At 34.6% G+C, this 121,896-nt stretch overlaps 23 protein-coding genes, 1 long non-coding RNA gene, 1 other non-coding gene and 2 pseudogenes across 33 annotated transcripts in view; 10 read left to right on the forward strand and 17 right to left on the reverse strand.

The window, feature by feature from the left end:
• Positions 1-3,315, reverse strand: part of DDL (SMAD/FHA domain-containing protein) — a 4,773-nt gene extending 1,458 nt beyond the window's left edge. For 3 of the 6 annotated variants that reach the window (XM_088808603.1, XM_088808607.1, XM_088808606.1), the window contains exons 1-6: positions 3,218-3,315; positions 1,881-2,471; positions 1,620-1,648; positions 907-976; positions 525-675; positions 1-10 (exon numbers count right to left, since the gene is read on the reverse strand). The exon at positions 1-10 is cut by the window's left edge and continues 105 nt beyond it. In XM_088808603.1, the coding sequence (XP_088664729.1) occupies positions 1-10; positions 525-675; positions 907-976; positions 1,620-1,648; positions 1,881-2,450 (830 nt within the window). In that variant the 5' untranslated portion in view covers positions 2,451-2,471; positions 3,218-3,315. Of the gene's footprint in view, positions 11-524; positions 676-906; positions 977-1,619; positions 1,649-1,880; positions 2,485-3,217 lie in introns of all 6 variants that reach the window. The other 3 variants (XM_088808605.1, XM_088808608.1, XM_088808604.1) reach the window with 2 other exon arrangements.
• Positions 3,316-4,265: 950 nt separating this feature from the next.
• LOC18593590 (tryptophan synthase beta chain 1) lies at positions 4,266-7,659 on the forward strand. Its single transcript, XM_007020900.3, has 5 exons — positions 4,266-4,655; positions 5,146-5,502; positions 5,650-6,092; positions 6,197-6,291; positions 7,110-7,659. Exons 1-5 carry the CDS (start codon positions 4,323-4,325, stop codon positions 7,283-7,285), a joined length of 1,404 nt encoding a protein of 467 aa, XP_007020962.3. The 5' UTR covers positions 4,266-4,322; the 3' UTR covers positions 7,286-7,659.
• A 1,987-nt stretch (positions 7,660-9,646) lies between these two features.
• Positions 9,647-14,480, reverse strand: GPT1 (glucose 6-phosphate/phosphate translocator 1). Its single transcript, XM_007020901.3, has 5 exons — positions 13,324-14,480; positions 12,642-12,867; positions 11,880-12,102; positions 10,905-11,118; positions 9,647-10,015 (listed from the first exon to the last, which is right to left on the reverse strand). The coding sequence occupies exons 1-5, from the start codon at positions 13,822-13,824 to the stop codon at positions 10,004-10,006; spliced, it is 1,176 nt and encodes a 391-aa protein (XP_007020963.1). The 5' UTR covers positions 13,825-14,480; the 3' UTR covers positions 9,647-10,003.
• A 3,557-nt stretch (positions 14,481-18,037) lies between these two features.
• LOC18593593 (F-box/LRR-repeat protein At4g14103-like) lies at positions 18,038-19,160 on the reverse strand. Its single transcript, XM_088808228.1, has 3 exons — positions 19,020-19,160; positions 18,213-18,839; positions 18,038-18,130 (listed from the first exon to the last, which is right to left on the reverse strand). The coding sequence occupies exons 1-3, from the start codon at positions 19,158-19,160 to the stop codon at positions 18,038-18,040; spliced, it is 861 nt and encodes a 286-aa protein (XP_088664354.1).
• Positions 19,161-20,805: 1,645 nt separating this feature from the next.
• On the reverse strand, positions 20,806-22,193 carry LOC18593594 (F-box/LRR-repeat protein At3g26922-like). The gene is made up of 3 exons (XM_007020905.3): positions 21,441-22,193; positions 21,164-21,301; positions 20,806-21,072 (listed from the first exon to the last, which is right to left on the reverse strand). Exons 1-3 carry the CDS (start codon positions 22,191-22,193, stop codon positions 20,806-20,808), a joined length of 1,158 nt encoding a protein of 385 aa, XP_007020967.2.
• A 3,239-nt stretch (positions 22,194-25,432) lies between these two features.
• LOC108662705 (F-box/LRR-repeat protein At3g58900-like) lies at positions 25,433-26,032 on the reverse strand. Its single transcript, XM_088808233.1, has one exon. It carries the CDS (start codon positions 26,030-26,032, stop codon positions 25,433-25,435), a length of 600 nt encoding a protein of 199 aa, XP_088664359.1.
• A 3,661-nt stretch (positions 26,033-29,693) lies between these two features.
• LOC148761432 (F-box protein At4g22280-like) lies at positions 29,694-31,250 on the reverse strand. Its single transcript, XM_088808235.1, has 4 exons — positions 31,105-31,250; positions 30,326-31,040; positions 30,049-30,186; positions 29,694-29,960 (listed from the first exon to the last, which is right to left on the reverse strand). The coding sequence occupies exons 1-4, from the start codon at positions 31,248-31,250 to the stop codon at positions 29,694-29,696; spliced, it is 1,266 nt and encodes a 421-aa protein (XP_088664361.1).
• A 1,247-nt stretch (positions 31,251-32,497) lies between these two features.
• Positions 32,498-34,025, reverse strand: LOC18593596 (F-box protein At4g22280-like). Its single transcript, XM_007020907.3, has 3 exons — positions 33,120-34,025; positions 32,863-33,006; positions 32,498-32,773 (listed from the first exon to the last, which is right to left on the reverse strand). Exons 1-3 carry the CDS (start codon positions 34,023-34,025, stop codon positions 32,498-32,500), a joined length of 1,326 nt encoding a protein of 441 aa, XP_007020969.3.
• A 2,739-nt stretch (positions 34,026-36,764) lies between these two features.
• Positions 36,765-38,200, reverse strand: LOC18593597 (F-box/LRR-repeat protein 13). Its single transcript, XM_007020908.3, has 3 exons — positions 37,394-38,200; positions 37,147-37,305; positions 36,765-37,052 (listed from the first exon to the last, which is right to left on the reverse strand). The coding sequence occupies exons 1-3, from the start codon at positions 38,198-38,200 to the stop codon at positions 36,765-36,767; spliced, it is 1,254 nt and encodes a 417-aa protein (XP_007020970.3).
• Positions 38,201-40,136: 1,936 nt separating this feature from the next.
• Positions 40,137-41,685, reverse strand: LOC108662706 (F-box/LRR-repeat protein At4g14103-like). The gene is made up of 3 exons (XM_018124190.2): positions 40,771-41,685; positions 40,519-40,683; positions 40,137-40,421 (listed from the first exon to the last, which is right to left on the reverse strand). Exons 1-3 carry the CDS (start codon positions 41,683-41,685, stop codon positions 40,137-40,139), a joined length of 1,365 nt encoding a protein of 454 aa, XP_017979679.2.
• A 1,348-nt stretch (positions 41,686-43,033) lies between these two features.
• On the reverse strand, positions 43,034-44,592 carry LOC18593598 (F-box/LRR-repeat protein At3g58900-like). The gene is made up of 3 exons (XM_018124191.2): positions 43,636-44,592; positions 43,386-43,550; positions 43,034-43,288 (listed from the first exon to the last, which is right to left on the reverse strand). The coding sequence occupies exons 1-3, from the start codon at positions 44,590-44,592 to the stop codon at positions 43,034-43,036; spliced, it is 1,377 nt and encodes a 458-aa protein (XP_017979680.2).
• Positions 44,593-45,772: 1,180 nt separating this feature from the next.
• Positions 45,773-47,164, forward strand: LOC18593599 (aspartic proteinase nepenthesin-2-like). Its single transcript, XM_007020910.3, has one exon. The coding sequence runs from the start codon at positions 45,773-45,775 to the stop codon at positions 47,162-47,164; it is 1,392 nt and encodes a 463-aa protein (XP_007020972.3).
• A 245-nt stretch (positions 47,165-47,409) lies between these two features.
• On the reverse strand, positions 47,410-49,265 carry LOC18593600 (F-box/LRR-repeat protein At4g14103-like). Its single transcript, XM_018124192.2, has 4 exons — positions 48,282-49,265; positions 48,006-48,164; positions 47,803-47,892; positions 47,410-47,493 (listed from the first exon to the last, which is right to left on the reverse strand). Exons 1-4 carry the CDS (start codon positions 49,263-49,265, stop codon positions 47,410-47,412), a joined length of 1,317 nt encoding a protein of 438 aa, XP_017979681.2.
• A 1,650-nt stretch (positions 49,266-50,915) lies between these two features.
• LOC148761433 (F-box/LRR-repeat protein At4g14103-like) lies at positions 50,916-55,538 on the reverse strand. Its single transcript, XM_088808236.1, has 5 exons — positions 55,502-55,538; positions 55,062-55,439; positions 54,403-54,728; positions 51,100-51,486; positions 50,916-50,981 (listed from the first exon to the last, which is right to left on the reverse strand). The coding sequence occupies exons 1-5, from the start codon at positions 55,536-55,538 to the stop codon at positions 50,916-50,918; spliced, it is 1,194 nt and encodes a 397-aa protein (XP_088664362.1).
• A 1,022-nt stretch (positions 55,539-56,560) lies between these two features.
• LOC18593601 (aspartic proteinase nepenthesin-1-like) lies at positions 56,561-57,952 on the forward strand. Its single transcript, XM_007020912.3, has one exon. The coding sequence runs from the start codon at positions 56,561-56,563 to the stop codon at positions 57,950-57,952; it is 1,392 nt and encodes a 463-aa protein (XP_007020974.3).
• A 1,595-nt stretch (positions 57,953-59,547) lies between these two features.
• LOC18593602 (cation/H(+) antiporter 4 pseudogene) lies at positions 59,548-61,923 on the forward strand (annotated as a pseudogene).
• A 4,130-nt stretch (positions 61,924-66,053) lies between these two features.
• LOC108662707 (aspartic proteinase nepenthesin-1-like) lies at positions 66,054-67,451 on the forward strand. The gene has a single exon (XM_088808242.1). It carries the CDS (start codon positions 66,054-66,056, stop codon positions 67,449-67,451), a length of 1,398 nt encoding a protein of 465 aa, XP_088664368.1.
• A 1,110-nt stretch (positions 67,452-68,561) lies between these two features.
• LOC18593603 (AP-5 complex subunit zeta-1) lies at positions 68,562-75,240 on the forward strand. Its single transcript, XM_018124463.2, has 15 exons — positions 68,562-68,883; positions 69,481-69,572; positions 70,215-70,311; positions 70,992-71,035; positions 71,377-71,465; positions 71,745-71,836; positions 71,925-72,071; positions 72,536-72,683; positions 72,824-72,900; positions 73,210-73,281; positions 73,485-73,532; positions 73,620-73,747; positions 73,837-73,996; positions 74,110-74,320; positions 74,885-75,240. Exons 1-15 carry the CDS (start codon positions 68,626-68,628, stop codon positions 74,932-74,934), a joined length of 1,713 nt encoding a protein of 570 aa, XP_017979952.2. The 5' UTR covers positions 68,562-68,625; the 3' UTR covers positions 74,935-75,240.
• Positions 75,241-76,332: 1,092 nt separating this feature from the next.
• On the reverse strand, positions 76,333-79,784 carry LOC18593604 (homeobox-leucine zipper protein PROTODERMAL FACTOR 2-like). Its single transcript, XM_007020915.3, has 8 exons — positions 79,698-79,784; positions 78,738-79,295; positions 78,530-78,631; positions 77,672-77,872; positions 77,406-77,577; positions 77,028-77,305; positions 76,811-76,906; positions 76,333-76,704 (listed from the first exon to the last, which is right to left on the reverse strand). The coding sequence occupies exons 1-8, from the start codon at positions 79,782-79,784 to the stop codon at positions 76,333-76,335; spliced, it is 1,866 nt and encodes a 621-aa protein (XP_007020977.3).
• An 8,104-nt stretch (positions 79,785-87,888) lies between these two features.
• LOC18593605 (vascular-related unknown protein 4-like) lies at positions 87,889-88,861 on the forward strand. Its single transcript, XM_007020916.3, has 3 exons — positions 87,889-88,331; positions 88,427-88,492; positions 88,608-88,861. The coding sequence occupies exons 1-3, from the start codon at positions 87,993-87,995 to the stop codon at positions 88,746-88,748; spliced, it is 546 nt and encodes a 181-aa protein (XP_007020978.3). The 5' UTR covers positions 87,889-87,992; the 3' UTR covers positions 88,749-88,861.
• Positions 88,862-91,217: 2,356 nt separating this feature from the next.
• Positions 91,218-95,177, reverse strand: ETFALPHA (electron transfer flavoprotein alpha). Of its 4 annotated transcripts, none has more exons than XM_007020918.3 (9): positions 94,952-95,177; positions 94,666-94,848; positions 94,283-94,494; positions 93,583-93,746; positions 93,136-93,294; positions 92,914-92,966; positions 92,328-92,468; positions 92,060-92,133; positions 91,218-91,459 (listed from the first exon to the last, which is right to left on the reverse strand). In XM_007020918.3, exons 1-9 carry the CDS (start codon positions 95,045-95,047, stop codon positions 91,447-91,449), a joined length of 1,095 nt encoding a protein of 364 aa, XP_007020980.2. In that variant the 5' UTR covers positions 95,048-95,177; the 3' UTR covers positions 91,218-91,446. The 4 variants fall into 4 exon arrangements, with proteins under 4 accessions (XP_007020980.2, XP_088663954.1, XP_007020979.2 ...); XM_088807828.1 differs by having other exon boundaries at positions 91,218-91,628; XM_007020917.3 differs by lacking the exon at positions 91,218-91,459 and adding an exon at positions 91,516-91,693.
• Positions 91,310-91,380, reverse strand: TRNAG-CCC (transfer RNA glycine (anticodon CCC)). Its single transcript has one exon. It is a non-coding gene; the product is annotated as a tRNA-Gly (tRNA).
• Positions 95,178-96,944: 1,767 nt separating the features above from the next.
• LOC18593607 (germin-like protein 9-3) lies at positions 96,945-97,577 on the forward strand. The gene has a single exon (XM_018124193.2). It carries the CDS (start codon positions 96,945-96,947, stop codon positions 97,575-97,577), a length of 633 nt encoding a protein of 210 aa, XP_017979682.2.
• A 971-nt stretch (positions 97,578-98,548) lies between these two features.
• On the reverse strand, positions 98,549-99,101 carry LOC18593608 (germin-like protein 9-3; annotated as a pseudogene).
• Positions 99,102-100,816: 1,715 nt separating this feature from the next.
• LOC148761434 (uncharacterized) lies at positions 100,817-103,255 on the reverse strand. Its single transcript, XM_088808243.1, has 4 exons — positions 103,004-103,255; positions 102,710-102,893; positions 102,254-102,615; positions 100,817-101,056 (listed from the first exon to the last, which is right to left on the reverse strand). Exons 1-4 carry the CDS (start codon positions 103,253-103,255, stop codon positions 100,817-100,819), a joined length of 1,038 nt encoding a protein of 345 aa, XP_088664369.1.
• A 3,062-nt stretch (positions 103,256-106,317) lies between these two features.
• On the forward strand, positions 106,318-116,155 carry LOC18593610 (putative disease resistance protein RGA3). Its single transcript, XM_088808244.1, has 11 exons — positions 106,318-106,326; positions 107,599-107,662; positions 108,635-112,947; positions 113,673-113,744; positions 113,871-114,000; positions 114,093-114,163; positions 114,265-114,325; positions 114,445-114,874; positions 115,667-115,726; positions 115,831-115,982; positions 116,074-116,155. Exons 1-3 carry the CDS (start codon positions 106,318-106,320, stop codon positions 112,927-112,929), a joined length of 4,368 nt encoding a protein of 1,455 aa, XP_088664370.1. The 3' UTR covers positions 112,930-112,947; positions 113,673-113,744; positions 113,871-114,000; positions 114,093-114,163; positions 114,265-114,325; positions 114,445-114,874; positions 115,667-115,726; positions 115,831-115,982; positions 116,074-116,155.
• A 4,666-nt stretch (positions 116,156-120,821) lies between these two features.
• On the forward strand, positions 120,822-121,665 carry LOC18593611 (uncharacterized). The gene is made up of 2 exons (XR_016027328.1): positions 120,822-121,155; positions 121,282-121,665. It is a non-coding gene; the product is annotated as an uncharacterized LOC18593611 (long non-coding RNA).
• Positions 121,666-121,896: the final 231 nt, after the last annotated feature.

The following is a 121,896-nucleotide window of genomic DNA, read 5'->3' on the forward strand; positions in this document are numbered from 1 at the left end:
TAAAGGGGCTCTGCCAACAAGATGAACATAGAAACAGAACCATAAATCAGGTGAATAAGTTACATGCTTTGTTCAACAGTCATTCACTTCTTTAACCAACATGAATTGCCAACATAATGAGAACAACGAGCTCTAATCCACAGATCTCAATGGAATAGCAATGGTTAACTATAAATTGTAACTTCCTTAGAATTTAAATGTTTTTCTCGTCTTCTACAAGTATATGTGATCTCAAATATGACAGAATCTAAAACTAAAAGGTGCCGCCTTGAAGTGCACCTCGTTTCCATCATATAGGTGGAGTTGAATTAACAATGAAACTCATACTAATTTTGTATCAATGCCATATAGCTTTGATGATTATTAGACATATGAGCTAAGGACAAAACAGCAACCAAGCATGCACATTTTTCAATGGTGAAAGCATGAAAAACATTTAGTTAATAAAGAAAGGACAAACTGTGGAATCATAAATTCATAGGAAGAGAACACATGACATGGAAGGGAAGCTATCTTGGACTAACCATTTAATACTTCACCAGCTTTGAAAACATAAAGTCGCCATCTTATATCAGGTTTTCGAGCATCAGGGGGTTCATTGAACAGCAAAGTCACACCTCTAACTCTATTGGTTTCTGCTGCAAGCTTTCCGGATAACTCAAATGTTGGTTTTTGCTGCAAGTTACAATGACAGTGAAGGAAAGATCAATTAAATACAAGGCAGAAAATTCATCTAAGCAAATAAGAAAAATTGATGGTGAAGCCATGCAGTAATTCTCAGAGTATAGAACAACAGAACCATAGTATTTTCTCATAAGTCTGCTCTGAGGATACCAAGAATAATTTGGCACAAAAATTTTGAACAATGACAAATGAAAATAAAGCTAGCAACTGAGTTACCGATACCTTTTGTTTTGCTTCCAAGGCCTCCTCAGCTGCCTTCATCTTAGAGACAGAATCATATTCATCATCCCTACTTCAAAAAACAAAACAACCTCTTGTCAGACACTAAGTTAAAGCTTAAAGGAGTTAAGTATATCCAGAATAATAAAATAACATACAAAAGCAAGTAAATTCAACAACATATTTTTCTCAAAAATGCATATCTGGAGCATTAAAGTAAATCATGTGGCAACTTTTATCACACAAAAAACACAGGAATTGAGAAAGAAGTTATTAAATGAAGATGATGCCCTCTATATTCTATGTGTTGAGAAGTAATTGATTGAATATGGTTATAAAGAAAGCCAAGGGTAGAAAGTGCATTAGCTCACTTTCAAGTGCTTGAGGATTTACTTGGTTAAATTAATAAATCCAAATAGCTTAAGTGAGCAGTTGCACAGGCTTATTCTAAAGTTTCCCTTCACACCCCTCCCATCCAATGGATGGAGATTAAAAACAAATACATGATTAGGCCCTCATATAACAGCTTAACTTTTAGGTTGGGTGGTTTTTTAACGTCAACCCACCCTCCAACAAAAATAATAATAAGAATAAGAGAGGAAACATGTCAACATGATTAAGTCAAACACATGACAGAAATCACTCTTTTCTAATAAAAGAATTAGTATATGCATATAAGGTTAAAAAAAGAGGATTAAGCTTAAGAAGCAGCTCACCTTTGTTCGGCACCTCTTGAGTTATTCACCTGAAATGATAAAAAATTTTGTCAGACACTCATTTAGACATCATTCAGGATGAACAAAAACAGAAAATATTAGTCAAAGGTTGTAACTGAAAATGCATATCCTCATCTCTGCTTATTATGTTTGCATGCACAAGAATTTTCAAAAAGCAGCTCTTCATACTCATATGAATGATAGAAACTAAAACAGAATAAAGTTAATCAAGCAAGAAATAGAGTAGATATCACCAGACACCTCATCACGGGCTCTTGAATTGGATGCAGGTGAGCGGGATCTATGCCTGCTCCGATGGTGGCGATCAGATGGAGAAACAGACCGGTCATGTCTCCCTCTAGCAGATTTGCTATTAGTATCATCTCTCCCTGACTTTCTCTCCTTTCTGTCTACTCCCATTTCCCTCTCTGAATTCCTTTCCTTTCCTGAAGCTCTATCCCTATGTGTACTCTTCTCACTACCCCTGCTATGATTTCTCTCATACTCTCTCTCCTTCACTTTCTCAACCTCCTTTTCAGCCTGTGCTCTCCTTAACCTCTTTGTACGGGGAGACAGAGAGCAAGAAATGGGAGACTGTGAACTAGCATGCTTTGGAGACTTAGTATGGCCAGAACGTTTCTCTCTTTCCAAAGAATTATCCCTGCGAGAACTCCTGCGCCGAGAAGGAGACCTTTCTCTTACAGGGGAGCTTCCTCTGCGTGAAGTCTTATGTCTCACAGGTGATCTTTCTCTATTAGATGGACTCTCCCTGTGAGGAGACCCTCGCCTCCCAACAGGAGACTCTGAATGGTTGGATGAATTGCGTCCCATTCTGTTCCAGTGCAAATTTGCCTGCACGTTTTGGCTGAAACATGTAAGATAAATTCCGCAAAAGAGCAAAATTATAACCATTGCTTCTATATAAGATTAAGCTGAAAACTTATATAAGGTCTCTCATGTCCTTTTCCGCAACCAAGTCAGCAATTTTAAACACTTGAATTATTTTCATTGGGGAACCTAAGGAAAAAAAAAAGCATAAGGAACCATACTTGAGTCTTGAGTTAAGATTATAGAGTATCATTACCTAAGAACTAGAACACAATTTGAACAAAGTTTCAACCATATAAACGGGTAGCATAATCCAAGAACTTCAACAACATTCGAACATAAGCATACGACAACAATGAAGTTTCAGCTAACCTTGAGAATTAGGCACACACATCGTACTAAAACACTCAAAGCACGGATTTTACTTGGTTCAAGTAATAATACTAATAACATAACAACACCAATAAGAAGCACTCGGTTTGGCAGCTGACAGAAAGAACTTTCTAAGTCAGCAACAATGAAGCACCAATCAGGACAATTCAACTAACTAAAATAAGCAAAACAAAGAATACCCAGAACGGGAAACCCCAAAATATATATGAAAAACGAGAGATTATTCGAATAGAATGAAATAAGAAGGGATTTCCAGAACCAGAGCAAAAAAAAAAAAAAAAAAAAACCTGCTTCAACCCAAAGCTTAATTAAACAAAAAAGGAAAGAAAGATTAAGCTTTCAAAGGAAAAACAATGCAAAGGGGAAAACTTGATTACCAGGAAAATTGCTTCAAGTTAATCCCGTAGTAAGATTCCAGAGACAAACAAAAAACCAAAGGGTCTAAACTGCAGATTCTGATTTGATAAGGGTTCAGGGTCGAGGGAAAGAGAAAGAAAAAGGCCAAGCCCATTAAGAAATAAAAGGCCCAATTCAAAGCCCAATTCTCAGATTTCCATTTACAGGCCTGCTAAGCCCATCAAGTAGATTGAGGCCCATTACCGGCCCAGACTATAGCTATCTATTTTTTTTTTATTTTTAATGAAAGAGAAAATATTTATCCTAATCTCCCTAATAAATAAAATAATGGTCATAAAATTTAATTTTTAAATTACTAGTAGTAGTCTACTTAAAGAAATCATAATTTTTATTAGTTAATATTTATTAAATTTTTAATTAATCATTATAAAAATAAAAATATTATAAAATATAACAAGAAATAATAATTACGAAAAGAAAATATTAAGAAAGTAAGATGATAAATTTTGCAGATAAGAATGTATATACATTAAACTAATTAAAAAGACGTGATGTATTTATAAAAATAGATACATTGAATATGAAATGATTGAAAAGTTGGACAATGTATATGTATATTTATAACAAATAATAGTATTTTAGTGTTAGATTCAAATTGTATTAATATTTTTTATGAAAAACATAATTTTTTTTAAAGGAATTTTCATTATAATGGGAAATAAAAGAAAAAAAAATTAGTAGGCCCTCAAAATTCCCACCAAACCTTCCTAACAAAAAGTTTCAAACCTTATCTCTTATATGCTTAAAATAGAAAATTCAAAATAAAAATCCAATATTTCCTTTTTTTTTCCATTTTTGGGTAAAAAAGCAAAATATAGAAAGTAAATATCAAAAAAACTTCTGCCTACAGTAATTTTTGCCCTTTTTAGAAAATCTTTGCTAGGACAATAGTTTGCCACGTCACCTTTCATCAAACAGTTGCCTCTTCAAAGTCGTGTCTTGTCGGCCTCGTCATTTACGATTTTTTTCCACAAATTAAAATTTTCCACTATAAATACCAATATTATATAAATATGTATAGTACCCTCACAAAGGAAATCCCTAAGAAGTTCAAAATTCGCTTAAATGGCCTCGACCGCCACAAGCACGGCCACTTGCCGCCTCTCCAATCCACTATCCTCTTCCTCCTCCTTCTCCTCGGGATTGCCAGTCAAGTTTAACAAGTTTATAGCTCTGCCGACGCCTGTGAAAGCATTTTCCATTTCCTGTACGTTAACTACGGATCCAGTCCCTGCTGCTCCGGTTTCCATGGACCCAGACCCGGCGGGATGGCAACGACCCGACTCTTTCGGTCGGTTCGGGATATTTGGCGGGAAATATGTTCCCGAGACACTGATGTTTGCTCTCTCGGAGTTGGAAACGGCTTTTCATTTACTATCTAGAGATCAGAAGTTTCAGGTTTGTTTCGTTATTTTTCCACCGTTTATTTATACGTATCTCCGGATTCATATGTACTTCTCAAATGAATACGTATTTGGATATGTTTTGAGTTAGGATGTGTGTGTATATTTGTTAATTTTGAAGGGAAATGCGAATTTAATTTGGCATTTTCGCAAATTATTATGTTTATTTTTACAAGGAATTTGGTTATCGATGAAAAGAAGCGACTTTGTTGACTTTTTGTTGATTATGAAGGTAGAATGTGAAAATGACTTTTTGTTGATTTTGATGGTTACTTTTGCTAATTACTTTTATGTTCATGAGTAAAAAGACAAAAAATGTCCTTTTTGTTATAAAATTCCAATTTTTGTTGAAGAATTTATTAAAGAGAGATTCTAAGGAATTTGAGCACTGAAATGATATTAATAAAAAGGAGCTTTTTTGCAAGAAATTTTCTTTCTTGGTACTGGAAGTAGTAATCTTGAGGAAGTATATCTATGGTTTGCAGGAAGAACTTGCTGGGATTTTGAAAGACTATGTTGGTAGGGAAAGTCCACTTTATTTTGCAGAGAGGCTGTCGGAGCATTACAAGGGGCCTAATGGTGAAGGGCCAGATATATACCTTAAGAGGGAGGATCTTAACCACACTGGCGCTCACAAGATTAACAACGCTGTTGCTCAGGCATTGCTTGCTAAGCATTTGGGCAAGAAGCGGATTATTGCTGAAACTGGGGCTGGTCAGCATGGGGTTGCAACTGCTACTGTGTGTGCACGGTTTGGTTTGCAGTGTATTATTTATATGGGTGCTCAAGATATGGAAAGACAGGCACTCAATGTTTTCAGGATGCGGCTTCTTGGTGCAGAGGTAAATGTTTATCCAATGAGATGCAACTTGTTATACATTGTTATTCATGAAGATTCTTGTGCAACTCTTCACCTTATAATGTATATTATCTCTCTTTGGATTGACTGATTGCATCGCTTGATCTTATGCTCTATTTTTACCATATAGGTTAGAGCAGTTCATTCTGGTACTGCAACTCTGAAGGATGCTACATCAGAAGCTATCAGGGATTGGGTGACTAATGTGGAGACGACTCATTATATTTTGGGATCTGTTGCTGGGCCACATCCATATCCTATGATGGTCAGAGAGTTCCATGCAGTGATTGGTAAAGAAACAAGAAAACAAGCGCTAGAAAAATGGGGAGGGAAACCAGATGTTCTGGTTGCATGTGTTGGTGGAGGTTCAAATGCTATGGGACTTTTCCATGAGTTTGTTGATGACAAGGATGTTAGGTTGATTGGTGTAGAGGCTGCAGGTTTTGGTTTGAATAGTGGCAAGCATGCTGCTACTTTGTCCAAGGGAGAAGTGGGAGTGTTGCATGGAGCTATGAGCTACTTATTACAGGATGAAGATGGACAAATAATCGAACCTCATTCCATTAGCGCAGGGTAGAGATTTCATTAATGAATTTGTTCATTTTTTGTTTTACTTTTATGTGGCTTGCTTTATTTTGCTTTGAATAACTTGGCAACCTTTTTATGTGGGCATGCAGCTTGGATTATCCTGGGGTTGGACCTGAGCACAGTTTTCTCAAAGATGCAGGGCGTGCTGAGTACTATAGTGTCACAGATGAAGAAGCATTGGAAGGTAGCATTCCAATTTCTTTTCAAGGCTTCAGTCCTATCATATCTGATTGTTTTTACTGTCTGTTGCTTATTCTTGCTAAAGAAAATAATTGTTCGTATAGGCATATCTATCACCATTCACCTGTTTTCTTATGCACTATTATCTTCACTGCATCTTCAAACTTAGAACCTTTTTGTTTTTAAGGCACCTTAAAACTTGTCTGCCACTCCATATTAGAGAATTGCTTGTTGCTTTGTCCATGTACTTGAAAATTTGAAGCTTAATCTACAGGACCAAATAATGTTTCATGCTGAGTAGAGACAGATTCCTTAGCTTTTAGTTGTAGTTGGCCTAATTTTTGCCACGTTTCTTTAATCATTCAATGCATCCAGAATCTCCACCTCTTTTTCCCAGCAGTTTTTTTTCAGCACAATGTCATGATCTGTTGGTTTACCACTTTCTCCTTCGAAAAGTTTTGACTGATATTAGTACATGTAAAATGTTCTTCAAGATGGAAATATTCTTGCATCTCTCTCTCGACTTGTACAGATATGTACACTTAGATATTGCCTATATAATCTGTTTTTAAGTGATGAGTCATACTTTGCACATGTAAACATTTCCATCTCACCTGATTTTCCTTTAGATGCTGGACTGTTCCACCTTTTTGGTTCCTTTGATTGATGCCTGCTCAAAGATTTTAAGAAAAATCCAAGAATGCATGCAGTTGGTTTCCTTGCACTCTATGTTATCTCCACATTTTAGTCAGCTTTATCATTGACTCGTACTTTTCATTTTCTTTATTGCCATTTCTTACAAAATCATTTGACATAACGCAGCTTTCAAGAGATTATCTCAACTGGAGGGCATAATCCCAGCTTTGGAGACATCTCATGCGCTGGCTTATTTGGAGAAGCTGTGTCCAACTCTACCAGATGGTACCAAAGTTGTGATTAACTGCAGTGGTAGAGGTGATAAGGATGTTCATACAGCGATTAAGCATTTGCAGGTGTAATTCCCCCATGGTTTTCGTGCTGCCATTTTATTTCATCCATTTGCATGAAAATAAAATGGTTGCCCCATCATTTACTGGAATGCATCTGTAGTCTGTTTCAGGGTTTTACATCTGTATGAGGACAAAGTTAGACAATTACCGTTTAGCTGATCGTCTAACTTTTTCCTCATACAGATGTAAAACCCTGAAACAGACTACAGATGCATTCCGGTAAATGATGGGAAACCATTTTTTTTTTTTAGCTATCCTCTCCCTTTCAAGGTTTTTTTTTTCTCCTTGTCTTCTTTCCGTTGTCATATGTTAGAAATTGTAGATGGGGGGAATCCGAGTTACATGCAATAAATATGAAGGAATATACATTTTTGTCTTTAGAATTTGATGCTTTGAAGCTTTGAAGATCTTATTTTCCTAATTTTAGGGAGAGAAGCTGAGATTTATGAATGTCTTTGGTCATTGGTCTCATGCATCGTTTACATCATGTTGCCCCATGAAAGGTACCCCAGAAAGAGAGAAAAATGAATGATGAAAAATCCATCACAAAGTGACTACCAAGGTCTTCAACTCAACGGTTGAAGCTGCACTCTTATGGGACCCTGCACTACTTGCATGAAAATTGGAGTAATAATGTCTTCATGGATATAAACATTTTCAATTCAATTATGATAGAAGGAAAGAATAATGTTAGAATTATTGGAACTAATAAGACAAATAAGTTTATTTTTAGTAGAAAGTAAAATCTTCTATTAAAAAAACGTCAGACAAAGGAGTTCCGGATGGAATCGATTTTTAAATCGAAAGATATGTGTGTGTGTATATATATATATATATGATTAAGTTCAAGAATATATACCCTTACCATTATATTATGTGTTCAGTGAATTGAAGTTAAGTACTTTTCTTTAATTTGGATGAAAACGGTTCGAACTCTATTGAATCGAAAGATATTTACGTTTATTATTAAGTTTGTGAATATATAACTTACCATTTAAGCCATGTGTTTAGTTAATTGAAAATAAATATTACTATTTTTTCTTATTTGAAAGAAAGAGTTCCGAACCCGACTCTTAAATCGAAAGATACATGCACACATTTTTCTTTTTTATTTGGCGGACAAGAATTTAAACTCAATTCTTGAATCATAAAATACATGTATTTATCGTTAAGTTTAAGAATACATATATTTACCATTAAGTCATGTGTTTAGTTAATTAAGGATAAGTATTTTTTCATTTAGAAAAGGTGGTTTGAACTCTTTGAAATGATATAGACACTACTCATTAAATTCTTGAATATATAATCTACTGTCTAAGCCATGTATTCAGTTAATCGAGAATAGATAATTTATCTTTATTTGAAGGATAGAGATTTAAATCCGATTCTTAAATTAGAGACACATACACTTACCCTTTAATTCGAAAGTACATACACTTATCATAATCATGTGTTCAGTCACTAAAAGCTATCATAAAAAAAAAAAAATCTCGTAGTTAGTAAATAACTTATCACGTGTCATGTAAAGTTTAAATTGATATAAGAGGATAGAGATTTTTTTTAAAAAAAATTTGAGATAAAAAGATTTGAGCGTTTTTTAAATTAAGAGATACATGCATCCATAATTGAGGATACTTACTTTCATTTATTGGAGAAAAAGAGTTTAAACCTAACTCTTAAATCGACAAATACGTGTACTTGTAATTAAGATCGAGAATATATACAACCTTTTGAATGAAAGACACGTACACTCATCACTAATACATATACAGACACTTATCGTTAAGTTCGAGAACATATATACATCTATCGTTAAGGCCATGTGTTCAGTCAATTATTGGGCTTGAATTTGCTTGCATGAGAGAGAGGATTTAACAATCTTAGAGGGTAAGGATGGTTTCCATGGACGCATAAAGGAAGAAAATCTATCCCTTCAACTGCATGAAGAGACATGGTTACAGGGTGATGGAGGGTTAAATGCAACAACTAGCTACTTGGCATTTTCCAATGCTTTCAAAATCTTTTCCAGGGCATGAAGAGACATGCTCACATGCTAATGGAGGGTTTAAATTAACCCTGCAAGAAGCTTTTCCAAATAATCTTTTCCAGGGCATGAAGGGACATGCTCACATGCTAATGGAGGGTTTAAATTAACCCTGCAAGAAGCTTTTCCAAATAATCTTTTCCAGGGCATGAAGGGACATGCTCACATGCTAATGGAGGGTTTAAATTAACCCTGCAAGTAGCTTTTCCACATGCTTTTCAGACCGCAGATTTTCAATGTACAGTACCACCATGGCCCAAGCATCTATGCCTGACCCTACTCTCCACTCTTCTTTAAAATAGCACCGTAGATCTTAAACAAGAAAGTTAAAAAAATAAACATTGTCCTCATTCTTCTTATTCATGACTGCTAACATAACAGACAAGGGGCTCACAACATTGATCCTTGTTTATTCAAGACAGTTTCCTTCTCAGCCGCTGCATTAAAATATAAAAACCTGCCTACTCACTGTATGAAATTGTTTATAAGCATCATCATCATTATTATTAATATCTACAATATGACAAGCTGCCGGTCTGTCTGACCAAAATCCAGTGATCATCATCGATCCCAAAAGACAGTGAACAATAAACTTCTCTGAGCTAAATTCTTCCAGATACCGTTTTCTCTTTCATCATCTAGGTTTACATGATGAATCAAAATTCTTGAACCCCATGGCTTTCTCATGCTTTTGCCTGCAGTATGTGTGCACGTGATTAGGGATAAAAGAAATCAATCATTAAGAATTTAAGAACGGTGCTTAGAAGGAGAAACCAAGCATATTCTCAAATTATTTAGAGTGAAATATGGAATCTGCTGAAAGCATCTTTGACTAAGGCACACTGAATAATCATGCAAGGTCTTGTTAGATGCCAATGGTTAGGTAGAAAGTGGTCCAGATAGTTTCACCAGTACATTGAAACCACCTACCACCAAAAATATCGACCGTCATATTGGTAGCTAACATTGGCCCCAGTGTCAACATTTATGGATTATAATTCTCCACTAACTACAGCACCCCCTTGGAACCCTCACAAGATTGGCAAGTCATTCAACTCTCTATGTAAGGAGGAATTCAACTATCACAGATTGAAAAGATTCACCTACCACCAAAATCTTGTAGGAGGCACTGAGTAGGTGTTAGAAGATGGTCCAACAAACAGATCAAAGACACCAAACACCATATATTCAAGAGTTAGATAAATAGCACAAACCTGCCGTTGATAGAATCCTAGACCAAGGCAACTAACCTAGAAGACTACATAATTAGTAGCTAAATCAACACTCCTTTTATGTGTGCATGTTTTGTTTTTTCCCCCTTAAAAATTGTCACTTGCTAGAGCCCCAAAGAATTTCAAATCTTACATGCAGTATTGCTAATTATGATATGCTATAGACCTTATCACCATGGAAAGGATACTCTGAAAGCAAACAAAAAAGTCACATGTGAACAATCCAGACAAACAATTTCTGTCCACATACCTAGTCAGCTAATTTGTATCAGTAGCAGTCCTACAGGCTAACATTCAGAACATAAATATGTTGTAAAATTAATAACAAGCATGCAATCACATGATCACTCACCTGGGAATACAAGAAGGTTCCAAGAATAGCAATGGCAGCTCCAAGAGCATTGATGGGCTGGACAGGTGTGTGGAAGATGATGATGGAAGAGACTATAACAGATATACGTTTCATTGTGTTGCCAACGCTAAATGTCAAGGGAGATATCTCATCAAGTGACATGTATGACACCTGATTGTAGAGATGATAGAAAATACTTTGGGCTGCCACCCACCTATCAAATCCAATAAAATCCACAAAAATTTTGTCAGTTAACGGGAAGAAGTAAAAATATCAAATATCATTACAATTAGATTTATGTCCATAAAGAGTAACTAATGATTCAAAATTCAAAGAAGAAAAGCAACAATAGAATTTTCAATTTTCAAGATGAACTTCTAAAACATTGTGATATTAAGAAAAATACTAAAAGTAGAGGGAAAGCTAAATATAAGGAGCACCCCAAACCTTCAGGGTGATAAGATGACACTGGTACCATCTAGCGTTCATGTTATAAGAGCCTAGCTGAATCTTCAATGTTACTACTAGTAATTACTAAACAGTTCAGTTTCAAGTTATATGTCGGTCTTGAGGCATATTATATAATATTCACTAAACATTAATCAAATTAATGAATAAATCATCCAATAAATCAGCTCTTGAAAAAGAACATTAAGTTCAAGACATAAACAGGTGGCAATAGAGTATAAAAGGCTTTTCAGAAGGCATTCCATCATATAGTTCTGGTTCAGATTAAAAAGTCATACTTGACATCATGAAGTGAAATTCAGAGACTTGAACACATCCAACATTTTCTTTCCCAGTCGAATAGGTGATAGGGCATCTAGTTATTCTTTTTATTATAATCTTAATCAGTGCAACAAATTCCAATATGTTTACCTAATGCCTTTAAAGCATTTACCAGACTCAAAGAAACTAATCCAGACAACATCAAGTCTAAGGAAACAGAACAAGTTGGTAGTGTTATGTTATTACCAGATGAACTGTGGTCCGATTTGAGATAAGGCCTTTTCCCATCCTGCCGCCCACATCTGCGGTCCCTCTACAGCAATTGCAAAAGGTGTGAGAATTAAGAGAGACATCAAAGATAGACAAGCATAGTAGTTCATCCCGCTAACAGATTTCCCCTTCATGCCCTTCTTTGAGAATATGTTACGGAAGACAAATGCCAAGTTTGATATCATAGCTCCCATAAAACCTGAAATACACAATGAACAACCAAGTTCAGCATTCCAACACTAACCCTCAGAAGCAAATTGATTACAGCCTCAACCCCAGTTAGGATCCTCAGCCAACATAAATTTCCAAAAGCCAAACCCAAATTACCAACTGAGAACAAGGCCATAGTAACAAAAACACACTTTGAAAAATCATAAGAAGTGAATTGAGGGCCACTTATTGAACTTTCTTTGGTTTGGTTGTTAAGAAAACCGAGGTAAAACAAACAAAAAATTTTTATAGAAAAAGAGCATGCTCATTGAGCTCAGTTTCATATAATCGGACATTCACCTCATATAAGCACACATTTAGAGAGGTGTTTTGTTTTCCAGAACCCCTGAAAATAAACAAAATATTAACTTAAGTAATCTCCATCTAAATCCTAAACCTACAATCTCACACCAACGAACACAAATAAAAAACCCAATTATAATGCACTGCACAAACAAAAGCTATAATAAGGATTGAAACATGGAAGTAACAATTCAACATCCATAACAGAGAGATTGTTGTTTTTACCCGTCATATTGAAGTTGAGTTCAGTTACAGCGGCAAGAGCACACCCACCAATGATTGGAACAAGGGACAGGTAAACTGAGAGAGGGAAGGCCTCTCCAAGCAATAACCTTGAAACCAGGACACTGAAAGCAGGTTCACCACTCTTGATGATGTGGGTGAATGAAACTGCAACTTTAGACATACTCACAGTTGCTGCTACATGTCCAATTGTATGTGCCACAGCAACCTAGGAGAAAAGAAAGGAAAAAAAACCAGAAATTCAGTAAGATTGTAATTCATAGTCTTATCTTGTGATACCAAGACAGGCATAATTTATATATTGAGCTCTTAATCCTAATTTTGCAAAAACAAAAACATTCATCAAATTCTCATTTTATTTTCTTCTTTAAATTTAAGATATGACACATAATACTAAATTTTAATTTCCCTTTCATTTCCTTCAAATCCTCTGCAATCAGACAAACTGTTACTTTCTTAAAACTGAAACGCAGACCATGCCGCATTTTTTAACTTTTTCCTCCCTACAGTCCAAACAACATTAAAAACATATTATCCTATGAAAATATCCAGTAACATCTAATCCTTAAAAAACCCAAAACCCAAAAACATTACTTTCTATCATTTTCTCTCACTTTCCCTCACTTTCTCAGAAACCAAACAAAAAAGGAAAAGAAAATCTCACCGGAAACAAAGTCTTCCAGAACTCAAAATCAGTTTTTGGGGTCTCAGCAATTCTTGTAGCCCATGAAATCAACATCATCAAAGAACCGCAAGCAAGTGACAAGGTTGAAGTCAACCAAGGGTAAGGATAAGCATTCAGAACTTTCTTGTTATATATGTTGAAGACCACGTTTAAAGCCCACCAAGTTGCAAAATAAATCCCAATTTTCACCCTTTTTGCAGCTTCTGATTTCACTTCCCCAGCTGCCTCGATAGGCTGTGACCTGTCAGCTTCATAAGCCTTACATTGGATCAGTGGCTTTTTCTCCTTAACAAAACCTTCAATAGAGGATATATGCAAAGGCTTTGATACTGAAAGACTGGTTAATTTGGGGTTTTTCTGAAGGTCCAAAGACGGTGAAAAGAAAGATCTACAAATTGCTGAAGGTGACCTTTTGTGAACAACTGAATTGGACACATCCATGCATGTAGCTAAAGCTGACTGCTTAATGCTAAAACTCATTTTTTTTTCCTTCAAAACTTTCAAATCAAAACTCAAATTGGTATTTCTTGAACACTTGAACAGCTGATCAAGGATCAAGAAGGTATCAGCTTTCTTTGACGGAAAATTTCAAAACTTTGGGGAATTCTAATGAAAACTCAAACTGGGTATTTCTTAAAACCTTGAACAAGTTATCAAGGATCAAGAAAAGACAAATAAAAATCAAAACTTTGAAACAAGGGCTACCGGCAATTACTAAAATACCTAGTAATCCACGACTTTTCTTTCTGTCTTTCCTTATTTCCTTCAAACCCAAAAAGGCTGATTCTACTAATGATCAAGGCAATACAAAGCAAGGTGATCAATGAAAACTTAAAAAGAGATTCTCTTGGAGGTTTTTCTTTTTTTGGGGTTTTGTTGGGGCAACAAGGCGGTGAAATCTTTGAAAAATAAAATAGGGAGAGAGTTACATAGGCTCTGAAGTCTCAGTCCAAAGCCTAATGCTATTTTCCTTTTTTGTGTTTTTGTGATCAAACCAAACTCTTTGGTTTCATGTGAACTGCCCACAGGCCACGGCTCTTTTTTGTATTGAAGTAATTGGATTCACTTTCCTTGTTGAAAAGAGTACTTAAAGAAGAAAAAGTTGGTTTCTTTGGGGAGGTTTGCATTGAGTGTGGTGAAGTGTATATTTTGTATGCTGTTTGTGGCTGATTTTGGCCAATTATAGAATGACCAGTCAAGTGGTTTGAGGGTTGGGGGAATGGGGGCTGGTGGTGTTAGATCTAATGCTTACTTCAATAGTGCCAACTACCCACCCAAGTTGAACAAGAGTGTTTGTCAAATTTTGTTGGTTCAATGAAATGATTTTTTTTCTTAAATTATTTAAAGATTTATATTAATAAAGAGATAATAATCTTTTAATTAAGATAATAATAATGCATCTTAAAGATTAATCTTTTACTAAAACAATGGAAGATAAAATCAAATTATTTTTAAATTTTTATTAACATAGTTGTTCATGGATCGAGTCATTGATAATAATTTTAGAGCTAAGTTTAATAACTTCGAATTTAATTATGTTCTTCGTTGTTTAATGGAGTGATTTTTTTGGCACTTTTGTGGGTTTTGGACAAGCTCAAGAATCATGGGCCTGATCAGGTCCAAAGGTAGGAAAAGAAGAAAAGTTGTTGATCGTCATAGTATTGACAAAACTTGGAGACTGGGTTGTCAAAATTGTCACCAGTTCTGACTTCCAAATTGGTTTAATCAAACCTTGGTCTAGTCAGAAAAGAAGATTAGAAGTTTGAACATCAAACTGTCAAATTTGTCAGCTAACTCAGATGCTATATTCCTTTTGGTGTTTGCACCAAAGATTTGGGGTTGGTGTCCTTGTTCACCAGGGATGGGAGGTTTATGGGAAGAACAAACCAAACTATGTAGTCCCATTTGAGTCTAGCTGTCTAGGAATTGAACCAAAAGAAAAAACTGAGAATGAAGGATTGCCGAAAGCTTTGAAAGAGAAATGCTATAAAGCCAATGTTATCTGGTTAAGAGTTTACACCAGAAACAAATTAATTCCAAGCATTGTAAATCAGGATTTCAACTTGGGAGCTAGCTTAGAGTCATCCATTGTACTATTGTTGCAGTGACAAACTGATAATCATCAAGGCAGGACAGCAGCAACAGAGAGAGATATTTCCATGGTGATTCAATCTAGAAAAAATGACCTGGCATTTCTTTGAGACGGCCTGGTAATGATCGTCGACGGTCAACTCTCTGCTGCACCAAAATGCACTGTCATTCTCTAGAAACTGTGCATTTTTCAAAAGGTACTCAAATCGATTGCAGCTGAGATTCGAATCCATGGAATGACCAAATTTTGATTACCTTGAGGTGAGACAACAAACAAGGTGGCATTTCCTCTGGCAGATGAATTAACCATGTTGAACTTGACATTTATTTTGAAGAGCTTACACTTTAACAAGCAAAGAACCTATTATCACCATGAAATCGACAGAATGTTACAGATGGTTATTCTGACTTCAAAACAAGCACTTGGTATAGTTATATTAGAAGTACTAGGATATTCAGGAAGTATCAGAATATCATGGTGTAACATGAGGATCAGGAACCAGTGAGGTTGCAGGTGATATGCATACAAAGATTGGTGAGCTGTAGTATGCAGAGTCTGATTACCTGCAATTCTTTTTAATCCCAGGATGAAAAGCAAACATATCAATTGGATCATACTGAATTATTAACTCATAACAGATTAGGATATTGATGACTCAAATTCTGCATAAGTTGAGGATAAAAGAAACAGAAAACCAAGAGGAACACCCCAGGATTGACAAGATTGATTTGAACAGAAAATTCATAGCCCATGTGTTTGAAGGGAATTTATTTGTATTTTGCACCTTAGGCTAACAATTCTGTTTACTCAATCATGTAAGAGTTGGCTGTAAATACATTTGAGAAGATTTGATGACCAAATGGCTACCACACAACTCAACATTCAAGAAATAATAGTAACAGATAACTGAATCTGCAGCAACAGTTCTTTAGTGATCTTGGGCTGCTGGCTCATTTGTGTAATAAACCTAATACCAAATCCCCTAGAACTCAAGCATGCATCAAAAGCAGGTTCACTTGTGGGTGAATGAAACTGCAACCCTAGACACAGTCACAGTTGCTGCTACATATCCAATTGTATATGCCACAGCAATCTAGGAGAAAAGAAAAAGGAAAAAAAAAAACCAGAAATTCAGTAAGACTGTAACTCAAAACAACATTAAAAACATAGCAAAAAAATGAAAAGAAAAACTCACCTGAAACAAAGTCTTCCAGAACTCAAAATCTGTCTTTGGGGTCTCAGCATTTCTTATAGCCCATGAAATCAACATCATGAAAGAATACAAGCAAGAGACAAAGTTGAAGGCAACAAAGGGTAAGGATAATCATTCAAAACCTTCTCCTTATATATATTGAAAACCACATGCAAAGCCCACCAAGTTGCAACATAAATACCAATCTCAATAGATGAGATATGCATGCATGTAGTTGAAGCTGATTGCTTAACGCTAAAACTCATTTTTATTTCTTTAAACTTTCTAGTAAACAAACTCAGAGTGGGTATTTCTTGAACACTTGAACAGCTGATCAAGGATCAAAAAAAGATCAGCTTTTTCTGAAGGAAAATTTCAAAACTTTGGGGAATTCTAATGAAAACTCAAACTGGGTATTTCTTAAAGTGTTGAACAAGTTAGCAAGGATCATGAAAAGACAAATATAAGTCTAAACTTTGAAACAAGCTACCGGCAATTACTAAAATACCTAGTAATCCACGACTTTTCTTTCTTTCCTTATTTACAATAAACTAAGGAGATAGTTACATATATATTAAGTTAACACACAACAAACTAAGGAGATAGTTGCATATATATTAAGTTAACACAAGGATAAAAGGCCTAAAAAAAAAAAAAGAAATTATGCTGGAATATTAGCTAGAGTTATTAATAACAATATAGTTCACTATGGCTACCAACAACTCAACATTAGAGAAAGAACAGTAACAGATAACTGAATCTACAAGAAAGACTAAAGCTTGGCGTTTCTTCAAATTAAGTTCTTGGTAACAGCAACAGTTCTTTAGTGATCTTAAGCTGCTGGCTCTTTGGTGCAATAAACCTGATACCGAATTCCCTAGAACTCAAGCATGCATCAGAAGATACTTAGCTATTTGCAGTTCAGATTTCTTCCCTCGGAGTAACAGAAATTTAATTGTAATTGCCATGGTGTGAGATAACAAACAAGGGGGTGATTTCTCTAAGAAGAAACAAAGATTTGAGAAATTTAAACAATCATGAGATGGCATTTCTTTGAGAGTCTTGGTAATGTTTCTAAAGCTGTAGTGATCTCTGACTGCAGTACTCTCTTCTCTTCACTAATACGCACTGTCAAATTCTGTAGAATATGTGCATTCATTAGAAAATACCCGACCAGTCTCAGCTCATCATTTTCTCCATGGAATGACAAAAATTTGATTGTCTTAAGGTGAGACAACAAACATGAGGGCACTCTCTCTGGTAGGAATAGTGTGCCATCTGACCATGGAAATTCCTGACAAGTAGTCGCAGTTGGTTTAGATGCAATTGAAATATAGTTAGATTCCATACATACCAGCTCAATGACAAGGGTTTCAAGACAGGGAGAACTTCCAAGTATGCTTTCCCAGTCACGAGAAGGAAGTATCTATCTCCAGAAAGGTCAAGTTAGGGAAAGGGAACCCGATGAAGTCCAACTTGGGAATCCGACGACCTCCATAAGCCTTCAAATGAAAATGAGAATTCTAGTTAGTAGTAAGAATATTATGCAATATTCTCGAAAGGAAAAGGGAAGGGGATACGTACATTTGAAAAATTACAACCTAAATGAAGTGACTTAATGTTACTAATCCCTCTCAGGAGGCCTGCTTTAATCCCTCTCAGGAGATCTGTTGAAGGAGTAGGATAAAAGAAGCGAAAGATTTCTGGTTCAACATCAATAAGGGCTTCAACAAGGGACTGCAGGTTTAGTAATGAGTAGTTTTTTGCTACAAAATCGAAGTGCTCGAAGTAGACAAGACTTGGTGCGTTAATCTCCAGTTCTTGGTGAGAAATTGATCTTAGCCTTCTCAAAGTCAGTCTCTTGAGTGTAGGATTAGAAACAGTGAATTTGTTTACATCTTCCCATACACAATATTTTACAATCAATTCCTCAAGCATGCTGCACTGAGAAAAGAGCCTTTGAACCGATTCACCGTCTGAAAATTCAACCTTCTCAAGATGGAGAACCTTGAGCTTTGGCAGACGAACTGTAGGAGGGACTTCCAGGATAAAATTCCTCCCCAACTTCAATTCCAATCTCACCAACATCTTGCAAGAAAATAAACAACCAGCACTAGGCAGGCCAGGCAAATCTAATCCATATGTTTTCCGTAGTTTAAGCTCAAGCTCTTGAACACCATGCCGCAATGCATAATATAACCACCCATCAATCTGGTGGTAAATATCAACATATTGTCGAATTTAAGACAGAATTTATCTATGGTATCCCTACTACGGGAAAACAACACTCTGTTCGCGAGATTGAAGAGTAAGAATCTAAAATTAACATAATCTGATGGACTTTCGTCATTATCATCAATGGTGAGACTAGAAGTCTGAGCGAAAAGATACCTCCACCTTCGTGATAAGATAGATGTCCGGATCATTTCTTGTAGAGGAAGAAATGAGATGATGTGACAAATAATTTCCATCTGGTAAACTATTGAGCCTGTGGATGTCTTTGCCATCTTCAAATCTCGCCTGTGGAGACATTAACACCCAAGTTTTTTTTGTAAGATAAGGAGGCGATAACCAAGAATGCTGAAACTTAAACACAAGTTCAGAGAGAAAAAGTCCGTAATGTTATTCGATAATTCAAAAACCTTACTTTAAGGATCATATTTATAGTGTTATCAGCTCAAGTCTTAATAAAACTCTAGACAATCAGAATAGTTAACAAAAAATTTAAATAAAATAAATATTCTATTATTAATTAGAACATGACTACCTTAAAGTTTTAATATAAATAAATTAAATAAAAGAGAAATTCTATTATATCTATAATTTTTATGTGAGTCTCCTAACTAAATAAGAAAAATACTAAAATTATGAACATGCTCATTTATGATATTTGGTTTTTTGTTTTGACTTCTTATGCTCAGTGTGTTCTAATAAATTATTTGCTAGACGTTCTACGTCATGTTTCAATAGGTTTATCTGTTGAGTTTCAATAGATGTGTCTATTGAAAACACTAAACACTAAAAGTTATGTCGATTGTGTTTTAACATGCGTGTTTATTGAGTTTCAATAGATATGTTTGTTGAAAATACTGAATAATTAATCAATGTATTTCAACAGTTGTGTTTGTTGAAAACATTTTTTTTTTATTTTAAGGGTTATGTTTAATCTTAACCATCACAATTGGATAAGACTTCCACCATTCAAACTATCTAATATTGACGACCTTGAAACCCAGGTTTTTCCTTATGAAAAAAAAAAAAAATAGACTGCCTGCATTGCTATGGTTTGGTTGGGACTAAAATTCTTGCATTGATTAAGCTTGTTTAGTATGGACTCTCTATTTACTTATTGCCACGTGCAGTTCCTCAATGTTTAAATCTCAGTCTGACTTTCCTTACTAGAATCCTGCCAGGCTTAAATTCTGTTAAAAGGAGTTCCTGAACCATTGTGCTTAATAAGTCTGAGGCATGTGCTGTGAAGTTCCGTGTTTGATGGAACATATTCCGAGGAGTGGTTAAATCTTGTCACATTTAACTCGGACAAAATCTCCACAGTATGACTTGTGAATTCATTGTTCATTTAATTTTAGAGTAGCCTTGAAAGATATTTTACATACTTTCTTGGCTAATGAGTCAGATTCATCCTTCTACTTCAGGAACAACAATGTAGTGATGTTGTTCTGAATTCTGATGTTCATTTACTGTTGGAAGGAACCATCAAACAACACTGCCAGGGTTCCAAATCTTCTCTGTTGGTTCTCTCCTGATTGTTCAACCAGGATGAATGTTGATCCTGACAGAAAAAGAAAAGAGTTCCGGTTTCACTGTGAGTTTGAATGGGATTTTGCACTTTTGGCTAGCAGATTCTTTATCACTGTCTCTACAATTACAGAACTTGATAAAATGCCTTAAGTTTATTATCATCTTCTCGGCCAACAGTGTTCTCACCATCAGGCTAATTCGAATTATATTTGAGCAGAATTGATCAAAGAAACCACAAAAAAAAAATGATTACTAGCCTTAGAAATTTGAAGTTAGCTGCAATTTTATTGATAACCATGAAAAATTAATAATGCTAATAACTTTAATATAGTTCATGACAAATTGAAACCATGACTACCACACAGCAATATCAGAGAGATAACAGCAACAGCTGACTCAACCTAGAAGAAACATATTAGACAATTACAACTTGGCATTTCTTTGAAGCTCTCGGTGACTCCAGCAGTTCTTCTGTGATGTTTAATTGCCGCTTCTGTTTTGCAATCATATGTATTATCAGATTTTCCAGAACTTGTGCATGCTTCAGAATATACTTAGCCATTTCCACTTCAGATTCCATCCCTCGGAATGAGAGAAATTCAATTGCCTTGATGTGAGATAACAAACAAGGGGGCACTTCCTTTGGTGGATTCATGATACTTTCTGTAAAGTCTGGAAGTACCTGTAGAGAAGAGAAATAACATTACTAACAGTACTTGCCTCTCTGCATGGTCTAAAAGATAGATTGATATAAAGATTACTTTCATTCATACCTCTAAGGCAAACACAAGGGTCTCTAAAAATGGAGTATAATCAAGCAATCTTTCCCAGCCTTCATGGTAGCACCGATTGATCTTCAAGTAAGTCAAGTTTTTCAACACAGGGATTGGACCCCGACCAAGAAGAAGAACCTTCAAAAGACAACAAAATTTGTAGGACTTGATTAGTTATAAATTTCTGCTAGAAAAATCCATTGATAAGAAGTTTATGCAATTAGTTTGGTGTTTTAAGAAAAAAAAATCAACAAGAAATTAGGATCAGAAAACAAACCACTGAAAGTGGACCAGATAAATGAAGGGATTGAACACGACTAATCCCTCTGATCAGATCAGCAGTACCAGAATCATAAAACTCAGAATTGAGAACTGGTCCACAATTAATGTAGGCTTCAACCAGGGATTGGAGATCTATGTATGAAAAATATCTTGCTATGAAGTGATAGCATTTGAAGTACACAAGACTTGGTGCATTAATCACGACCTCATGCTTATATTCATAAACCTCAGGATAACTTATGGTCAGTCTCTTGAGAGTAGGGTTACTAACTTCGAATTTGCTTATGTTCTTCAACTTGCAATTTTGCACAACCAATTCCTCAAGCCTGGGGCAGCTAGAAAAGAGCCTTTGAACAGAATCATCATCTGTGAATTCAATCAACTCTAGGTAGAGAATCTTGAGTCCTGGAAGACAAATCTTACCAGGGATTTTCGGGAAAACAAGTTTTCTCGCCTGCAATTTCAATGTCACCAGTGTCTTGCAAGTAAGTACCCCATCAGGCAGCACATAAAAAATTTCCAATGACAAGGGTAGCTGTAGCTCGATCTCAAGCTCTCTAACGTTATGCCACAGTGCATACTGTATCCATCCATCGACCGGCGAAGGTCCCTTACCTATTGCAAATTTGAGATGAAACTTTTCTAAATCCCCCTTACGAGCAAAGAGAACTCTGTCCACAACTTGCTTCAGTCCATAACGGCATCGCTTTGCAGGTTCGAGCTTATCATCAATGTTAAGTCTCGACATCGAAGCGAAAAGATTCTTCCACCTTCTTGACAGGAGGGATGCTCGAATTGTTTCTCTTAGTGGAAGATTTGAGATGATACGACAAAGAAGGTCATCAGGTAAATTACTTAACCTGTCTCTCTCTGAGTACTCTAATGGACAGCTTGTCGCCATAAGAAATTCAATTGAAAAACCCAAGAGAAATCTAAATTAAATATGGTTAGATAGGTGAAGGAATTGTATGTATATATATAGGACTATTTAAATACTAATTAAATATTAATTGTAGTATAACAAGGTAATAGTATTTTATAATAACTCTAATTTGATATTTTTTATACACTATGCCAACTTGACTTTGGAAATTAAAACAAACTAAAATTTGAAATCAACTATTGGTTGCATGACATAGTGACGTGATGAAACATTGCATACAAAGGGTGATGTAACGAAACATGGCTTGAAGGGGTATTGAATTATATAAAATCATAAGCAAACTCCATTTATACTTGTTGTAATTTCAATTTTTTTTGTCACATGACATCATATAGATTTTTCTCAATTAATTATTTTGTGAATAAATTATGTTTGTATAAAGATTAAACCATTAATTTCATCCAATAAAATATCAAAATACCATCAATTCAAAAGTTAACTTATCTTCACACTCAAAACAGTCTAGTATATAAAATTATTAGTGTAAATCATTAGACTTGTTAAGTTCTAAAATCATTAGTGTTACATTTCTTTTCAATGCGCTAAGTTACCTTTATCGATAAATTTGATAAGAATTTTTGTACCTATGATAAAAAAATATTTAATTTCAAAAAAAAAAAAAAAACAACATGAGATTGTTTTCGGGAACTCCCTAATCCCATTGTTACAAAGAATCATGTTAGTCCACTTCCTAGTAGCCTCTTGCAATGTCTCATTGTTACAGGATTGGTATTATACCCCACAATTGCCTTCTCTGCCATCAGGATTCTTTTCTCCTTTACTCAAACGTCTAGCATCATCCTTGGCCTTCTCCATTTCCATCATTGTGATACCCTTAGCAATAATCCGTCCTTGCTGTGCAGAGTTCTTTCTCTTCTCCATCGGCTTATGCTGTTTCTTCTTCCTAACTCTATTTCTCTCCTTCCATTCATCAATCCGAAGTCAAGGGCCATTTAGAGTCCTATAGAGAGTTTCAGGAAAGTTTTTCGAGCAACCAAAATTTCCAAGCACCTCCACATTAAGGACTATTTGGATTTCCAGCTTTATGCCTCTCGATCTGCATTCTGCATCTTTTACGAGCAGTGGAAGCTAGGAATGGATCTACCTTCTCAGCTGGATCAGGATCCTTGACAGTGTCAAACCAACCAGTTGTTGGCAGACGGATATCTGGTGGACCAAGAAGTCGAGAAGACAAAATCCTGTCTGATTCTCTCAAGCCAGCCGAATTTGGATCCACAAGGCATTGAGGTAGATACAGGACACCCTGGAAGCTATTTCTTTCCTGCATCTACATTCTGCTGTTGTTTCCTTTCTCCTTCCAAAATCCTAATGTCACCTTCACCATCCTAAACAGCAAAATTTGAGTGTAAGGGTAAAATTATAGAATTTTAATCACCATAGAAGCAACAGATCAGAATTATACAACAAACTGGGACTGTGGAAGGCGTTTGACTTTGGCTTGTTAGGAACGAATGGAAAACGTGTATTAGTAATCTTGGCTGGAATAAAACAGGTTGGCATTTTAAATTTAAAAACTGCCTTAAGGCTAAACGCATGGCTTCTGGTGTCACCTAAGATCGAAGACACTTATGTAAACAACATGTTAGAACAGCATGTTAAATTCATCATCAAACATGTTCAAGCATTGCACAACAGTTTCCTGCCTGATATTTTTGTGTTTCAGGATCCCTGCAACTTGATATATCTGCAAGAAGAAAGCGTTTTCTATATTATGCCAAAGTAGTCCCCCTGAAGATAGATGCAGAAATGAAAGAACTGAATTCATATTTGAATTCTTAGCAAGCATAGCATAGTGAAACACCAGTATCAAATTTGGCTTGGCTGACAGTAGCCAGAAGTAATCTATATGCAAGTTTGAGCCTGGAAACAGCATGTTCAGAAACCAATCCATGGATGATTAGAATTCAACTAAGGAACAGAATTATTACCTGCCTTATATATCAATGCTGAACTAGAAAATTAACTCGACATGGTTAAGAATATGGTTGTGAAAATCTGACAACCATCACTAGCACACAACAACAAGATAGAGAAACATATTTGCATCCTACTTCAATTCATAAGAAAAGTTTGAGAAACTGATCAGACAACCAAGACTTTACAATTCTTTGAGGCTTTTGGTAAATTCAACAATTTGTCAGTGATATTGGATCTCCATTCTGCTAAGTTCTGCCTTTTCCTTGCTATAATATGTACTGAGAAATTCTCCAGAACTTCTGCATTCTTCAGAAAAAATTCAACCATTTGAATCTCATTTTTTCTACCTTGGAATGACAAAATTTCAAGTGTCTTGAGTTGAGAACATAGACAGGAAGGAAAACTCTGGATAGTAGCAGATCTTTGCTGACGTTGCGCGAATGCTGCAGATTGACCTGAACAAGAAATTAATAGATGGACTCATACTTGCCACTCGACCTTGACTATATGGAATTAGTACAAACTATATTGAATTATATGTCCTTTCATACCGTAAAGACAAGATTTCCTAGACAAGGAAAACATGAGAGTAAATGTGGTAGCAGTCTTTCCCACCCACCAGAGAAGTAGCCATCAAGATTCAAATAAGTCAGTTTAGGCAACTCAGGGATTGCGATACTACCTGGTAGGAAAACCTTAGGGAAAGACAATAGTTGTTACTTGTTAGTGCACTTTTCTACTAGAATAATCCACCAACAAGAGCTTCATTCTTTTGTAAAAGAATTTTGGGGTTGACAAAAACTAACCGCTGTAAAAATACCAGATATACGAAGTGCTATAACATTAGAAATGCCTTTAAATAGATTAGTTGCTGCAGCTGTATGATAAGAGATACAAGAGTTATCAGAATCAAAAACTGTCCCGAAATGGATATCTGCTTGGACAAGAGAGTTTAGATTTTTCAGCAAGAATCCTTTTGGTAGGTGACAGCATTTGAAGTAGACAAGGTTAGGGGCATCAATCATAATTTTTTCATGATCGCGAAATTCTCCTATGGTCAGCCTCTTCAGTGTAGGGATAGAAACATTGAATCTTCTCCTTGCTTTCTAGATGCAGAAGTCTACTTTCAATTCCTCAAGCACCGAACAGCTAGAAAAGAGTCTAAAAATTGAATCAACATCCAGAAGTCTAAAACCAGAAAGATGAAGAATCTTGAGGCTAGGCAAACAAATCTTAACAGGCACTTTCAGTTCAAAGAAGAGCGTGCCGAGACTGTGCAATCTTAATGCCACCAATGTCTTGCAAGTAGAAACTCCAGCAGAAAGCACTTTGAACTTATGACAATCAATGTATAAATCAAGCTCTCTAACATTCTTCAGCAATGCATATTGTATCCATCCATCAACTCTATATGAATCAACAAATCCTCCATATTTTATACGAAATTTATCCACACCCCCAGTATGGTAAAGCAGAACTCGATCCACAAAATTCATGAAACCATAACCATCTGACTTTCTCCATTTAAAACAATCATCGAAGTTAAGATTAGACATCGAAGCATAAATCTTACGCCACCTTGTTGAAAGAATAGATGTGCAAACTGCTTGTTTCAATGGAAGGAATGAGATAATGTGAAAAAGAAGTTCGTCGGGCAAACTGCTGATCCTGTCTACTTCTTTGCCAACTTTAGCTCGGTTAGCCATGACTAAAACAACTATATTCAACTTCAGCAAAAAAAAAAAAAACCCTGAAACTTTTCACCAGTATGAGGCTTGGCAAAACCTTGTTTGCCTTCTAATTTATTTATCAGATTTCATTCGCTATATATATATATATAGCTTTCTTTCAATATAGAGTTTTCTATTATATATAGAGAAAAACCTTGTTTTCTTTAACTGAGGGTCAAGAAGCTTAATTCCTTTATAGTGTTAGAGTTAAAGCATGCATTGACTCAGCATGCGATGGCTTTCTCATTTTGTTTTACTATGTATTTTGCTTCATTGTACTGATTATTAAGTGATCTATACCAGTGTTATGAGGTGTCTTAGTGCATGGCTGGTTTATAACACTTGTCTCTTTATGTTAACAAGTGTTAACCACATATATCTTGTATAAATATTTTGGTCCATGTTGAATGAAATACAGTTTTTTCACCAGAAATCTCTCTCTCTCTCTCTCGTTTTGCTTTTATTTCCTTCTCCATAGAAGAGAAGTCCTCTGCTCTGTCATAGTTTCATCTCTTTCTCAGTTTCATTACATATAGGACACAGGATATATCCTGGATAGACTGATAAAACCCTAGTTTGTTTTCCTTCATGCACGCAAACTCTTAAATATATAAAATTTCTATTCCCAGGAGTTAGGATGTTAATTTTCATTAGTAAAATTATCAAAATACTTTTGATTTAAAATTAGTTTTTTGTGAGAATAGAAATTATCAACAGTTATTAATTGAAAAATTGAAAAAAAAACAAAAATGTTTAAAATCTTCTATTAAAATCTTCCAAATTAGAAGCAAAAGAGGATCATTCACATGAAACAGTCAGGCAACAATCACAAGACATATATAGCAACAACAGAGAAACTGAGATTCTAATTCCCTTCACTACAAAGACTGGTACATGTAATCAAGAAGAAAACTAACTACTTCTTCGATTGATGAACAGATGATACTTAAAGTCTTGTGCTAAGGGTCGTTTTTCGGTCAGGTTATATGTCCTGTGGAGAAAAAAAGTCAATGATAAATCTCAGTTTGACCTTTCTAACTAAAATCCTGCCAGGCTTAAATTCTATTAAAAGGAGTTCCTGAACCATTGTGCTTAATAAGTCTGAGGCATGTGCTCTGGAGTTCCATGTTTGATGGAACATATTCCAGGGAGTGGTTAAACCTTGTTACTTTTTAACTTGGACAAAATCTCCACAGTATGATTTGTGAAGTCATTATTCATGTAATTTTAGAGTAGCTTGAAAGCGATTCTGCATACTTTCTTGGCTAATGAGAGTTTCGGACTCATCCTTGTAGTTCAGGAACAACAATTTGTCAGTGATGTTCGACCTCCATATTTTTGGATTCTCCCATTTGCTTCGTGTTGTATGAACTGAGAAATTCTCCAGCGCTTCTGCATTCTTCAGAAAAAACTCAACCATTTGCATCTCATTTTTTCTACCTTGTAATGCCAAAATTTAAATTGTCTTGAGTTGAAAACGAAATCTACTGGGAAGCAGCAGATCTCTGTTGACGTCGTGCGGATGGTGCAGAGAAACCTGAACAGGAAATTAATAGATGGATTCATACCTGGCACTCTATGGAATCAGTACAAATTATATTGAATTATATTTCATTTCATACGTTAAAATCAAGAGCTTCTAGACAAGGAAAACATGCGAGTAAATCAGGTAGCAGTCTTTCCCACCCAACAAAGAAGTGGCCATCAAGATTCATATAAGTCACTTTAGGCAACTCAGGGATTACGACACTGCCTTGCGGGAAAACCTTTAGGAAAAAGACAATAATTGTTACTTGTAAGTACAATTTTCTACTAGAAAAATGATCAGATCATTCTTTTGTAACAGAAATTCTGGGTGAAGAAAACTAACCTCTCTAAGAAAAGCATATATACGAAGTGATTTAACATTGCAAATGCCTTTAAATAGATCAGTTACAACTGTATTATAAGAATGAAAATCTATCTTGAAACCGATATCTGCTTAGACCAGAGAGTTCAGATTTTTCAACAAGAATCTTTTTGGTAGGTAAAAGCATTTGAAGAAAACAAGGTTAGGGGCATCAATCACAATCTCATTACGGTCGAATCCCGATGAGGTCAGTCTTTTCAGTGTAGGGATAGAAACATTGAACCTGCACCTTGTTTCGAACATGGTGCAGCCTACATCCAATTCCTAATCTTCATCTAGAAGTCTAAAAACAGAAAGATGAAGAATGTTGAGGCTAGGCAAACAAATCTTAACAGGCACTTTCAGGTCAAAGATGTGCGCCACTGAGATTGTGCAATCTTAATGCCACCAATGTCTTGCAAGTAAATACCCCAGCAGGCAGCATATGGAACTCTACACAACCAAGAGATAAATCAAGCTCTCTAACATCGTTCAGCAGTGCATACCGTATCCATTCATCAACTAGATAAGCATAAAAAATAAATCTTCTACATTCGATACGAAATTTATCCACAACCCCCGTATGGTGAAATAGAACTTGATCCACGAAATTCATGACGCAATAACTATTTGTGAAAGGATCATCGAACTTAAGATTAGACATCAAATTAGAAATCTTACTCCACCTTGTCGAAAGAATAGAGGTGCACACTGCTTGTTTCAACGGAAGAAATGAGATTATATGACAAAGAAGATCGTCAGGCAAACTGCTGATCCTGTCTACTACTTTGCTAACTTCAGCTGGCCTAGCCATCAGAAAAGGAACTTCAACCACAGCAAAAAAACCCTGAAATATTTCACCAGGATAAGGCTTTGCAAAACCTTGTTTGCCTTTTCATTTTATTTTTATATCAAATATCATCTGCTATATATATAGAGAGAAAGAAAGAGAGAAAACCCTTCGTTAACTGAGAGTCAAGAAGCCTAGTTCCACAGGACACGGATACCCCAGAGTGATAAAACCCTAGTTTGCTTTCCTTCATGATCACGGCACTCTGTTTTTTTTTTAAAATTTTATTTATTGTTATAATTATTAATGAAAGAGTAAGGGCGATGCAACTCTTGGAGAACATGGTCATTGGTCTCCATGCATTTATGCAAAATCTCAATTATTGGGGGGTAATTATATTGAAATAATGTTCTTTTAGTTCACCCAAAGTTGAATTTATTCATTATAGAATATAAAGCAGTTTGATAGAGATATCATGGTATTGAAAAATATAGACCAACAATTGAATTTTAAGTTGGAAGATTTACCCTTCCCTACTCAAGAATCCAGATCGAATTTCTTTTCATCTAAAAAAGAAAAAGAAAAATCGGATCTAATGAACTTTTTTACAGAAAACAAGTCATAATTAAAATTTTGAGTTAACTTCACTTACATCTCTTGTGATTTCAACTTTTCTTCAACATGACATGTCATGATTTTTTATAAAATTTTTAAATGAGCATAATTAAGATAAAATCGAATTAACCTAATTTTTTTCATTAATTCGATTAATTACTTATTTCAATTAAAAAACTGAGTTAAATTATTTATTAATCGAAATAAAGGATCTACTTCATGGATACTAGCCTTAGAAATTTAGAGTTAGCTGCAATGTTAACCACACAAATTGATAACCATGACTACCACACAGCAATATATCAAAGAGATAACTCAACCTAGAAGAAACATTGAGAAATTTATTAGACAATTACAACTTTGCATTTCTTTGAAGCTCTTTGTGACCTGAGCAGTTCTTTAGCGATCTTCCTTTGCAACTTCTGTTTTGCATACATACGTATTATCAGATTTTCCAGAACTTGTGCATGCTTCAGAAAATACTTAACCATTCGCACTTCAGATTCTGTCCATCGGAATGACAGTAATTTAATTGCCTTGATATGAGATACCAAACAAGGGGGCACTTCCTTTGGTGGATTCATGAATTTCTCTGGAGAGTCTAAAAGTTCCTGCAGAGAAGAGAAATAACTTCACTAAAACTTGCTTCTGCTGCATAGTCTAAGATGGATTGAGATAAAGTTCTACTTTCATTCATACGTCTAAGACAAACACAATGGTCTCTAAGCAAGGAGTATGATCAAGCAATCTTTCCCAACTTTCATGGTAGCACCCATTAATCTTCAAGTAAGTAATGTTTTCCAACATAGGGATTGGACCCCGATCAAAAAGAACAGCCTTCAAAAGACAACAAACTTTGTAGAGCTTAATTAGTTATAATTTTCTGCTAGAAAAAAATTCATCAATAAGAAGTTTATGCAATTAGTTTGGTGTATAGGAAAAAAAATCAACAAGAAACTAGTATCAGAAAACAAACCCCTGAAAGTGGACTAGATAAATGAAGGGATCGAACATGACTAATCCCTCTGAGCAGATCAGTTGCATCATAATTAAGGAGATGAGTATAGAAAGCTAGTCCAAAATCAATATAGACTTCAACCAGAGAGTGGAGATCTATTAATGAATGGTATTTTGCTATAAAGTGAATGTAGTTGAAGTACTCCAGACTTGGTGCATTAATCACGAGCTTATGATCATATTCATAAAGCCATTGATAATTGCTTATGGTCAGTCTCTTGAGTGTAGAGTTACAAACTATGAATTGTCTTATCCACTTGAAATTGCAAGTTTTTACAACCAATTCCTCAAGCCTGGAGCAGCTAGAAAAGAGCCTTTGAACAGAAGCATCATCTTTGAGTTTAATTAACTCTAGGTGGAGAATCTTGAGTCCTGGAAGACAAACGTTACCAGGGATTTCTGGAAAGACAATGCCTTCCATCTGCAATTTCGATGTCACCAATGTCTTGCAAGTAAATATCCCTTCAGGCAGCACCTCAAAACGGCGCTTTGAGAAGCCTGGTGCAAGCTCAAGGTCAAGCTCTCTAACGTTATGCCACAGTGCATAATGTACCCATCCATTGAGCCGTAAATATTTCACACGTACTCTAGGTTTGAAACGAAACGTTTCTGCATCCCCCGTACGAGCAAAGAGAACTCTATCCACAACTTCCTCGAATCCATAACGGGTAACGCTTTACAGGTTCGTCGTTATCATCAATGTTAAGTCTCGAGATCAAAGTAAAAAGATTCTTCCACCTTCTTGACAGGATGGACGTTCGAACTGTTTCTCTTAGTGGAAGAGATGAGATGATACGACAAAGAAGTTCATCACTTAAATCACTTATCCTGTCAGTCTCTGTTTCTCCCCTGCCGCAGTTCTCAAATGGACAACTTCTCACCATAAGGAATTCAACAGAATAACATAAGAAAAATCTAAATTTTCTAGATTGTACATTGTTACCTAGGTGAAGGAGTTGTATATATATACATCTAGGGCTAACCTATCTAACCCTAACTAAACATTGTAGGAAAAATATATAGGGCTAATCCTATCTAACCCTAACTTAATATGGTAATAGAACTATGTAACAGTATTGCTTAATAACTCTAATTTTGATAATTTTTATACACGAAGTGACGTGGTGAAACATAGCATACAAAAGGTGATGTGTACGAAACTTGATAGAAAAGGGTATTGAATTAAGCAGAAAAAAGTATTGAATAATGTAAAGTCATAAGTAATCTTTGTTTATATTCATTGTTATATCAATTTTTTCACATGAACCTAACGTAATTTCTTCTCTATTCACTTTGTGAATAAGTTATATTTGCGTAAAGATTATACCCGTTAATTTCATTCAAAAAAATTATCAAAATACCACCAATTAAAAAATTAACCTATTTATTCGCGCACTCAAGCATTGGAGTATATAAAATTATAAGGGTAAATTACTAGACTTGTTTAAGTTCTATAATTATTATTAGTAACAAATGGGAAACGTGTATCACTAATCTTGGATGGAAAATTTTTCATGAATCCTCTCTCTGAAATAAAACTAGTTGTCATTTTCAATTTAAAACTGACTCAAGGTTAAACGCATGGCTTGCAGGATTCCAAGAAAGAGTTTTCTATGTTATGCTAAAGTAGTCCCCTGAGGATAAATGCAGAAGCAGAAATACAACTGTTGTGTGTCTAACCTCGCGAAGGTGGCAACCACTAAGGTGAATAATGGCCAAACTCTGGCTAAGCTAACAACCACTAAATGATGGTCAAACTCTCACTTTGGTTTGACATACAAATAAAATAAAAATATTATTTTATGATATAATTCTTATGTAAAACTTAGATAATAATAATCTAATTATATACTTCTATACCAATGGTATAGTTAAACATCATCAGTATCAAATTTGGCTTGACTGACAGGAGCCAGATATATATGCAAATTTGAGCCTGCAAACAGCATGCTCATAAGGCAACCCATGGATGATTAGAATTCCAAGAAGGAACAGAACAATTACTTGCCTCATAAATCAATGCTGAATTGAAAAATTAACTCGACATTGGTAAGTTTATATGGTTGTGAAAATCTGACAACCATCACTATCAACCTACATCAGTTCATAAGAAAAGGTTTTGAGAAACTGATCAAACAAGCAAGACTTTACAATTCTTGGAGGCTTTTGGTAACTTCAACAGTTTTTTAGTGATCTTTGACCTCCATTTTTCTGGTTTCGGCCTTTTTCTTTCTCTAGGCTCTACTGAGAGATTCTCCAGAACTTCTGCATTCTTCAGAAAAAACCCAACCATTTGCATCTCCTTTCTACCTTGGCATGACAAAATCTTAAGTGTCTTGAGTTGAGACCATAGACAGGAAGGAAATCTCTCGGATGACGGTACCTCTTTGACGATTTCTATATTGACCTGAACAAATTATATGGATTTAGAACAAATCATATTATATGGAATTAGAACTAATTATATTGAATTATATTTCGATTCATTATACGTACCTTAAGGACAAGAGCTTCTAGACGAGGAAAAGAGGCGAGTAAAACTGGTAGCATGCTTTCCCACCCAACAAAGAAGCAGCCATCAATACTCAAAGAAGTCAATTTAGGCAACTCAGGGATGACGATTTTACCTTGTGGGAAAACCTTAAGGAAAAGGCAATAGTTGTTACTTGTTAGTGCAGTTTTCTACTAGAAAAATCCATCAACAAGAAGTTCATTCTTTTTGTAATAGAATACTAGGGTTGAAGAAAACTAACCTTTCCAAAAAGACCACATATACGAAGTGATTTAACATTACAAATGCCTTTAAATAGATCAGTTGCAGCTGTATTATAAGAGGTAAAAGTGTTAGCAGATTCAAGAACTTTCCCAAACTCGATATCTGCTTCGACAAGAGAGTTCAGATTTTTGTGGAAGAATCCTTTTGGTATTTGACGGCATTTGAAGTAGACAAGGCTAGGGGCATCAATCACAATCTCATAATCTTTGTAAGCTCTCTCATGAAAGACTATGGTCAGTCTCTTCAGTGTAGGGATAGAAATATTGAATCTGCACCTTGTTTTCAAGATGCAACGGTCTACAACCAATTCCTCAAGCAGCGAACAGCTAGAAAGGAGTCTATTTATTGGATCATCATCCAGAAGTCCAATACCAGAAAGATGAAGAATCTTGAGACTAGGCAAACGAATCTTAACAGGCACTTTCAGGTCAAACATGCACCTCTTGTGACTGTGCAATCGTAATGCCACCAATGTATCGCAAGTAAATACCCCGATAGGCAGCATGTTGAACTTTTTACAAGCTACGGATAAATCAAGCTCTCTAACATCGTTCTGCAATGCATATCGTATCCATCCTTCAAGTCGATAAGAATCAACAAACCCTCCACATCTGATACGAAATTTATCCACAACCCCTATATGGTAGAACAAAACTCGATCCACAAAATTCATGAAATTATGACTATCTGACTTTCTCCTTGTAAAACTATCCTCCAAGTTAAGATTAGACATCAAAGTAGAAATCTTACTCCACCTTTTTGATAGAATAGATGTGCAAACTGCTTGTTTCAATGGAAGGAACGAAATTATGTGACTAAGAAGTTCGTCAGGCAGACTGCTGATCCTGTCTGCTACTTCGCTAACTTTAACTTGCTTAGCCATCAGTAAAAGAATTACAATCAACTTCAGCCAGAAAAAACCCAGAAATTTTTCACCAGGATGACGCCTGGCATGCGAAACCTTGTTTGCCTTTTAACTTCTATATCAGATTTCGTCTGCTATATGTATACAGTTCTCTTTCAATACAGAAAACCCTGTTTCTTTCAATTCAGAGAACCCTGTTTTCTTTGACTGAGGGTCAAGAATCCTAGGTTCTTTAGGACAAGGATATCCCGGAAAGACTGATAACACCCTAGTTTGGTTTTCCTTCATGATCACGGCAAACTCTTTTTCCTTTTTATCTTCTTCTTATAATTATTAATGGAAGAATAGTGGCGGTGCAACTCTTGGAGAACATGGTCATTGCCTCATTGGTCTCCAAGCAAATTTTTTATTTAATTTATTTTTATGCAAAATCTAAACCATTAGGGGATAAATATATTAAAGTAATGCCCTTTTTATTCACCCATGGTTGAATTTATCCATTACATAATACAAAGTACTAACTATTGAATTTTTAAATTGGATGGTATACTCTCTTAAGAAACAAGTTCGAATCTCTTTTCATCTAAAAATAAAAAAAAATGTAAAGATAAGATTGGATTTTATGAACTTTTTATTGAAAACAAGACATAATTTATTACGAGAATTTTTTCAGATAATTTGATTAATTGATTAATTCAATTAATTTTGCTATTGATTGATTTAAATGATCTAATTGGATTAATCAATTAATTTAGGATCTGTTTGTTTTGATGTAAAATATTTTCAGAAAACATTTTCAAGACTTATATTTGTTTGAAATGCAAAAAATTTGTTTTAAATATAAAACATTTTACAAGTCATTGGAAAAAACAGTCATTGAACACAAAAAATGTCTTACGCCTATTAGGGGTGTAAGACATTTTCCAGATAGCATGAAAAAAACTTTTATACTAAGCTTAAGTATATAGATTTGATGAATATTAATATTCAACTTAAAATATTAAAAAAATTAAAATATATTAATATTTAACTTAAAATTTTTTAACTTAAAATATTAATATTTAAATTATTCAATACTATTAAAATTAAAAAATATTTTTTAATGAAACCATTCAATGCAATTAAATTTTTGTTTATAAATTGAATAAATTTTACTAATAATTATAATAAAAAATATTTCAATGATATGATTAAACATATAAGTATATATAGATTTTGGATGTCTTACACAATTCATAAATATTGATATTTTTATAGTGAATACACATAAATATAAGTTTTAGATGTCTTATACAATTGATAAATGTTGACATTTTTATAGTGAATACACATAAATATAGGTTTTGTGTGTCTTATACAATCGATAAATATTGATATTTTTAGAGTTATGGTAAAAAAGTGATGAGATAGAAATTTTTTTGAAAATTAGAGATTACTTTAGTTATAAACTATTATTGTATAAGAGTTAAAATTGTATGAATGATTGTATTACATTAATCATTAAATAAAATACTTAGATGTAAGCATGCTTAACTGATGATGAAAGTACTATAGGTAATAGCGGAGCAAAAAGGGTCCATGCCCTCATGGATGCAAAGCCTATAACTCAGCAAATATGATCTAATTTATTGTTTGAAATTTCATGATTGAGGATAAGATAACGAAATTGATAGAAAAATATATAAACGATAGAATTGATAAAGGAAATAGAGATGATAGTGGAGATCATACTGAGAAATTGATGAATTCAAAAATGAAAAACACAAGCGTGGGAGACCTTAAACCCATATGTTTAGAGCTAAAGACAAAAAGATCAAACCCATGTTTAGAAACTTCAACCAACCCACATGTCATTCAACTGAAGCTCTAAACGACACAAAACTATCACTGATGCAAAGATAAAGACACTAAAAGCTTCCTTTTATATATAGTTATAGATATATTGATTTTATCAATTTTCATATCCATTTTTTATTTTGATCCCACATTAATACTTTATAATGAACTCTTATATATCATTTTAAGGTCCATATAACTCTTATCATTTTAAGATCCACACTCTTATTTATAGAAAATATTTTTCATGGGATGAACAACAGAAAATGTTTTCCACTCATGATAGCGAAAAAAATGTTTTCCATTTGTGATAGCGATGGGATGATCTAAACGATAGAAAACGTTTTGCACTAGTGGAAAAAAATTTTTTCCACTTGTGATAGCAAACAATATTTTCCATCGATGAAAATATTTTTGATAGTTTATAAAAACAATAAAAAACATTAAATTTTTTTTCAGTTACCAAAAGGACTCTTAATTAAAACAAAATTTCAATGGTTTATTCAATGAAATTTTTAATCGATTAAATTGAATGCACATGTAAATAGATAGTTTTTGTTCCAACACGAGTTAAACAGTTAATTTTCCTTTTTACAATTATCATAATATTCTCAATTCAAAGTTAGCCTTTTGCGAGAAGAGAAGTTACTAAAAAGATATTAATTGAGAAATTGAAAAAAAAAACACAAAATAATTGTATAAGAAAAGATGAAACTATAAAAAATATAGATAAGATTTACCCTTAAAATCTTTCAAGCGCATACAAGACACATATAGCTAGACTGAGACACAAGACATATATAGCTAGACTACTTAAGACATATATTGTTAGTAACTTCTTGGGCATTCAATTGATAACAAATAATAACTATAGTCACTTACATGGAATGACTGTATTGTCAACAGATAATTAAATTAGATCTAATGCTTTTCATTATTCAATGAGGATATAGGTAAATGATATTCTATTTGACATTGACTTGAACCCCTTGGTGCATCGAGAATGCTTGCTATTACTTTACTGCTTACAGCTCTTGCACTGCATACAACCAGCTTCTTCAATGCCAATCCATTCCTCAAAAAGTATTTCACAACTTCCACATCTTTCTTTCGAAATCTATTAATCTGAACTGTCTCAAGGTTGCATGACAAACAAGCAGCGGGCGGTGCATTCCACCTGTCGTTGCGACCCAGTTTGTATGGAAATTTCTGACAGAAATAGAATGAATCCAATCAATCCTCGGATCATGCAGGGAATAAGAGAAATTGATGTACTGATTCAATATGCATGTCCTGAACTTACCTTTTCCAACACCAAGGAAGTCAAATTAGGTGAATGGTCTAGCAAGAGAGGCAAAGCTTGACAGTCATACATATAATCAACTTCAACCACAAGATGTGTCAAATTCTGGAAAAGAGGTGGATTCTCATGTTCCCTGATAAGTCCAAGGCTCAGCAACATCTATCATATATAAAAGATTCAGTCATTGAAGGAAACATATATGGGGAAAAACGAGAGAGCACGTGAGAAAGGCAGAGAAGGGACGTACATTGTCTTCGTATATCTCCAGCTGCTTTACCTTGTTATAGATGGTCGTCAAAAGCTTGGAGGTGGGAGCCCTATTAGGCTCAGTGACATTGATGCTTTCTGCATCGAGGGACAATAGGTTATTCTGACAATCACCTTGTATCATAGAACCTCTAAGGTATTTTACATGTAGTCGTGATCCCTCGAAGCAATCTTCTATATGGAACATTTCAAGCACAGGGACAGCAGAGAGAAGCTTGTTGAAGACGTTATCGTCCAAGATAGAGATTGATACAAGCTTGAGGGTCTTAAGACATGGAAACACCGCGTCAGCAGGGATGCCATCGACTATTTTACAACCAGCCAATTTTAGAGATTTCAGTCTTCGACACGAAAAAACTATACAAGGTAAATTAACATAACGAATTTTATGAACGTTATTTGCGAAGATATCAAGCTCCTCAAGAGTAGACACACTTGCAGTCGCAGAGAGAATCCAGTTAGACATCTTGGTTACGCTATAGCTGGGGTCATAGCACCTGAGACGAAACTTCCGAAGCCTATGCAATTCTTCATGGTTACTCAAGGCTTCGTCCAAGAATTTCTCGAAGGTCTTTGCTGGACTTAGATTGTCCCTGAAATCAAGAATGCGGACTGACCTCCAAAGGTACTTAAATCTTGATGACAAAATGCTGGTTCGTATTGCAGATTGGGATGGAAGAAGAGAAAGAATCTTGCAAAGGATTTCATCAGGTAAATCACTGATCCTATCCGTTTTTCTTTCCGTTACCTTCACATGCATCAGCCTTTTATTTCTGACTTTCTGCATCGTTACCTGCACCTGCATCAGCCATTTATTGCTGACTTTTAGCAGAAAACTCCCCAACCTTGATATGTTCAGATATAGTTTTAGCAAAACTCTACTATAAGGCATGGCAGCAGAGTTTCTGAAACCTTGTAGGGTTTTACCTTCTATTTAACACTAGCTAAAGCTTTATGGAACAGGATTTCTCATGTTTTCTTTTCTGTTTTCGCCATATTATCCTAATCTCTCCATTATCCTAACCTTTTTGCTCAATCTATTATTCTTTATTAATTATAAAACTTAATGAAAATCCAATGTGAAATTTTACATACTTTAATAAAGTTTCTTCATTAATTTTGGACCAGCACCGTCTATTAAAATTTCTTTAAAGATAAGAATAAATCCATCCACAGCTCAGATAAAAAGATCAAGTAGATTAAGCTTGTTATTAGCAATTAATTCCTATCATCATATCGAAGAAGAGATTTTGATAGCTTTTAGTTCCAATTTTGACAATATTTGAGACCATATCTAATTCAAATTCTTAGAATTGGGAACAAGAACATTGTGATATATTCTTCTGCAAATCCTTAAACATACAAGCAAGAAAGGCAGAGACAGTAGAGAAAGAAAGGAAAACAAACAGTTGCAATTTGAGTATTCCAAGTCAGAATTTAAGCTGTAACGAAATCAATTGTCAAGTGCTACAAATTACCAATAATAGAGATAGTGGAGATATGCCGAGGCGTTGTGAAGACACCAATCTTAACTAGACGGGAAGCTGTGAAGAGACCAATCTTGACGAGTTGATGAGGTTAGCTGAAAAATAGCCAAACTCTCGTTTTGATTGGCTAAGTCAAAAATACTAGAACTTTTTTCCCTTTGGTTGGCCAAACCAAAATACTAGAACTTCTTTCTCTTTATATTCTTTATTAATTCGCCAATAACCAAAACATTATAACCTCTTTCTCTTGATATTCTTTATTAATTCGCCAAGAGGATTTTATCCTAAAACCTCTTAATTTCTCTTTATATTCTCTATTAATTCGCTAATAGTGTTTTATTTTAAACTTACTTGTAGGGTTTTATCTTAAATTTTCTTGAAACACAAGTCAAGTAAAAAATAAAAAATAATATAAAAATAACTTTTCCTGCGTCAGTAGTACTCTTGTATCAAGAGAGTTAGGATTCCATTAGCTAGAAATACTCTTGTTTCAAGAGAGTTAGAATTCCATTAGCTAGCAAAAGTTAGGGAAAAATAATTATAAAAATAACTTTTCCTAACTTATTGCGTAAGTAGTACTCTTGTATTAGGAGAGTTAGAATTCCATTAGCTGCTAGAATTCCATTGGCTGCAAGGGCCCAGAAACTTTTTTCAAAAGAGAAGAGAATAATATATACAAGAGATGGAAAACATGTTTCATCTAAAACACTCTGACTCTAAAAATTCAGCAATCAACCCATTGCAAGGAGAATCTCAGATGCTGCACCCAATCTCTGAAAATATGCATGAATAACCAAGCTTCAAGGTTTAATTCGAAATTAGAGACCGAGAGCCAAACTCTTAATAGAAGAATAGACTTATATGTCTATAAAGAAGCAAAAGTTTGAACCTCAGATGTTAACTGGCTTAAACAAACATTCAAAAGGAGAATTAATGAAACAAAGCAAGAAAACTGACACAGAATCAGTGGAAGTGAAGGCCAGTCACTTAGCATTTAGCAAACATAGAATAGAATTTACTTAGTTTTGAAAGAAAATACACACCAGGAAAGTGGCTAGAAGCCCTTTTCAACAATCTAAAAACCTCAGAAAGTTTCATACTGGCATTCAGGAGCTAAAAATTATGACACCCAAAGAACAAAAGCAATGTAATTTGAAAGCTTATATCTCTGCATCATTTTTGATGAGTTCTCCTCCAGGGGAATCCTGTTAATAAAAACCTGACTGCAGCTTTTTCTCAAATGATCGAAATGCTAGATTCCAACTTCACAGGATAGAACCCAATTTCAACTCTTTTCGAGTCTCCAAGAACTTGTAGCACTTGGTACTGGGTCTCGTCTTTCAAATCACATATGTAAAACAAAGATATCTCCTTCAAAACAGGTGCATGCTGACATAAATGCTTCAACAATTGTATACTAGCGGCAGTGGCCTCAAAACACAAGATGGCAAAGGATTTTAGGCAAGAGCTGAAACAAGGTAGGGTTTGGAAAAACCTATCTTGATCTTGTGGTTTAAAACCCTGTATTGAAATAAAACACAATATAATTCAATCCAGGAAATATGAATTGTTAGCTTAAAGGCATGCTTAGTGATATTTTGGCACAAGGGAAACTCACCGAAACAATGCTAAGAGTTTCAAGTTTTGGTGCTTTTTGAAGCAGATACATCAATGCTCCCACAGTATAAGCACCGGGAAAGTAATGATCCGGTCTAACATGCAAATGAGTCAAATTGTGAAATGTAGGAAGACCTGCTTCAATATTTTCTGCACCATCAAGAAGCTTACACACAAAAGAAGAATGAAATTAGTATATATTCTCTTTTGGTGTAACCAAGTGCATAAAGGAAAACAAAAAATGTTGCTCTACCCGAAGCGAATTAACATTCACTGAAAGGGAATTTGCATTCTGAAGTCCAGCAAGTAGTTTCATTGCACAGTGATAATTCTCTCCTCGATTTATGAAGCCAAAAATAGCTACCTGAGCCGTGTCCAGTACTGGCAATATTGGATTGTATGGAACAAGTTGAACCAGCAACGAAATTCTGAATGATAGATGGCTCAGATTAGCTGCGTTAACTTTGATTTTACAATTCCCATCCTTTATCAGTCCAGCTTTATAATTGGAAAGAGAGAATTTCGTCAGAGTAGGAATATCGATGTAGATTTCGTCTATATTATTCCAATCACACTGTTCTAAAACCAGCTCTTCTAGGACTAGACAACCTGAAAACAGCTCTTGGCAGGACTGCTCATCCTTAAATCTGACACCTGAAAGTTTCAAGACCTTAAGGCTTGGGAAACGGACAGGAGTAGGAACTTTCAGAGTACAATGCGTCCTTAACACCAAGCTAATCAATGATTCCGAAGTAAAAAGACAATCGGGCAAGGTAACATATGTTGGTTTAATCAAGAGCCTCATTACAGCAGATGGCCATGGGCTGAGACCGAATTCATCAACTTCCTTCTGCAAGATAGGAGAGAGTTTTCTTTTACAAGCACCACGGTGGTGGAGTGATCTATCTACAACCTTCAAGGAACTAGCCCTTATATCTTCAATAGGATCCGGATCTTCAAAAGTAAGGTTCGGGAGAGAGATCCACAAATTTTTCCATCTTGTAGACAGAACCGAAGTCCTTACAGCTTCTTTGGTTGGAATGAATGAAAGAATGTGAACAAGAACATCATCAGGTAAGCTGCTGATTCTGTCTTCTCCCTGACCGGCATCCTGTCTCTCCAAAGACATTTCCCTCATGGGACTACGAGGTGAAGCATCAGTAGCCATGTTCACTATATCACACTCAGACAAAGTATTCCGAGTCATAATAAAAAAAAAAGGAAAAACAGAAAAAAAAAAACCCAAGAACCCCATTCAAATGTATATGTGGTTTCATTTATCTCTAACTACATAGTGAAGCTTTGCCAATTCCATATTTCCATATTCCTCCCAATCCCAATATCAGAATTGAATTTTCTTTTAGAATCTATGGTGAAACTAGAGTTTTGAACCTGATTTACTTCAGATAACTATCCAAATCATGTAAACAGTAAAGGGAAAAATTGAAAAGAAAGAAAAAAAAAATAGTACCTGAAGTAGGAGGACGAGGAAGAAGTGAAGGCTGAAGCAGAGGTTTTTGGTGGCTGAAAAATCAAACGAGCAAAGGAGAGATCAGTCTGGAGAAACTCTTCAGTCCATCTATCGGCAGTTGATTGGAGTTGAAATTCTTCTTTCATTGAACTTTTTCCTCCTTCCAACTGTCCTTTGCTTTCTTTTTTTTTTTTAATTATTTTTATACCATTAATGCAATGGAAAAATTCAACAAGCATATTATAATATCAATTATTTATTTCATAATTTAACATTAACTTTCTTTTCTTTTTTTTTTTTTCAAATTTTTACCCTAAAAATATGTTGAGTACATTCATCATATCCATATTTTTATTTGCTATTCAAATTGGTAGATGTTTTAACTAAGGTGATTACCACTTGAAAAATTGTCACTAATTTAATGAAAAATAAGTAAATTTGTTTGAGAATTGACCAATCCACTAGCAAATTCACAAAATTTCTTACTTATCAATTCTCTGCAATTTATTTTTTATAAAAAAGCCAATCAATTCTTTTATAAAAAAGCCTATCAATTGCACTATATAAGGATATGCAATTTACTTAAATCTTTGAAGGAGAAAAGAAAATCCAAATTTGTCATGTATAGACCAAACTTGTAACACTCGTCATGCTTTTTTTGGAATTTTTGGAAGTAAAACACCATAATATATTGGATATAATCTAATCTTTCAAAAGGTGAATTAATGAAACAAAGCAGGAAAACTGACATAGAATCAGTGGAAGAGAAGGCCGGTCACTGAGCATTTAGCAAACATAGAATAGAATTTACTTGGTTTTGCTAGAAAATACACACCAGGAAAGTGGCTAAAACCCCTTTAATTTGTAACAATCTAAAAACCTCAGAAAGGTTCATACTAGGATCCAGAAGCTAAAAATTATCACACCCAATTGACAAAGTAAATGTAATTTGAATCATTTTTGATGAGTTCTCCTCCAGGGGAATCCTGTTAGTGAAAACCTTTCTGCATTATTTCCTCATATTAAATGCCAGATTAATCCAACTTCAGAGATAGAACCCAATTTTAACTCTTTTCGAGTCTCCGAGGACTTGGAGCACTTGATCCTTGATCTCTTCTGTCAATTCATTTGAGGAAAACAAAGATATCTTCTTCAAAACAGGTGCATGCTGACACAAATAATTCAACAATTGTATACTTGCGGCAGTGCCCTCAAAATTCATGATGCAAAAGGATTTTAGGCGAGAGCTGAAGCAAGGCAGAGTTTGGAAAAACCAATCTAGATCTTGTCCTTGAAATTCCTGTATTGAAATAGAACAGATATAATTCAATCCTGGAAACATGAATTGTCAGCTTAAAGGCATGCATAATGATAGTTTTGGCAGAAGGGAAACTCACCGAAGCAATGCTAAGAAATTCAAGGTTTGGTGCTTTTTGAAGCAGATACATCACTGCTCCCACAGTACCAACATCAGGGAGGCAACAAGTCGGTCTAACATACAATTGAGTCAAATAGTGAAATGTAGGAAGATCTGCTTCAGGATTTTCTGCACCATCAAGAACCTTACACACAAAAGAAAGATGAAATTAGTATTCTCTTTCAGTGTAACCAAGTGCATCAAGGGAAACAAGAGTGTTGCTGATCTACCAGAAGTGAATCATTTGTCACATAGAGGGAATTAGTATTCTTGAGTCCAGCAAGTAGTTGCACTGCACGTCGACCATCTTCTTCTCGATTAATAACCCCAAAAATATCTACCTGAGCACTCTCCAGTGCTGGCAATGGGTTGTATGGAACAAGTTGGACCCGGAGAAAATTTTGGCATGATAGATGGCTCAGATTTGCTGTGTTAATTTTGATTTTACAGTTCACACGTTTTACCTGCCGAGATGTATAATTGGAAAGAGAGAATTTCTTCAGAGGAGGAATATCAATGTTGATTTCGGATATATTCTTCCAATTACACTCTTGTAAAACCAGCTCTTCTAGGACTAGACAACCTGAAAACAGCTCTTGGCAGGTCTGCACATCGTTAAATTTGACATGTGAAAGTTTCAAAAACTTAAGGCTTGAAAAACAGACAGGAGTAGGGGCTCTCAGAGTACATTCCATCCCCAACACCAAGCTAATCAATGATTCTGAAGTAAAAAGACAATGGGGCAAGATAACATATTCTTGTTCACTTAAGAAAAGATCAAGGCTTTGAGTTTTATGCCTTATTGCAGCACATAGCCATGAGTTTAAACGGAATACATCAACTTCCTTTTGCAAGGAAAGAGAGAGTTTCCTTATACAGGCATTATGATGGTGGATTGATCTATCTACCAGCTTCATGAAACTAGCCCTTAATTCTGGAACACGATCCTGGTTGCTGTGTAAATACAAGAGATCTGTAAAAGTAAGGTTCGGGAGAGACATCCACAGGGTTTGCCATCTTGTAGACAAAACCGAAGTCCTTATAGCTTCTTTGGTTGGAAGGAAGGAAAGACTGTGAACAAGAACATCCTCAGGTAAGTTGCTGATTCTGTCTTCTCCCTTATTGGCATCCTGTGTCTCCAAAGACATTTGCCTAATGGGACTAAGAGGTAAAGAATCCGTAGCCATGTTCACTATTATCACACACTGACAAAGTATTCCGAGTCAGTAATAAAATAAACAAGAAAAACAGAAAAAACCCCAAGAATCCCCATTCAGTAACATCATAATCATGTAAAAAGTCAGGGGAAAAATTCAAAACAAGAATATATATATATATATATATATATATGTATGTATAAATTAGTACCTGAAGGAGGAGGAAACAGTGAAGGCTGAAGCAGAGATGTCATCCTAAAGAAACTCTTTTAATCAGCATTAGTGACTGATTGGAGTTGAAATTCTTTGGCACAAGAAATCCTTCGTTCCTTGAACTGTTTCCTTCTTCCTATCAAATATTTATTTCATTCAATACCTTCATAATTTAGTATTAATTTACTTTCTTTTTAAAATTTTTTGACACTACACAATATGTTGAATACATGCATAATATCCATATTTTTATTTTCTGTTAAAATTGGTAGATTGTATGTTACTTTAAAAAAAAAAGACAATTATTTTGCACACTCTTGTTTCTAACCAATAACCTTCTGTGTTAAAGAGCTTAAAAAAGAATAAAAAAGCTATTTTCTTATAGAAAATTTAATAAAGAAATTTTAATTTATTGAAGAATTTTAACTAAAGTGATTGCCATTTGGAAAATTGCTACTAATTAAATGGAAAATAAGTAAATTTGTTTAATAAATATTATTGGCTGCTTCCTTATCTTATATCTTAGCAGTAAACAACATAGTAGCTGAACATTCAATATTTGAGTTTATAAGAAGGCTTCAGCCTTCTCTTTTCTGCAACAGATTTGCTCCAGAGAGTCAGTGTGCTGGCCAAAAACATTTCATTCTTGATCATCTATTTCATAACCAATAAACCAAGACCTGAAAACTTGACTTGAAAGAGTTATTGATCAAATTCTACAAGACAATGTGGTCCATGGCATATTTTGATTTGGAATTATTCTTTGTAATAAATGCACGTACAAGAATTTGGATAGAAAAGCAGGAAAAGATATACAAGTAAATAAAGCATATTGTCAATTAATTACCAGCCTAGCAAAAAACAGAAGAAATTCAATATCCAGGGTGTGCTATAGCTTTACACCAATATGGCCTAAAAATAGCACTTGGAACTAGTATAACTACAGAAGCATACACCAAGGCATAATACACTTATAGTCTCATTCTTAACCTCTAAAATGGCTGCAATCCCATTTTTTTCCAAGGCTATGCTTTTTCTCTGCCTCATAGCCTTTTTCCAAGTCTCTTTTGCAACTTCCAAACCTACTGGTCTATCCATGAAGCTCATCCGAAGGGATTCCCTGTACCCTGGAAACCTCACTAAAGTTGAAAGAATCAAAAGATTGCTACAATTGTCAGAATTTAGAGCTCAATATTTGGATTCTGTTTTGCGTCCCAATGCAACAGCAGATCTCGATACCGTCCGTGTACCAATAGGTCGGGTTCCTGATAATCATTTATATGTGGTAGAGCTTAAAATCGGAAGCCGACTCCATCCTGTAAAGTTGCTGATGGATACCGGAAGTGGTCTAATTTGGACTCAGTGTAGGCCTTGTAAAAAATGCTTCAGACAGCAGCTTCCTATGTATGACTCTCGAACCTCCACCAGCTATCACAAGCTTCCTTGCACTCACCCACTTTGTCAAGGTGATTACAAACGCTACAAATGTTATAATAACGAATGTGTCTACAGCGTTCGGTATGGTGTTGATTCTCGTCCTAATCCACCTACGACAAAAGGTGTTGCATCTTTCGAATCATTCCAATTTCCTGTTGATAATATCCACACTAGAGTCATTGATGATATGGTTTTCGGATGCTCCAAAGATAACCAAAACTTTGATTTTTCCAATGGGGAGATTTCAGGAATTCTAGGATTAAGCTTGGCACCAGATTCGCTAGCAACCCAGTTAGCTAGTAAAGGCATTACTAGTTATCGGTTCTCATACTGCTTAGTCCCTTTTAGTGATGAATTGGTGCGACCTAGTGTCCTAAGGTTTGGAGATGATATTCCCCCACCAGTAGGAAATCTTCAAACAACACAAATTCTGCCGAACGGATTCTATCATTATCACTTGGAATTGTTAGATATAAGTGTTGGATGGTATCGTTTAGGATTTCAGGAACAACCTGGTATTTTCAGAGTTAGGGAAGATGGCTCAGGCGGTTGCCTTATAGACTCAGGATCTCTAATTAGTACTATTGATCAAAACACCATTGGACGCAATGCATACAAGGCAGTGATGCGAGCCTTTCAAGCTTATTACGACTCCAATAACTTCAAAAGAATCGGCAAAGTGGTCGAATCATTGCCCCTCTGCTACCGTAGCAAGCCCGGTTTTAATGATTACATGACGATGACCTTGCATTTTAATGGAGCTGACTATGACATAGATGGGAAATATATGCACTACTTTAGCGAGGAGGATGGGTATTTTTGCGTGGCATTGAGACCAGCATCAAGAACTATACTAGGATCATGGCAGCAACAAAACATGCGTATCATTATTAATATGGATGTTGCTGGACTCCAATGGGTTACCGAGACTTGTGCTGATGATATTCCATGATTGAATTCCATTATCTTCTTCACCCTCTCCTCTCTGCCTTGTTTAATTTCTTGCTTCATAGCAATCAGCAGAGGGATTGTTTAACTCAATTTTCTCAATAAAATTGCTTTGGGAAACCCCTGATACAAAGTAAAGTTTACATGTGCTTTAACATCTTTTACAAAGGAGTTTTTGTGGGAAACATCAGTTGGAATCAAGTTATTGATAAAACAATTGGTTAAGTTTCACCAACTAATAAACTCTTTTCAAGACAACATAACAGTCACATTCATTGGAAGGAGAAGGGAAATTAATCCAAATGCGTCGATGATCTGTGTATGAGTTTCAGTCTAAATGTCAATAACAATATAGAAGTTAACTTTAGAAGCAGGAAAACAGAAATAAACTCTGTTTAACCTTTCAAGTCAAAATTACATGTTCACATAAAACTTTGAATTTTTCTGAAATTGGGGAGCCCTTTTGAGCACTGCTTACAGTACTACTTCTACGTGTACACATACCACAATATGAGCTAAGGAGCCTGCCTCAACTCACATTTTACTCTTTCTTTTCCAAGTCCTCTGACAAATGATCTGAGCCATGGACTGAAAACCACTCCAAAGCTTTAACATCCCTGAGTATATATTTAAGAATGGAACCTCTTTCACATTTTTAAGATTTTTGAAAGAGATCGGTATAAGATTGTCCAGCAAATGATTTTCCTCTCCCAAAATATCAAGATCAAATCCCTAAAAATAAAAAATCATTTGTAAAAAAAAAAAAAACAGCTTAGTTATCTCATAAAATCAAGAGAATCCCCTTTGATGATAGAACTAAAATATTGGAGTCAATAGAAACCTACTTGGAAAAAGTGTAGAGAATATAGATTTGGTGACTTTCGAAGAACACGCTTCAATGCAGCTCCACCACGAGTAGAAAGGACAAAGCTTACATTCAAATGGGTCAAGTTGTAAAATGTAGGAAGGTGAACAGCTTGAAAGTTTTCTGCAAATGAGATGGCCTTGACAGAAAATAGAAATGTGTTGTTACCAGAAATGAATGAATGAAAGAACATTCTTCTAGTTTGTAATGCTAAATTAAAGATAGACATTGACATGCACAGTTATATAACACATACCTGAAGTGTTCTGTTTGATAGTTCAAGATATTTGACACCACGAATTCCTTCTAATAATTTAAGGGTGCGATGAGCAACCTGAACTCGTTGGTCATATGTCAACCAACCAAAAACATCAACCTCTGCACGAATTACTGAAGATAGGTCACAAGTCACAAGTTCAACTTGGGAAAAACTTGTGTAGAAAAAGTTTAAAAGATTTGGAGTAAAAATCCTTATTGAAATATCAGGAGGACCATTGTATTCCAAGGAAATAGATAATGTCAGCAAAGTGGGAATCGAAATTTTAATTTCTGTTCTTTTGATCCAATCACAGTTATCTAGATACAACTCTTCAAGGACTGGGCAGTTAGAAAGAAGGAGCTGAGCAGAGTGCTCATCCTGGAATTCAATGCAATCAAGATTTAAGGACTTAAGTCTTGGGAAGCATATGGAAGTTGGAAAACTATTCAAGGCAGCTTCAGTCATATGTAACGTCAAAGAAGTCAATGACTCGGAAGTACAAAGGCTATGAGGCAAGGAAAACAGATTGGATTCCATACATGGAATAGAAAGGTCTAACTCTTCAACTTTATGCTTCACTATTTTGGATACTATTGACATCGACGCCAAGATTTGGGAAGAAGAGACGGCAAAAGTTGAATGCAGACGAAATTTTTGTATGCGTGCAGTGTCAGGAATCATGAGTAGCTCTCTCCTAACACTATCCAAGAAACTAGAACACTCTTTCTTCTCTTTGTATGCATCGAAATCAAAACTAACAATGTTAAAGAAAGTCCACAAGTATCGCCATCTTGTTGATAATGCAGAAGTGCTTACAATATCCTTTGTCGGTAGAAAAGATAGAATATGAAGGAGAAGTTCATCAGGTAATTGACTGATTATATCTTCACCAAAATCATCATGCTGGACTTGAAATCGATTCTGGGTTTCGGATTTCGTTGACAATGTGAGGGATTTAATTGCCAAAATGATAGAATCCATGTTCTCTAGTCTCTTCTGACAAGAAAAAATTAATAATTTTACTTAACAAGAAAAACTTGAATTACCTGCAAGAAACAAGCCAACCAAGAATTGGAATATTCAATAAAATAATTTGGATCAGCTTGATTTTATAAGACATCACTGACAACAAGAAAAAACACATGTATATAATTAACAATCAAATTCAGGAAACAATGAATTAATCAAAAGCAATTCGGCTATCGAAATTTTCACTTTCATCTATATGAAATTTTCGCTTTGTATCTGAAATTTTCATTCTTAGTCATTGAAAAATTCATTTAGAAAGAAAAAACAAATAGTCCTATTTGATCAGTAACACATAATCCCAATCATAGGGTATGATGAATACATATCATCCAAAAGTTTAATTTCGGAAAACTTGTGCTAGATTAAGAACAAAAAATACCAACTCAATCCAAATTAAAGCAAGAATATCTCTAAAGCCGAAAACACTAGAAACTGATTCAAAACAAGAACAGCTGCAGCATAATCTTATGCAGTAAAAGAAACCAATTACAAAAGAAAGAAAAAAGGAGAGAGTGGGGTACCTTGGCTTTGTGTAGATAATTCTGAATTGTTTGAGTTGGTTCTGGTTTTTGGCTTGGTGAAAAAATCAGGTCGTGTTGACCCTTTATATAGTTTACTGTCTTGACTTAAACGACCTCGTTTGAGGAGTTTTATAGTTTCCCAATCTCCTCTCAAAAGGAATTTTACTAAGACCAAATAGTTAGTTCAACATTGGAATTTTTTTAAGCTAAAATTGTTTTAAGAAATTAACTTAGGATTTATATTTGATATACCATTATTAGGTATGGGTTTTATAAATTATTAGTGAATTAAATTGTGTTATCTCCGTAAAAAAATAAATTTAAAAAATGGGGAATTTTAATAAATAAATATTTATTTTAAAAACTTTTGAATTTTTTATTTTGTATATTTATTATGTGGTACTTTATGATTAAGTGATAATGTGTAAATATCATATATAGTTGGAATGCTAGTTATATAAATAAGAGGTTTTAGGACTTACCATGTCATACCATGCCAGGTGAACCAATCAGGTTCTAGTATTCTTTCTCTGTCGGCTTCTATTCTGACATTACTTTTCCTTGACAATTGTGATGGTGTAAATGTTGCAGGGTTACGTAGTCTATGAATGAGTTTCTGTCGAAATCTCAATAATTAACATGGAAGTTAATTTTAAAAGCAAGAAACAGAAACAAACTCTGTTTAATCTTTACCTTACAAGTCATAATTACATGTTTAAATGAAACTTTGAATTACATAACCCCTTAACCATGGCTTATAGCACAGTACTGGTTCTACATGAACACATACGCACAATATGAGCTACAAAGCTGCCTCAGCTCATATTTTATCTCCTCTTTCTTTCCCAAGTTTTCTGATAGATCTTCTGAGCAATGGACTGAAAACCACTCCAAAACTTTAACATTCTTGAGTATATATTTAAGAATCGAACCTCTTCTGCATTATCCTTAATCAGTTCAACATTCTTCTGATTTTCCTCATCACATCCTTGAGAAAAGTGTAGAGATTGTAGATTTGGTGACTTTTGAAGAACATGCAACAGTGCAGCTCCATCACGATTAGCAAAGTTGAAATTTACAGTCAATCAGTCAAGTTGTAAAATGTAGGAAGATGATTAGCTTGGAAATTTTCTGCAAATGAGATGGCCTGGCAGAAAATAGAAAAGTTTTGTTATCAGAAATGAATGAATGAAAAGAAATTCCTCTAGTTTGCAGTATTAAGCAAAAATGGATATTGACAGCATGACATATATATACACAGATACCTGAAATGTTTCATATGATAGTTCAAGAAATTTAACTCCACGAATTCTTTCCAATAATTTAAGCGTACGATGAGCAGCCTGAACTCGAAATCGTTGGTCATAACTCAACCAACCGAAAACATCAATCTCAGCACGAATCACCGAAGATAGGTCACAAGGTATAAGTTCAACTTGCAAAGAACTTGTGGAGTAAAACTTTAAAAGATTTGGAGTACAAATCCCTATTGAAAAATCTGGAGGATTATCGTCGAAGAAAATAGTAGTTAATGCCAGTAGAGTGGAAATAGAAATTGTAAATTCTGTCCTTTTGCTCCAATCACAATTATCTAGATACAACTCTTTAAGGACAGGGCAGGCAGAAAGAAGGGACTGAGTAGAATGATCATCCTGAAATTTAATGTAGTCCAGATATTATGTCTTAAGCCTTGGTAAGCATATGGACGATGGAAAATTATGCAAGGCAACCTGAGTCATATGTAGCTTCAAAGAAATCAATGACTCGGAGGTAAAAAGGCAATGTGGTAAGGAAAACAAATCGGATTCCAAATAATATGGAATACAAAGGTCAAGCTCTTCAACTCTATGGTTAACTACTTTTTATACCACTGACATTGACTCTAGTATTTGGGAAAAAGGGACAGCAAAATCGGAGTGCAGATGAAATTTTCGTATGCGTGCAGTGTCAGGAATGAGTAGCTCTCTCTGAACTCTATCCAAGAAACTAGGACTCTCCTTTTGCTTCTCTTTTCATGCGTCGAAGTCAAAACTAACAATAGTAAAGAAAGTCCACAAGTATCGCCATCTTGTCGATAATGTACAAGTACTTATTACATCCTTTGTCAGTAGAAAAGATAGAATATGTTGGAGAATTTCATCAGGCAATTGACTAATAAGGTATTCTTTAGAGTCATCGTTCTGGACTTTGATAGAATATATATTCTCTGTTCTCTATTCTCCTCCCTCACAGAAAACAAATAAAATTAGAAAGCTAAATTAATATTACGGCTTGAACTGTCTCCCAAAACAAGCCAACAATCATCAATGAAATGAATTTGTTTTCACTGCAAGTAATCTTATGTAGTAAAAGAAACCAAAGAAAAAGAAAAAGAGGGAAAGTGGTTTTGGCTTGGTGAAGAAATCAGGTCGTGTTCACCCTTTGTATAGTTTACTGTCCTCACCTAAACCAACTATTTTTAGGAATTCTGCAGTTTCCCAATCTCCTACTACCAAACATATATTATTAAATAAATATTTCTAAATTATTTAAGAAGGTATTTTGTTAAGACCAAACCTAGCAAAAGTAGTGGAATACTCAAGTTCTAAAACTTTAGCCTACGAAAACCATCTCTTACAATATTATTACATGAAAGAACAAACTCTCAGATAGCTCAAAGGAGATAAAAAAGGCATGACCCAGTTATTACCTTAGGTCCTCACTCACCCTGGAGCATAACAATGAGTCATACAAAAATTATCCCAGACCGACTCCTTCCCCTTAGTCTATCACCATGTACACCTCTTGTCAAAACTAGTGGTTCAAGAAATAACAGATGCTCATCAACTGAGACTTGCACAGAGCAACATCCCAAAATATCAGTAATGGAAATCAAGTCTCAGAGAAACAGAATGTCTGGAAACAGCCATACAGCATTTCAAGCAGAAAGGATCATCCGCACAGATTCAGAACCGCTTACAGGCCATAACCAGCATCATTCGGTCCGGTACAGCAGTCCTTTAACTCCTTCAACATCTCGTTCCTTGATCACTTGCATCACACAAAACACTTGCCGAAAGAAGGGACATTCCCCTTGCAGGTTTTTATAAAACCTCAGGATCGCAACCACAGAACAAGTTGACAGCTCAGAGAGCCTCATCATTGTGTCAGAAACATGATTCAATTAGCAGAAAGCCTCCATGGCGGAGAAGCCAGCTAGGCACCATGCAAAGAGACACATTTGCAGCAAATACAGGGAGTTTCTGATTTGTATTGATTTAGACTAGAACAATTCTTGCACTATGCATGGAGGAGGGTGGGTTGTAATTATATGGGGTCGGGTTTTCAAAAGGATATAACGCTCACATTCATTGGAAGAAGAAAGGAAATTAATCCAAATGTGTCAAAATCTTAATAATAATAATAATAAGAATAATAACATAAAAGTTGATTTTGGAATCAAGAAAACAGAAATAAACTCTGTTTTACTTTGAATTTGTTTTTTTCTTAAATCGGGGAGTTTCATAGAGGACTGCTTACAATGGTACTTTCTAACAGAACAGATATGCACAATGTTCACTACAAAGCTTCTTCAACTCCCATCTTATCTCCTCTTTCCTTTCCAGGTCTTCTGATAGATCTTCTGAGCAACAGACTGAAAACCACTTCAAGGCTGTAGCATGCTTGAGTATATGTTTCAGGAAAAAAACCTCTTCCTCATTTCCCCTAAAATTTAAGACTCTAAAGCTCTCTAGAGAATTTATCAAACAGTCCGGTACGGCATTCTTCAAGGAATGAGTTTTCTCTTTGAGATTGTCTAGTTTAAGTCCCTAGGAAAATCAGATAATCATTTGCAAGGAAACAAGTTGTTAGGATAGTCTTGAATTGTGATTTAATTAGGATTGTTTAATTCTAATTAAATTAGTATACCTAATTAAATAGTCTTTAAATCTAGTTAGACTAGAATAATAATTTCTAATTATATTAGGATAAGGTTATTGTATTTGGCACTATAAAAGGACTCTATGGGGTTAAAGAATAATCATCACCTAGATTTAGAGAAAGTAATTTAGGTGTACGTGGGATAAGGGTTGTAAGTTTGAGACTGTTCTTGTAATCTCCTTCTTAGTGTGGACGTAGGTCATCAAAAGACCGAACCATGTAAATTCTTGTGTTCTTGTGGGTGTGCTTGATTTCTTTCTTTCTTTATTCTATTAATTGAGTAAGATCTTGGGCAATTCTTTAGAGACAATTTTGCAATTTTCCAACACAAGTCAGTCATTATCTGATTAAAACCAGAGCAATAAGTTATAGAAATATTCAAGATTTCCAATCCAGAGGAACCTGCATGAGGAAAGACAATAGACTGCAGCTTAGGTGACTTGTGAAGAATGTGCAGCAATGCAGCTGCACTTAAATCACAATCTCCACCTATCAGTTTCAAACGGGTTAAATTGTGAAATGTAGGAAGATCATCAGCAAGAACGTTTTCTGCACAAGAGATGGTCTTGGAACAAAATGAAAAATTTTTGTGTCATTACAAGGAAAAAATAGTCATGTAGAACATGTATATTGGCAACTTGGCATACCTTAAGAGTCTCACTTGAGAGTCGAAGAGATTTGACACTACGAGTTCTTTCCAATAAATTAAGTGTGGAGCGAGCAAGCCGAATCTGTTGGTACAAATTTCCCCGAGGCATAATCTCAACATGAGCTTTAATCAATGAAGGTAGGTGAAGCACAAGGTTAAAAAAGGAACAACTCCAGAAATTTAAAAATTGAAGATTTGGACAACGAATCTTTAGTGAATTGTTTGAAGATGAGTAATAATGGTAAATGGCTAATCTCTGCAGTGTGGCAATGGCAATCGTTATGCCATAGGTTGTATTCCAATAACAATTGTCCAAAAGCAACTCTTCAAGGACCAGACAACCAGAAAAAAGTAACTCAGCAAATCTCGCATCCAGAAATTTAATACATATAAGATGTAAGGTTTTGAGCCTGGGGAAGCATATGGAAGTAGGATAAGGATTTACGGAAGCAGCATGAGACATATGTAATTTCAAAGAAGTTAGTGACTCGGAAGTAAAAAGGGTATGAGGTAAGGACAACATATTGCATCTCCAAAGATGTGGAAAAGAAAGTTCCAACTCTTCAACTTGATGCTTCAGTGCTTTGTATACCAATGAAATTGATTAAAGGATGTTAGGGTAAGTATAGAAGTGGCTATATTTATGCAAGTGAATACGAAATTTTCTTATGCGTGCAGTGTCAGGAATGAGGAGCTTGTTTTGAATCAAATCTAAGAAACTAGCAGAGTCATTCTCATCTTCATCCTCCGCACCAAAATCGACACTAACAATGGTAAAGAAAGTCCACAACCATCGCCATCTTGTTGAAAATGCAGAAGTTCTTACAATATCCTTTGTTGGAAGACAAGAAAGAATATGATGGAGAAGTTCATCAGGCAATTCACTAATTATATCTTTACCCAAATCATCATCTTGCTGGACTTCACATCGATTCCGGGTTTCGGATTCCATGTTGTCTTTACCAGAATCATCATCATGCACTTCACATATTTTCTGGATTTCAGATTTCATCTTGTCTGTTTTACTTCTCCAACCTGAAAAAAAGAAAAAACTCACAAAGCTAAAATAATTTAACTTTTAACTTTGATATATATACATGTAAGACTTGAGATTGCCTCCCGGAAACGAGCCATCGATGGAATTTTGCTTTTTCACTGTAAATCAATCAAGGAGATCATAGCTCAGATCCATGAAACAACAAGGAAAATACATGTATATCACAATTAACTAATACTAAAATTCATCATTCGTGATTAACAGTCAAATTAAAGATCATCAATGCATAAATAAGGCAATTCATCTGCTTGCAATATAACTGGTAGTGCAATGTAACTATAAATAATGGGAAAAAGTAAAAATTTTGCTTGGTTAAGAACCAAAGTTATATTCAGCATCACCTACAGTTTATAGGTCTCTAAACAAGCAATTTCTTCCAAATTTAAAGCCAAAATACTAAAAATTAGTTCAAAATAATAAGAGCTATAGCATAATATTAAGCAGTAAAAGAAAGCAGAGGAGAAAAAAAATAACAAAGTGAGGGTACCTTCGATATGTGTAACAAGAAGAATTTAAGAGACCAAAGAAGAGAATTTATTGTTGAGTTCACTTTAGTTTTGGGCTTTGAGTGTCTTCGAAACTCTAAAGTATAACTCGTTGTCTTGACTTAAACCACCTTGTTTGAGGGCTTCTATAGTTTTCCCATCTCTTCTGCAGGAAAAAATTAAATATTTTCAAAAAATTGAAGGAGTTTTATTAAGAGCAAACTAGCTTGTACATTGGGATTTTCTCTTTTAGCTAAAATTATTTAAAGGAATTAAATTAAGTTGCCAAATTATTTTGTTGTATTTTGTGAATTTGGAGGTTTGATCATTCCATGTGGCAACACCTTGCTCCATTGGAAGACACCAATTTGAAGGACATTAATTCATTGTTCACCAATGCATGATGAATCATCCTTCCTTTTTGACAAAGAGACAAATAATGTAATAAAAGGCAGTAATGAGGAAAACAGATATACAAGCCTACCAAACGTAGAAGAATATTCAATTTGTAGAACATTGCTACAAATTTGGGCAAAAAATTTGCTTAACAATATTATCTATATATAAAGAACTACTAGAACCATTGAATTATAGGCTGCTTTTCAGTTCAGAAAATGTCTGCAACCCTTCATTTTCTTAATGCCAAATTGTTCCTTTGCCTCTTAGTAACACTATTCCATCACCATTTTGTATTTGCAACTTCAAATCCTGCTGGTCTAAGTCTAAGGGCTGTCATAGATGATTCCCCACAGTCTCCTCTATACCTTGTTGGAAGCCTCAGTAGGGCTGAAAGAATCGCAAAACTGATCAAAATTACCAAGGCAAGAGCCAATTATTTGGATTTGGTGTCGCGTCCAAATGCAAGGGTGGTTCCTGATTATCTCCATATACCAATACTCCGAGATGTTTTGTTCTATGTTGTAGTGTTTACATTAGGGAGCCAACAACACCCTGTGAAGTTGTTGATGGACACTGGAGGAGGCCTAATCTGGACACAGTGTCAACCTTGCAAAAACTGTTTCCCCCAAAATCTTCAAATTTATGATCCTAGAGTCTCCGCGAGCTATGGCACACTTCCTTGCGACCATCCCCTCTGCGATGGTGATCATAGGCTCTACGACTGTGTAAATGGAGAATGTGTCTACGATGTTCGATATGCTGGTGAAGCCTCTACCAGGGGTGTTGCATCCTTGGAATCATTCCAATTCTTCATCGATCATTCTAGCAGACGAACTTTCAGCAATGTCATCTTTGGTTGCTCAGATGATAACACCGGCTTCTCGTTTAAGAATTGTGGTATTTCAGGGATCTTTGGATTGAACCTGTCTCCGGATTCAATGTCGAGCCAGTTTTCTCCTTTGATTCACAATCGATTCTCGTATTGTTTCGTCCCTTTTCTCGACGCAATGCCTCGTCCGATCATCTTAAGATTTGGAGAGGACATTCCTCAGCTGCCTCCCGAACACCTTCATACAACATTGTTCACGTACACACCACCAGGATCCTATTATTTCTATCTAGAATTGTTGGATATAAGCGTTGCAAACCATCGTCTAGGATTTCAACCTGACACGTTCAGGATCAGGCAGGATGGCTTAGGAGGTTGCTTCATAGACTCGGGAGCTCTAGTCTCTCAAATTGATTCCAACACTTTCGGGGTCAATGCTTATGAAGCAGTGCTAGCAGTCTTTGGAGCTTATTACGGATCGCGAGGACTTCAAAGAACAAACGGTCGGGTAGGATTGGAGCTGTGCTACGAAACTCCAGCAAATTACCATGATTTCGCAGCAATAACGTTTCATTTTAATGGAGCTGACTACACCGTAGATGGGCAACTGGGGCATTTCATCGACCCTGTGAATGGGTTTTTCTGCGTAGCAATTACAAGCGGACAGATGGGAACTGTGCTAGGAGCATGGCATCAACAGAATAAGCGAATCATTTATGATCGGTGGATGGGTGGTCTCCAATTTGCTGATGAGCAATGTATCAATGATGTTCTTTAATGAATAAACCATAAAAAAAAATGATGTTTTGTGATTGAATTCTTCTTCTTCTATTATCAAAGTTTTATCTTTTTTTTTCGAGTTCTAGAAAGTAATTATACATTCTAAAATTTAGAGTTTCAAGAAATAATTATGCATTCTGAAGTCATAATTTAGGAAATTATGACCCATATAAAAAGCTAAAATAAAGATATATATACAGGATTATTGAGAAAGTAGATGAGTTTTACAAAATAATAATAAATTTTTGAGGTTAGTATTTAACAGATGAAGGGTACTAAAAATCTAAATAAATATTTAAAAATTTAAAAACTTAATATCTAATATTTCAGTAATATGAAATTACTAAAGTAGATAGAGATTACTAAAGAGCTAAATAAGCATATGAAATTTTCTTTGATAGGAATAAGTAGATGGAATTTCAATAAACTTGTTATCTACTATTTCAATTTCTGAACTTAATGAAAATCGTTGAACGTTACTAGAAACATATTGGTAAAATTATTAACCATAAATTATCACACATTAGCATTACTTTACCATTTGAAAGAAGCATTTAATTCTTCTAAAAAATAAATAAATCCCTTAATTAAAAATATCTTTATTTTTAATTGCAAATAAGGCTCAATTTCTTAAAACAAAACAGAAAAAGTGAAAATGAAAAGGGTCAATTAGTAATTCAAAAAACAAGCCATCAAAGCATTAGAATCACCAATTAAATTTTGCTATTTCACTGTAAATCAATCGAGGAGATCATGGCTTAGTCTCAAATTGTAACAAAACGTTAAATAGAGATTCATCAATAGTTAAATCGAAAACTATCAATTATGGTCTAATATCTCCCTTAGAGACATATACTAACGAATGGTAAATACTCAAATAAAAGCTAATAATAAACTCTTAGTTAAATTTGTCTCTTGATATGTCCAGATACAAATTACAAAAAAAAAAAAAAACCCTTAACTCTCAACAGCATAATCAAAACTGATTCGCTTTATTTTTGGGTTAAAAAAGATTTAAAAAAAGTTTTCCTTGTCTAAAGAATTTGTTGATTTGTTCTAACAAACCATTTTGTAATACGTTCTTATAAATATTAAAATTATAATTTTTAAGTTCAATTTAAGTTTTTTCAATTAATAAATTGAATACTGTTATCATAGATCATACATATGAGATTCACTTGAATCTAATATTTATAATAATAATACTAACTCGTATAAAGTTGTTTTATATTTACTCGTTAATTGTTACTTCGCTTTGATTAAATTTTGTTGTGTTAGAGGAAGGAGCAAAGCATTTGGAAAATAGAATTTTCTATCTGGAATTAACTAGAATAGTGAAGATTTTATGATCCAAGTAATAGAACTAATCTTAGTCATAAGAAGTTTGAAACAGCAAGAACTTGTTAGACAAGACGGTTGTCGACCTGATAATTTGAAACCAAGAACAATAAAACTGAACAAACAAGAAATTTGACATATCTCTCTGAAACCTTGTTTTATAAGCAATGATTCCCATTCCCTTCTTCTTCAATTCAATCTCCTCTCTAGTTCTTTCCTTTCCATTCCCTACGATAACTTTGTAGACAGGACACGATGGCGTTTAATAATTTAAGCTCGCCCACCACCGGAATGGAAGGTCAAGTCAGAGTGGAGGAAGTCTGTCTTAAATTTCCTCCCAAAGTCAGCTCCCCAGGCTTGGCTGCATTGATCTTGAGCAACGAACAAAAAGAAACATTCATGGACTTTGCTGGGCCAAGACTTCATTTCCAGATGATTCTCATTTTTGTTTTCACTCAAGTTATTCATAATATGCTCAAACACCTGGGATTGCCAATGTTCATCTCCCAGATTCTTGTAGGAATGATACTCGGTCCTATGGTTTTCAAGGGTCACGATTCATTGGTTACAATGTCAGAGGATAGTGTTCAGGTTCTTGGTACGGTGGCATCCTTCGGCTATATATTCTTTTTGTTTTTAAGTGGGGTGAAGATGGACCTGAGCATGACATACAAGGCTGGAAGGATGGCCGTATGCATTGGTTTACTAGCAGTGGTGGTGCCTCTGACATTTTGTTTGATAACGGTTAAGGCCCTTAGCACAGACGGCGAATTGTTTGAAAACAACAGTTTATTTCTTGCAGTAACAAATTCCGGAACTTCATTTCCGGTCATACATTGCCTTCTCGATGAGCTGAAAATCCTGAATTCAGAACTTGGCAGGCTAGGACTATCAGCAGCACTTGTCAGTGACATTGCGTCATTAGTTCTTATGAATCTCAGCCAATGGGTGAAGGTAGCGCAAGAAAAATCAGCAACGCTGGTTCTCAAGGATTTTGGACTGGCTATAGCCTTTGTTTTAGTAGTGGTGTTTGTGTTGCGACCGGGGATGAAATGGATGGTGAGACGCACGCCTGAGGGTGGCCAGATAAAAGATGTATTCCTTTATGCCGTTATTTTGGGGTTCATGTCGTCTCCTAGGATAAACGAATTCTTTAATATATTTCTTCTCTTTGGCCCATTTATTTTGGGATTGGCTGTCCCAGATGGACCCCCATTGGGATCTGCTCTGGTCGAAAAGTTGGACCCAGTTGTTTCAGGGTTGTTTTTGCCTTTGTTTGCATCAACATGCGGCATGAGGATTGATCTGTCTTACCTCAAAAAGAGTACGGAATATGCACAAAACCAAGCCATTGCAGCTGTTGTAGCAGTTATTTTCAAATTTGGGGTCTCTCTGGCGCTGCCATTATTATGCAAGATGCCCCTGAGGGATTCTTTGGCACTTGCTTTTATAATGATAACCAAAGGTATCGTTGAGATGGGTTCGTATAGCTTCTTATTTGACAACATGGTTATATCTCAAGATCTATTCGCTTTCATGTCTATTATCATCATTTTGTTAGCAAGCATTGTGCCAATACTTGTGAAAAGACTCTATGATCCTTCAAGGAAGTATATAGGTTACCAAAAACGGAGCATCATGCATTCCAAGCTCAAAGAGGAGTTGCGAATGATTGGTTGCATTCACGTACCGGGTAATGTCAATTCTATCATTAACATTTTGAATGCCTCCTGTCCAAACAGAGAAAACCCTATTGCTCTTGATGTCCTTCACCTTGTTAAGCTCAGTGGGCGTGCCACACCCCTTTTCATTGCGCATCAAAAGCACAGGAAAACCCAGTCTAACAAATCTTACTCTGAGAACGTTGTCCTAGCTTTTAATCAGTTTGAACGAGACAACTGGGAAGCTGTATCAGTGAATGTTTTCACTGCAGTCTCTCCACCAAATTTGATGTACGAGGATATATGCAATCTCGCCCTAGACAAGCTCACATCCTTTATACTACTTCCATTTCATCGCAGATGGTACATTGACGGGAGCATTGAATCAGAAGACCAAGCCATCAGAAGCTTGAATTGTAGCATCCTGGAAAGGGCACCTTGCTCAGTAGGGATCCTTGTTGAAGGCCGTCGCCCTCTAAAACGCTCCAATTCTAGAGACAAATTATCATCAGAGTCATCATCATACAGCATCGCTGTGATTTTCTTGGGGGGTAAAGATGATAGGGAGGCGCTAGCGTTAGCCAAACGCATTTCCCAAGATCAAAGGGTTAGCCTTACTGTAATTCATCTCAAAGGTACCAACAATTTAGGCGCCATCCTAGCTGATCTGGATAGAATGCTTGATGATGAGATGTTGAGGGGTGTTAAGGAAGGTGGATACATAAGATACGTCGATAAGCAGGTAAATGATGGGCCTGAAACCTCATCGTTTCTTCGATCTATTGTAGATGACCACCAGCTTATCATTGTTGGGAGACGATACAACACAGAAGATCCACGGACTTTTGGTCTTGAGGAATGGAGTGAATTTCAGGAGATTGGAATCATTGGAGACCTGCTTTCATCTGCAGATTTTGGTGGCAATTATTCTGTGTTGATTGTGCAACAACAACAACTAAGGATTGCATAAGTCCCAACGTAAATGATGTTCTGAAGTTGCCATTTGCTTTCCTTACTCATATCCTTAGGATGATCGCTGTGCGTTAGAATTAGCCAAAGACTTGTAAATTTGGGACTTGCCTTTGGGTGGTTCTAACAACTTGAAATATTCATGAAGTTAGGACAATGTTTGACCCCTTTGTGCAATCCCAGTTGTAGAGAAATAAAAATGGACTGGCTTTCTGATTTCTTTCAAAAAAAAACAATGCATTAATTAAGGCAATTCATCTACTTGCAATATAACTGTAAGACCAGGCTTAGTGCAATATAACAGTAAAATAATGGGAAAAAAGTTAAAACTTTGCTTGGTTAAGAACCAAAGTTATATTCAGCATCACTTACAGTTGATAGGTCTCTAAAGAAGCAATTTTATCCAAATTTAAAGCCAAAATACTAAAATTAATTAGTGCAAAATAAGAAGAGCTATAGCATAATATTTTTCTTTAAAAAATGTGGTCGTTATTATTAGTTCGTCAGCTAGTATGCCATGGAAAGTCCTGAACCATGGTGGTGGAAGACTCATATTGGCATAACAAATCTAGCTTTGGAGGAAAAGCTCCATACATTTACAAGGCAAGCGGCTGCTCAAAAGGCAATTGGCAGCACCAATCAAAAGAGAAGAAAGCCCCTAGACAAATAATAATGGGCTTAACCAAGCATAAGCACCTATGGAAATAAGAATCCTATACACGAAACACCCCGCCATGAAACAAAAACCTATGATGGCAAAGTTCCCTTCCACTCAAGGACAAAGAGCAAGCCCTTATAGACTTCCAGGCTGAACTCCGCAAGACAATCAAAAGCAAACGATAAACACAATGAAAAACAGGTCGTGAACGCCACCACCAAAAGCAACCAAACGCAACTAGACTTGGCTGCATCACACTGGCAGAAATGAGCCAGTTGCTATGACACAGACATGGACAAATGGCGACGCAAAGCAACCTTGTGACCCTACAAAGCATTACCAATCCACACAAACATCAGCCATGAAACTCCACGGTAGCAGCATCCTCCAAACTCAGTCAATAGTCAAGGCACTTCATCACGTAGAGAATCATCAAAGCAGCCCAGTCCCTAACATGCTGCCACCAGAATGATGGGCATTGCCAAAGCTCCATCCAGCAAAACATCCTGGAAAGCCTGCAGAACAATTCTCAATTAGGCTTCACCCTTCTCAACCCTTACCGCTTTCTCTTTCTCCTATACTACACTGACCTCCCCCACCCTCAAGGAGTTGAACCTTTTTCCACCTAACTTCACCTCCCTAAAGCCCCCACCCTGTAACAACCCCTCCTCAGTCGCTACCGGTATCCGAGACCTCCGAGAGATCCCGCCAAGTCTCGAACAAGCTTAAAAAAATTTTTTTTCCATAACTCATTGTACATCTTTACTAATCCGTACTAATATTTGAACCATATATATATATATATATATATATATATATATATATATATATATTTTTATAACTTAAAATTTCACAAGAAGCATAGCCATTAAATTTTGACTTTAAGTCATAATATCACAATTAAAAACATTGAGTTCAAGAATCTAAAATTTATGTTTTTATCAAAACTAATATTTGCTTACATAGTAAAATCAAAGTACTACAACTCAATCTCTAATAGTGGAGCGACTCAGAATAAAAGGCCATGAGATGCCTTTACCTATTTACGGTGAGCCGAACGCACTGATGATTACTCGTTAAGTCGATTCTTGTCTGCAAAAAAGGGAAAAGAGGGGTGTGAGTCTCACAGACTCAGTGATCATCGGCTCCGTGAGTAGGGTGTAGATGGGAAACAAGCAATAGCAGATCAGTTGAATATAAAAATACAGGATTACAAAAACAATTTATTTCGAACGGGAGTTGTGCCTTATATGGAAAAACCGAGGATTTCTTATGCATTGTAAACACTTCCATTGGTAAATCAACCAAGGTAGATAAAAACTTTACTATAAAACAGATCAATAACCTTATTCAAGTCAATCATTTGAAATATTGAATTAAAATTATTTTCAAAGTATTCAACATAAGAATTGATAAAATCTATCATTTTCTCAAAATATATTTATGCATGAATTTCAAAATAATAATTCGCATGGTGAATAAACAATATAACCATGAATGCACACTGCACAAATATAAGGCACAAATTTTGATGTAAAACAGTATAAAAGACTTGTTTCCTGTTTTTCTAAACACTTTACATATACTTTATACATATATATATTCAAATCGATTTCTAAACATAATTTGTAATCACAATTTCTTAAAATTGCTACCAGCACATACTATCCATAATTTTCGTATTTAAAATAAATTATACATATAGATATATATATTTACGAAAATTTTAAAATTAACACCCCCTACTCATATCAAAATAGCGAAATGTTACGTCACTATTAATTCAAAGACGTATCGAGCTATTCTTTCTTACCAGTAGTTCGTTATTTCCTTCAACCTTTCACCACAGTGCACAATTTATTTATTTCTCCTAAATATTAAAACGCACTTAATTAATATATCTATTTTTTATTCTAACATCATTATTATATATATTTTTATTATTTTCTTACCTTTCTTTCCCGTTTCTTCCTCTCTCTTCTACTCGTTTTTCTCTTCCTTTCTTCTCCCTCCTTTCATGCACCAATCGGCTGCACTTTCTTCCTCTTTTTCTCTCACCGCCGGCAGCTCTCAACCTTCACTACTAGCGGCTTGAAGCCTCCTCTCCACTTCCACCGTTGGTCAGCTCCAGATCAGTCCAAAGAACTCAAATTTTTTCTCTTTTTATTCAGTCATTTTGTCACCAAAAACCAAGCTCTCTCTCTTTTTCCGTCAACCACCACAACCCAACTCTTTCTCTTTTTCTTTCCTCAAAATCCAGCAGCAACTTAGCTTTTTTTTCCCTTAAAATTTGTAGCAAAAATCTCCTTTTTTGACTTCTCTAAGTAGTAGCACAAATCTCTCTTTCCTAGCTCACTCTTTCTCTCTTTTTTCTTCCTCCTTTCTTTCTCTGTTTCTCTCGTTTTTTAGCCGACCTTCTCCCCCTTTTTATTTCTCTCCATTTGCTGCTGTTAAGAAGGAAGAAGAAAGAATGATTTTCACGTGGAAGGGAGAAAAGAATGGACATGACTCTTATTTTTTATTATTTTATTATTACTTTGACTCTTAATAAGTCACATGCACCCATCCATTCTTATCTTCTCTCTTTTCATCTTTGTTTCTTCTTTTCCTTATTCAATTCTTTCTTTCCTCTTTTAAATGGCTGGCCCCCCACTCTTTTGTGTCTTCCATTGCTTGTTCAATCACTTCACACAAATAAATTTGCTTGACTACTATACGAGATTATGAGGTGTTACACACCCGCACCCCTGTAATATTAAGCAGTGAAAGAAAGCAAAGGAGAGAAGAAAAATTAACAAAGTGGGGGTACCTTGGATATGCATAGATAGTTCTTTAACATTTAACAAGAAGAATTTGAAAGACCAAAGAAGAGAATAAATTGTTGAGTTTACTTTGGTTTTTGGCTTTGAGTGTCTTTGAAACTGCAAAGTATAACTTATTGTATTGTATTGACTTAAACCACGAGGACTTATACAGTTTCCGTCATATCTCCTACTGGCAAAAATATATAATTAAAATAAATATTTTTAAAAAATTGAAGAAGGAATTTTATTATGACCAAACTAGCTAGTTGTACATTGGGATTTTCTCTTTTAGCTAAAATTATTGAAAGGAATTATATTCAGTTGCCAAATTATTATGTTGTATCTTTGTGAATTTGGAGGTTTGATCATTCCATATGGCAACAGCTTGCTCCATTAGAAAACCTGCAACATTTGTTGCCTATTTGGAGGACATTAATTCATTGTTTCATCAATACATGATGAATCATCCTTCCTTTTTGACAAAGAGACAATTAATGAAACCAGAGGCAGTAATGAGGAAAACAGATATACAAGCTTACCAAAGGTAGAAGAACATTCAATTTCTAGAACGTGTTACAAATTTGGGCCAAAAAATTGCTTAACAATGTTATCTATATATAAGGAACTACTAGCACCATTGAATTATAGGCTCACTTTTCAGCTCAAAAAATGTCTGCAACCCTTCATTTTCTCAATGCCAAATTGTTCCTTTGCCTCTTAGTAACACTATTCCAACACCATTTTGCATTTGCAACTTCAAATCCTGCTGGCCTAAGTCTAAGGGCTGTCATAGATGATTCCCCAGAGTCTCCTCTATACCTTATTGGAAACCTCAGTAAGGCTGAAAGAATCGAAAAATTGATTACAATTACCAAGGCAAGAGTCAATTATTTGGATTTGGTTTCGCGTCCAAATGCAAGGGTGGTTCCTAGTAATATCAATATACCAATATTCCGAGATAGTCACTTCTATTCAGTATGGTTGACAATAGGGAGCCAAAAACACCCTGTGAAGTTGTTGATGGACACTGGAGGAGGCCTAATCTGGACACAGTGTCAACCTTGCAAAAACTGTTTTCCCCAAAATCTTCAAATTTATGATCCTAGAGTCTCCGCGAGTTATGGCACACTTCCTTGCGACCATCCCCTCTGCGATGGTGATTATAGACTCTACGATTGTGTAAATGGAGAATGTGTCTATGATGTTGAATATGGTGGTGGAGCCTCTACCAGGGGTGTTGCATCCTTGGAATCATTCCACTTCTTCATCGATAACCATAACACAAAAACTTTCAGCAATGTCATCTTTGGTTGCTCGGGTGATAATACCGATTTCTCGTTTAAGAATAGTGATATTTCAGGAATCTTCGGATTAAACCTGTCTCCGGATTCAATGTTGAGCCAGTTTTCTCCCTTGATTCACAATCGGTTCTCATATTGTTTGGTCCCTTTTCTCGATGCAGTGCCTCATCCGATCATCCTAAGGTTCGGAGAGGACATTCCGCGGCTGCCTCCAGGACAGGTTAATACAGCATTGTTTGGATACGCACCACCAGGATCCTTGTATGTGTTCTACCTGAAATTGTTGGATATAAGCGTCGCAAACCATCGTCTAGGATTTCAACCTGACACGTTCAGGATCAGGCAGGATGGCTCAGGCGGTTGCTTTATAGACTCGGGAGCTCTAATCTCTAAAATTGATTCCAACACTTTAGGGGTCAATGCTTATGAAGCAGTGCTAGCAGTCTATGAAGCTTATTACGGGTCACGAAAACTTCAAAGAACAAATGGTCCCAGAGGATTCGACCTGTGCTACGAAACTCCAGCAAATTACCATGATTTCGCAGCAATAACATTTCATCTTAATGGAGCTGACTACACCGTAGATGGGCAACTTGGGCATTTCTTCGACCCTGTGAATGGGTTCTTCTGCGTAGCAATTGTAAGGGGAAGGCTTGGAACTGTGATAGGAGCATGGCATCAACAGAATAAGCGCATCATCTATGATAAAGGGATTGGTGGACTTCAATTTGCTGATGAACAATGTATCAATGATGTTCTTCAATGATTTAATCGTTAAAAAAAAATGTTTTGTAATTGAATTCTTCTTCTTCAAGTATCAAAATTTTGTAAGATATCCTTATTCTATCCGAACTGAAGACAAATGGTAAAATATTACTATCTGAATCCGTCTTTATTCGTAATGTCGAGTACTTGAATCTTATATAATCGTTGAATGTCGAGTACTTGAACCCTATACAATCGGGTTGGATCCACAAGTACCCAATTAAATGGTAACCATTGCCATCCCTTCAAAATCCATCTTTTGATATTATATGAAAATGAATTATATATATTTTTCCCGCTTAATTAAAGATATATATATTATTTGTTTTTGTCTTTGATCCTAAATGGGTATTTAATGGGTTTAGGTATTTAACGGTTAGTTTTAATATATTAGGGTATGAATTCAGATAATATTTTTAAATTTTATTCGAGTAATTATAAGGTTTGAGTATTTTATAATTTAATAAGTTTAGGTTAGGGGAACTAAAAAATAACGGGTCCGTACTAATTAACATCCCTAATCATGATCAATATAAACACTAAATAAGTATATGAAAGTACATATAGAGGATTATTGAGAAAGAAAATGAGTTTTATGAAATAATTATACATTTTTTAAGTTACGATCTTAGGAGACAAAGGGTACTAAAAATCTTAATAAATATTTGAAAATTTAGAAACTTAATATCTAATATTTCTATAACATGAAATTACTAAAGTAAATCGAGATTACTAAAAGGCCAAATAAGTATATGAAATTTTATTTGATTCAAATAAGTACACAAAATTTCAATAAACTTATTATATTTATTGTTTCGATTTTTGTACTTAACGAAAATATGATTAAAGCTGTTAAAAATATATTTGTAAAATTATTAACAATAAATTATCAGACATTAACATTGCTTTACCATTTGAAAGAAACATTTAATTCTTCTTCAAAATAAATAAACTCTTAATTAAAAATATATTTATTTTAATTTTGCATACTCAATCTTCCCAAAATTAACAGCTCAATTTCTTAGAAACAAAACAGAAAAATTGAAAATAAGGGGGTCATTTAGTAATTCAAAGAACCTAGTACGGACCGTTTTGTAGTGCTCCTCGCCATCGTCTTCCAGAGAGGAGCCATAGCGGGAATTTTCCTTCGAAGCAAGAGAAGAAAGGAAAGGAAAATGAGCGATCGAGCACGAGATTGGGATTTCTATCTCCGGACCGTATCGAACAGCGCCAGAGACTCGAACTTCGCCAATGATCCAGCGTCCGATCCTTCTCTCCTTCACGCCGTGAAGAAACTCTGCGATTTCTGTAGACAAGAAGAGAAATCCTCCGAGGATTTGGTCGCTAGGGTTTACCCTCATATCAACAAGCTCTTCCAACGATCCATTGCTTCCCTCTCTCAATCTCGCTCTTCAAACGGCATTCTCTTGCTGGTTCGAATTTCCTTCCTATTTTTTAATTGAATTGTTGAAAATTTTTTGAATTACTTGAATGTTTGGTGTGGAATTTTGATCAAACGTTATTGAATGTGTGATTAATTCTTTAGTTTTCTTTCTTTTTGGACGATATATTATTGCGTGTTGAGTTTTGATTTGTTAGTGCCTTAGTTTATAGCTTGTGTGTATGTAAAAATTTCTCTTTTGATTGTTGTTTTTCCCCTAGAAGTAGAGGTAAATGGTACAAAGAAAAATGTGTAATTGAGTGCAAATGAGAAAAAGTTGAAATGCAATACCTTTTCTGAAGATAATGCTCCATAGGAAGGTAAAGTCATAAATTTTGTTTGAAGAAAGTTACAATTTTAATGTTTTATTCTTGAAAAGCACTTTCTCTGTAAGCAAAAGAAACAAGTAGCTAAAGAGACAACCAAGCAGACCCTAAAAGTTTTGCTTTTTGTAAAGGCTGGTTCAATATGGTGTGACTCAAAATTCAGATATTACTTCTTTGATTAGATGGCCGTAGTTAAAGTGTTTTTGTGCCATAGAATTGTAGTTTAACAGTATTTTTTATATCTTTTTTATTTTACCAATCAGGTCATTCTTCAATTTTTCCTTGATTTTGGAGAGGTGGTTCTGCACGATGCTGATCCCAGTCTGAGGACATTTTTCCGTTCATGTTTGAGCCGGTAATGATATAGAGTGTCTTATTAGTACTTTTTGTGATGGTTATGTGGATAAAACTTTAGATCATGAGCTTTGCATATTGTTTTTTCTTGCTTTTCGCATAAAACAAAAGATAGGTTTTCCAGCTACTATATCTCTTTGATTTGTTTTGTTACTCTGGAAGGACTTCTTTTTTCAAAAAACATAAAAAGTGAACTTGAGGGGATAAGAGTGAAGCATAATGATTTATGTCAGGTATTAATTTTACGAATTTAAGCATAAGCCTGTTGATAGATCAATAGTTAACCTGTTTAGCAAAGTGCTAATTTACTTGGATCCTTTCTTCTAGCATTCGCTTTATCTTGTGTATTGACTTTTATTAGTATGCATTATCACATCAGCTTTCTGTTTTTCTTTTACATTTCGTGCTTAGTGCACCCTTATCTTTGGAGGTGGCAAAATGAACCTGAACTCAAACCCAACCGAATCTGAATTGACTAAAAAAATCAAAGACATGAATCTGAAACAACCTGAACCTGAGGCCAATCTTGGAACTAGGAAGGGCCTAAATCTGAAATGATCCGAATCCAGAACACACCAACTCAAAATGGTCTGAACCTGCCCTTTTGCCACCTCTACCTATCTTATTCTAATGTTGATTACAGTGAGTTTGCAGATCCTGTTGTTGCAGAGGCTACTCTTGATTTTCTAAATGTAAACAAGAACAAACTTCTTAGTTCTTTCCCCAACTTATTGCCACAGGTATGATACTATGATTTATGATCCAGAACAGGTTATGTAACATGATGCTTTTATGGTGTTGAAGATGCTGAATATCTGAACAATATACATTGCATTTCAGAGAATGTTGTTTGAGTTTATAAAATAGTGTTATTATCATGTTCTGACTTTACATATGTATCCTATTATAACCTATTTGTTGGTCTTATGTGTTCCACGATAAAAGTTGCAGAACCTAAAGAATAGAAATACACGTAGATATGTAATTTTGACCTGTAAGCCAATCTGAGGTCTGTGGTACTTAATGAATATCCCCTGTATACTTTGATTTATTTCAAACAGTTAAGACATTCATGTTGCTCATAAAAAATCAAGTTAAATATTTAAACGTGCATGTTGTGTGGAAACTTTTTTTTTTTTTTTCAGTTATCGTGCTGGATTTGCTTTAGAAAGTAAGTTCTGAAATTCGAAGAATCCATGGTTATCAGCTATTAATTAAGTTCTGAAATTCGAAGAATCCATGGTTATCAGCTATTAATTCCCCTTTATGATTTTACTCGTTATATCTCATCTTCCCTTTGCCCAACTATATATCTTTCTTACTTTTGAAATTAAAGCTTTCAAATTGAAAGGTAGACCAAAGATTAGCTCAAGTATTTATTCATGTCCATCTCTTGTTAACATTCCTGATGTCTTTGTAGTTTTTCCCTTTGCTTCTGAAGCTGATTGCATGGCACGGAGAAAAGTAAGTTCACCAATCTAATGTTTTATTTCTATTTCAAAGGCCTTATTTTTTGAGTGTTTGGTGATATGGTCTGTTGCTTGACTGGAAACAACCTTCCCTTTTTTTTTATGGTCTTGTCTCCACTTTTTGAAGAATTATTTGTCATAATAAAGAGGCTAAATTGATTCTTTTAATTAATATAAATAATAATAAATGAGATAAAAATTTAGTGGGAGTTATTATATCCCTGTTATTTGGTTTACAAAGTAAACAGTTAAACATAGAGTGCATCACAAATGATTTGTTTTCAAGAGCTATTGAAGTAGATATGATCCACTAATCATCATGTGTCTGCTTTGCAGGTTAGAAAAGCCGTTTCTCAAGGTTTTTCCAGGATTGGTCTCACCTGGGTCATTTCTCCCATTATTTCCATCTTTAGTGGACTTGCCAAGTGAGTTTGTATTCTGGCTTCTCTGCTGACTACATTGTCCTGTTTTCTGCTCTCTTTTTCACACACCTTTTTACCTCATTTTGCATTTCTTTTTTTTAAAAGCCTCATTTTTCATTTTAAAACTTTATTTACAAAAACAAAATTGATGGGTGGTTGATCTGATAATCTTTTGCCTTCTTTTTTCTTGTTCTATGTGCCTTGAGTAGTGTGTTAAATGATTTTTCTTACTTCTTCAAAAAATAATTGCACGCCTAACATTCATTTGTTTATCTACATTAGTCTTGGTTGTGGCATTGGAAAAGGTGGAACGAAGCTCAGGGTCACTAATAGGAAGCAGTATAGCTTCAATCCAGAAGAGTACGGCTCCTGAGGTTATATTTGTGACTCTATAAATTATGTATTTTCTAAGTCAAACTCGTTATGTATTGCAAATAACAACACTCTCTCTATATGACACAGATGCTACTTGCGCTCATGGATGAGGCTTATACTGGTTCTACCATTGGGGATGGAGGGGGAGACTCTGAGTCTGAGGATAGCAGTACGATAGATGTGGCTGATCCTCTATTTCTTGAACTTCTCAAGGATGAAAATGATGGCCTTGCTGTACGGTTTTATTTTTTTTATTTCTCAAACTGCATTTTATAATTAGACAAATGCACATATAAACCTTGTATCACCGGAGGACAATGTAATTGTGTTTCAATTACAGGATATTTTCTGTCTTAAGAATTTGTATCTATATGCTCCTGTAGACTTCTAGTTTTATTTTTATTTTTAAATTGTTCTCTTGCTCCCTATCAACTATATTTAACTTTTATCTGCAAGTAAAAGCAGCACATTACGTCTCTTCTAAATTATGGCTAGCTTAGTGATTGTAATGTTTCCTCACTCTTCCAATAAGACCATCATTTTTTGGGTATTACCAAAATATTCGAGGTTGGACTGTTATCTATTTTCAAGCGACATATTGCGTCTATGCCTAATTTAATCTTAGTGTATTATTAGATTACCGGATTTCCTTTTTCTGGATATTTGAAATAAGTAGATAGGGTCATTGATTGTTTCAGGAACGCCACTGGACTTCTCCTGGGGTTGCTGCAGTGCTACAGGCTGCAATCAATAGCCCTCAGTCTGATAGATTGAAGCAGATACTCAATATGGCACCTCGGCTACTTGATCTGTATTTTACTATAGCTTTGCGTGATGCAAATAATTGTATGTTTGTCATTTGGAATTTGTTTGATTATCTTTTTTTTTTTATTGTATATATAACTTGTTATCTAGAGAATGTTTTAAAGAGTGAATGATGTGTCGCTTAGCTCATTGTTATTATGTGTCTTGCCACTCTTTTGCAGCATTAATCTGTGCATTAATTCCCATTCTGATGACAAGAAATTCTGCGTTATTTCCTGACAAAAACTATATGTATGAGGTGTGTATACGCATTTAAACAATCAAAGTTGTTTTATTGATTTTCTTGTTTGACCAATGTATAGTGGTTTTGATATTATCTAAAGAGGGTGTAATATCCCTCTACATCCTGCCTAACAATGTCAATGAATGACATTATTTATTTGGGTCAATTCCAATATGTATATGTTAGATAAAGAAAAAAAGTTAGTGTCATTCTATTTTTTGTATGAATTCAAATTTTTAGCTTGTAAGTTTCCATGATAGGCTACAACTATTTAGATGCTCCGGTTGGAACAGCTTGTATTTTTGACAAGTTATACTTTTGCAGCTTCGCAGAAGGCTCCTAGAATTCATGCTTGCTGCATTTCAGCTTTCTCCAGATTTTATTGCACTCTTGAAGGTATTTGATATACAAATTTTGTTTATGTATTTTATTATGCATCAGATATTTCCCAATATATATTGATGATCTTCTTTAATTGTTAGTGATATTGATGTCTTGAAGGATTGCCAGACGTGTGTCCTTTTTGATAATTACGATGGAATTTTATTTTGGGCAAATTTCTTATTTAATAAAGTTTTGGTCCAATTTAACTCCTACAGAAGCCTATAATTGACAGACTCGGGGAAGCATATGACAGCCCAGAAAAGGTCAGACTATTACATCTTCTTTATTTCGGCAAATAGGTGCCATATTTTAAGTTGAGGATCTAACTTTATATGTTTTTCTTTATATAGACAGAACTGGCATTACAATTGTGTTGGGCTGTTGGAGAGCACGGCGGGGGTGGTGGATCTCACAAAGATGCAGCTAGGGAACTTTTTGAAAGTCTAGAGCTACTTTTGTATGAAAATCTTTCATCTAGGTAACATTTTGATAGCTCCCTTTTTCTGTCTTTTTATAAAATTGGTAGTGCTGGTTATGAAATGCTGACTTTTATCTTGGTTTTGGAAGTCGGCTAGGCCTGAGGCAGGAGTCTGCTGTTAGTTCTGACAATAGGAACTTCAGAAAGTCATCACAATCAAGGCTTCTGTGTTTTGTTATCACAGCTATTTCGAAGCTTGCTACATATCACCGTGAACTATTGCCAAGGGCACGTGTAGCCTTGGGCAAGGTTGTCTGACTTCAACTTTTTAACATTTATTTTGGTCAAAATGTTTGTAAAGAAAGAAATGAATTCTACAACTTAGGCATGTTGTTTTACAATCTTCTATTGTCAATGTCCAGGTCGCTGGATCTCGAATATCAGATTCAAGGGTTTGGAGGCGAGCTCGTGATTATTTGGGATTAATGAATGAGCCTGCTATTTGTTTGTCTGTCTTGGGGCCTTCCCGACCTTCACATGGACAAATGCATTATCCAGGCACTGTCAACTGGAATGAAGGAGGCACAAAAATGATTGCACATGTTCCATTTTACATTCTTGGTGAACAGGAAGGTAAGAGACCTGCCACTTCCCCTCACCCCATCCCGTATTTATTTTCCACTCCTGCGAAAAAAAATATAGCATACTGTATTTTCTGTTTTTGAAGAGATGAAATCCATAGGGTTCAGCTCTCATCCATTACTCTTTTGTCCATTTATTTTCAAATTATTTTTATCATCGCTGTTCACATCTGTGGGGTTCATGTTTAATAATTGGAACCCACAATTGTGAGCAACGATAACAAGGGTATTGAAAAGTAATACACAAAAGAATAATGGTGGAGATCTCAACCCAATATCAATAAACTACTCCTAGCCCATAACCCCACCAATCCCTGATTCTCTGTTTTTGATAGCATAGGTAGAGATGAACTCCTGTTTTTGAGCTTGTATTCTGAAACTAGAAAAAGGATTTACTGTCTGCCCCCTTTGGAAACATATCCTTTGCAGGAGTTACCACATTTAATGATTCTCAAACCATGCGTGGCAAATTCTAGAAAGCCGATTACCTCTTGCATTTACAAGTGTGGATTTCTTAATCGTAAATATGCCATTAAATTCATTGTTTCGGATGCAGGTCCGCCCTTCCATGATTTTTCGTTTTCAGATATTCTTCCCAGAAGATGATAGCAACCAACTTTATCCTATAGAAAGGGCATCCCTGGAGTTCCTAATTTTATTGGAGTTTCCAGTTTAGAGCTTTATCATTCTTTTTTCTTGTGATTATGAATCTTTTTGTTCTCACATTAGAGTGCATTAGACCCGAATGAAATACTGGTATCATAGAACGTAAATGATCTATTCGATCTTCTTCCTAGTTGATTGCTTTGTATACCTTGAGCTTCTGAATGAGTGAATGTACAAACAGTTTTTTTATGGGAAATGTACAAACATTTTAAACATATAAATAAAAGAATTATATGTTGATGAATAGCCCAATAAATCATATTTTTTGTACCATATCTAATTATTAAAAGCAAGAAATAAAGATAATTTAACACATTGGAGAGTCTCTTGTGTCACAGGTCATTAACTCTCTGAAAAATTAATTTGATACAGTTTGCGATGTTCATGTTTTAAGCCTTTTAGGTCAATGTGAGATTGAAGCACTCTCTCTCCTGATCCAACAAGGCCTAGGCACCATCGACTACCTTGCTTGCTTACTCTCTAAAGGAGTTTGGCGTGAGTCCGGTTTAGGTTGAGTTTGTTTTAATACTACTTTGTTACAGGACTATTATTCTCAATTTAAAAAAAAAAAACTCAATGAATATGCAACAATCATACGAGACTATTACTCTCGGCCTCAAAAAAGCTTACTTGATCATTATGTAATGTTTACGTTTATAAACTTTTCAAAATCTCTTACTTGATATGAGATTAAAATATTTAATTTTTTTTTAAAACGTTAAAAATAACATAACAATTGAACATGAGTTTCTAACCGAGCTTTTTTAATTCTACTTGGCTTTTCTTCTCCCAAAGATTGTTTTTCCAAGTAAAATGTATTGGTTTCGAGAACGGATATTTGCTCAAATTTTCATCTCGGAACTTTCAAACAAAATGCCACATAATGAAAAAATAGGCTTAGCAAAAAAAAAAAAAAACACATAATGAAAAAAATAGAGCCACAGTAGATAAAAGAAGAAGAAAATATAGCCACAAATACAGTATTGCTTACTGCCAAGGTTTTTATACAATAAATGTTTTTTTTTTTTTTAAATGTATGAAGTTCCCTTCTTACAGGAGGCAAACCTAGTAACACAACCTTAAAGTTCCAAACACCTCAGTTACATGTATATTTGACAATCTGAACAACATAGAAAGATACATTGATACAGAACAACGAAATCCCAGAGGTGCAACGCATTCGGATTTGTTCATTCCTTTCTGTGAAGGAAGCAATTCCTATGTGAGCTAACAAAAGCTGCAACATTACATCTTGAGATCGACAATGCATGAACTTCTGCATCTGCTGGAAACATACCATGGTAACAGCTGTATGTCAGGTTTTAAACTTGGTATCGATCACTGTCTGGCAGATTGGTTTCCAGATCCATCAGGCATGAGAGCTTTCTTGATGGCATTAATAGTTTTTGACACAATGTCATCCATGACTCCAAATGTATTCACAGGTATCTTGTCGTCGATGAATGACCTGTCACCACGGTGAAAAACTAAATTTAGGATACTTCCCTGAGTTTCCTGTGCTTGCCACGGTGGTGGCAGATCAGGGAGAATGGTAAACCCTGATGCCATAATCGCTGCAAAATTGGGGTTTCCACCATTCAAGATCATGGACATGCCGAAGATATCCATGGGTGCATATACCACATATTTGCCAGTTTCGTCTGAGAAACTTTCTTGTAGGAACACCATGTGAATTTTGGTTGGAGAAGACTGCAAAATGAAGTAATAAGTCTAGTTAGTGCATGGAGAAAAACAGCGAAATTAGATCAATAATTAAAGGCATGCAAGAAAATGGGAATGGATCAGGAAAACTCACATTTACTTGCACAACAGAAACACGATTTTCATGGTTTTCACCATTTTGGACATGAATAAGTTCTCGGACGGATCGACCAAATGAAATATGATCCCACTGCATTATTTAAACCATAAGAATTGAAAATCAACATTTCTACCTTCGAAGTTAGTAAATGAAAAGTTCTCCTATTGTTTGGAATGGGGAGAAGCAAAGAGTATACAAAACTTTTGCATGCCTGGTCTCTTGAGCGCTCATCACGAAGAAAATCAAAGAGTATCTTTGGTGGTACTGGGAGACGAAGTGTAGTTGTGAAGATGATTGTGCCAGTAGGAGGCTTTCCAGAAGCATTGACAATATTTCCCAATCTGTACCTAATATCTTGGTCATGAGTCATAGCTCTAGGTGCGCGCGACCAGAAATTGTCTGAACAAGAACTAACATTCTTGAAGAAAGTTCTAGTCATCCTCTCACTCAGCTTCAACAGGCTCTCCCTCCCAACTTGTGGTACGAACACTGTGCAAACAAGTTACATCAATTAGCCACCCAAATTAATTATATAACCACACAGATGTATTAGCTTCGGTATGCAATCAGAAATGGGAAAAAATTTTACCGCTAGCACTTGTTGGACTAGTTCCGGCCATTGAAGTGGCTAGCCATTGACAATGTCTATTCATCATTGCAATCCATCGCTTGGCACTAAAGGCAAAACCTGACTCAACAAAGGAACGAAAAATGGGGTGGACTGATCCATTATCAACTTGCACATGTTCCACCCATGTAACCTGATGAAGAAAAACAAACAACAAAACATAATGTTGAGATAAGAAGCAAGTGAAGTTGCCCAAACATGTTAAAATTTTGACAAATAAGGGTTACCTTCGAGCTTTCATTTGGCATTTCTTCGATTATACATCCTGACGGACTTCTTCGGAACTGTACATGTGTACTAGGGAATAAGTTTTCCAAGGAGACATCAACAACTCCCCATGTTCCGCGAGCTATCTGCTTACAATACCTTGCGAAATAACTCTGTCGACTAGGAATTAGTGGTGAGGAGTGGTGAAACTCTGCTGCCATCTAGGAAAAAGAAATTGGAAGAGCATCATCAGTATGGATACTATTCTTCCGAAACTATGACTTTTTGTAGAATTTGAATGAAAAATGGCAATTCAGAGAACTTACAATAACTAAAACTAATTGAATTCAATGATATATGCATAGAGGAGTTACGAATTAGTTTTGAAATCAATGACAAATCAAAATGAGAAATCATGATTTGGAAGTCACATGTTTTAGTTGCAGAAGCAATTAATCTCTCTATTAAGGGTAAGATTGTGCTATCTTACCCTCCTCACACCTCGTAATTAACAAAGAAATATCGGGCTTTACGTAAACAATGTTATTCGAGGTGTGAGGAGGGTAAGATATCTTTGTTTTACATATCTTTTTTTTCGTAGATCAATTCTATTACGCAAACAATGCATATCTTTTTTTTTTGTCATAGATGAAGTAATAGAATTGATCTATTAAAGAAAAATTGGTAAAACAATTGAATATTTATATATATATATATATTATTTATAGAACTCAGAATGTTTTAAATATATATTCGTCTATTACGAAGAGTTTCATGCATGCAATATTACTGATATTAATACGTTAATAAATCAAGTGACGAGTTCATTATTGCATTTCAAATGAAAGAGATAAAATATAGATGATTTTTAGGTTTACCACTTGAACCCTCCCGTCATAGCTCCCATTAACACCACGTAATATTACTCCTATCAGTGTTGCTCTGGAGACAATACTGGGAAATGCTGCCAACCATTGCCGCTGATCATAGAACAAGAAAAACATACAAGTGAAGATATTTCATTAAGAACTAATTCATAAATTAAACTTAGAAAATTAAGTGAATAAAAAAAAAGGAAAAACCTACCGAATCCATGAGTAATTCAACAATGCTGACAGGTTTCATATCAACTAATCCAGTCTCTCGGGAACCTTCAATATACAATGGATTGAATTCAAACGTTGCAAGGGGAAATGTTGGCATGTCTTGATTGCCACCAGGGTTTGGCGAACGTTGAGGTTCACCCCTTTCAACCATTTTAACAATCATATCCGCTGTGAGATCATACCTTCTAAGTTGTTTTAGGTATTGAATCCCATCCAAAATCTCCATATTATCTCTGCGCTGCCATAGAGGTTCACCCATCGATGCCATTTTCTTTAGCTCTTCCAAGGCTTCCTTAGCTTGTTCAATGATCTCATTCTTTTTAGTATCAGAACAGATTGAGAATGCCATAAGAATATCGCTTGCTCGATGCATTTTATACATTGGAACATTTGTGGATGATCCTGAACCAGCCGATTCTGAACCTGACGGTCTTGAACCTGGTGATTGGGGACCTAGTGAGTTGTTTTGTGGATGTTGAGGATTAGTCCCTAAGAGGAAACCAACACCTTCATGATCTCTTCGTCGTTTATGACCCCCCTGAATTTGAGACAAAAAAAAAATTTAATACAAACACAGATCAAAGATAATTAGAAAAGAAAAATAGTCTTAATTCTTATAAACATAAGCCTCAGTTTCATGGATATTGTTTAGGAATGATTAGAACCATGGAAACACGAAAAGAAGATCAAGATAATTAGAGAGAAGTAGCCTCTTTCCTCACATATTTATCTTGTTCATCATCATGAAATGGACTTCAAAATCTAGGGCTTCTTTGGTTCTATTTCATTTGTAAAACTTGGATCAAGTTCTTTACAAAATGATTAGTACATGAAGATATGTTAGATTCATTTGCTCATCAAATTTAATCAAATCTAAATATATATTTCAAAGACAAGATCAAAGAAAGAGTATGGAATAGTAAACAATATGAGAATTTACCGGTGGGCTCCTTCTAGGAGGATCTAACCCTAGCGGCTGTTCACCAACACCTATTCCATCCCTACGAACTGGTGGCATGTCCCCCATAGAACTTACTTATCAAAACGAGAAAACACATAGAATCAAACTCTAGCATCATAATTCATTAGTAAAATAAGAACTAAAAACAACACATTTCATATATACATACATACATATATATATATATATATATATATATATATATATATATATATATATATATATATATATAAAAACAAACAGAGAAAATCATAGATGTCCAACTCTACTCTCAATATAATCAAGGTTTATCCTCTTAGATACTATCACTCCCATTTGCTCTATGTCACCCCCACACTATCCATCTGCAACATTAATTTTAAACTCTTTTTAAAAATTTATCTAAGAACTAAAACCCATATCAAAAGACTACAAATTTTTCTCCAATTCCTTTCTTCTCTTCTTAACCTATATCAATCAAAATGAACACAAAAAATCATGAAAAACAAGTAAAAAAATGCAAATGAAAGAAAAATGAACATGGATATAGATAAGAAAACAAAAATTAAATCTATTTGTTTCATGCATCTACCCATACATGACTTTGAAAATCAAACTGAAAAATTGAAAAAAAAAATGAAAACCATACACTAAGACAAACAGATGAACAGATCTCTGTCTTTTTGCTCTAGAGTATCACACTCAAGTTGTCTCATGACTACAATATAACCATAATTTATATTGCTTTTTGGGGTTTTAGATGGAAATGGCAAATTGAGAAAGTTGGCGTCAGTGTTGGGAAAGAGCATCTGATAGGCACGTAGAAAGCTGTGTGGTGCCAGGTTGAAAAGGTTTAATTGCTTCAGGTTCTTTGTTAATGTGGCAGTATATGGCAGTATGATGTGGCAATTCTTTGCAATTTGATTGATTAAGCCTTTATTAGGCCAGTTCATTCATGGCATTGCGTGCCTCAGGTGGACTTTTTTTTTTGGCTTGTGGGGTTGGTGAGGATGTTTTCATTTATTCAATCATGTTTTTTTCGTGCCATTACCCTAACCCTAATTATTACTATTCTTTTTTTGCCTATTACATTCCTTTTTATTTGTTTTACATATTAATTGCTTTTCTAAGTTCAAGTTTTTGGATCCTCATCATTAAAACAAAAAACTTAAAATTGAATTAAGATTTGACGAGAATTTTTTTCTCGAAGAATCATGCAAGCATTACGTAAGAAAAATTAAACTGAATAAAATATCAATATCTCACTATGTATTTTTCCGAAGAAAATAAATTTCTTCGTAAATATTTTGATTCTCGTTATAAATGTAATCATTCACTTTCTTCATTATCATATCTTATTTTTTTTTACAGTTTCTTTAGAGCATTAAAATGTACATACATACATATATATATATATATGTATTGATATTTTATTATCTTATAGAATTATTTGTGGTTACAATTTTGAGCACAAGCCTTTCCCTTCCCTCTACCAAAATGTCGGCAGGAATTTAGTCAATCAGCCTGATGAAAGATTTGGCAGATTCCCCAACTTATCTAGGTTTTGTTCCTTTGGCTACAACAAATTTAGAATTTAATTACAATTTTTTAAAATAATATATATTTTTTATGTAATGAAATATTAAAAAGTATAATTATTTAAATTTTTAATTATAATTTTTTCATATTTAATAGCAATATATAAAAAATGTGATCGGTGCTAGTATATACAATCTTTATATATTGTTAAAAATTTAAATAACATAGGTAATCAAATTTATAAAAGTGTTGTAAAAAGTATACAAAAATGTTACTAAAATCATATTTAATAATACATTTGTGAAATATACAGTTTTAAGTCAAATTTATTATAGTGTTTATAGTACCGAAGTCAATCCAATCTCATGAAAGAATACACTTGTAAATTATGCAGTTTAAAGTCATATTTGTTATGGTATTACATTTCCGAAGGCAATTCAATCTCAAGAAATTAATTCTTTGGCCATCGTAGTGTTGATCGACCTCCAAAATTTTTTTTTTTAATTTCGGATTGATGGTATAAAGCTAAACACAGAAAAAAGATAGTTAGTACAATTAATTGTTAATATGCTATCTGGTAACAATTTGTTCAATCAATAATTTATTATATCAAATCAAAATATAGATTTATTGTCTATGTAGATAGACTTGTTATCATAGGTAGGAGGAGAATGACATGATGAGAAAATAATTGATGTTGGGTACAAAATTATTCTGACAACCAGTGGCTTAGCTAGCTTGTAGAAAAAAGGCTAAGCAGGCTATATATATATATAGACTTGTAGCTCTAGAAATGGAGTTTCTGGAGGCTTTCCTTATCTTTGTATTTATGGTTCTCGTTCTTTCAATTAGGGTAAGGTTTTTAATTTGAATGAAATAAATAAAAAATTGTTAAATGAAAATATCATTAATATGTAAATAGCTAATTAAAAATGGCATTAATACATAAATTTGATTAATTCATAAATAATGTGAAAATTTTGTCTTGATTAATTTTAAAAATACTTATCTAATTCTTGATTTATATGTGATAAGATTCATAATTTATTGGTTTGAATTTGTTTTAATTTTAATTATTATTTAATCATTTTTAATGAAAAATCTTACGAAGTTTGCTTAAATCTTGCTCTGATTGTTGTCTTCCATAATACTTACCAATTTACCAATTGGTGTTTAAAATTTTTAATGAAAAAACATACAAAATTTTTTCAAGTCTTGTCACGATCTTTGTTTCTCGTAAATCTTATCAATTTACCAATTGATACTTAAAATTTTTAATGAAAAATCTTACGAAGTTTATTCAAGTCTAACCCCGATCTTTATCTCTCATAAATCTTACCAATTTACCAATTGATACTTAAAATTTACAAATTTACATATAAAATGATTTTCTACATAAATCATTAGAAAAGATAAGGAAAATTCACAAACTTACACTTTCATTTTTTGTGATCCTTTTATTTCTTGATGAACCAAAAATAGCTCTATTAATCAAAGGGTTCTTTACTTCTTTTACAATTTTATAGTATTACTTAAATTTTTGGCAAATTTTTTGTCACTTTACCTTTGGCAGTTTTTAAGGATTTTCACTGCAGAAAGTACTGCCTTTATCATTGCAAATCCCTGCATGATTGACAGCTTCCCCCCACTGACTCACAGAGTACGTCTACCTCTACATCTCAGTACATTTTCCAGCTTAATAATTTGAAGCATTCATAGGAAAAGAAAAGATTGTTCAAATCACTCCCATCTCTTGTTATTATCTATCTTGGTTCTATAGGACTTATGTCAAAAAAAATTTTGTTCTCTGTTTGGAGAGTTACAATTGAAGTAACTCCAAACTTTTATAGAATAAAATATTAAAAGTTATATATATATATATATATATATAAAGATTTTCTATTTTGATCATTGGGTATAATATATATTGATTTTCATCTCGAAAGTTTTCGGCTTTGGAAACCAAAGCATAAAATGCTTTTAGATTTCGTTTACGAGCATCTTAAAAAAGATATTATTCAAAAAATATTCTTAAGATGCGTTAAATGTAATAATTTACCAATAATCAGTGGGATAATATTTAATATATATGAAATGAAAACATTATTTTTAATTATAATCTTAATTAATAAGTATTTTGATAACCGAGCAAAAAAATATATCTTAATAACCCCGTCCAAAGAATTTAGCATTTTTCACTATAAATCCTAGTCAAATGTTACCATTGACAAGTAATAATTGGATAATATTTAATGTAGTGAATGAAAACATTATTTTTAATTGTAATCTTTCATTAACAAGTACTTTTATAGCACTGGTAAGAAGAACTCATCGTTTTTCACAACAAATCTTAAACTAAAATCGATCTTACTCTTGCTTTGTGGCTAAAAGCTAATCGATCTTCACCTCCAAAGTTTCTGGTTTTAGAAATTGAACCATAAAACACTCTTAGATTTCGATAACGAGTATATTCTTAAGAAAGATGTTATTCGTAAATAAACTCTTACAATGCGATAAATGTAATAACCGATAAGTAATAATCAGATAATATTTAATATAATTTTAATTAACAAGTACTAATTTTGTAATACTCGACTAAAAAAATTTAACACTTTTGACGGCAAATCTTAAATTAAAATCGATTGTACTCTTGCTTTTTGGCTAAAAGGTAATCACTGTTTGTTGAAAAACAAAATTTGGGAGGCTTTGAAAGAAGAAGAAGATGGCGTATACGATTGTGTTGTTGATTCCTCCATATGTTTGATTTTCAAAAAAATAAGGAAACATTACAGAAGTAGAGAACTTGTTAGGCAAGAAAGAACCGTGTTATATCACAATTCTTACCTAAAAATTCTTCAAGGACCATACCACAAACAAGATAAGAGATATCAGTTAACAAACAACAATGTCTCGGCTGACATATATATATATATATATATATATATATATATGAAACTATGAAAGACCTAAAATTCATGGCCAAACATTGTTAGATATGAGGACCACCTCCATCTCTACTTCTCATGGAAAGCCAAACAAAAGTTTTTGTTCATAATTTTCACTATAAATTATATATATATATATATATATATATATATATAGAGAGAGAGAGAGAGAGAGAGAGAGAGAGAGTAAAACTAGTTAAGCTAGCCAATTTATAGCATGTATAATTATTTGGTGTAAAATCGGAGAATCATTGAATTTTTTATATTATATATATATGTACGGATGCATATATATATATGTGTGTGATCAGTACCATCTTATTTATTTTTATGTGTGTGTATATGTGTTACTTTTGTAGTCTAGTAATAACTGAATAAGTATTTTTCTTAGGAAAATGTTCCCAAGAAAGTAATTATTTTTATTTGTTAAATCTTAATATGTAGTAATTAGATTATGAAAAAAAATAAAAATAATCATAAGTGCAATCTTAATTAGCACAAGTATGAAACCCCAAAAAATAAAAAAGAAAAGAAATAAAAAAATAAAAGTGGGAAAATGACCCAAATCCCTAATTTCTCGATTGGTTTAATTGAAAATGTTGGGACAAGACTGATTTGTCTTTGAGCCCGACCTCACATGGGGCAAGAAAGTGCAGTCAAGGGGGGCACACGTGGGGCATGAAAGCCCCCCGCATGTGATTTCTCTCAGTCAATTTTTATGTTTTTGTTACAGAAAATTGATAGGTGAAAGGGGCCTTCCTCTAACTATGACCAAAATCTTTGTGTACATCTCTATCATTGACAACAAAGGAAAACATACACATAAAAGAAAAGAAAAGAAAAAGCTTCACCTAATTTCCCATAAAATTCACTCCTTCGTGTCGAAGAAAACAAGAATGATGTATCATTGTTTTCTGAATATATCTCTTATAATTATTACGTTACAATTAGTCGGTTACAGTACAATAATTTGTAGAATATGTCAAAATATTATATGAAACTCTCATTTATAAATGATTCGTGGGACTATGATAAAATGAATTACGACGAAATGTGCTACCCATCATCATCCCTTTTGTAAACATGGAAAATTATTGCCTCACTCTGGGGACTCCTTTACATGTCACCCACATTTTGGTTCAACCTCATGTTAGGTATATAGGCTTCTCATAAAATCTTATATATATATATATATATATATATATATATATTAGAATTCGATATATCATTTCATTTTGAAACACTTTGAAATTAATTAATATTGTGAGTAGGCCATCGACAACATGCTTTTTTTTTTTTTAAAGGTGACACCTAATTTTGATACCTTGTTAAGGATCACAAATACCTTATCTATCTAATTATGTCAATTTCCAAAATGGAAATAAAAATATTAGGAAGCTCAAGCCTTAATGTCATGATCAGGTCCCCCAAGATGATGAAGCCTTTGCCAGAAAAATTTAAGCCTTATTTGACAGTTGACAAAAAAAGAATGTTTTTTTTTTTAAATTAGAAACAAATCTTCACCATATCTTCTATCCAAATAATGCTATAAAGAAAAAAAAAACACAAAAGTCAATAAAATTAGATTATTAGTGACAACAAGATGAAAACTATTCTTATTTTGTAATACACAAAAAAAATTGGGAATTTTGGGATTTAAGGACTTACATGTAAATGGCTAAGGGATTTTGAAAGACCAGAATAGAAGGTTAAAAAGAAATGAGTAAATGAGAGTTAAAGGTGTTTGCATATAACAAGGCAAAAGTCTGTGGTGATTGAGGAAACAATGTGGAAGAAACCTTCCAAAATGTCCTTTACAATGGACTCCCACCATGAAGACAATGTGAGGTTTCCCTTGGTCCCCTCACATGAAAGTGTTCGTATATATGGAAATTGTTTTTTTATGGAGATTTTTTTGGATCGCTTAACCAATTAATTATGGATTATCTCTTTAAACTTTGATTCTTATGAAGGAAAATTAATCATGGTAATCTTCTATTTATATAATGATGTTAACCTATAATCTCATATATGTTATAACCGACAATTTTTTTTTTTTTACTTTATGTTTTATTAGAAGAAAGAGCAATTCAAACTTATCTTTTCGAGTAAGAGATACATATATCTGCAATCATTCAATCAAACCCTCGAGCATAGAGTATTACTAATAATTCATTGATTCGGTCAATGAAATGATGCATTCCAATATCTAATCATCCTAATAATTGTACTTTCAAAAGATAGGTTAAGACATTGGATGAGGCCTCCAAATTTTCTATGCCTAGTACTAAGTACTATAGTAGTTGTCTCCTCAATGTTATGAAATATTAGAAGAAGAGATACAGAAAAAGAAAAACACGAAAAGAGGTAAAAACAGCATGAATTCATCATTTTCTTTTAACTATCAATTGCCTTCTGTAAAGAAAAATAATTTTCTCTTATTTCATAAAATAGCTGAGACAGTATGAATATCAACTTATCGCATATCCATGAAAAAAGAAGAAGAAGATAAAATTAACATGAAATCATTACTTTTGTTTAGCTATTAATTACCCTACATAACAAAAGATCATTTTCTTTTATTTCATAAAATAACTAAGATAATATGAGAATCCATTTATCGTATATATCGGTATCTATAAAATTTTACTTCGTGAAAAGTTAATTCTGATGAAAGAAAAATGAGAAATTTAATTTGATATGTTACATGATGAACACATTTGCGTATGCAAATGCTACTGAAAATAAGATAATTATTTTATCAATAAGTGTCAGCCAAAACCAATCATAGAGGTGGCGAAAGAATTTGGCAGTGAAAGCGATGGGCTAACATTATTTTAAGCTTTCTGAAAGTGCTTTTGATGGGATTATTTTAATGGTTGGTTCTTGGCTTAAGTCAATATTCTGAAACTCATATATTCCATTTCAATGATGGGGGCATGTATATCTAATTCAACGGATGACTGAGAAGAAGAAGAAGAAAGATTTTCATATTATTCAGGTATAGCAACAGAAAGTCTTAATTTCCTTTTCTCACAAATACTTTGAGAATTCAAAGGAAACCATTGATAAATAGAAGAATTATGAATTAACCATCATGATTTGGTTTAATGAGGTTGGCTATTTTGGAGATTTAAAATCAAAGGTATTTAATTTCGTCGATTTTTGAGCATAAAATAATGAAATTGATGAAATTTACTTATAAAAAGTTTTGATTTCGTTATTTTTTTATTCATAAATCACTGAAATTAAAAATATAATGACAAATTTTAATAAAATAGATTAAAGTATCATGATTAAATTTACCTTATATCTCTCCTAGCTAAGAAATTAACATGAAAATTAATCAAAGGTCTTTAAAATATTACCAAAATGAACAGATGCTTTGATGAAACATATGAATGAGAAAATGAACAAACCAAATCTCTTGAGATGGAAAAGTAAAAGAAATGACTGAAGGGGCTAGTCTGACTATGTGACTTAAGTGACTGATTCAACACACTTAGTGGAAAGGTAAGTTTAAAACAAAATCTCTGTTGGTGCATAGACATCTAATCTACTCCCACAAATGTCAAACCCCACTCTTCCTTTGCAGCCAAATGTAACTTCTCTCCTCCCCCAACTCTCCATTTGGCCCACACACACCAAGATTCCAAACTCTCTCAACTTGTCTATTGTTTTTCTCTCTACTATAAATATAGTTTTGCAGGGGGGTTTGTCAGGAGTCATCAGCTCTCTCTCTTTTCTGATCTTCAATATTGTCCTATAAGCTTTTCTCTCCTTCTCCTCCTTCTTATTGGGTTCATAGAATATGGCGAGTTCCATGAATTCTATGAGCAGATCACCTGTCTCTCATGGTGAAGCTGATGAATATCCTGAGGAGAGTAGTTGGACTATGTATTTTGAAAGTTTATCAAATAAGAACAGTGATATGGATGTTGAAAACAGCTCTTTTTCTTCTGATATCAATTACCAAAGCTCATCTCTAGTTTCTGATGCTGCCTGTTCTGCTGCTGGAAGACATGATTTTGGAGCTCCTTTAGGTAAAAGCTGTAACAGGTTGAGTTTCAAGAAGAGGAAGTGTAATAAAGGACGTTTGGTTGATGATGATTTGGAGGATACTGCTAGTTCTCCTGCAAATAGCCCCAAGGTCAGCTTATGTTTCCCTCCAAACATTATTAAAATAAAAAAAAAATCAATGTCAACTTCTTGTTTTCCTTAATAAAATTGCACCAATTTTGATAGGTTTGTAACTTAATCAACCACTTTGATAAGAACCTGAAGCAGAAAGATGTGATGGACAAATCTCAGGTAAGAACTCAATTAGCTTTGTTTTGATTAATTCTAGCCACATAATTTTCCTTTTTTGCCAGATTCATGGTATACATGCTAACAAGCGTGCCTTTTCTTGCAATTCTTTTTATAGGAAAAAGGCAGTGCATCAGGACAAATAGATGAAAGAAATGATGAATTGGGTCTTATAGGAAGAGAAGATGATGGCACTGAACTAAAGAAAATGGGTCTTTGTTTAGTTCCTTTGTCTATGGTAGTACACTATCTAGGTTGATTTCAATTCCATTACAGCACCCTCTCTCTCTCTCTCTCTGTGCATCAATGAAAAGAATGGTGCTGTGCATGATGATAAAATTAAGAGTTGCCATTGTTTCTTGTCTGCAACAATTGAAGTATGCAAATTTATGTTCATAAAATGGATAAAAGTTCAGAAGAAAGTAGCCCTCTTCAGTTGCATATGTGAAAAAGGATTAAAAACAGGATGCGAGATCAATAAAAAAAATACCCAAAGGTCAGATTGATCCCAACTAACTAGAAGTCAACATTAATGACCTATATCCTTACCTCAAGACATACATCAAGAAAAGGTCAAACAATGTAATATATTTTGGAAATACCTACCCTGCCAGCACAGTTGAATTCCTACTTATAACAACAACCCACCTATTTTTTTTAAAAGGCAAATGGAGATTTTTATTGAGATAATATAACCAAGGTTAATTAGAACATTGAGAGATATCTCAAGGCTAGTCAAATTATAAGAAGATGGAAAAATTGTTAGTGCATAGTATTTTAATTTTTGTCAATCGATCATTGTATGAGTTTGATTATCTTAAAATGTGATTAAAAGATAAATAACCTTCAATACAATTTAATTTTTCACGAGGCTCTGTCAACATTGATCATCAAATTACAACAATCCAATCGAAAGCACAAGAATTGATCTCAAAACATTAAAAGCACATTTCAATTCTTAATTTTTAATTGAAATCGATATTCATTGAATCAATAGCTGATAGTTGATCATATAATTAAAAATTGTGTTAGGCAAACGAGGAACACTTGCAAGTGTAGTTTAAAGTATATACCCTTTTTATGTAAAACTCAAAAGAAATAATTCAACATGAAGGTCTTGATCATCACCCATGAGAGGAAAAATGTTGACCAATCATAGTTGCACTTTATGTAGTTTCTTTGTGCCATTCCGAAACCATAATTGAACCCAAAGAGAAAAAAGGGAGAACAAAAAAATTTTTTTTCCAACTATATATGCTTTGTAAAATACCACTAAATCCCAAACTAGGTTAGCAATTATTTCCCATTTTGAGACTGTAAACAGTTCCAAGATAACAACATGCAAGTTTTCTTTTCTTAAAAGTGATCAAATTTTTTGCTTTTTTAGGTCCAATTCTTTCTTATTTCCCTTCTTAAAAGAACAGTACTACAGTCTATTTCGACTGTGGTTAGGCAGTGTTCTGTCTCTCTCGTCCACTCTCCCAAATGTCAGCTGATGTCAAGCTGCACCATTTAACTTGCTTTTCTTCTATCTCCAATATTCTTACAAAGTCTTACATATATATTTTCAAAACCTTATCTGTTCCAAAGCTTGGTTTCTTTCTTCTTATAATTATCATTTGAACTATGTCTCCAACAATAAAAATATTATTAGAAGAAACTGTATGCACCCAAACATTTTATTGAATGATAGGTACATATATTTTCTTACTTAAAAAGTTAGATTCGAATATTTTTTTTCGACAATTCATGTTTGTTCGGGTTTATAAATCTTTCTTTGCAAATCTTCTCCGAAGAGATAGATGGTTTGTGTTGCAATTTCCTTAGTTTTATTAGAAAGTAACATTCTTGCTTAAGTGAAAGCAAAACCAGCCCGAGCCGCCTCACCCTTCAAGTGCTTGCCTGTTCAATCTGGTGAGGAAGGTACCAAAAGTAAGATGTGCCGCCAAATACAAAATTCTGAGGGGGGTTGTCAGGAATGCTTTTGTCACCAAAAGAATTATTCCAAAAGGTGCTTTCTTTCATCATCACATTTTAAGTCAAACCTAATACATCTTTAAATAAGTTTTTATATGAAAGTAATACATCATCTTTGAAAAAAATACATATTCTTCAAAAAAAATTAACTACTTTTCTTTATGAATAAAAAAAAAACATTAATTTTGGGTATCTTTTTATGTCTTACGGATTCGATTGTATTCAATCATTACCTGAAATTTTAAATTAAATGATGGGTTCATTAGTAATTTCAGCAACATAAATAATGGTAAAAGTGACAATTAAGTATCATAAAGAAATTCCATCCAAGCAAAAAAGACTAGATATATGTGTTGCCTGTTTTTCTCTAAAAAAGGGAAAAAAAATTGACAACACACATGGTTAAAGGCTTCTTATTCTGTTTACAAGCAAGAGGAAGGAATGAAAAAGTTAACAAGATATATGCCAAAGACCAAGCCAATGCTCCCAAAATATGCAACTTTCTTGTGGTTTGCATTGATGCAAACAGATATATATGGATCCAAGCATTCTGGTCAGACTCTAAGAAAAGCAGGTTTTATTTACCTGGTGGACCTTGAACATGTCTATTGGGACAAGAACCACATGCTAAAAGGAGAAGAGTATGAAAAGAAACAATCCATGTTTTTTCCTTTGACCTTGCTTGGTCTTGAAAAGGGTTTCTGCCTTTCCCATTTGCCATTTTTGACATACCATTCCTTCGCTTGGCTTACAGAACCAGTCTAATCAAATTCATTTCCATTGTTCTTAAGCAGTTTTTGTATTGATCCAAATTCTACAAAAGTAAAGAAAAGAGAAAACACATGTGCATCCGGGGAATCGAACCCTGGTCAGTACCGTGGGAGGGTACTATGATACCACTACACCAGATGCGCTTGAACCGAGTAACGAATTTGAAACTTCTCTTCAATGGCAGATCTCTTGGCCTTTCTTACGCCAACTTAAGTCAACATCCTAAATTACATCAAAACCATTGTATTTGGTATAATTTTGGGTGATTATACCTTCAATTAAGCTAATTGCTTTAGTAGTAATGAAGAGATAAAAGAGTAACTTCAGAGTTTACAACCAAAGGCATGCTTGGTTTCCAAAGAGATGTCAATCCCTTGAAACAGAAAGGTACCTACAGAAATGAAGGCATTTACGTGATTCAAGAACACAAACTATCCCATTTCTAGCATTATCGACCTGTTTAACAAAAGGAAGTTTCGATTGGGCTCAGTCCAGTTTCAAACATTGGGTTTGATGACAATTTGAGACTGGTAAAATGCAGTTACTATGTGATGATAATGCTTTCTTTGCCCCTTCATGGCAGAGACATAGGTTTAGGTCATTTCAAGATTGATTTCCATTGGACTTTTGATTTAGAACAGACATCTGCTTTGTTCCGCTCACCGGAAACTAGCAACTGATATTGCAGGGTAAAAAGGGCTGTTTATTCGAAGTGAATTTTCATATCATTACTTTTATTGCTATTCAATTTGAAATTTTTCATGTAAACAAGCATTCAACAATGTTTAGGACTATAAGGAGACTTGAAGTATACAGGCCTACTTTTTCTCAGGAAGCTTCTCTAACAAGTCCGGTATCACTTCGAAAAGATCACCCACAAGTCCATAATCAGCTACCTGCACCAGATGTAAGAATATGGAATGCATCAAGAATCAATCAGTATTTCACATCTTTGTCTGTATGAACACATGGTCATATAAGCACCTTTTTGTGTACGCATGCTTGCATTCACATTTCTGTGACAGACAGAGAACTGGGGGAGAGGGAAGGACAGATGGATGTGTGTATAATAGGAAGGGAGGATTGTTACCTGGAAAATGGGCGCATCTGCATCTTTGTTAACAGCAACAATAACCTTGGAATCTTTCATGCCTGCTAAGTGTTGAATGGCTCCTGAAACGCCAAATGCCAAGTATAGTTCTGGGGCCACAATTTTCCCAGTTTGACCAACCTGACAAGATAAGTATTACAAATCAGATGAGGCAGGAAAAACATATCTAAGATAATTATGTGGACTACAAATTTGATATCTTTTGAGCTATTTCAGTTTTAGATTCTCCTTCAAATGTGAATGCATTTTTCTTGAAGAAACTAAGATACATAATATATATCCTAGGAAAGATTATAAACCTTGGCATCTTTACATTTCATCATCAAATAGCAAATTGATAAGACGCATGTGTGTGTGTGTGTGTGTGTGTGTTCTTGTTTGGTGAAATGAGAGAAATGGGGCAACATATCAAGAAGTCAAGCTCATCAAAGCAAAGCATGACAATAATAGTTTCAATGTTCCACTTGAATGGCTTAAAGACAGAACCAATCAAAAAGTACATAATAACATGATAGAAGCTCCTTATGGCATTCTTGTAAGTTGAAGAGAACGATATGAATCTTACCTGTAGTTCATTGGGAACAAATCCAGCATCAACAGCAGCACGGGTAGCACCAACTACGCCAAAAAAAAAAAAAAAGAAAAGAAAAAGAAGAACCACGGAGCTTAATATCATGAAAATTTAAAACACTTACAAAAATGCCATCTATATGAAGAAAGACATGATAACGACAACAATAGAATGGGGATTTTAAAAGTTCAAGACAGTAGAGTTCTTGAAGCTAACCAGCTGCACCAAGTTTCTCTGCTAGCTTCTCTATTAGTTTGAAGTTCTCAGCACTTTTTAAAGCTCGCCCCCCAGTAACCACAATATGTGCACTTCCCAAATCAGGGCGCTCTGTATCCTCAGACAATAGCTTTATGTATCTAGATTTACCGATAGAATCTGCAATCAAAGTATGACCTTTAAGGTCAAGACATGGCATAGAATCAAGTTGCACACACAAAATTAGCTCAGATAAACTAATCAGTTAGAATTCCCAAAAGTTTTCTTAAGATAAAATTTGTTAACATTATAGTTCCTAAGGCACATGAAATATGCAGCGAAAACTATAAGAACCCAAATGCCTTCTTTTTTGTTCCTTTCTTCTCTGAAGCAGGAAGGGAAAAGATAACTTTGAAGGCAGAGACAAGCCAATTTGAACATCTATGCATCAAGAAAAGGTAAACAGACCTTCATCTAAGGTTGAGAGATCAACCTGAGAAATAGGAGCCCTATCAGATTTTAAATCACCCGAGACTGGAGGCACTGGAAAAGAGGTGGATCTAACAGTCAACATACAAGGGCTGGCACCAGTATATCGAACTGTACAAAGGGCATTTCCAGCATAAATTGGCCTGTTACATAGATAGTATACTTCAAAATCAGTTCAACAAAAGGCACGTTAATGATTCATTACCACATGCAGGATTATGCAGAATACACGATAATCATTTTAAGTCACTTTCCTATGGTCCCTACCCCTATAATCTACACAGTTTCATAAAGGAAACAAACATAGTAACAGCAAAATCTAAGCTTTAAAGTTACAAATTGATCATAAACATCAAACCAAGTAACACATACTATAACTACAATCGCAACAAGCTAGAAGTACTATTACACAGCCTAAATCATGTCAATACAGCTCAAACTCAAGACCCCTCTTGGCCCTTGATGTGCAAACAACTAGTAGACAATGAAACGAACATCAAAACGCAATAGCCTACACTTTAATCACATGACATTCTGATAAAAGTCCCATGTTTTCAAAAGTTCAAGTGTATCAACACAACTCAATCAACTCAACTTGCATGACAAGCAACAACAATTCACATACAACACAAACAGTATCCATCAAAGTACACAGATAGTATGACAAAGAAAATTTTACCTGACAAATTGATGGGATCCAATAATTTCAACAACATCAGTAACAGGAGAAATATCCAAAAGGGCAGCGGCACGCGGCAATATGTTCTTCCCGAATGAACCTGAAGTAGCAATGACATGAGAGTAGCCTCCTTGCTGCTGAACCAGTTGGACTAACTTAGACCATGGCTCAGCCAAAGGATATTCAAATTTATCAGAATCAGCTACAAGAACCTACAATGAAACAACAGCCTTATAAATATTAGTAAAAACCCCAAATTATTTGCATTTTTTATTTAATAAAACTAACAAGAAATTAAAAAATTAATAACATAAATCAGAAAATAAGTGAAATATTATTAGTAAAAGGAAAATCATACAATTTTAACGTCACGTGCGATTTACCTGAGAAAGAGAAGGGTGACACGTGGCGGCATTCTCGGCGGCCTTTAGAAGGGAAGAACCGGAGCCAGCCAACAGCATGGAAACGGAATTGTTTTCACCGATGGAGCTGGCGGCCAACACCGCGCTCAGTGACTGAGCCTTGATCGAGCCGCCTTCATGCTCGGCTAAGACCAAAGTACTTGCCTTTTAATTAAAGAAAAATAAAATCGAAATGAGAGAAATTTTTCAATTTTTTTCAAATTATCAATTAAAATTCTGATAAAAGGAAAACGAAAGAAATAATTACGGATCTAGACCCCGAGGATTTGGAGAGGAAAGGAAGAGGTGTGGAGCTAATACGATGTCGTTTCGACAGAGTTTTGAGCACTAAACGACTCGCCATTTCTGTGTTCCCTTTTTCCGCCTTCGTGACTCGCCGGATGTTTTGGGGATTATTTGATTTTTGTTGGCGGTAGATTATCCGAAAGGCGCCGGTTTCTGCAGTGCCGTCTACCCGAAGAGAAACACTAGTGGCCCAGCAGCAGCCCAATAAAAGCCCAAGCAAGGCTAAAAAGTAATAAAAATGCCCAGCTAACAAGGAAATGACACGTGTCAAACATAGACAGATTAGAAATTTAATTTTTGTGTTATTTATCTTAGTAAATTTCAATTTCGGGTGATTTTGGGTTCGAATTATTATACCTTATTGTAATTTATCCACTTGAATTTTTTTTCACCGACAAAAGTAGTTGTCAAATAATATGAAATAATTACTGAATATCTTTTTAATCCCCCATGAATAATCGTAACAATTATGGTCTAATTAAATCATTAATTTCAGTAGATTTTTCATGTTTGAATTGTTTGTGTAGAAGAAATAATATTTATAATACTAATTGGTGGAAATTTTTGAGTAATAACAACAAATTTCCATCATTTTACAATAAATTTTAACTTATTTCAATTATTATTTTCATAATATTTTTACCACAAATTTCACTTATGAATTCATGTGCATATTGGACATTCAATAATATAAATTTATGTGATATATATATATATATATAATTTTTAAGGTATTCTTTTTTTAGTGTTGGGTCGTGGATTTTATCAATGACTTCAATCATAAGTCATTGATCTTTGGTTAGGACATTAATTTGTTCTTTATTATCTGTTGAAGATTGAGATGTAGTTTGTATTTCATCTATTTGGAATTCGCTTGTAGATTTTTTATTGTCTGATGTCTCATCGATGTTGTTGATTCTAATAGGATTTCATTAATTTTTTGTTCAATGTTTTCATCTAAGTGAAGTTCATTGATTTTTCTTCTAATTTTGTAAAATTTTGAAATGTGACCAATTTTTTCGCATCTGAAACATTTTATTGTTGTCTATTTTACTTTCTTCTTTCCGTTTTGATTTATCTTTTTTATATTTCCTATATTTTGATTCGTTGTAATAATTTGGGATACTTTTCTTATGTTTCTTTTATTTTGGTTTGCTGGACAACAGGTATTTGAGGAAAAAGGTTCATGTTTGATGTCAAATTGTTGACAGAATGATCTTAATTCTTTTTTGCAAAGATATCTTTCTTTTTTTAATTGTTTTCGAAGTTTTAAATTTTGATAAATTTTTAATCCATCTTTTTGGGTAAAGTTTATGAGTTCACCATATGTAATATTTTCATAAAAAATTATTCCTCTATAAACATCCTTTATTTGGTTTCTAACTCTTTCTCCTAATAACGTAGGAAGTTCTGTTATACTTTATCCTTTCAAAAAGATTGTTAATTGTCAGATCTTTGTATTATTTTGGTTATGAATATGTCTTTGTACCATTTAAAATTTGTTAATTTTTTATATTTTAAATTTTAATTTTTAAGATGTGACGAGTCACTTACTATTTTAAGATTGAGAAGATAATAGTTGCAACAACATCTTGAAAAACCCTTTTCATTAAATATCATTAATTTGTATTTCATTTAAGGTTCCAAGTCTGCTCCTTCCTACTAAAACAATTTGGTTGTGTTTGATGCATTTGTCTTTGATGGATCAAGACTGGATATGTGGTATTACCCAAGCTAAATTCCGAATAAAGAAAGCCTGGAGCGTAGACAAGAAAACACCTGAGCCTATAGTTATGTTGAGAGCTGTTGCCTTTGTCGTGAACTTTGACAAAACAAAAGGAATTGTCTAGTGTAATGCTTGCAAATCAAGTATATATGTATATATACAACCTTGCTGAAAGTCATGTCCGCAACTGTTTAAGCATTTCATTTGTTACTATCCTGGTTTTTCCACCATGGCCTTGACTGTCAAGCAACAGTTCTTCCTAGCTCTGGCCATTGCTTTCCCTTTCTTCCGAGTAGCAATATTTGGGGATCCAGATATCATCACTGATTTTGTTGTTCCAGCTGGAGTGAATGCTATTGAATTGGATGGAAAGTTTTTCACCTACACAGGCATGAGGCGACTCGTTATCTCTGATCCACCAGCAAATTTCACAGTAACAAAAGCAGCCATGCCTGAATTCCCTGCCCTTAATGGACAAAGTGTGTCTTATGCTGTTTTGCAGTACCCTGCAGGTTCAGTCAACCCTCCGCACACCCATCCCCGAGCCGCGGAACTTTTGTTTCTTACGTACAGGACCCTTGAAGTCGGGTTCGTTGACACTGCTAACAGGCTCTTTACACGAGGGCTTCAAGCCGGAGACATGTTTGTGTTCCCTAAGGGATTACTGCACTATCAGCTCAACTGTGATGAGAAAAACTTTGCCATTGCGATATCCGCCTTTGGTAGTGCAGCTGCTGGCACCGTCTCGGTTCCTTCTACTGTGTTTGCAACAGGCATTGACGATGAGATCTTGGCAAAGTCTTTCAAAACTGATGTTGCCACTATTCAGAAACTCAAGGCAGGGCTTGCACCCAAGGCCTGAGATGGGATCATGAACTATGAACATTCTAAATTTTCGGATTTCAATGTGCTGGTCTTGTTCTGTTGCAAAGGGGAGTTACCTAAAGAAATTGAACCATCAAGATGAAGCAAAATATAATTGTGTTCTTTTTGCATTAAGGATTAATTTGTTATGAATTCTTAGTTTTTTTTTTCAATGAATTCTAAGTTTTCAGACAGCAAAAAGTGCCATGGATGAAGATTATTAGAAAGAAAATCAAACAATGCCTCCAAGTGTGGATTATAGAGCTAGAATCTTTTAGACGTAAAACCTACCTTGCCTTGAGTTCCCTTGTTTGTGTTTTGATCCCACTGAAGAACCTGTAGAGTTTCATACTTTCATGTCTTCCATGTTTTGCTGAAAGCCTATGGCTGAGAATATAATGTTCAAAGATAATAAAAACTCTGTCCCTAGTAGAAAAAGAACAAATTTTCTAGGGGATTAAGTTTACAATCCAAGCTCTTGGACCCTTTTGAAAATCAACATTGGTCAGTAGCCTTTGTCTGTATGTTTCTTAACTGAGAAATCAATTCATAATTAGCAAAATGTAACCTGAACCACCTGAAATAGTGCTTGGCTGCCACTGTCCATGTATATGGTGGGCAAAAATGTTATCCTTATCTTCAATTTCTTTGCAGCCAAATGGAACATCCTTGACATTTGGCATTAACTTAACCAGAAGAGAATTTGCAACTGATTCCTCGGCTTAAAATTTCTATGGTTTCCTTGAATGATGTCAAATACTAGCTAATTCAAATAATAAAACCAGAACACCAAGAACGAAAAGGAGACAAAGGAAAACCAAGGCCAGCCAAGGATTTCCTTTCCACAAGGTTTATCGGATGATTCAAACCAATTTCATTTCTAATTAAACATGATGTAACAATATAAAGCTATTCATGAAACTCAACATGATTACTACATTTGGTTTTCTGCAATTTATCTTTGGTGCTTCAATTCTTGGCCTTGGCTCCAAGGCCAGCCTTGATCTTCTGAATAGTAGTAAAGTCAGTTTTAAAGCCTTTGGCAAGGATATCATCATCAATGCCAGTGGCAAAAACAGTAGATGGAATAGAAACAGTTCCTGCATTTGCACTGCCAAAGCCAGAAACAGCCATGGTTAAGTTAATGCGAAATGTCAAGGATGTTATTAAGGAAACACGAAGATAACCGCAACCTGGAGAGTTTGGGTGTAAAGCTTGCCGGTTGTGTCAACAAAACCAACCTCAAGGCTTCCATCAACAACGATGAGAGAAGCTCAGCACAACGACGGTGGATGAGAGGTGGGTTGAAGGTGCCTGCAGGTACGCCAAACTGGCAAAGGAAACACTCTGGCCATTAAAGGCAGGGACCTCCGCCATGCTAGCTTCTGTAACCTTGAATCCGGTCAATAGTCAGCATCGAATATACCGCGAAGTTGAAGGTAAAGAAATTTCCATCAAGGGCTGTAGAGTTTGCAGGGGCTAAGAAATCTGAAATGATATCTGGATCACTAGCAGAGACCATTGCTGCTAACAGAAACACACTAAGCAAGTTGAAGAAACTTGATGCCATGCCATGCTTGGTAGCACTACAGTTTTACTTGAAGCTGGTTGAGAAAAGATTGTGTTTTAGCTTATACAAATCTTCCTGGAGCATGTACTTATAGAGTAATCAGCTGAGAATTCTATGTCAAAATTGTCAAAATTGAGAATATCCTATGTGATCAAATTCATCGGCAGCAAGAACACTGTATTTTCCATTGGCCTGCATTACATGAACATCTTTTATATTAACAATCAAATATAAATTTTTTCTCAAAAAAAAAAAAAAGAAAAAAATCAAATACCAACTGAAAATCTTAACAAGTCTTCTTAAAATACTCGACAATAAAATATATCTTTTATTTATATATTCAAAAAATAAAACTCTGATTGTTAATATTCACTTATTTTTGTATGAAGAGTCTTCCAGTAGCTAGATTTCCAAGTCTAAGATTAATAATGAAAACACACCTTAGCAATTTGCATTGCACATTCCTACAAAAAAATAATAAAAAATATTCTTGTGCGCCCTTTCATTGTTTCTTTCGTTTTGTTTTTTAACTTTTTTTGGTACAACTCTTTGTTTTTTACTTCATAAAAGTTACTATTAATTATACATTATTAAGTGAAAAATAAATGACAAAAAGGTAAAATCATAGAATTAATTAAGAATGAATAAATAACTATGGTATAAACATGAATAAATGTTTTATTCAAACATGCTCATCAGGTCAAGTCCACTAAATCTTTCATTATTATATATTTAGAAGAAACGTGTTAAACAAAGATAGGTCAGAATTTAATTTTAATGTTTTTTATCTTAGTAAATTTCATTTTAGATAGCCATTAAACTATGTTCTACTTTGAGTGATTTTGGGTTCCAATTATTATACCTTATAGTTATTTATTCACTCGAAAATTTTTTTATGAAAAAAAATAGTTGTTAAACAAAATGAAATAATTATTGAATTTCTTTAAATCTCTCATGCATAATCACAATAATTATGGTCTAATGAAATCATTAATTTCATTAGATTTTGCCATGTTTGAATTGTTTGTGTGGGAGAAAACAATATTCATTATAAATTTTGAGTAATAAGAACAAATTTCCTCTAATTTTTTTTTTTAAAAGAAAGATGAATATTTCATTACTTCATCAACATCAATACATTGTGAGCGACTTTACATAATATATTGCAATTACTACCCACAATATTGTATAAAACATGAAAGATGAGCCTCATTAAAAACCATACAATGAAAAAACTCATAGGGATAAAAATCATGGTAAGGAAAAAAGAATACCCAAGCTAATCATTCATTACAAATAAGCAAATCTAAACCCACACATTCTTTAATTAATTGATCAACAAGGCATCTTTAAACACAATATCTCTAAGCAGGTTTGGTATGAGAGTAGCATCCCGAAGCATCCCGAAGCATCCCTCCATATAAATTGATTTATTAGCATATCCTTAGCAAACTTTGCTACCACATGAGCCACCATGTTGCTACCATATGCGTTGCCATCTCTTGCAAAAAAATAGCACAATCCTCTACTAATAAACCCAAAGCCCTTTGAAATTTTTACTTGAAATCCATTCAGCCACCAAGAGGTTGTCAACTTCTATCTAATCACGCATAAAATTACTTTTTGGACACATCACCACCGCCCATGTAACAACCCTCAATTTCGCATCATAAACACGAACTATGTAACATCCTCTTTGCATCCATGAGTGCCACGCCACCAATAGAATTTCTAACCACAAAACCCATAGCCATCATGGCTTCACCATCCTTTACAAATAAAGTAGCATCTGCGTTCAACTTTAAACCATGTGGTCCACTCCAAGGTGTCCACAACTCAGCATTTATATGTTGCGTATTATGGCCAGAACAATGGGCCTCAACCTCGTTTGGTTCCATCTTCTTGTCCTTAAAGATCAACAAGTTTCGAGCTTTCCAGATAGCCCATAACAAACACAGAATTTCTTCAATATTCTCCTCATTGATTTAATCACATAGAAAACAAATCCATCAAAATAAATTCTGAAACTGGATCCTAATATCTCTAAATCCCCATCTCGAAGCCAACCATACTACTCAAGCGTACCGACAATAGCATAGACAGTGAAAATTAGTTTCTGGATCATTACCACAAAAATTACAAAATATATTCACTTTCACAGTCCGAGTAAGAAGAATTCCTCTCATAGTTCTTCAAGCGAATAGGAGTATTTGCCTAGGAATATTTAAATTCCAAATCTTTTTCCAAATTATTGAAAAATTGTTTGAGCAGTTTGCCTCATCATTACTGCTTGTTATAGAACAAAGAAGGCTATAGCCAGATTTAACAATATACTCACCCTGCCATTTATCAAACCATATTTGTTTATCATTTGAAAGCCTCCTACTAATTGGGATCGATAGAATCATATTGCACTCAAACGGTGGGAAATATCTACTACTTGTTTCTACATCCCACAACATTGTACTTGAATCAAACAAGTCACATACTCACCTTGCCTCCGTTACATCACCATAACACATTAATGCTGGTCTCAGTGTCTCAACTATCTTTCTTGACAAAGATATCAGTTCTATCCCCAACTCTCCAGAGCAACCCTTTCTTGATTACCATATAACTGTCTCTAATACTTCTCTAACTATAACTCGGATTTGATCCAATTAGAGCATCAACAAATTCATGCCTAGGAATGTACCTTGCCTTTAATACTTGGTACGCAAGAGTGGATTCTTTGATTTGTAGCCTCCAAACCTGTTTTGCCAACATCGCAAGATTAAACTTTCGTGTATTTCGAAAATCCGTTTCACTAGAAAATTTAGATTTGCACATTGAGTTCTAGTTCTTCCAATGAATCTTCTTATCCTTCTCATCACCCCCCACCAAAATCAAGCAATCGCAAAATCAATACCTTGAAAAGCAGAATCCGACAGCTTAAAGCAACTCATCACATATGAAGGAATGGCATGTGCAACTGATTTAATCAAGACCTCCTTACCTACTACTAACAAAAGTTTATTTTTCTAATTTGACAGTTGCTTCAGGACCTTCTTTTTGACATAAGCAAAAATTTGTTTTTTTCATTCCTTCTCTTATCAACGGCATACCCAAATAATTTCAACCCCATTGTCTCTGATTGATTCCCATGATACTGCATACCTCTTGACATCACTTACCCCTGTATTGTTTCTAAATAATACAACTGTCTTCTCCAAATTAATCTTCTGACCAAAAGCTTGTTCATAAGTCACCAGATTATCATTTAAAACCGAAGCTTCTTGTCCCTTTGCCTTGCCAAAAATCATGCTATCATCCGCAAAAAATAAGTGAGTGACATTAGGACCTCCCCTTCCAACCTTCAAACCCATTAATCTCTTATTTGCTACAGCTATATTTAGAAGACCAGACAAAGCTTCTGATGCAATAACAAAAAGGAATGGAGATAAGGGTATCTCCTTGACGTAGCCCTCTAGATGGCAAAAAAGACTCACTCGGAACTCCATTGACTAGAATTGAGTAAGAAACAGAAGATATACATCTCATGATTGAATTTAGAAACATACCTTTAAATCCCAATTTTTGCATAATGTACACAAAACACCACTCAACCTTGTCATATGTTTTGCTCATGTCGAGCTTCAAAGCAAAATCACCATATTGGCCTTGCCTTTTATTATGCAGGTAATAAATAAATTCTTGGTCTACTATCACATTGTACAAAATCAATCTCCTTGGGACAAATGCACTCTGGTTTGCAAAAATCATATGAGGCAATATCCCTTTCAAATGGTTTATAGTAACTTAGATGCAATTTTATAAAAGATGTAGCAAAGACTGATAGGGCGGAATTGGCTTACCCTTTCTAGCTGATTTACCTCTAGAATAGGCACAATATGAGTGTGATTAATTTCAGAGGAACTGATATGATCTTCCAGAAATTTAGCTACAAATTTATGAGTGTGACTCCCAAGCTTATGCCAATATTTCTGGTAAAATAACGCAAGTATCCCATTTGGTCCAGAATCCTTTGTAGGGTGCATTTGGAACAAAGCACTCTTCAGTTCCTCCATTGAAATACTAGCATTTAAATCAACATTCATCTGGTCCATTATTTTTTGCTGTATTTCAATTAAGGTTGCATCTATCTATAATCGACCTGAAGAAGAAAACAAGCCAATGAAATAGTCATTAATAATCAAACTCAATTCACCTGCAGAATCTGTCCATTCATCATTCTCCTTCTTCAAAGCTCTAAGTGGTGTTTTTCCTCCTCCTCTCCTTTGCTTTCCCAAGGAAGAACTTTATGTTCTTGTCACCTTCTTTCAACCATGCTGCCCTGGATCTCTATTTCCACGTCATCTCTTCCGCTTTTACCAGTTGATTGATCTCATTTTGAACAATTTTAATTTTTAAAGAATGGCCAGTTCCTTCATAAAGCTGTTGCAGTTCTTTTCTTTTTCACTTGAATTTGCTTCTCACCTCCTACGTAGATATAGTTTATTTCATTTATTATTTTTACACTATTTTTATCATAAATTTCACTTAATATGATTCATGTGCGTATTGGACATTCAATAGTATAAATGTATATGTATATATATATATATATCTTCATTAGATATGTAATATTAATTGGTCAAATGATGGTGAGAATTGCAAGCATCAGAAGGTTATGGAAGGAATGAAGGCAAGTTAAATTTACCATTGTAATGAAAAAAAAAAAAAAAAGGAAGCTCAGGTTCTCCATTGATATATAAACAAGGAACTAGGTAAACAAACTGGCTGAGAACTTTCTCTCTAAAATCAAATCATTCATGAACAGAGAGGGTAGAATCTTAATATTAATTTTGAAATAAACTCAAATTCAAAGTAATTGTTTGCAAGGGAAAGCTAAATGCGACGTGATGTGTGCAGTCATTACAGCTGGAAGAGAGGTGTGGATTCAGACCAAACTTTGCAGTCATGTCAGTGGTGACAGACCCAATAATTCAACTCTCCTTCAATTGAACCAATCAACTTTTTCTTTGTGCACATGTAACCCCAAACCCAAGTTTTTCATTTGGAGCTCAGCGGAACTAGGGTGGATGTGAGGTGAGTTGAGGGTGCCTGCCGCAGGGTACCCCAAAGTGGCAAAGGAGAGACACTATGGCCATTGAGGGCAGGGAACTCCACCATGCTAGCTTTTGTAACCTAATACTATGACTCTTTTTCCAAGTCATTTTAGGTTTTATATATTTTAACTTTTCTTTTTCCCTTTAGATAATACCTTGGACTGTTGTAATTATCATCACCATCAAATGTGATTTTGAATCAGGTAAAGAAGCCAAAGGAGGGTGGTCCTACATTTTTCAACTTTTTGTTTAAGATCAGAAGAACCTGACGAAACATATACATTTGCATTTGATAATTCAAGTAGATCTAAGGAGCTGAGCATGCTACTGCCATGGCCCCTCTCTTATTAACTCTTTCAACGACATTCATTCAAAGTCTGTCCCTAAGCTGTCCTGTCACTGCTGACAGACCCAATAATTCAACTCTCCTTCAATTGAACCAACTGCACATGGATTCTTCTTTACTTACAATGTCTAGAAATTTAATAAACAATAAAAACAAACGAAATTAATTTGTCTATATTATCAACATTTATCTATATAAAAATTGATTTTATTCGATTTTTTATTGCCACACACGTGTATATGGCTGACGATTGTGTGATATGCTATCAGGATCACTAGCAGAGACCATTGCTGCTAGCAGAAACACACTAAGCAGCTTGAGGAGAGACACTATGGCCATTGAGGGCAGGGAACTCCACCATGCAAGCTTTTGTAACCTAATACCATGACTCTTTTTCCAAGTCATTTTAGGTTTTATATATTTTAACTTTTCTTTTTCCCTTTAGATAATACCTTGGACTGTTGTAATTATCACCACCATCAAATGTGATTTTGAATCAGGTAAAGAAGCCAAAGGAGGGTGGTCCTACATTTTTCAACTTTTTGTTTATGATCAGAAGAAATATGTATTAACAATTCAAGTAGATCTAAGGCTGTTGTTTGGACAGCAAGAGAAAAGGGGAGCTCAGGAACTGGGCATGCCACCGTTACGGCCCCCTCTTATTAACTCTTTCAACCACATTCATTCAAAGTCTATATAAGCAATGAAGGCAATGAAGCTCAGGTATGAAGGCAAGTTAAATTTATCATAGTAATGAAAAAATAAATAAATAAAGAGAAGCTCAGGTTTTCCATTGATATATAAGCAAGGAACTAGGTAAACAAACTGGCTGAGAAGTTTCTCTCTAAAATCAAATCATCCATGAATAGAAAGGGTAGAATCTTAGTAAAAATATTAGTATTAATTTTGAAATAAACTCAAACTCAAACTCAAAGTAATTGTCGGCAAGGGAAAGCTGAATGCAATGTGATGTGTGCAGTCACTACAGCTGGATGAAAGGTCTTGGTTCAGACTTCAGACCAAACTTTGCACCATGTCAGTGGCAACAGAGCTAATAATTCAACTCTCCTTCAATTGAACCAACCAACTTTTTCTTTGCGCACATGCAACCCTAAACAAAGTTTTCCATTTGAAGCTCAGCCGAACGAGGGTGGATGTGAGGTGGCAAAGGAGACCCTATGGCCATGGAGGGCAGGGAACTCCACCATGCTAGCTTTTGTAACCTAATACTATGACTCTTTTTCCAATTCACTTTTGGTTTTATATATTTTAACTATTCTTTTTCCCTTTAGATAATGCCGTGGACTGTTGTAATTATCACCACCATCAAATGTGATTTTGAATCAGGAAAAGAAGCCAAAGAAGGTTGGTCCTACATTTTTCAACTTTTTGTTTATGATCAGAAGAAATATGTATTAACAATTCAAGTAGATCTAAGGCTGTTGTTTGGACAGCAAGAGAAAAGGGGAGCTCAGGAACTGGGCATGCCACCGTTACGGCCCCCTCTTATTAACTCTTTCAACCACATTCATTCAAAGTCTATCCCTAAGCTGTCCTGTCACTGGGGACAGACCCAATAATTCAACTCTCCTTCAATTAATATATCTATATTGTCAACATTTATCTTTATAAACTTAAGTTTTTGACTACCATGTTAAGTTTGCTTGCGCTTCTGTTATCTGCTCTAGATTCATTTCAACCAAGTTGTAGATCCATGGCGGAGGTAATTCCATACGGGGCAGTAAGTAACATCGTGTTGAGTTTCCTGGCAAGTCCCATCCTCTTGCCATAATAACACTTCCTCAAAAGCCAAGCAGCGTCCTTAATAGAACATCCGAGAGAGAATCAGTCAAAGTTTATTAATTATCTACACCTACTCTCGTCCTATTGTAGCTGGGACTCAATCAAAGGAAAGAGAATAAAGTTAATTAGTTAAAATATGAAGTTAATTTTATATTAATTAGTTAAAATTTTCTTTAACAGAATATATTCATCATTATTTTTTATGTAAAGAAAATTAATCAAAAATACTTTTTTAGTGACAATACAATCTTCATTAATGGTGACATTAATATTATATTCAATTTAACCATAAATAAAAAAATATTCAAAAAAATTTTGAGAATCTTCCTAATAATTTGATAAATTCAATTTTCGTATTAGAATTAATTCTTTCCGTAACAGTCATAAAGTAAAAGATACTTTTTTATTTTTTGAAAGAGTAAAAGATACTTTGATTAAGAAACAAACCAATAAATCAGTGTCCCACTGGTAGAAAAAGAAAGAAAAGAAGTGCTTGGTGCTGACAATTTCAAAGTGTGGACCCACTATCACGTGTTCCTTGGGGAAAAAGACAATTTTCAAAAGTTTCCTACAGACTGACATCCACAAAAGTCCCATCCTCTTTCCATCACACTTCCTGGAAACATAAGCAGAACATCTGAGAGAGAATCATCGAAGTGTATTAATTTTCTATACCTACTCTTATCACTTGATCGTCATACAGTTACCATTTAAGCATCTTCTTCTATCATCTGCGCTATCCTAAGAGTTTGCTTGATTTCTGCATGCCTTGCTTTTCTTTGAACTCAACAAAACCCACTTTTCTATTTTATTTTCCCACTTTTCTTTTAGCTTAAAGAAGAAAAGCATCTCTGTTGTTTAACTCTGAAAAAAAAAAAAACATTTGATCTCTTAAATTACTTTTGTTTGATCCTTGTTAGCTACTTTTCCTTTCTTTAATTATGGTTTTACCGTCTCCGGAGTTGGTGAAGTAATTCCATTTCAATTGAGGTAAGCTTCAATTACATTTTTTATTTTTTTATGTGCTTAATTTCTCTTATCATTTATGAATTTGACTTCTTATTATAAATTTATTAATCTATTATAAATTTTCATATTTCTATCCATTTTTTATCGACATTTATGGATATTTTGGGAAAGTATTTTTAAGTAATTTACGCATGACCAGTGACAAGAATTTCTACATCTGTAGCATTTTCAATTTTCAAGTTGGTCGATCAACAATCCGTTCTCTTGCGATCCTCATTTTCATAAAGGTAAGGTACTTTGCAAACATTTTGTAATTGTTTTTGTCTCTCTGCTAAACTTTTTACTCTTCAAAATTAAAATTAAGTAGATTTTTATTTTATGAAGGTTGCAAGTGATCTTTAATTAAAATATATAACATGTTTTAATAATTTAAGATTTTGGAGTTTGAGATATTAATATTACTTGTTACTAACAGTAATTTTTTTTTTTTTAAAAAGAAAAGATGAGGCCAGTAGTTTCATAAGGTAAAAGATTTGAGCCCTGGTCCTCCACTAAGGACTTGAAATTGAATGAGAAAAAGACGTTTATAATTTTTTAAAAAATATTAAAAATTATTAATAATTAATTAGAGAAATATCATGGGAACAGAATCAAATAAAAATATGAATTATTGCAATGGTAGCCTGTTTCAATTTTTGGCCTTGATCTTCTGATCACACAAACCAAAATATATTCCAGTAGATAGATTTTCAAGTCTAAGATTAATTATGAAAACACACGTTTGCAATTTGCATTGAATATTCTTATAAAAAATATTAAAAAATATTCTTAAGCTTCTTTTTATTGTTTTTTTTGTTTTTTGTTTTTACATTTTTTGGTACAATTATTTGTTTTTTATTTCTTAAAAAGTTAAGTGAGAAGTGAATGACAAAAAAGTGGAATCCTAATTAATTAAAAAAGAGTAAAAAAATAAATAAATGGTAAAATTATATTAAAACTAAAAAGATCCATTTCATTATTTAGAATATTATATATATAATGTATGCAAAACTTATTTTGATTTATTCATTCAAACGTGCTAATCAGGCCAAGTCCACTAAGTCTTTCATTATCGTGTTGATCTGCTTACATTTCCTCGTTATCTGCTACAGATTCATTTTAACCAAGTTGTAGATCCATGGCGGTATCATTTTTATACGAGATGGTCGGTAACATGTTGTCCAATTTCGTGTCCGATTTTGTGTCCAATACTGTGTCAGGTGCTGGGCAACGACTTTGCTTGATTTTCAAGCGGGACGAGGATCTGGAGAAGATTCGAGATACTCTCAACACTGTAAAAGAGTTCAGTCTTGATGCTGAGGAGAAGCAAGAGAGCGACCCTGCCTTGAAAAAGTCGATAATTGAGGTGCAAGATGTTGTTTACGATGCAGACGACTTATTGGACGAAATTGACTATGAAATCCTGGGCGAGAAGGTGCGTGCTCGGGAACAGGAACCTGGGGTGCATGCTCGGAAAAAGGTACGCAAATTAATTTCATCTTTTGAGATGGGCCCTAGAATTAAGGAAATTAGAGGGAGGCTGGACAAGGCTGCGGCAGTCATTTCTACGTTTAACTTGAGGAAGAGAGTTGCAGAACAGGATAAGAAAGCTAAGTGTATTTACAGGGAGACTGCTTCAAAGGTGAGGTCGGAAATAATAGGGAGAGAAAAAGATAAAGGTGAAATTATAAAATTATTGTTGCAGGAGCAAAATGATCATGGTGACAGCATCTCTATTGTTGCCATTGTTGGGTTTGGAGGTTTGGGAAAGACCTCGCTCGCCCAATTGGTGTATAATGATGCAGAAGTAGAAAGTTACTTTCAGAGACGAATATGGGTGTGTGTTTCTGAAGAATTTAATGTTGGTATAATTTTTAAACAAATCTTGGAGTCTCTTGAACGTAAGAAAGTGGATGACTTGTGTCTAGATATTTACGTAGACAAGCTTCAAGAAAAATTAAAAGGGGAGAAATATTTACTTGTGTTAGATGATGTGTGGAATGAAAATAATTTAGAGTGGGATAAATTTTCAGAGTGTCTAGTGTTTGGTGCTTCCGGAAGCAAAATTCTTGTGACGACTCGTAATAAGACAGTTTCATCTACTATGGGGGTGCACGATCCTTACCTTTTAAAAGGTCTCAATGAGGATGAATCTTGGGTTTTGTTTAACCAGGTGGCATTTCAAGGACAAGGTCAAATCGATACAGACCTTAGAGTAATTGGAGGAGATGTTGCACGAAAATGCAAAGGAGTTCCTCTTGCTCTCAAATGTTTGGGAGGTTTGATGAGACAAAAGCCTGATAAAAATTATTGGTCGTCTGTTCAAAAAAATGAAATTTGGAAGGTGCTAGAAAAAGATGATAGTATTTTCCCGGTGTTACAATTGAGTTACATTCACTTGCCAAGACATTTAAAACAATGTTTTGCTTTTTGTTCACTTTTCCCAAAAGACTTCAAGATATCTAAAGACAACTTGATCCGATCATGGCAAGCACAAGGTTACATTCAGTTAATGGAAAATGAGAATGTACAAGACATTGGTGATGAATACTTTAATAATTTGCTGTCAAGATCATTTTTTCAAGAGGAGGAAAAAGATGCAGTTGGGAATATCATTTGTTGTAAAATGCATGACCTTATCCATGATCTTGCATTATCAGTTACAGGTCATCATTTTCATTGGATGAAAGATGAAAAAGAAAATATTTCAAAAAGAGTTCGACATGTGTCATCAGAAAAAAATTCCAAAGAAGTTGTTTTGACTTTGTTGAAAACAAAAGAGATAAGGACTATATTTTTTCGGACACATATTTTCGAGGATTTATTTCTTCAAAATGTAACTTTTTCGTGCTTTAATTGTTTACGAATGTTGAATTTGAGTCGGATGGACATTGACATTTTGCCAGATTCAATTGGTGAATTGAAGCATTTGAGATATCTTGATCTTTCTTCTAATAACAAGATGAAAGTGGTCCCAGATACAATAACCAAATTGCACCATTTGCAAACTCTATTACTCGAACATTGCACCAGTCTTGAAGAATTACCAAGAGATATACAACACTTGATTAGTTTGGAATATCTCAATATTGATGATTGCCAAGCCCTAAAGTACTTGTCAAAAGGGTTAAGGGAATTGACTTCATTACAAAGATTGGGCAGATTTATTGTGAACAGTGTTGAAGAAAGTTTCTCAGCTGCAGCCACGTTGAATGAGTTGAGGGACTTAAATGACCTTAGAAACAGCTTAACAATTGAACACTTAGAAAAGGTGAAGAATGTGGAGTTCGAATCTGAGGCGAATTTAAAGAAAAAGAAACGACTTCAATCTTTGAAATTATATTGGAGATCTTCCTTGCATTGGAGTCCTTCCTCTCCAGCAACAGTGGCGAGTGAAAAGGATGAGTCGTTGTTAAATAATCTTGAGCCACACCCGAATTTGAAAGAGCTGATGGTATCCTATTATGGAGGAGCAAGGTTTTCGAGTTGGCTATCTTCGTTGACTAATTTAGTCGATCTTCAAATAGCACATTTAAGGAATTGCCAACGTCTACCACCCTTGGATCATCTTTCATCTCTCAGGTGTCTTGTACTTGTGGAGTTAAATGCTTTAGAATACGTGGCAGAGTCTTTCCCCTTGCCTTGCTCCAGGTCAGGAAAACCATTCTTCCCATCGCTTAAGACACTTTGCATCCAACGGTGTTCTAATCTCAAAGGATGGTGGAGGACAAAGAATGAGAACCAAGGATCGATCGTTGAGCTGCTTTGCTTTCCTTGCCTTTCCAAGTTAGAAATCATGGGCTGCCCAAACTTAACCTCCATGCCGCTGTTTCCATCTCTCGACCAAAATTTGACTTTGGAAGATGCTAGTATAAGGCCTTTGCAACAAATATTGAAGATGACGATGACCGAGGCTAACATGACATCAGAAGAAGCATCATCATCATCAAGGAGCACATGTCATTTATATTCTTCGGCTACCTTTCCTCTCTCCAATTTGAAGAGTCTGAGACTTAAAGGCATTAAGGATTTACAAGTTCTGCTAGAAGAGTTCCTACTGCCGTATTGCCCTAAATTGGAATCACTACTGCCGCAAAAGATGAGTTGCCTCACCTCTTTACAACAATTGTGGGTTGAAAATTGCCCTAATCTGAAGGATTTGCCCGACTGGATACTCAATCTCACTTCCCTTAGAAGTCTTCAAATCAATGAGTGCCTTGAATTACAGTCCATTCCAGAAGGGACGCCTCAGCTTACATCTTTAGAAGAATTATCTGTTCAGAATTGTCATAATTTGAGGGCTTTGCCAGAGTGGATACTCAATCTCACTTCCCTTAAAACACTTCAAATTTGGGGGTGCCTTGAATTACAGTACATGCCAAAAGGGACGCATCAGCTTACCTCTTTAAAAGAATTGTTCATAGGAAAATGCCCTAATCTGAGGGCTTTGCCAGACTGGATACTCAATCTCACTTCCCTTAAAACACTTCAAATTTGGGAGTGCCTTCAATTACAGTACATGCCAAAAGGGACGCATCAGCTTACTTCTTTAAAAGAATTGTTCGTAGGGAAATGCCCTAATCTGAGGGCTTTGCCTGACTGGATACTCAATCTCACTTCCCTTACAAAACTTCATATTCAGGAGTGCCTTGAATTACAGTACATGCCAGAAGGGACGCATCAGCTTACCTCTTTGAAAGTATTGTATGTAGGCAATTGCCATAATCTGAGGGCTTTGCCTGACTGGATACTCAATCTCACTTCCCTTACAAATCTTTTAATTAAGGGGTGCTTTGAATTACAGTCCACGCCAAAAGGGACACATCAGCTTACCTCTTTAAAAGAATTGTCCATTGAAAATTGCCCTCATCTTAGGGCTTTGCCTGACTGGATACTCAATCTCACTTCTCTTGAAACATTTCAAATTTGGAATTGCCTTGAATTACAGTACATGCCAGAAGGGATTTCTCGGCTTACATTCTTAGAAGAATTATATGCTGACCGACATAATTTGAGGGCTTTGCAAGACTGGATACTCAATCTCACTTCCCTCAAAGATCTTTATATTTGCGAGTGCCTTGCATCACCGTACTTGCAAGAAAGGATGCATAACCTCACCTCTTTACAACGAATGATAGTTGAATCTTGCCCTAATCTAAGTTCTTCTAGACATTCTCTCAAAACACTTCTAATTCGGGGGTGCCCTGATATATACTCCTGGAGAATGAGGCATTCTTTGTCCTCTTTAGAAGAATTGAATGTTCAAAATTGCCCTAATCTGGGGAAATTGTTGTATCGCATATCATTTTTAATCACTTGCCTCAAAACACTTAAGATTTGTAAGTGCCCTGAATTACAAAACTTGCAAAGGGTGGATCGCCTTACCTCTTTACAAGTATTGTCAATCAGTGAATGTCCAAAATTGTCGAAAAGATGTGAAAAGGAAACCGGAATCTTGTGGCCTCACATTGCTCACATCCCATCTATTATAATTGATGGGCAACAGATTCAGTGATGATCATACAATATATAGGTAACAATATTTTTCTGCACCTCTATTTATATTTTCTCCCTGTACCTGATAATTCTTTTTTTTTCTTCCTGGATTTGGATGATTCGTAATTTGTTGTATGCATGTAATCCAAGTTGCCTATGCGTGTAATTTGTTTACTCTGCTACTTCTTTCTAAGTGGACTAACAATATTGATTTTTTCTTATATAGACAAATTTAAAAAAATTACAGCAGTATGAATGTACTGAAGTTATCAAATTATTCTGATTTTTCACTTTGTTATATCTAAATGTCTATTTTCACCTTTTTCAATGATGTTAATCTGTGTTCGGAGGATATTGTTTAGGTTGACCAAAAGTTTGGGTTTTCTGTAAGAGGTTGTCAACAGCTTTTTGTGCAGTGTTGATGTAATTGTTCAGTTATCTTATCACTAAAGTTAGAATGCCAAAAGGAGTCTTTAACATAAGCATAAAAGGGAGTTGTGGACAGATTATTGTCAGTTGTTTCACTTCCCCTGTTTTTATTCATTGATCAATGCAAAATCATCTTTTATACAATGAGGCAGCCTTGGATGTTTGTGTCATATCTTTTTAGAAGCAAAACCAAAATTTAATGTGAAACACTGGTGAAATAAGCTGAGATTTTATAGGCACTTGCTTTTGTAAGGAATATGTTAACATTATTTCTTTATTTTTTACTACTTGTTTATAATGGGATGATGACATTTTTTCCATTGTTTGAAGCAGGAAGATTTCATCTTGCCAATTTCCTTCCAAAGCAGACTGTTGTTGAATTGAAACCAAGAGAAATTTCTATTGGTAAACTTTACCACTTATTTGGTTTGTTTTACCAATTTCATTTACTTTCTATAAGGAATCCATTAACACCCAACTTCTTACTTCTTTCTGCGTGTCTTTATTGGGATTATGGACTTTTTCTGATAGATTGAGAGAGTACGAATTGATTTCAACTTGCCAATGCCATTGTGAAGAAGAGTACTACAATCCATGGATTGGAAGCTTTACCCTCAACAGCGCCATCACTATCTATGTTACAGTTTGATGGCAATTCTATGTGAGAGTTAAATTTTACTTTTGAGTGTTTGAATTCAATAAAGGCTAGCTCGTGAGAATAATTTAACAGCTTGACCTCTGGTGGCTTTGTAGATGACAGAAATTGCACAACATGCAACTCTTTCACCTTTTCTTCCCAAGAAGTAAGTGATCTTGAATTTAAGGTAAATTAGCTTATCACTTAATGCTCTATAGAATTTACTGTGCATAGAATGTTGAATATTTTTTCATTGCTATAACGTTATAAAATTTTCATTTTCTATAGAAAAATAAGAGGTATCATGACTAGCTCACCAACTCCCTTTCGAGGCATTCTTGAAATACAGGTATATTCCCAAAGCATATCTATTACAGAAGTGATGACTCTATATTATAGTTTCTTTAGTTTTTGTTCTTGATCTTTTGCATATCTTTAGTTTTTTAGACTAGTTATTTGTGAATGAAGGCAAACAACACTTGCTAAGTAGCGGCTCGAGTGATTGGGAGAATAGTATGGAGTTGAGCTGTTTGGAAAACCCCTTTGCTTCTTTCAAAATCAATGTCAATAGTTCCATATTGGCCGTTCTTTGAGGTCTTTGAACAGTGGCTTCAATTCTAGTCTGTAGGCCTTTACTTAATTAACCCAAACTGTTAAGGGGACCTAAATACAAATGTTCTTTCCAATGTATATGGAGAAGACTTTTGGGATACTGTTCTGGGATTTACTATTTGCTACATTTGGGTGCTGCAAAGTGTCAAAGAATTGTCAATCAAAGAATGTCCCCAATTGTTGAAAAGATGTAAAAAGGAGACTGAAATCTAGTGGCCTCACATTGCTCTCATCCTGTCTATTTATATTGATGGCCAACAGATTCAATGATGATCATACAGTACAGGTAACCATATTTTTCTTCTCCTCTGTTTATATTTTCTCTCTTTATCTTTTATTTCCTTCTTTTTTTCTTCCTGGATTTGAATGATTTGTACTTTGTTCTATACATGTAATCCAAGTTGGTATACTGATTGCCTATACTTTGTACAGATAACATACTTATTGTGAAAGCATTAAATTTCATACTCTTGTACGGATAAATTTAAAAAAACAGTATTATAAACGTACTTAAGTTACTTAATTATTCTGATTTTTAGTTGTTATATCAATTCCCAACTTCTTCTGTTTAACATAAACATAAAATGGAGTTATGGACAGATTATTGTCAGTTGTTTCACTTTCCCTGTTTTGTGCATTGATCAATGCAAAATCATCTCTTATACAATGAGGCAACATTGGATGTTTGTGTCGTATCTTTTCAGAAGCAAAACCAAAATTAAATAGAAAAGGATCGCAGGACAGATAGCTTCTATCATAGAGATTCTAAATAATTGAATAACTGATGAAATAAGCTGAGATGTGAGAGTGAGTATTCCTGAAAATTTCAACTAAAAGTTTGTTAGAATATCCAGTCAAGACTCCGGAGCTGAAAGCTAGTAATAATAGAAACAAATGTGAAAGTCTGCTTGTACATTTCCTGCCATATTTGTTGTGATGAGGAGATATTGCTATAGGTAATATTTTCGCCTCTTCTTCTTGATGTAGGCACTTGCTTTTGTAAAGAATATATTAACATCAGTTCTTTCTTTTTGTATGTGTTAATAATGGGATGATGACATGTTTTCATTGTTTGAAGTTGGACGATTTTATCTTGCTAATTTCCTTCCAGAGCAAACAGTTGTTGAAATTTCTATTGGTAAACTTTACCACTTATTCGGTTTGTCTTACCAATTTTATATGCTTTCTATAAGGAATCTATTAACACCTAACTTCATACTTCTTTTTGTATGTCTTTATTAGGATTATAGACTTTTTCTGATAGTTTGAGAGAGAACATGCGGATTTCAACATGCCGATGCCATTGTGAAGTAGAGTACTAGAATCGGTAGATCGAAGGCTTTACTCTCAACAGTGTTATCACTATCTATGTTACAGTTTGATGGCAATTCTATGTGAGAGTTAAATTTTTCTTTGGGTGTTCAAATTCAATAAAGACTAACTGATGAAAATAATTGAATAGCTTGACGTCTGGTTTCCTTTTAGGTAAAAAAGACTGCACAACATGCAACTCTTTCACCTTCTTTTCTCAAGAAGTGAGCCTTGGTCTAATGATCTTGAATTCAAGGTTAATTGGCTTTTCATTTATTGCTATGTTATATATGAGGAATGTGCTTTGTATAGAATCCTCAATATTTTTGCATTGCTCTAACATTTAAGATTTTTGTTTTCTATAGAAAAGAAAGAGATGCCAATGACTTGCCTGCCAACTCCCTTCCGGCCATTTTTGAAATACAGGTATTCTCAAAGCATTTTTTATGAGGAATGACTTGCTTTTGTAAAGAATATATTAACATCGGTTCTTTCTTGTTTGTACGTTAATGGGATGATGACATTTTTCATTATTTGAAGCAGGATGATTATATCATGCTAATTTCCTTCCAGAGCAGACTGTTGTTAAATTGAAACCAAGAGAAATTTCTATTGGTAAAATTTACCACTTATTTGGTTTGTTTTATCAATTTTATTTACTTTCGATAAGGTATCCATTAACACCCAACTTCTTACTTCTTTCTGCATGTCTTTATTGGGATTATGGACTTTTTCTGATAGATTGAGAGAGTAAATATTGATTTCAACTTACAAATGCCATTGTGAAGAAGAGTGCTACAATCCATGGATTGGAAGCTTTACTCTCAACAGCGTCATCACTATCTATGTTACAGTTTGATGGAAATTCTATGTGAGAGTTAAATCTACATTGAGTATTTGAATTCAATAAAGGATAACTCATGAAAATAATTTAACAGCTTAACCTCTGGTGTCCTTTTAGATTACAACGATTGCACAGCATGCAACTCTTTCACCTTTTCTTCCCAAGAAGTGAGCCTTGGTCTAACGAGCTTGAATTTAAGGTAAATTAACTTATCACTTATTGCTCTATATAATTTACTGTGCATAGAATGTTGAATATTTTTTCGCTGCTATAACGTTATAAGATTTTCATTTTCCATAGAAAAATAAGAGGTGTCATGACTTGGTCACCAACTCCCTTTTAAGGCATTCTTGAAATGCAGGTATATTCTTGAAGCATATCTATTGCAAAAGTGATGACTATATATTATAGTTTCTTTAGTTTTTGTTCTTGATTTTTTGCATATCTTGTTCCTTAATGCTTGCTTATAACAATGGATTTTTGGACTAGTTATCTGTGAATGATGGCAAACAACACTTGCTAAGTAGTGGCTTGAGTGATTGGGAGAATAGTCTGGAGCCGAGCTGGTTGGAAACCCCCTTTGCTTCTTTCAAAATCAATGTCAATAGTTCTATATTGGCCATTCTTGGAGGTCTTTAAACAGTGGCTTCAATTCTAGTCTGTGGGCCTCTACTCAATTAACCCAAACTATTAAGGGGACCTAAATAGAAATGTTCTTTCCAATGTATATAGAGAAGACTTTTGCGATACTGTTTTGGGATTTACTATTTGCTACATTTGGGTGCTGTAAAGTGTCAAAGAATTCTCAATCAAAGAACGTTCCCAATTGCATGAAAGATGTAAAAAGGAGACCAGAATCCAGTGGCCTCATATTGCTCTCATCCTGACTATTTATATTGATGGCCAACAGATTCAATGATGATCACACAATGCAGGTAACCATATTTTTCTTTACCTCTGTTTATATTTTCTCCCTTTATTTGATAATTCCTTTTTTTTTTCTTCTTGGATTTGAATGATTCGTTCTTTGTTCAATACATGGAATCCAAGTTGGTATACTGATTCGCCTACACTGTGTACAGATAGCATACTTATTGTGAAAGCATTAATTTCCTTCCAGAGCAGACAGTTGTTGAATTGAAACCAAGAGAAATTTTTAAATATATTTATCTGAAATATGTTTAATGTTTGTTTAACATTAAATTGAAATTTAATGTTGAATTGAAATTTCTAAATAAATTTAACAGCATTAATTTGACTTTGGAAGATGCTAGTATAAGGCCTTTGCAACAAACATTGAAGATGACGATGACCGAGGCTAACATGACATCAGAAGAAGCATCATCATCATCAAGGAGCACATGTCATTCATATTCTTCGGCTACCCTTCCTCTCTCCATTTTGAAGCGTCTGAGACTTAAAGGCATTAAGGATTTAGAAGATCTGTTAGAAGAGTTCCTACTGCCGTATTGCCCTAAATTGGAATCGCTACTGCCGCAAAAGATGAGTTGCCTCACCTCTTTACAACAATTGTGGGTTCAAAATTGCCCTAATTTGAGGGCTTTGCCCGACTGGATACTCAATCTCACTTCCCTTAGCAGTCTTCGAATTAAGGAGTGCCTTGAATTACAGTCCATTCCAGAAGGGACTCCTCAACTTACATCTTTAGAAGAATTATCTGTTCAGAATTGTCATAATTTGAGGGCTTTGCCAGAGTGGATACTCAATCTCACTTCCCTTAAAACACTTCAAATTTGGGGGTGCGTTGAATTACAACACATGCCAAAAGGGACGCATCAGCTTACCTCTTTAAAAGAATTGTGGGTAGGGAAATGCCTTAATCTGAGGGCTTTGCCAAGCTGGATACTTAATCTCACTTCCCTTAAAACACTTGGAATTTGGGAGTGCCTTGAATTACAGTACATGCCAGAAGGGACGTATCAGCTTACCTCTTTGAAAGTATTGTCTGTAGGCAATTGCCGTAATCTGAGGGCTTTGCCTGACTGGATACTTAATCTCACTTCCCTTACAAACCTTCTAATTAAGGGGTGCTTTGAATTACAGTCCACGCCAAAAGGGACACATCAGCTTACCTCTTTAAAAGAATTGTCCATTGAAAATTGCCCTCATCTTAGGGCTTTGCCTGACTGGATACTCAATCTCACTTCTCTTGAAACACTTCAAATTTGGAATTGCCTTGAATTACAGTACATGCCAGAAGGGATTTCTTGGCTTACATTCTTAGAAGAATTATATGCTGACCGCCATAATTTGAGGGCTTTGCAAGACTGGATACTGAATCTCACTTCCCTCAAAGATCTTTATATTTGTGAGTGCCTTGAATCACCGTACTTGCAAGAAAGGATGCATAACCTCACCTCTTTACGACGAATGATAGTTGAATCTTGCCCTAATCTGAGTTCTTCTAGACATTCTCTCAAAACACTTCTAAGTCGGGGGTGCCCTGATTTATACTCCTGGAGAATGACGCATTCTTGGTCCTCTTTAGAAGAATTGAATGTTCAAAATTGCCCTAATCTAAGGAAATTGTTGGATCGCATACCATTTTTAATCCCTTGCCTCAAAACACTTAAGATTTGTAAGTGCCCTGAATTACAAGAATTGCAAAGGATGGATCGCCTTACCTCTTTACAAGTATTGTCAATCAGTGAATGTCCAAAATTGTCGGAAAGATGTGAAAAGGAAACCGGAATCCTGTGTCATCACATTGCTCACATCCCATCTATTATAATTGATGGGCAACAGATTCAATGATGATCATACAATATATAGGTAACTATATTTTTCTTCACCTCTATTTATATTTTCTCCCTGTACCTGATAATTCTCTTCTTTTCTTCCTGGATTTGGATGATTCGTAATTTTTTGTATGCATGTAATCCAAGTCGACTATGCAAAAGTGGATTTAATCTACTTCTTTCTAAGTGGACTAACAATATTGATTTTTTTTTCTTTTCTTACTTTGAATTTTATTTTTGTTAAGTTAAATATTACTACTATGAAATGTGACCAAAACTTGATGTCAAAACTCTGCCAGTATTTCACTGCCATTAGGAACTTTTTTCTTGTTTTAATCTCTCATTCTTCAATTATAATCCTAAGCATTTAGGATCTCACTAGCTCTAGCTGGAACCCTTGTACAGAAAATCATATTTATAGTCAAAGCAATAAATTTTATACTCTTATATAGACAAATTTTAAAAAATTACAGCAGTATGAATGTACTCAAGTTATCAAATTATTCTGATTTTTCACTTTGTTAAACCTAAATGTCTATTTTCACCTATTTCAATGATGTTAATCTGTGTTTAGAGGATATTGTTTAGGTTGACCAAAAGTTTAGGTTTTCTGTAAGAGCTTGTCAAAAGCTTTTTGTGAAGTGTTGATGTAATTGTTCAGTTATCTTATCACTAGAGTTGGAATGCCAAAAAGAGTCTTTAACATAGGCATAAAATGGAGTTGGGGATAGATTATTGTCAGTTGTTTCACTTCCCCTGTTTTTATTCATTGATCAATGCAAAACCATCTCTTATACAATGAGGCAATCTTAGATGTTTTTGTCATATCTTTCAGAAGCAAAACCAAAATTTAATGTGAAACTCTGGTAAAATAAGATGAGATTTTGTAGGCACTTGCTTTTGTAAGGAATATGTTAACATTATTTCTTTCTTTTTTTCTACGTGTTTATAGGGGGATGATGACATGTTTTCATTATTTGAAGCAGGACGATTCATCTTGCTAATTTCCTTCCAGAGCAGACAGTTGTTGAATTGAAACCAAGAGAAATTTCTATTGGTAAAATTTACCACTTTTTCGGTTTGTCTTACCAATTTCATATGCTTTATATAAGGAATCTATTAACACATAACTTCATACTTCCTTTTGCATGTCTTTATTAGGATTATGGACTTTTTCTGATAGTTTTAGAGAGAACATACGGTTTTCAACGTGCCGATGCCATTGTGAAGTAGAGTACTAGAATCGGTGGATCGGAGGTTTTACTCTCAATAGTGTCATCACTATCTATGTTACAGTTTGATGGCAATTCTATGTGAGAGTTAAATTTTGCTTTGAGTGTTCAAATTCAATAAAGACTAACTGATGAAAATAATTGAACAGCTTGACCTCTGGTTTCTTTCTAGGTAAAAAAGACTGCACAACATGCAACTCTTTCACCTTCTTTTCTCAAGAAGTGAACCTTGGTCTAATGATCTTGAATTCGGTTAATTGGGTTTTCATTTATTGCTTGTTATATATGAGGAATGTGCTTTGTATAGAATCCTCAATATTTTTGCATTGCTCTAACATTTAAGATTTTTGTTTTCCATAGAGAAAGAAGAGATGCCAATGACTTGCCTGCCAACTCCCTTCCAGCCATTTTTGAAATGCAGGTATTCTCAAAGCATTATCCATTGCATACATGATTCTATAGGTTAAAGTTTCTTTAGTTTTTGTTCTTATTTTTTTGCATATCTTTATCCTCAGTGCTTCTTTATAACAATGGGTTTTTTGACTAGTTAGCTGTGAATGGAGTCAACCAACACTTGCTAAGTAGTGGTTCGAGTGATTGGGAAAACTGCCTGGAGAGCTGAGCTGGTTGGAAAACCCCTTTGCTTCTTTCAAAATCAATGTCAAAGTTCCATCTTGGCCATTCTTGGAGGTCTTTGAGCAGTGGCTTGAATTCTAGTCTTTAGGCCTTTACTTAATTAACCCAAACCGTTAAAGGGACCTAAACACAAAGGTTCTTTCATAATGTAGATATGGAGAAGACTTTTGGGATACTACTATGGGATTTAATATTTGCCACGTTTGGGTGCTGCAACTACTGTAACCTCCTGCATCATAGTAAAATCTCTTTCACCTTCGACCGTGGATGTAGGTTATTAAGCCGAACCACGTAATTTCTCGTGTGTTTTATTATGTTAGATTGTTTGCTTGTTATTTATCATAAAATTTGGTTCCACATCTATATTTTTTACTATGTTATTCATCAAAGGTATTGCTTTTTTGACAAGATAATGTTAAAGAGTTGCCTTAAAATCTCTTCAATCCACCAACAATGAATATAGGTTCAGATTAATCATGTAAATTTTTTATGTTTTTATTATACGTGATTGTTTATTTTGTTATTT

The sequence above is a fragment of the Theobroma cacao genome, chromosome 7 (assembly GCF_053813885.1).
Source record: "Theobroma cacao isolate CCN51 chromosome 7, ASM5381388v1, whole genome shotgun sequence".
NCBI lineage: Eukaryota > Viridiplantae > Streptophyta > Magnoliopsida > Malvales > Malvaceae > Theobroma > Theobroma cacao.

Excerpts from the sequence above, each read along its gene's own strand:
- LOC18593594 (XM_007020905.3), bottom strand. The coding sequence starts at position 22,193 with ATGTCGAGACTTAACATTGATGATAAGCTCGAACCTGCAAAGCGATGC. Across the intron at positions 21,302-21,440 it reads TATCTGGTCCACTTTCAGTG|GTTCTTCTTCTTGGTCGGGG; the intron begins GTTTGTTTTCTG and ends TGTCTTTTGAAG. Across the intron at positions 21,073-21,163 it reads CCCTTGTGTTTGCCTTAGAG|GTACTTCCAGACTTTACAGA; the intron begins GTATGAATGAAA and ends TCTTCTCTACAG.
- LOC148761433 (XM_088808236.1), bottom strand. The coding sequence starts at position 55,538 with ATGGCTCGTTTCCGGGAGGCAATCTCAAGTCTTACAT. Across the intron at positions 55,440-55,501 it reads GGCAATCTCAAGTCTTACAT|GTTGGAGAAGTAAAACAGAC; the intron begins GTATATATATCA and ends TCTTTTTTTCAG. Across the intron at positions 51,487-54,402 it reads TCTCAAGTGAGACTCTTAAG|GATGATCATTCTACTCAGTC; the intron begins GTATGCCAAGTT and ends ATTAAATTTCAG.
- LOC18593590 (XM_007020900.3), top strand. The coding sequence starts at position 4,323 with ATGGCCTCGACCGCCACAAGCACGGCCACTTGCCGCCTCTCCAATCCA. Across the intron at positions 5,503-5,649 it reads TGCGGCTTCTTGGTGCAGAG|GTTAGAGCAGTTCATTCTGG; the intron begins GTAAATGTTTAT and ends TTTACCATATAG. Across the intron at positions 6,292-7,109 it reads AGATGAAGAAGCATTGGAAG|CTTTCAAGAGATTATCTCAA; the intron begins GTAGCATTCCAA and ends GACATAACGCAG.
- LOC108662707 (XM_088808242.1), top strand. The coding sequence starts at position 66,054 with ATGTCTGCAACCCTTCATTTTCTCAATGCCAAATTGTTCCTTTGCCTC.
- LOC18593607 (XM_018124193.2), top strand. The coding sequence starts at position 96,945 with ATGGCCTTGACTGTCAAGCAACAGTTCTTCCTAGCTCTGGCCATTGCT.
- LOC18593601 (XM_007020912.3), top strand. The coding sequence starts at position 56,561 with ATGTCTGCAACCCTTCATTTTCTTAATGCCAAATTGTTCCTTTGCCTC.
- LOC18593599 (XM_007020910.3), top strand. The coding sequence starts at position 45,773 with ATGGCTGCAATCCCATTTTTTTCCAAGGCTATGCTTTTTCTCTGCCTC.
- LOC18593610 (XM_088808244.1), top strand. Across the intron at positions 107,663-108,634 it reads CGATCCTCATTTTCATAAAG|GTGCTGGGCAACGACTTTGC; the intron begins GTAAGGTACTTT and ends ATACTGTGTCAG.
- LOC18593603 (XM_018124463.2), top strand. The coding sequence starts at position 68,626 with ATGAGCGATCGAGCACGAGATTGGGATTTCTATCTCCGGACCGTATCG. Across the intron at positions 69,573-70,214 it reads TTCCGTTCATGTTTGAGCCG|TGAGTTTGCAGATCCTGTTG; the intron begins GTAATGATATAG and ends TGTTGATTACAG. Across the intron at positions 73,748-73,836 it reads TATGAAAATCTTTCATCTAG|TCGGCTAGGCCTGAGGCAGG; the intron begins GTAACATTTTGA and ends TGGTTTTGGAAG.
- LOC18593600 (XM_018124192.2), bottom strand. The coding sequence starts at position 49,265 with ATGGATTCTATCATTTTGGCAATTAAATCCCTCACATTGTCAACGAAA. Across the intron at positions 48,165-48,281 it reads TATCAAACAGAACACTTCAG|GCCATCTCATTTGCAGAAAA; the intron begins GTATGTGTTATA and ends TTTTCTGTCAAG. Across the intron at positions 47,494-47,802 it reads ATCTTAAAAATGTGAAAGAG|ACTGAAACTCATACACAGAT; the intron begins GTTCCATTCTTA and ends ATTGACATTTAG.
- LOC148761432 (XM_088808235.1), bottom strand. The coding sequence starts at position 31,250 with ATGGTGAGAAGTTGTCCATTTGAGAACTGCGGCAGGGGAGAAACAGAG. Across the intron at positions 30,187-30,325 it reads TATCTAGTCCACTTTCAGGG|GCTGTTCTTTTTGATCGGGG; the intron begins GTTTGTTTTCTG and ends TGTCTTTTGAAG. Across the intron at positions 29,961-30,048 it reads CCATTGTGTTTGTCTTAGAC|GAACTTTTAGACTCTCCAGA; the intron begins GTATGAATGAAA and ends TCTTCTCTGCAG.
- LOC108662705 (XM_088808233.1), bottom strand. The coding sequence starts at position 26,032 with ATGGCTAACCGAGCTAAAGTTGGCAAAGAAGTAGACAGGATCAGCAGT.
- LOC18593597 (XM_007020908.3), bottom strand. The coding sequence starts at position 38,200 with ATGCAGAAAGTCAGAAATAAAAGGCTGATGCATGTGAAGGTAACGGAA. Across the intron at positions 37,306-37,393 it reads TGGAGATATACGAAGACAAT|ATGTTGCTGAGCCTTGGACT; the intron begins GTACGTCCCTTC and ends TATATATGATAG. Across the intron at positions 37,053-37,146 it reads CTTCCTTGGTGTTGGAAAAG|AAATTTCCATACAAACTGGG; the intron begins GTAAGTTCAGGA and ends TATTTCTGTCAG.
- GPT1 (XM_007020901.3), bottom strand. The coding sequence starts at position 13,824 with ATGAGTTTTAGCATTAAGCAGTCAGCTTTAGCTACATGCATGGATGTG. Across the intron at positions 12,868-13,323 it reads TCTGGAAGACTTTGTTTCCG|GTTGCTGTGGCACATACAAT; the intron begins GTGAGATTTTCT and ends CTTTTCTCCTAG. Across the intron at positions 11,119-11,879 it reads ATCGGACCACAGTTCATCTG|GTGGGTGGCAGCCCAAAGTA; the intron begins GTAATAACATAA and ends TGGATTTGATAG.
- LOC18593604 (XM_007020915.3), bottom strand. The coding sequence starts at position 79,784 with ATGGGGGACATGCCACCAGTTCGTAGGGATGGAATAGGTGTTGGTGAA. Across the intron at positions 77,578-77,671 it reads TGCCAAATGAAAGCTCGAAG|GTTACATGGGTGGAACATGT; the intron begins GTAACCCTTATT and ends TTTCTTCATCAG. Across the intron at positions 76,705-76,810 it reads TTTCTGTTGTGCAAGTAAAT|TCTTCTCCAACCAAAATTCA; the intron begins GTGAGTTTTCCT and ends TTCATTTTGCAG.
- LOC18593596 (XM_007020907.3), bottom strand. The coding sequence starts at position 34,025 with ATGGCTAAGCAAGTTAAAGTTAGCGAAGTAGCAGACAGGATCAGCAGT. Across the intron at positions 33,007-33,119 it reads TATGTGGTCTTTTTGGAAAG|GTTTTCCCACAAGGTAAAAT; the intron begins GTTAGTTTTCTT and ends CTTTTCCTTAAG. Across the intron at positions 32,774-32,862 it reads TAGAAGCTCTTGTCCTTAAG|GTCAATATAGAAATCGTCAA; the intron begins GTACGTATAATG and ends TAATTTGTTCAG.
- LOC18593605 (XM_007020916.3), top strand. The coding sequence starts at position 87,993 with ATGGCGAGTTCCATGAATTCTATGAGCAGATCACCTGTCTCTCATGGT. Across the intron at positions 88,332-88,426 it reads CTCCTGCAAATAGCCCCAAG|GTTTGTAACTTAATCAACCA; the intron begins GTCAGCTTATGT and ends CAATTTTGATAG. Across the intron at positions 88,493-88,607 it reads ATGTGATGGACAAATCTCAG|GAAAAAGGCAGTGCATCAGG; the intron begins GTAAGAACTCAA and ends TTCTTTTTATAG.
- LOC148761434 (XM_088808243.1), bottom strand. The coding sequence starts at position 103,255 with ATGGACCAGATGAATGTTGATTTAAATGCTAGTATTTCAATGGAGGAA. Across the intron at positions 102,894-103,003 it reads AGGTAAATCAGCTAGAAAGG|AGTGCATTTGTCCCAAGGAG; the intron begins GTAAGCCAATTC and ends TTTGCAAACCAG. Across the intron at positions 101,057-102,253 it reads ATGGGGTTGAAATTATTTGG|GACAAGAAGATGGAACCAAA; the intron begins GTATGCCGTTGA and ends TTGATCTTTAAG.
- LOC18593598 (XM_018124191.2), bottom strand. The coding sequence starts at position 44,592 with ATGGCTACGGATTCTTTACCTCTTAGTCCCATTAGGCAAATGTCTTTG. Across the intron at positions 43,551-43,635 it reads TGACAAATGATTCACTTCTG|GTTCTTGATGGTGCAGAAAA; the intron begins GTAGATCAGCAA and ends TTTGTGTGTAAG. Across the intron at positions 43,289-43,385 it reads AATTTCTTAGCATTGCTTCG|GAATTTCAAGGACAAGATCT; the intron begins GTGAGTTTCCCT and ends ATTTCAATACAG.
- LOC18593593 (XM_088808228.1), bottom strand. The coding sequence starts at position 19,160 with ATGTCTCCACAGGCGAGATTTGAAGATGGCAAAGACATCCACAGGCTC. Across the intron at positions 18,840-19,019 it reads ATCTTATCACGAAGGTGGAG|ATTGATGGGTGGTTATATTA; the intron begins GTATCTTTTCGC and ends ATTTACCACCAG. Across the intron at positions 18,131-18,212 it reads TAGGTTGTAATTTTTCAAAT|GCTTATGGAGGTCGTCGGAT; the intron begins GTACGTATCCCC and ends TTTCATTTGAAG.
- ETFALPHA (XM_088807828.1), bottom strand. The coding sequence starts at position 95,047 with ATGGCGAGTCGTTTAGTGCTCAAAACTCTGTCGAAACGACATCGTATT. Across the intron at positions 93,295-93,582 it reads TCTCTCAACCTTAGATGAAG|ATTCTATCGGTAAATCTAGA; the intron begins GTCTGTTTACCT and ends CTTTGATTGCAG. Across the intron at positions 92,967-93,135 it reads AGAGAAACTTGGTGCAGCTG|TTGGTGCTACCCGTGCTGCT; the intron begins GTTAGCTTCAAG and ends TTTTTGGCGTAG.
- LOC108662706 (XM_018124190.2), bottom strand. The coding sequence starts at position 41,685 with ATGGCTACTGATGCTTCACCTCGTAGTCCCATGAGGGAAATGTCTTTG. Across the intron at positions 40,684-40,770 it reads TGAATGTTAATTCGCTTCGG|CTTCTTGATGGTGCAGAAAA; the intron begins GTAGAGCAACAT and ends TTTGTGTGTAAG. Across the intron at positions 40,422-40,518 it reads AAACTCTTAGCATTGTTTCG|GGTTTTAAACCACAAGATCA; the intron begins GTGAGTTTCCCT and ends ATTTCAATACAG.